This window comes from Choloepus didactylus, chromosome 16 (assembly GCF_015220235.1).
Source record: "Choloepus didactylus isolate mChoDid1 chromosome 16, mChoDid1.pri, whole genome shotgun sequence".
In the NCBI taxonomy this organism is placed as follows: domain Eukaryota; kingdom Metazoa; phylum Chordata; class Mammalia; order Pilosa; family Megalonychidae; genus Choloepus; species Choloepus didactylus.
In genome coordinates, this window is record NC_051322.1 from 47715628 (window position 1) to 47859806 (window position 144179).

Genomic DNA, 144179 nt, shown 5'->3' on the forward strand with positions numbered 1-144179 from the left:
AGAGACATTAAGCTATTTCTGTTGTCAAGAAATTATGAAGGTTATCCTAAAATCCATTTCTCTCTATTCCAGACCCCATATTCTTTCCTCCTATTCCCCCTGAGCATTGAATTATTAGGTGGACGGTGGACTGTAGCTACAACCATCTCTGTTATAGGAACTTCCAGCAGTCATGAGGAGCAAGCTCAGGCTAGACTGGGATACTTTTTTTATATAGCCTCCTCCTTATAGGTCTGTGCTGATGTCTCTTTCTTATTTTAGAAAAAAAAAAAGACTAAATAAAATTGGTCAATCAATGATTGCAGCAAAAAATAAGAAAATTTGGTACATACTGACAGCTACTCATGCTGAGAAATGCTAACTTTGGAGAACAGCAACAACAAATATATATATTAAAAACACCACACACATATATGTCTATGTATATATGTATATATATACATATATATATAATTTCACTTTCAAAATTAAATACTGCATAAATTACCTAAAATCATTACCCTTTATCCCCCCCTCCAAAAAAAAAATAATCTACAGCACATGTTCCATAAAAGGGCAAGTGTGCAATTACATATACGGTGTGGCTGACAAATTTTAAACTCTTCGGAGATACTATAAAATTCCACGTCAACAGTATATGTATTTCAAGATTAGAAGACAGTTATAATTGAAAGCCTTTCTTAAAGTTGAGGACTCAAAGGATCAGTGTATTACACAAGAGTATTCTTGACAATTTCTCTGGATGCATTTGCTGTCTTTTGACTGCTATTATAAAGCCAAGGAAATTAACACACATAAATTGGAACAAATGTTCTTGCAAGTGGATTTAAGTCCCCAAAGAGGGCTTAAATCAGTCCTTCTCTTGACCCATGTTTTATTCTACTGTTGACCTTAGTAAGATGAAAAAAACAAATGAAAAGTTACCAATTTAGTCTTGTGTTGTATTAGCAGTGGCTGCACATCACTATTGGATTTTGAGAAAATATAATCTTTGGTTAGTTGGTTGCCTTTTTAAAAAAATGAAATGAAATGCCTAACAGAATCCTGTAATTATTTTTACCTCAACCAATGACTCCCCAAATATATCCAAATTCAGATGATATTAATTCATAGAATTTCAACAATTTGAACAACTTTACTGAAATACTATGAAATGAGTTATTATAAAACAAACAATAAAAGTAGAAATAAAGTAGCATATACTAGGGTGGGATGGAGGAATAAAGAGGTTATGGCAAAAAGAATGATGCAGAGCAAAGGAGATATATGCCTCTGAAAATGGAATATGGAAAATTAGAAATTTGCACTAATACTAAAGAAGCTGAAAACAGTGATAAATACATACCTCAAGGTATGAACAAGTTGCCTGTGAGAGGAAATTGGAACCTCAGTCAATTTTATATATCCTTGTAATGATATATTAATATTTGGCAATTAAGCATATAGATATTTGACTAAGGAACTCAAATCATTCGTCTCCATTGCTATAAAAAATTTTCAATGTGCTAGAGAATATTCCAAAGCAGCAATATGCATTTTCATTTTTAAGAATTAGGAAGAGAAAGAAAAAATTATTGCCACAAATAAAAGAAAAATCTGAGGGTGGAGAAGGTGATTAGAGTAATTTACAAATTTGGATGATAACTCCTCATGATAAAGTTGCACTGTCTTGCTCATAGAAAAAGAGGACCTGCTTTTTTTTTAAGTGATCATTCAAGATTCGGCATTTCTACAGCAAAACAAATACTTTCCAATGAACTCCAGCTCTTCAGAAATTTTGATGTGTATGAATAATTTATTTGTGAATGTACATAATATAATTCCTGTCAAGGCCCTCAAAATACTTTCACATTTTTTATTTTTTCTTGTATCTGACTACGTCCACCAAAGCGACAGATAAATGCCTATGGTCCTAAGCTCCTGGGCAGTTTTCAGGGGTAGAAGTTTACTTTTTTTTTTTTTTTTTTTTTTAATCATCATTTTATTGAGATATATTCACATACCACGCAGTCATACAAAACAAATTGTACTTTCGATTGTTTACAGTACCAGAAGTTTACTTTTTTCTTTCCTCTACTTCGTAAAATTTAGCTTATCCACAAGTCACTGGGAAAGTTCCCAATTGTACTTTGGAGAACATTTACTCACTTCTCCTCAATACAATACAACTACCTTAATACAGTAGTTAGAGGAAGGAAATGCTACTTGTCTGCAAATATGGGAAAACTGAGACATGAAGCTGTGAAGTGATCGTCCTGGATAAACAATAATGTCAGTGACAGAAGCAGAAATACGACAAGCATCTTCTCGTCTCATTGCTGGCTGGAGGGCCTGTTGCCAAAAAGCTACATTTCAGAGTCAGGGATATAGTCTCCAACTTGTCATTCAACTACTACTTATAATAAATATCCTTAATTTAAAAAAAAAAATTTAATTACCCAAGACATATGCATAAAATGCCAAATATTCCCAAAGGTAAAATGGTGTGGTTTTTATAATTATAGGTGAACAAATGAACCATAATCAAAATACTAAAAAGCAAGGCCAAAAATAGTGGCTCTTTTGTTAAAGTTATCCATTGCCTCTTGAACAGCTTCATGAATCATTACAGTCTTTAAAAAAAAAAAAGTAGATTTCTTCATTCCTTCCTCCATTCAAATAGTTGATGAGCACTATGCATAATCAGCAGAAAAGAAAAAATACGGGGAAAAACCAAAGATGATTCTCTAGTGTCTTCGTTTCCTGGCTGCTATGACAAATACCACACCATGAGTTGGCTAAACAACAGGAATTTATTTGCTCAGGGATTCAGAGGCTACAAGGCTTGCTTTCCCCTGGGGTCAGTAGCATTCAGATGGGATTCCTTGGCTTTCCCGTCACATGACAATGTCCTCCCCTTTCTCTTCCGGGTTCCACAGGCTTCCTGCTTCCCACTCCTACCTGTGGCTTTTTTTCTATTAGAGCTCCAGTAATTCAGTTGGGCCACATCTAAACTACAAATAACATCTTCCATAGGTCCTGTTTACAACGGGGTCACACCCACAGGAATGGATTAAGATTAAGAACGTGTTTGTTTCTGCCACATCTCACTATGTTTACTTTTATTTAATAGATGTTCACATAGCACTTACTATGTGTCTGGCAACTGTTCTAAGCACTTTGTAAATATTTACTTACATTTACATATCATAAAACCCTGTGAGGTGGGTGCTGTAATTATCGCCATGTTCAAATGAGGAAACTAGGCAGAGGGAGGTTATGTGTCCAAGGCCACACAGAGGGAAGCCGGCAGAACTGAGATCCAAACCCAGGTGGTTCTGCTTCCAGAATCCGTGCTCTGAACCACGGAGGCTGTGCTACCTTCGTTTAGTAGTTTAATTAACATTTCCACAATAGTAACTACTTTCCAGTTTTTTTAGAGAGCTTGGCTGGGTGATGGTTGCCATAGCTAAAAGGGTTTGGAGGAAGCATTCATTAAGGTCCTTCTAGCTCGAATCACCTATATGCTCTGGGCAGGAAATTACGTCAATTCACAATATTATAAAGATTTTACTGATTTTTAGACAGCAGATCAGTGCAATCAGGGGATTGACTAGCACCACTTTAGTCAAATGCCTATCACAGCCTCTGATTTTGAAGTAGCCCCTGGTTCTTTCTGTTGTTTCCCTGATAAATTTAAAACTCCACCTTTAATAGTCCATCAACATCTTTGTTGAATAACTGCTATGGTCATGGTACTAAGCTGTGTACCATGGAAGATATCAGCAGGCCCAAGGCTCTTTCTCCCTTTAAAGCTTATAATCTAACTGGGGTGATAAAATATATTTCCCTATGTAATCAACTAACAATATAATGCAGTAAATTATAAATGTCAAAAAAAATATTACAGATAAAAAGTTCTACAAGGAAATTAAGGGCCCACTTCTTTTTGCTCCAATACTTCCTTATGCATACTCATTAGAGTGATTATCACACACACTGAAATTATTCACTCACTATACCTAATTTACTTTCCTGTCTCCTTCACCAAAATGTTAGCTCCTTGAGGGCAGGAATCCAGTTTTATTCATTGTCATATCCTCAATCTTCAGCACATTTTCTGGTATATAATAAATAATATACTTTGACGAAGGAATTAATGAAAGTTCATGGCAGGCAGGCCTCTCTTTCGTGGGCAGCATGGCAGAAAGGATAATCTCTGGAGTCAGTTTGTGTTGGTTTGAACCTCGGTTCTACAGTTGACTAATTCTGTGACCCTGAAAAAGTTACCTGATCTTTCTTCACTTCTTTTTTCTCATCTGCAAAATCATAAGAATAGTACCTTCCTTTATGATCTAATTTTCCTATGGAACAAATCACCCCAAAACCTAATGGCTCGAAATAGCCATTCGTTTGGCTCAAGATTCTATGGGTCAGTAATTTGGGCTATGCTAGTTCTTCTGTCTGGGCTGTGCTCACTCATGCACCTGGGTTCAGTTACCAAATCAGCTGAGGAATGGCTGACCCATGTGGTGTCTCATCCTCCACCCAGTTAGTCTGAGCTTTTTCACATGGCAGCTGGCAGGGCTCCAAGGAGAGTGGCTGCACATAAGGCCTCTTGAGGTTGAGGCTTGGAATTGGCACAAAGTCACTTCTACCCCATTTTATTGGTCAAAGCAAGGCACAAGACCAGCTCCCGTTCGATGGTGGGGAAACAGACCCCACGCTCGGTGGGAGGAGCAGCTAAGTCACATGGCAATGGGGTGTGTCTCACTGCCTAGGAGGAGGGGTGGAGCGTTCAGGCCATTTTTCCAACCCACACACTCTCTCATAGGATTATCCAGAGGTTTAAGAAAGGAATATATTTGAAGGATTTATAATAGTGCTCAACATACAAGGAATGACTCAGTGAGTCTGTGCTATTATTCTGCTTGAGGTTGCCAGAAAAGCTTCATAATGGAAGAAAATCTGAGTTTAATCTTGAGAGATAGGTGAGATTCTATGTATAGAGCATCAAGGCCTCTGATGAAGATAAAACCTTATAAAGATATTACAGTGTGAAAGTGGGATGTGCCTAGAGAACGGTTAATAGAGCAGACTGCCCAGAAGAGCTGGAGTTAGATCCTGGGGACATGGAATGCTGGCCAAGGTGGTGGGCTTGACTCTGGGGCAATAGTAGACCATTGGCTCTTTACTGAAATTTTAGCCAATAGCACCATTTCTTGACTTTTATTGTTATTTCACATGTTTTGTTCTTCAATAAGCTTCTTGATGTTGAAAACTTTCTGATATCTCTGGCCATATCTACTCAAGGTTTAAAGTTAAAACAAAAAAAAACCAACCTAAAAACCTATATGAGTTCTGTCTGGATTCTGCCACTCCCTGGCTTTGAAGGAGCTACATGATCCTTCTTCACTCAATTTTATTCCATCTGTAAAATTGAATACTCCCTCCCCCATGGCGGCAGTCTTGAAGGTCAGGTCACATAAGTGTAGTACTTACTGACCAAAAGAAACACAGAGGAGGACAACTCTGATGTTTATGCAATTTGGAGCTAACTCACTAATCTTAAGTAGAAAAGTCAAGAATGAGGAAAACAAAGTTTCAGTGTAGCTGTCCCTTCATGTTAGGCAGCAAAATACTTCTAGAACTGCTTTGAAGATCATCTTCAGCTCATCCAATCCCAAGGGGTGGTGTGGAACAGGAGCACAACCAGAGCCAAGGATATGCCTGGGTCTCTGCTACCCGGAAGGCAGACCAGACTGATCGGAACCACCATGGTGATAATTTCAGAATCATTCCACTGTACACAGTTTAAATGCAGATTCAGTGATGAATAATTTTGATAATTCTGTGGAAGTTTGAAGACAGCTTGAATTAGACAACTGCATGATTATATTTAATTTTTTTTTTAAAGACAATTCTGGCTTGTCATATGCCATGTGAAATTCATCCTGCTGAGTGCTCTTGACTAGTCACGTCTTTCCAGCCATTTTAAAAACAATAGTGGCAGAGATGCAAGCTGCTGATAGTGCTCAGCAGGACAGATCAAACACAGATGCAATTTCTGTACGTTGAACAGTGAAGTAGGATAAAATTCAAATACTTACAATCGCTTAGTAGCTGGCATCTGATTGCTGCAAATTAAATCTTTCATAACAGAATTTATTGTAAATAGCGTTTTATCATTTTTAAGTTTTGTAATCATTTCAGTCGAAGCAGTACAAGATATTGGAGGTGTGAGATTTATGTGATATATATGCTCCCTTGCACACAGATTATCAGGGAATTTTTATTATCAATAATCTTTTTTAAAATTTCCTTTAAAAATGGCCATAATTTTTCCCTGATTTTGAAATATTATCATATAGTGTAACTTTCAAACCCAGAAGGAAACAGCCTTATCTGCTTCATTTCAGCAGCAGTTGTAGAATTGCAAACTACCCCCCACCCCCACCCCAAATCTCTCTGTTCCCCTTCCACTCTAGTAGTTAAATAAGCATTAAAATGATAGGTAGTTTTTAAAAAAATTGAAACATGGCTTTTGTATTGTTTGAAAGCAGTAAAGAGCCTTGTAATTATAATTAGTGACCAACATATCCCATCAGTGAAGAAATAGAAATTTGAATGATATTTTGAGGCCTACAGAACATACTTTAACTCATTTGTGACAAAATTGGAAGATGGCAATAATTTTAAGTGATCAATACTATTATTCATCTTTGGGCTTAGCTCCAAATACTTCAGAGGAGGCTGATAAAAGATCAACATCAAAAGCATAATACAAAAATTATACTTTGCAGGTATAAGACTTTAGTGATGATCCACATACTTGATAGCTTTAATTGCTAATGAAACAGAACAACAACAAAAAAGGGACTATCTTAAAATCACACCATCTTCCTGTTCTGACCCAAACAAGAGAAATTCAAAAAAGACCAAAAAATAAAAATAAAATAAAATGGTAGGGGAAGGTTTGGATAATCTGTTCTCCTTCTCTCCCCTACCCTATACAAAAATACTTTTCTATTATTTCACCATGTATCTGGGATTTTCTATTATAAATAAATATGAAAATGAGAATGCAGCATCTCAACAAGACGTGAATAAAAAGATCTAACTCTCAGATAATCTAGGACCTTGATACAGAAGGATAAAGACTACAGTTCAATCCTTCTTCATCTATTTGAGTCCATAGATAGATACTTGAGTCCATTAGATAATATATATGTTACTATTTATCATTCTAAATGGGGAATTCCCTATTTCTGAAACTCAGAGTTTTCAGTTTTCCCCCCTCCCTTAAGCAGGTGTCTTTCCATCTCTCACAAATCAAAGAGGAAGGTAAAAGAACATACTTTCAATGAGGTCCTGTTGTGTATTTTAATGTCTACTAATCAGAGCACAGATAAATTAGAATTAATCATATTCATATACTTACTAGCAAACAAAATTCCATTTAACTTATGTCCAGCTTTCTGTCATGTTCATTTTTATTCAAGGGCATACCTTCCTTTTTCTGCTTCTTTTTTCCTTTCTTTCTTGGATACCTCCAACCCCCAATGACAACCGAAATGCAGGGCTATAAATGTAAGGGCACACTACATCACGAGAAAAGTCTGGAGAACTTGTCCTCTACTAAAATGCACATGAATCTCTGGAACAGCTAAAAATCCAAAAACATACTGATGTCCCTTTTGCATGCTAAGCAGGGGTCAAAAATATGAGCTCCAGGTGGCTGCCCTTTTATGTCTCATGAGCTCCAAAGCTGAAAGGTTACATTTGCTCAACTGCAGCTGGGTTTCCTAGTACTTGCATCTAACTCTTAATTGAATGACAAATCTGACAATATACTAATCTTCCAGGAAAAAAAGAAAAGTGACTTCTGAACCCTTATCTGTTGAAAATCTGACAGAGAAGTTCAGAGACAGTTGTTTAACCAAACAAAATGTTAGAGAAAATATATTGTCAAGATCATAAAGCTTGAATAGTGCAGGGCAGGGCAGGGAAATAAATGTAAAGCAAAGGGCTGCCCTCTAATTCCGTCTTCCAGCTCTTCTTCCCCACCCCCTGTTTTTACACTCAGCCATTCACCTCTTAAGCAAGGGCTAGTGTCCTCCAAGTCAGACCCAAAGCCCAAATACCAAGACTTGAAAAAGTGGCATCTTGACATACTTTCAGATCAGACGGCTTTTGCATTTCATAGAGTGGAGGGGAGGGGGGTGAAGGGAAAGCAGCATACAAATGTGGTGAAATCTGGAAACAACAGCACATATACAGACACACAAAAAAAGTTTGCATATTGCACAGAGCGCTCGAAGATCATAAATCTATGCATGAGAAAGATGTAGTGGAAATTTTGGGGGGGATTAGAGTTTATTTTTGTCATCTCTGTGAGACAGCTACTCATTCATCCAGATCACAGCTAAGAAAAAAGCTGGTCACAGAAATTAGCAGTTTCAGCTCAGCAGCGAAGTCGCCAGCCTGTGAAGGCAGAGAGAAATTGACTAATTAGCAATGCGCACTAAAACTTGACGGTTCTTTATAGAGAGAGAGAAGAGAGAGGGAGAGAGAGGGAGAGGGAGGGAGGGGGGTTCGCTTTTTCCCCTTCTTTCTTCCAAAGATGTTTGAAATCGCAGTCATTTACGCTCGACAATTTTTACAATAGCCTTGAGCCATAATTTTGCGAGTCTCTCCAGCATCCATCCCCCTGTATGGTCTCTCTCTACTGGCCAAGCACGACCGTTTCTCTCCCCAACCGTGGATTTCCTATTACTCTCGTTACGACTCACTGAGCCCCAGGCCCAAGGATAATGATGTGTTGTTTCTTGGTAGCATAATTTGTCACACGTACATTTTTTCTTCTTCTTCTCTTGCAGAAAGCTCTGCTCCTCTCTCTCTCTCTCCCTCTCTCCCTCTCTCTCTCCCTCTCTCTTTCTCTCTTTTCTCCCTCTCCTATATTTTCTTGCTGTTGCTAATTCATGGTGATCAAATGATGTACGACAAAATAAATTGTAAAGAGTGACTGCCTGGAGTTGGGAACCAGAAGGTATTTCCCCCATCTCCCAAGGAGAGAGCAAACCTTTAAAAAGGAAGGACAATTGATTTTTTGGGGGGAGCTTAAGTGAGCCTTGACTTTGCAGCTGGTTGAGAGCAGGTAAGTTTCTGGCCTTGTGTCCGCCTTGTGTGTATTTTGTGCTGTGTTTGGGGTTGCTGGCGGGGGAAGGGAACGCGAGGGAGTCTTGGGGTGGGGGGGGCGGGTAGTTGTGTGGCCAACGCTTCTAAAGAATAAAACTCTTATTGCAAGAAATAAGCAGATGAGAGGAAAAGGCAGGAGAACAAGAAGGAGGGAGAACAGGAAAAGATGGGGGGGGAGACAACCAAGCGGGGAGAGCAAGGGAGAGGCATGACCGAGCCCACTTAAAGGGAGAGACTCAGATGTTTCAAGAAAGCCAGAAATTTGGGGGCATGGTGGGGGGGGTGCTGGCGGAGGGAGCTCGAAGGAGGCTAGGGTCCACCTGGAACGGGACGGTAAAGTGAGTCGAGTGGAGCCGGGTCCGGTATAACTAGGAAGCCGGCGATCCGCGACTGGCGCCAGGCAGGGCAGAGCCGCAGTGTTAGGGGCAGGTCCGGCGGGATCCCTCGGAGCCGGGCGGCGGCGGCGGCTCTCCCCGGCCGGCGCGCGGGCGGGAGGCATGTGGGCAGAGGGTCCCTTTCTGCTCAGCCCTAGAAGGTGCAATTACAGGTTAAGGACCGGGCATATCGATCTCACCTCGCCTCCCCCATCCTGCCCTTCTCCGCCTAGCTGCCGGAGGCTCAGACTTTTTACAGAAGTAGTTCCAGGGCTGGGGGTGTAGGGGTGCCCGAGTGGGGGGCCGCTGGGGGATCGACGGGGGGGCTGGGAAGGAAGCTGCGGCTGCCTGCGAGGATGCTGGGTGGGACGCAAAGGCCCCTCACTCAACTGCCCCCCCCATTGGACAGACCCCCCCCCCATCCCTCCCCCAACACCTGCCTTCTAACTTGAACTTCTCATAGTTACTGGAGTCAAAGCGGCTGCGCCTGGTGCTGGGAGGAAGTACCGTCCACGCGAATCCCTCCTGGCCTCCGGGCTCTTGCTCTAAAATCCACCCCGGTAGCCCCACTAGCTCCCTCCTCATCTCTCGGTGCCGCCCCGCGATGAAAGGGGGACAGAGAAGTCTGAACTTCCGTGCTTAGAAATGCAGGGGGAGGGGGATGGTTAGAAGGCAGGAAGAGGGGGACTGGAGGGATTCTCCTGCCAGGTTTAAGGGCGTCTCTGGAAAATTAGCAAAACTGAGCGGTGACGGGGAAGCCAACAGTTTGCGAAGCGGGGAAGCGGGCAGGGCCAGAGTGAGGGAAATGAGCTAGAATTGATAAGGACAGCTCCCGCCTCTGCCGAGTCCACTGAGCTGGTCCTCACCGCGCTCCGCTGCACTTTCCCGGGAGAAGAAAGGGCTTTATCTCCTCCCTCAGACTATTAGCCTAGGAGTTTATCGGGACAGCACGGATAATCGAAGGGTTTCCCAGTTTTTGGAGGGCTAAGAACGGCCCACCCGCACGCTGGTCGGGCCCCCTCTCCTACCCCCCAAAACTGGGCCAACTGAGAAAAACAAAGCCTCGGGCACAAGTTGACCTGGAACCTCCGCCGTCGGTCGCCTCGGCGCTCTCGGGGCGCCCCGGCTCTCCATTCCCGCCTTTCCCTTCACCCAGCCCGGCATGGACACAAGCCCACGAGGAGTCTCGGCCTCAGCCGCCACTTTGCCGTCGCTGCTGCCACCGCTGTCGCTGCCAACAGCCGGGCTCGGGCGGTTTTAGGAAAGTGAGGGACGAAGTGTGAGGGGTGGCGAGGGGTAGCAGGGCCCTTCTGGCGGCGCTCACGGATCTGACACCCTTAGACCTTCCTCCTAGGGTCGGGGTCCGGAGGCGGGCCGGGGGGAGCCAGGCTGAGCACTGATTGTTGTTCTTCGCCCTCCCCTCCGCTCCCCACCCTTCCCCACCCCGACCACACCCCACCCCCTCCACCACCCTTCTCCCCTCCCTCCCATCCCCCACCCGTCTGCCAGGTTGGAGGAGGGTTTAAAGCCAGGTGCGCCGAGTCAGCTCGCCATGTCCAGATCCGGGGACAGGACATCCACCTTCGACCCCAGCCATAGCGACAACCTGCTGCACGGCCTCAACCTGCTGTGGAGGAAGCAGCTGTTTTGCGACGTGACCCTGACGGCCCAGGGCCAGCAGTTCCACTGCCACAAGGCCGTGCTGGCCTCCTGCTCGCAGTACTTCCGATCGCTCTTCTCCAGCCACCCCCCTCTCGGGGGAGGGGTTGGTGGCCAGGACGGCCTGGGAGCCCCCAAGGACCAGCAGCAGCAGCAGCAGCCGCAGCAGCCGCCGCCACAGCAGCAGCAGCAGCCGCCGCAGGAGGAGCCCGGGACTCCTTCCTCCTCCCCCGACGACAAGCTGCTGACCAGCCCCCGGGCCATCAACAATCTGGTGCTGCAGGGCTGCTCGTCCATCGGGCTGCGCCTGGTGCTCGAGTACCTCTACACAGCCAACGTGACCCTCTCCCTGGACACAGTGGAGGAGGTGCTGTCGGTCAGCAAGATCCTGCACATCCCCCAGGTCACCAAGCTCTGTGTGCAGTTCCTCAACGACCAGATCTCGGTGCAGAACTACAAGCAGGTGTGCAAGATCGCCGCGCTGCACGGCCTGGAGGAGACCAAGAAGCTGGCCAACAAGTACCTGGTGGAGGATGTGCTGCTGCTCAACTTCGAGGAGATGCGCGCCCTGCTGGACTCGCTGCCGCCCCCGGTGGAGTCCGAGCTGGCGCTCTTCCAGATGTCGGTGCTCTGGCTGGAGCACGACCGCGAGACCCGCATGCAGTACGCGCCAGACCTTATGAAGCGCCTCCGCTTCGCGCTCATCCCGGCCCCGGAGCTGGTGGAGCGGGTCCAGTCCGTGGATTTCATGCGCACCGACCCGGTCTGCCAGAAGCTGCTGCTGGACGCCATGAACTACCACCTGATGCCCTTCAGGCAGCACTGCAGGCAAAGCCTGGCCAGCAGGTAGGAGACAACAAAGAGGAGGGCGGGAGTGGGGGAGCTCGAGAGGCCGGAGGGAGGGGAGGGGGCACGGAGGAGGGGAAGAGAGGTGGGCTGGGCGGGAAGCATCCGCAGGCTGGAAACGCAAATAAACAATTCAGACTGTGCGGGGAAAGTTGATTTCAGGGTCTCTGAAAGGTCAACGGGGAACTGGCCTAACAGCCTCCCTTAGTGCACGAAATCCCAGGTTCTCAATACCCCTGAGCAGGAAACGATGGAATAGCGGACTCATAGTCTCACATTGACAGTTGCAAGTGATGCCATCCTACAGCTTTTGGAAGCCTCTCTAAACCAGCCCTCTCTCGAAATCTCCAAATAAGCTTGCCTTAGGCAATGGATTCTGTGATGAGAAGTCCCCACCCCATCCCTAGTCTTACCTGCCCTGGGTGAGCAGAAGTGCCAAGGCTCAGAGAGGAGAGCTTTCTATCAGACACTCAAGTGGCTTTGGGATGTTTTTGGTTTTTGTTTTGCTTTTTTTTTTTTTTTTTTCTTTAGTGACGGGGGTCTGCTCCCTTCAGAGATTAGAGCTCCAGAATTGCTTTGTCTGTTAAGGCTACTCGGAAAAGCTGGCATCACATGCCCAAACTTTTTCTACCTTGTGGAAAGCCTTGCCTTCTCACTTTTAAAAGGGAGGCTTAGCAAGAGGTTTCAGAGTGGTTGGGTGACTCTTGCCTAAAGACTCCCCTCTCAGAGGGGAGCAGAGTTGAAAATTAGGGGGAGGGGAAGCATCATCCAGCTCCCTTTAGGTCTGTGTATCTATCTGCTCTATAGTCACAAAGAAGTTCAGGAGTTTTTGTTATTTAGAATGTGTCTCTGAGTGTGTTGCAAGTAGGATTTCATGTCAAAGGGGAGAGAGAAATGATGCCTTTTTAAAATGCTGCCGAGATAAAAAGGCTGTAGGAATGGACAATCGTGTTTTATTGGCTTTAGTTTTAAAACCCTTTTTAATGAGCCCTAACGAGGGTTTCTCTTTTTTGAAAAGAGAAGCTGTACTCTCTCAGTTTCTCATGATGAAACATGATGATTCTGGGTGCCTGGCTCCTTCCAGCCTAATCCACCAAAGTGTTCATTAGACAAAAGGGCACAGTTTAAAAATCTGTCCTGGCATCTTTCCATCCAGAATGATTGTTAAGAGTATGGGATCCACTTTGTGCAGCCCTATGGAATCAAGTGTTTATTTTTTGCCATGTTTCTACCAGACCTAGGTAACTAAAGTTCTGAGATATGGAAGGTATTCTCTACAGTTGTTTGGGCAGCACTGGTATTAAGGTGAGGCCCATAGCAGGCATGAGGAATCTTGAACTTGGGGATCTTGTAAGTTGATTTTTCTGACATCTGTGAGAGATGAGTTAATGAATTATGGTGTCAAGAGGTGACAGTAAGACAATAGCATAAGGAAGAATTCAAACCCCCAAATGCTTGAAGAGTGAGCACTTGAATCCAAATGAGAAGAAGAAAATAGAATGTATTTTTATTTTGTAAGAGTCTTTCACTTCTCTAAAGATCAAACTGGTAAGCTCAATATGATGGCCAAGCATTCCCACATCCATGGGCATTGGTAATTAATATTCTGGTATTTTAACTTTTATCATTAGTAAGTGACTTGTAGGTTGTTCTTAATTTAGCATATATCATACATATTCAAGAATTCAGACAATACAGTTATAGTCCTGAATATACATTTATTCATATTTCTTAAAGTATGTATAATCAAGTATAAATTCAGAAACCCAGAGAGATAATAAGAGTAAGATTTAACTTATTCTAAGAGTAATTTTGAATAAGGAGCATTATAAATTTGATCCAATAAACAAGTTCTGAAGCCCTCAAAGCACTTGTGTCTAATAAATGCCCTTGGATTCAATATTAGAAGAGTTGACTTCCAAAATGCAAAATCCATTTCCCACCTTAGTCTGGATTCAGCACACCAGCTGGGGCCTGCTGGCTCTGTCCTGGTGGATGGCTGAGATACCAGGCGGCCTGCTCTGTGATGACACCTTCCAGCTTCACTGGACCATATCATTTGAAGGATATGTAGTGATGTCTGACCACTGAGTGCTTACAAGTGTCATGGATGCTACAAGAATCTGATACTTTTGCGGTAGGAAGAAAATTGTATTTTTCTTTAAAAGAGGAAGGTACAGAAAAAAAAGATAGTTCATGTGAACCTATTATTGATCTCAAAGTTATATAATGTAGATCTTGTTCAATTATTAGAAACTGCAGCATTTTAAATTTTAGTGACTAATTACATTGTTCTAATTTTAATTCACAGAAAGGATGAAAGAATAACCTTCAAGAACTTAACTTGAAGTGTACACAAACATGCTGTAAATTGTAATCAACAGTATTGTATCAGTCCATTTATAATGGCATCAGCATAATATAAAAATGTTCTCTCGGTCTTATATGTCCTTTAACAGGAGGAAAACTGTTAACCAATTGTTTGTGATTACATCACTTTTATTGAATACCATTGAATGGAAATACATTATATTTACTATTTTTTATGAGGCTGTAGTTTTATAGTCTAAATATGAGAGAGCTCGTCAAATGAGAAAGTGAAATGGAAAATTAAAATTGATCCATCTGTTGGAGTAAGCACAAAACACAAGCAAATGGAAGAACTTTAAAAGAGAATTTACTTGTTTAAGAATTCCTAGTATCTGTAAAAAGTAGGGATATTAATATGGTAACAATATTTTAAATGTGTTTGTAAAGGTTATTAAATAGTTTTAAATTTTTATTAAGTCTAGAAAATAAAGCAACCCAAGTACAAAGATTTTATAAAGAAAGACCCAAATTAATTTTAGTTTTTGCTCTAAATGCTTAATTTTTCTGAATATGCCATTTGTATTCAGATTCACATTCTACTTTAATAAACTAAGCATTAAGGATAATAAAATGAAATAAGATTTGTTACCTTATTTTTTTAAATATATAGGTAAGCAATTTAAGATTACAGGACTTGAGTAGACAGAAATTTGAAATTTTTGAAGGTTTATTTCTTGGTTATTTTCTTTTTGTTTTATTGCAAGATATAGGAAATTTAAGAACTAAATTCTTGAAAAAGTTTCTGGAAAGGTCAGTATTAAAGTCTTCTAAAGCATGAAAATTTAATTGCATAAAGTGACATGACATGCAGAGTTTAGTACATTAAAAAGTACATATCATAAGACTTACAGTCTAAGTTTAGCTTAAGTAATCCGAAAAATGTCTTTTTATACGTATTTTTAAATTTTTAATGCACAATTTAGTATTTGTCTCCAAATGTCTCCCAATGGACCAGATTAATTAGGTTCTTTTTTTTTTTTTTTACATTTTCATTGCACCTCACGCAATGTCACAGTTAAATAAATGCCTGTTGAAAGTGAATGAATTAAGCTTATAAAGTAAGACAGCCTCGGTGTTGCACTTGTCTCTTATGTTCCTCAATCTATGTTACTATTTCATGTAACAAAAGACTATTGAACCTTCTCCAGGAAAACACATGTAATAGAAAAGCATTCATTGAAAGAATTATTATTTTTTAAAAAATGTAACTACCAGTTATTACTGTTTGAAGTGTAGTTTTCAAAAAACTATATTTTATAAAAGTCAGGAGGTTACCTTGCAGAAATTTCACTTTCTACAAAATGCAGTCTATTTCACATAAATTAATGTAAAAAAAAACAAAAAAACAATGGAAACATCAGGAGTACTAATTATCTGTTTGCTAGAAAAAAAAAACTTGGCAATGATTGCAAATGATTAGATTTTCTAATATCGCTATACAACACAGTTTTGATCTCTGGCTTTGGTGCTTAGAAAGTTTTTGTTTAAATGTAAGACAATATTTTCTACTGGTTCTCTTCCAAAGAACTCAATAACAGCCTTAAAAAAGCAAACTAACCTTGTATCCATGCATTCTCTAAATTGCTACTTCCCTTTATATCAATTTCATACCCTCAGATTCAAAGTTGTTAGTAGTAAGATTTTGTATCAGAACTTACTCAACCATTCAGAATACAATTTGTTTATTATCTGAAACAGGACCATTGATTACAAAATTATATCACAGGTATGGGAGCCAAATTGTGATATCCTACAATCAAAGAGCAATTAGAGTAGACATTAATGTCTTGGCTGGCATAGAGGATTTACTGACAAGTAGTAATTTTCCAATTTTAATTCATTTGTACTTTTTCCTATTTTTATGAACATGCTACAGTTCACTCATTACTTTCACTAATTTCTAAGTATCTCAATTTTATTAAATTAAAAATACAGTCAAAATATGTTACCTTACTTACAACACCTAGTGCATTCCAGATGATATTCTAAGCACTTTAAAAATGTTAACTTATTTAATCCTCCTAACAGGGCTAGGAGGTGGGTGCCATCGTTAGCCTCATTTATAGATGGAAAAACTGATGAACAGAGAAGTTAAGCAGTTTGCCCAAGATTGCACAGACAGTAAGTGGTAGGGACAAATCTAAGACCAGGCAGTGTGGCTCTTGAGTCTGTGTTCTTATCCACTGCAGTGTGCTGCTTCTTCTTGTGTGGCACTGTCTGTGCTAGGCCATAAATTGGTGAATGACCAAAGTTATACATCTCTTGGATGACCAAGAGTTATATGTTGGACTAAGATTTTCACTTTTTTGAAAGAACCTGGTGACAGTGAAGTATTAATGTATCTGAGCTTCAAAGAAGATAGAGATATTGTTCTAGGCATTAGCTTTTTTTTTCTGTAAAAGGCTAGATATAAATATTTTTGACTTTGGGAATACACAGTCTCTGTTATAACTACTCAAACTCTGCCCTTGTAGTACAAAAATTGTTATGGACAGGACATAAATAAGTGGGCAAGGCTGGGTTCCAATGAAATTTCTTTTATGGACACAAATCTCATATGATTTTCTTATGTCATGAAATATTATTCTTATTTTGATTTTTTCCAACCATTTAAAAATGTGAAAACCATTCCAAGTTTTCAAGCTCTACAAAAACAGGCAGTAAGTTGCATTTGTTCTGCAAGCCATAGTTTCCAACACGTGTTCTAGGCACTTGGGATGTGTCAGTGAACAAACAGAAAAAAAAAAAAATTGCCCCCATTCTAGTGGCAGGAATCCTCATTTGTTTCCTTCCTTCCGTTTGGAAAGAATTCAAGTCTAAATAATTCTACCATGCTGTTAGGATGTCAACTTTCTAGAATAAGACATAAGAATTTAAATAGTTATCCCAGAAGCTAAAAGTTGATTAATTAAAACAATGAATTAGTTGTTCATTTTTCCAAGCAAACTAGATATGGAACCTCCTTAAATTGGTTGGTCATTATTAAGAAGAGGCATAACTATCATTTATGTGGTATTTTAGTGTTTTCCAGTAGGAAATCAAAGTAGGCAGTGGCATTGAACATGCTGCTTTCTGAGATTGACGTGCACATATCCTCAAACTAATCTAGGTGTGTAAAGGAAAGTTACTTTATTTTTCCAAGTGCCATCCTGTATCTCCAGCTTCTTTGATCAAAGGGCATGAGTTATTAGGACTCCTGACTCCAGAATAAATCCACTGGATTGAGTATGACTAGGGAACTTCTTGCCTCTTCCAGAGGAGGAGCCCTCAACCCACTTAGCTTTGACTTATGTGTCTATCTCACCTCACCAGACAGGGACTTTGAATATTTGTAACCAAAACTGTTAGCTTAAAATGAATTGGTAATTGATCTTAAATATGATTGAAATGGACACAATATATGGCTCAGTTTAGTGTGGACAAAGCCAAGCTGAAATGAAAATTGAGGTAATTTTAAATATGATCTCTCTTACACACACAAGTACTCATTTCTAGTAATATTAGTAGTTATTATTAATTGAGCACCTACCATGAGCTAGACATATTACTTACATTGCTTCTAATCCTTACAACACCCTTTCAGCCTGTGTAGAGATTAGGAAACGAAGTTTAGGGAAGATAAGTAATATGTTCAATTATCCAGATGGTATTGAGTTGGGCATGCTCAAATCATCTGCAGAAAAAACTGTCATTATAGGTACATATTGTAGACATGAATTCTGCAAAAGACAGACTCGAATCTGTGTCTCCCATATCTTTGGTTTACCATATCATGGATGTGAGAAAAGTTCCTACTTTCTATCTTTCCTTCAAGCCACCCTGTCAATGAAGATTGGGGAGAAGAGAGTAGAAAGCAAAAATTCTTGCCTACTTGTCTACTGTACTTAATTATTAGTTCTGAGATTAAGAAGCTAAATGATGAGGTGGCTAAGATTTGTCATTTTGATATTGACTTACTAAAATTAGAATGAGCCAATGTATTTTAATAAATCAATAAAAATAAGTACTTCAGTTTAACTAACAGAAGTAATTATAAAAATAAAACAAGCATAGTAAAACCTTGAATTTGAACCCCCAAATTGCTTTCCCTGGATTTATACATGATAGGACACTCGAGAGGTATCAGCTTGGTTTGGGGAAGACAATAGAAAGCTATTAATGTTTGTGATAATTTCAGATGATAAATATATTAGATAGAAGCCAGAATTATAAAAATGCTTGTGTATTTTAATAGCATAAAATAAGATTACTCTAATTGGAAATTTTTTCTATTCATATTTTGTTCAAGGAAATCATTTTAACAATTGTTATGCCATCAGTGCTTATGTCTTCTGTCATTCATTTAGAATTTCACAAAATATATTCATTTTCTATGTCCTATCCATTAACTTCCAAGATAATTCATGATGCATGATGTACTAATGATATATTTTTTAAAAAAAGCATTCCATTGATATGGACAGGACGATGAGTTTACTAGGGGAAGAACTATCAGTTCTAGCATAGATGATTCAATGAATATGTCTATTTTACTTTAAATATCAAAGGACCTTGTCTAATCACAAATAGTGTTAACAAAAATTAGGTTAGGGCTATTTCCAGCATTAGTAGTAAAGCAAAAAGGTAGTAGGGAAAGGAAAACCTGCAGTAGCGGGGAATTGAAAAGAGTAAATATCTATCACTTGAGGGAAAGATAAAATAAATCATAGGAAAGTGAAAAAGAAGAAAAATAAGCAATAAAGAAAATGCAAGGAGATGTGCAGAATCAACACAACTATAAAGAGGAAAAGTATGAGATCTGAAAATGAACAGAGGAACTAGCAAGAGAAGAAATTAGGCAGGGACATTCTAGGGCTTGAAGAGGAGATGTTCAATATTTGTTGGACAAGTAAGTACAAATCACTACATACCCAAACATACATAATTTGCAGTTATGTATGTTCCTTTATAAAGAAAAACAAGTCCCCAAAAAGAAAAAAAAAAGTGTTTTCACAAGAAGAAAAGGTCAATAATTCAATAATGGCCAACTCATCCCCTATAATTTAATTGACCTCAGTCATTACATATTTGCAATCTGAGTTAATCAAGATATTTTATTATTTTTAAAACCCCTCTGTTCTTGCGCTAAGTAAATGGAATTGTTTCATAAATGTCAGAGTTCAAAAGGGACAGCCTGTTATTCCAACAGGAGAATATGAAAATATAACTGTGCTATTTGCAAAACTGTCTTCACTACCAGTGTAATTTGAACTGGCAGCAGACCTAAAAAGCAAGGTGACATTCACAACTTTGGGCAGCTTTTCTTTAAATATCATGACAGTGTTATACTCACTGTTGGAACTTGTAGTGCTGCACTGCAAGTCACCAATAACAATAAATTCTGCTATGGAATATCCCCCAAATTTGTATTGAACTTATATAACATACCCTGCACCGTGTTAGGTTCAGAGAGCTAGAGTTGAAAAGACATACATGTTCCTGACTTCATGTAGCTTATGGTATAATGAGAAAGAGTAAATAATTACACAAATTAGTTACACTGGTAATACATGCTATAGATTAGAGAAGTAGCAGGAGCTGGAAGACCATAATACAGCTGGGAGCCATATAATCTTGTCTGAGTGGTCAAAGAAGGCTTTCCTTATAGGAGAGGCTTAAGATGAGCCTGGAAAGATGACTTGTCCAGGGTGACAGTTTCTGGGAAGCAAGGTAGGCAATTGCAGGAGGTACAGGCTAAGAGAAGAGTGCTTGCAAAAACCCTGAGGCAGAAAATAGCTTGGCACCTTCCAGGAACTACAAACTGATGTTTGTGGCTAGAGATGCAGCAGGAGGGGTGATCCAAATCATCAAATCATAGGGGAAGTTACAGATACTCCTAAGGATTAGCTACCACATGGATGAATTCAGTATGGAAAAATCAGCACATTTTTTAATTGAACTGAGAGAAGATAGCAACACTATGGTGGAGAAAAAAATGCTGCCTTTGAAATCATAGACCTACTTATATGTCCTAGCCCCACTTTAGCTACGTTCTGCATCAGTAAAATGGGTTAATAATTACAATTTTATTTTCCAGGGTTTTTGTAAGGATTAGCTGACAGCTGCTTAAGCAAAATTTTATCTGAATTCATTTTAGCCTATTGAGAAATCTTGAACATTGTTGTGATTTCACTGAAAGCACAGAAAAAGCCAGAAACTTTTAAAAGACCCAAACGAGTGAAGTTGAAGGTTCCCCAAGGTGAAGCCAAGGGCATCAGAAGAAAGTGAGAAATGGGATTTCTGATTGATCTCAGTAATTTATATTTAATTCTTTAAAGGGCAAATGATGGCCTTTTTAGATTTAAAAAAAAAAAGTCTTTCATATCTTACTTTCATAGAAGAGAGCCCCTCTTCTTTTTAATCTCGTAAAACTCAAGCTCAGAGGCTTCGTTTGTGGCTGCTCCCAAGCCTCTCTCACCTAGGTCTGGTTTTGCAGCTCCCAGTGCGCCTGTGAGAGGGTTGGTAAAATGCACCTGCGCAGGGACACTGCACTTCCTCCGAGCTCCGCTGGGCCACCGTATGGAGACTGGCTCACTGGAGGCTGCAGAGAAGTGATCTGAACAATTACAGTCGGTTTCACTTCCCTGCCTTACGTGCCTTCAGGTGCCTCTGAAGACAGGCGAGCCCAGTGAAATGGAGAAGAAGAGGAAGAAAAGAAAGCATAAATATCAGAGAAGAAAGAGCCCTTGAAAATGTAGAAGCATTGTTGAAAAATGTGGATAGATGGATGTGTGTGTGTGTATATGTACACACAAAGCACATACTGTTGAGTGCCAGCCTTATGTTTTCTGTACAGGGACTTCTTAAGTATTAGTTTATCAGATAAAGTTCTATTTTGTATAGTGGGGGCAGTGGAGGTGGAAGTGGAATGGTTATTGATCCACATTCTGGCACTGAATGAGGAATATTGGGTTGGGAGGGACAATTTCTCACCAAAAAAGAAAATAGTCGTATTTGTAAATCCTGTTTGGAACAATGCAGCAGACCACTGTGTAAGCCTGATTTTTAGCATCCCTTGAAACCAACCACGCCAGAGCATCCCGTGCGAAAGGAAAAGATTAGAAGAGGGAATGTAAAATTTTGAGTCAGAGAGGGGAACTTTAAAGGAAAAACTTGAGTGACTTAAAATGTACAGTAGAATCTCAGCACTTCCTGTTTCATTTGCATTCACAGGAGTTCATTGATACTGTGAGAATCCCAGTCATTGTTGATGTATTATAATGACACAAGTGGGTGCCTAGTAGCACAGACCAATTTGGTGAATTGGTTACTATGGCAACTGTACCACTACCACTGTCAGTGGTAAATCCTGCAATCACCCTCTTTCACATGCACTCACTCCAAAATGACATTTGTAGGTGGAGAGTACAAAGTAAAATTAGGTATTAAACAAGTAGGAGACATCTATCTCTCTATCTAAATATCTCTATCTATCTATCTGTATCTATCTATCTGTCTGTCTATAGTGTTTATGTAATAGGGGATAATAAATTAAAATGTTAAGATTATGTTGCAAATATCATAAACATCTCTATTGCGTAGTAGCTAAGACCTAAAAGTCAGACAGATGTGTGCTCAAATTTTACCTCTCCCATTCACAAGCTGCCTATCCTTGGGTAATATACTTAACCTATTTTCATATTTCTTATCTGTAGAATGTACATAACAATACCTACTTCATTAGAACGATCCTTAATGTTGAAATAATGTATGAACAACACAGTATTGTGCCTGGCTGTGAATACTTAATAATCAATAGCTTTTATTTTTGTATGAATCATTCTTTTTATTTCCAATTTACTTTCTGTTTACTTGTAGGCCTCCTGATTCTATACAATATGTCCATTCTAGAGTTGGATTCCCACAGCCTGAGTCCTTATATTTATAAGTGTCCGATTTATCCGCCTCTGAGTGAACTACACCTCTGAGTGAACTACAAAGCCTGGGCCAGTCCCAGATCTAGTCCATCCTCTTGATCTAATCCATATCAGGGATCAGAAAAGTCGGAAGAAGCATGACCAATTCATATTTAACAGCTTTCTTTAGATGTAATTCACATACCATACATTTAAATCATACAATTCAATGGTTTTTAGTATGTTCACATAGTTATGCATTATCACAATTAATTTTAGAGTACTTTCTTCACTCCCCCAATAAAAAAAAACGTATGTATTAGCAGTCACCCTCATTCTTCCTATTCCCCGCTGATCTAGGCAAGCTTACTACTTTCTGTCTGCATAGATTTGCCTTTCTGGCCATTTCCTCATAAATGGAAACATACAATATTTGGTCTTTTGTAACTGGCTTCTTTCACTTAGCATAATGATTTCATGGTTAATCTAATATTGTAGCATGTATCAGTACTTCATTACTTTTTATGATGGAATAATAATCCATTTGATGGGTATTCTACATTTTGTTTATCCGTTCATTAATTGATGGACATTGGGTTGTTTGTACTTTTTGCTATTATGAGTAATATTGCTATGAACATTCATTTACAAGTTTTCTGTGGGCATGTTTTCATTTCTCGTGGGTATATATACTTAGGAGTAGAATTGTTCGGCCGTATAGTAAGTCTGTGTTTAACATTTTGAGGATCTGCCAAACATGCTTTCCACAGCAGTTGCACCATTTTACATTCCCACCAGCAGTGTATGAAGGTTGCAATTTAACCACATCCTTGTCAACACTTAGCATTAAATGCCTTTTTGATTATAGCCATCCTGGTGGGTGTTAAGTGCTATCTCGTTGTGATTTGCTTTTCCCTAATGGCTAATGATGTTGAACATCTTTTCTTGTGATTACTGACCATTTGTATATTTTCTTGGGAGAAATGTCTATTCTAGTCCTTTGCCCACTTTTTAGTTGGGTTGTCTTTTTATTATTGAATTGTAAGAGTCCTTTAAGCATTTTTAATAGGACTTCTAATGGTTCCTAGATCACAGCTGGGGCCACCGTTTGCAGGAATCAGGAATTTGATAATTTTATAGAATTCTGACTACACTACCAACTGATCCCAAGAAAGCAGAAAACCTCTCCAAATCAGTTGTCTTTTGTGTGTATATGTCCTTTGAATGCATCTTCTTCCCTTAGCAGATGTCTTAGTCACCTAGAGAAGTGGTCTATCTTCCATCAGCCTACCCAAACGGAGAGCCCAAGTTCCAGAAAACAGTAGTCATTTTGACCCAGAAAGAATAATCTTACCTCAAAAGAGTTTTCTGGAGAATGCCTCACATATTTTTTATGGCAAGGAAACTTTAAAGTGTCAGAGCATGAGAAAACATTTAAAATTTCCAAAAGCACAAAGAAATTCGCATCTGTAACTTTATAGGTGCTAATTAGAATCTGTCACAAAGGCTTACATGAATCACTTCTTTACATATCTGTCGTTCTCCCTCTTGCTCACCCCTTCCTCCATGCCAACGTTGTTATCCATTAACATTTACAGAATATGTACAGTCCACTGACCACCAAACAGAGGAGTAGATCAGGAGCCTGCCTCCCCATTTTCCAAATTCACTGTACCAAGTGTAGTTGGTAGGTTGCTATGAAGTGTACCCGCTGTGTGGTAAAATTAGGAAGATCTTTTTTCAAGGCAGTTGTGCAAGTTTGACCATAGAGAGCTCCTTCTCAAGTGTCAATTCCCAAAACTGAGAGTGTGAGACTGATGGTGTTTTTCAGCTCCAAGTGTCTATTGGTTGAAGAGTTGTGTTAAGGAGGCCAAGAATAGGATGTAAGGAATGAAAAAATAGATTAGGGAAACTAACTGAAATATTCCTTTTCAACTAGGTCTATACAGGCAAAGTTATCTAGGTAGTTGTGTAATTATCCAAGCCAGTAATGTGTTAACAGCTCTTCCAGAATGCAGAATTCGAAAAAACACTGAAGATCTTCTTTCCTTGGGTCCAGAAAATCTTACCTAAAAAATCAACCATACAGCTTTTTCTTCAAAAAAATACTTCTTTTCAGCCCTACCCCAGAGTTCTGAATTAAGTTGATCTGGAACATGAACACAGGAATGTACATATTTAGCAAGCATCTGCTGGTGGTTTTTTGGATCACATTTTGAAAATCTCTGGACTAAACAAATGATTGTGTCTCTTTTCCAATTCGCTACATAACTGTAGAAGATGGGGGAGGGGATACTGACAATAATTTACTGAAAGATAAGAAGCATGGGGAAAAATTATTGAGAAATTAAAAGAAATCTGATTAGTTTGGCATAAAAAGAGGGAAAGTTATCCGAATTACTAGACTCTAGGGGATTTCTTTCAATGAAAGAAATTCCCTACTGCATTAGAGAATGCAGACTAATTCAAGTCACGCAGTTATAAAGTCCACAATTCAGCTTCAGAGAATATGAAAAACTTCTGATTGGGTGGACCTCAGAGGCTCTGGGAGTGCTCTTTCCAAAGGGGAAACTTGGAGGGCCCTTGGGATAGGGCTCCCTTTAGCACCATCGCCCCTCCAGGGTTGGCACAGCAGCAAAGAACTGAAAGAACTGGCTCCCTACTGGGATGGAGACGGAAAGAGGAGGAGGAGAAGAGATTCCTATTTCACCCTCAGCAGCGGGGTGTCCCTAAGCTGGATCCCAGAAGCCACACCTCATTGTCTCCATAGCATGCTCACCCCGGTGCCTGCCTCAGCTACTGAAAAATAAGGATAACTTCATTTATCTTCATCCCAAGATGATATAGAATTATTCTTCCCTTAAACTTTTAAATCCCAGCTGTTTTAGAAAGTATCCATGGAAACTCATTTTTTCTGAAGATAGACACCTATTTGTTGCCATGAATATTCCAGGGGAAGCAGGTTGTAATATGTTCAGTTACTAACTAACTTTTCTCCCTGTCTCCCTGCCTGGCCATTCCCGCAGTGACTCACCAACTGGAAAGAGCCTGCTTGGCAGGAGGCTGGTTCCTTTTCTTCCAAACGAGCTTCATAGTTTCCCCACGAAAAATGTCTCCCTGGAGTTAGAGTAATGGATGAATCGGCTCTAGATCATGAGGTGGGATCTGGCCATTGTCCCTCTAAGCATCATCTTCAATGGCTGAACTCCTTTCTTTGGAATGTCATTTTGCTAAAATATTCATTTTTTTGCTGTTGTGTCTTTACTCTCAGAGACAAATCACTGTAGTGGGGTAAGTTACATTCTTCTGAATTTGAATGCTCAACCTTACTCTGTGATCTTGCATTTTTCTGCACTTTTTCTTATGTAGCAAGTATCAGAGTTTCTCCATGCCAGGAAGTCACTCTGGTCTCTTCAAAAAGCCAGACAGATGGAGGGAAGGAGGCAGGGAGTGGGAGAGAGAGCGAGGAGGCAGCATAATCTAATAATTGGGCTTTATTGGGAGTTCCAATGCAGGCATTACTTGTGAGTCCATCACTAGCATGAGAGTGATGCTTTATCTCTTTTTATTGCCAGGCTATGCAGAGTTTGAATCAGGTCTTTTGTGACAGGTAGCATAGGACCAGTTCTCTCTTAAATAAGGAGAAGTACTTTCTCCTACTACATGAATACTGATTTCACCCATCAACCTCTTTGGTAGCAAGCATCTGTGCTAATGAGCAGCGAGACCCTGTGCCCACTTGCAGGCAGACTAAAAGGTAATTCTTGCCATGCAACATCCTCACAGGGATATGGGGAGAATTGATGAGATGCTGTTTCCATTGCAATTTATGTACTTCAGAAGAAAGGCACTAAGTACTAGGTATTAGAATTAGGGATTATATAGGTAATCAAGCAAAACAAGAAATTCAACTGTGTCTAGTTACTAAAGGAAGCTTTAATCCGGCAGTGGGGAAGGAGGAGGGCAAGGCAGTGAGTATAAAGTGGGCTGGAAGCCATTGTCCCTCATGGAGCAAAGGACCAAGAATGGAGTGGAGTCTGAAGTGCCATGTACGAATACAAAGATAGACTCATCCCAGCCTTTAAGGCTTATAATCTAAGCCTTGGTGGGGCCTCCATTTCATGGATTCAGATGAAGACATGTTTTTCCATGTCTGTCTCTGTCATCGTTGGCTGGTCTACAGGTGTGGTTACTAGGAGGATGTAGCAAACGACCCCTTCCACACGCTGGAGAGCATGGTACCGTTCTGGAGTTAGTATGTATCAGGGAAGAATCATGGAGGACTCCTGGGAGCGCCAGGGGCTGGCGTGTGGCGTAAAGGGGTGGGAAGATGATTAGTTACAGTTAAAATTTGTAAAACTACGGCCAATAAAGATGTTGATCTTCTCATGGTCACACATACAGCAAGTGGCAGAGATGGAATGTAATTCAGGTTTCCAGATCATCAAATTTTAAAGTCCTGGCTTCTTCCTTTATTCTACTATGCCCCAAAATATGGTTTACATATCACTCGTGGGCTGTGAGACAATTTCAGATGGTACACAAGAAACTGCGGTCGGGGTTACTGCTTCTAGGGGGAGTGGCGGCCGGTAGCCGAGCCCTCAGCTCTCGGGGCTGCTTAAAGGTTACCGGCGGCGGGGGCTCTTTCCCGGAGGCGAGGGCGAGGCGGAGGACGTTGGCCAGAGTCCTCGGCGAGAGGCGTGCAAGGAGGGCGGCGATAAGGACAAAAACACTCTTCATCCAGTAGGGGTATGCGCCAAAGAGATTTATTCAGGGGTGATTACAGGTTATATAGGCTGGTAAGAGGGGCAGGGCTGGAAAGGAGGTGAAGTAGCCTAAAATGGCAATATTGAAGGGAGAGGGGCTAGGATTGGTTCTGAGAGGATTCAGGAGCCGTTGCAGCGGGCGGGGGTTGTTCTGGCCACGGTGCATGCGCACTGGCGGTGGCAGGAGTGGCCTTGGCACCAGGGAGCGAGTGGGTAAGATAAGGAAGTGGGGAAAGGGCAGTTGGGAGAAAGGCGGTTTCCTCCGGCAAGCCTCCCCTGCCAGTGGCATTTTGGGTGAGGAAAAGGGAGCTGCCTTGACCTCGCTCCTCAGGCTCGGGGGGGCTGCAGAGGGCACTCACGCCCGTACCTACTACCCTCCCCAGGGGGTGATATCAAGTCCCCTGGCCCAGGCCTGGTAAGTCGAGGCACAAGCTCAGACACCCGCAATTCCCCTTTCTTTTCTAATTAGAGGAAGAGGCTTTACCGGAGAGGCCCGCTAAGGGTGAGGGAAGGGGGAGGTCAGGGAAGGGAAAAAGGGGTTGACGGTGGCTCAGCGAGGCTGGAGCTCAGTGTTGGTGTGGTGCCTGGGCGCTCGACAAGGGCTTCGCTGCAGCGGGCTGGGCGAAGGTGAGGGGTTTAAAGTTCAGGGGTTTAAAGTTCAGGGGTTTAAAGTTCAGGGGTTTAAAGTTCAGGGGTTCAGAGAAGCTGGAACTCGAGGTGAGAGCGATGTTCAGGTGATTGAGAAGGGCCTCGCGGTCGGCGGGTTGACCGGTGGCGTTGAGGTCGCGGAGGGTTGGCTGTCATCTTGGAGTGGGGGGGCGTCAGAGGTGGCGAGTCGCTGATACTGGATTTGCACGAACGAGGAAAAAAGGGCATCTGTTTGTTTTCTTACAAGCTGGACAATTTTGCGGATGATGCAGGGTCCTAAGATGAGAGCTAGAATAATTATTAATAGGGGGCCAAGAAAAGGAAGGATGTATGGGAGGATGGGAGTGAAAAAACTGGACCAATAACTGGTGGCTTCACGATCTCTTTTACGCTTTTCCAGTCCTTCTCGGACCCTTTTCAGGCTGTCCTCGACGAGACCTGTGGAATTGGCATAAACACAGCACTCTTCTCCTAGGGCGGCGCAGAGGCCTCCTTCTTTGAGGAGGAGAAGGTCAAGACCTCGGCGGTTTTGGAGCACGACTTCAGAGAGGGAATTGACAGAATTTTTTAGATGGTAAATAGCGTTTTGTAGGTGACGAATGTCCTCGTCAACAGCCGCCCTGAGGTGAGTTAGGGCGGAGCCTTGACTGGCTAACGCAGCGATTCCGGTGCCAGCGCCAGCAAGACCTAGGAGGGAGGCAATTGTAAGGACGGTGATGGGCTCTCGCTTTTGCAGTGGGGTAGGAGCTGCAGTTCTTTCCAGACGGAGGAAGAAATCTTCTTCGCTGTGGTATAAGACCCTAGGGATAAGGACAATTAGGAGGCAAGTTTCTTTATATTCGCTGATGATATTTGTGCTGAGACAGGGGGTAAGTCCTGTAGAGGAGCAGAGCCATTGGGAGGAGTTATGAGGAATGAGAAATTTTGCCGAGCTACTGGGAGATGAGTAGCTGGCACAGGCAGTGAGGTCGGGAGAGTTACTGGAGCGAGGACGGACGCACTTTCCCGTATAGGAGACTGAATGAAAGGTTAGGGGGACGGCAGAGGTATTCCAACTGCATTCCGAGGGGCTGTCTTCTGTGCTTTCTGAAAAGGAGAGGTTGGAGGCAACGGGCTCGTACAGTGAGGAAGAGGTGGAGAGGCAGAGCCAGCAGGAGGAGGTAAAATTGGGGTTGGAGGAGTTCACTGAGGCAAAGGCGGCTTGGATGAGGCTGAGGAGGGGAGAGGAATAACGAGAAGGGGGCAGAGGAAGCTGGGGTGGTGGGGTTTGAGATGTAGTTGAAGTGCGTTTAGTTGAAACTAAGGTGCGGCTGGAGAGCTGTGGAAAAAGGGGGTTAATGACTTTATTGGGACCAATGTTAAAGGGCTTTTTTATAACAGTATCTTTTTTTGGTTGGTTTAAAGCCTCCTTTCTTATGATTATAAGGGTTCCCCGATCGAACCCCGATAGCCAAATTCGGAAGCCCCAAGTTTTACCTAGGAGCCAAGACGTATCGGCAGGGTTTTGTATGGTGAGCATTAATCTTTTAGGGCAAAGGTACCTGTTGAGATAGTGATAGCCTGAATTTTGGCAAGTATACGGGATTACTGCGAGGTTTAGAAATTTGTCAGGGACAGAAGGTTTCCAGCCAGTGGCTAAAGTTTCACACCCCCAGTACGCACAGTAGTACTCGTTGGGGGAATTGCAGTACGATTTTCCAGGATTTGAGGATGGGCACATGTAATATTGGGCCTGGGGATCACTTACTTTTTGAGCGCAGGTTTCTTCGACTCTGGAGACAAAGGTGGCGAAAGGCTTACTCGGCTCCTGGAAGAGCTTGGTAAATTTGTTAGGCCGACAGGCAGAGCAGCCGGCAAACGCGCGCAAGGCGATGCCTCTGAGGACAGTCCAGAAGGCAGCAGGGGCATTAATATAAGCAGACGCATTTAGAAACGCTCCAGTGCCCAAATAGGCTTCGGGGGGATGATAGACTCCAATGGCTGCATCTTGCTCACCTTGCTTAGCTGCTTCTGCCTGGAAGTGAGCACGCCAGTCAACAAACTGACCGGGGTTAAAAATTGAACGGGCAAGCGAGGCCCAGTCTTGGGGGAGGCAATAGTTCATGGCGAGATCCTGCAGTATTTGGGAAGCATATGGGCTACCTAACCCGTCCTCCTTGACGGCCTTGCGAAGCTGCTTGATAGTATCTAAGTCAATGGGATACCAGTCATGCGGCCTCTGTGGGGTGGGGGCAAGGTTAAGAGGAAAGCAGCGAAAAGCACGAGAGAAAGGAGGACACGCTTGCAGAGGACTTGGCGCGGGAGTGGGGGTAGGGGGAGCGTTGCCCCAAGGGTTGCCTTGAGGTGCAGAAGGCAGCCAGGGGTTGTTAGTCGGCAGGGTGGAAGGAGCGGCGGCAGCTGCCGGTAGCGGCTCCGAGGGGGAGCTCGCCGGAGGGAGAGGCGGGAGTGGGAGGCCCCAAGCGTCGCAAGATGGCGGCGCGGTAGGCGTGGCTAAGACACAAGATGGTGGATCAGCTCCGCCCTGTGAAAGGGTGGGGTTCAAGGCATAAGATGGTGGACTAGCTCCGCCCTGTGGAAGGGCGGGGTAAAGCGTACGCGGTTTCCGGCCCAGCTTAGGGCTGATGTCATCGCCGGAGCATTTACTCCCCTCGATGGAAAAAGGAGTCACCTCGAGCGCGTTGTTAATCTGCTCGACTAAGGACTCCGTGTCCGAGTCATGATTTGAATTAGTATCGCTATCTGAGTCTGTTGGCTGGGTTGATAGGGCCTCTTTGGATTTAACGGGGCCTCTATCAGGGGGGAGGGAGCCTTGAAGGCAGGAGCGGATGGTTATCAAGGTGGGGAGCAAGCCGGGAGGGAAGCGCTTGCTCTCATGTTCCATGGCATTAGTGACTCGATCAATAAGGCGATCATAAGTAACAGGGTCCCAAAGATGGCAAGTGGTGAGCCATGGGTTAAAGGGCAGCAGGAGATCCCAGTATATCTGCAGCTGCCGGACAGACACTTTACAGCGATGCGTGTCTAGGAGACCAGCCAGAGCACGAACTTGAGGTGCCTGACATGTAGATATACGATTACCCATAGCTGAGGGGAGAGGAGGGGGAGTTGTTCCCGAGCCGGGCCGGCCGGCTGGCAGGGAGGAGAAGGAGGAGTTGTTTATCGAGCAGAGAGAATGAGATAAACTGTGGCTGCAAGGCCGAAGGAGACGGCGAGAGCAGAAAGCAGTGCCCTTTGGCAACGAGAGCAGTCAGGGGGGGCAGTTGCAAAGAGGCACACGGCACCAAATGAGGAAATAAAGATACAAAGAACTACAGCAAAGTAATGGAGGGGAAGAGGGAGAGTGTTAGGAGGGACGGGGGTCATAGAAGTGCGCATACAAGAGGACGAAGAGAGCGTGGGGGAAGGGAGGAGTTCCTACTGGATGAAGAGAGCGTGGGGGAAGGGAGGAGCGGCTTCGGAGCAAGGAACCTCCCACGGCTCCGGAAGCGGCGAAGGAGAGGCGGCCCCTACCTTGCAGGCGAGGAAATGGGAAGCTGGAGAGGCGTCCGGGCGAGCGAGTGACCTGCCAAACTGTCGTGTGGAGACGCTCCTCACACGGGGCACCAGTTGCGGTCGGGGTTACTGCTTCTAGGGGGAGTGGCGGCCGGTAGCCGAGCCCTCAGCTCTCGGGGCTGCTTAAAGGTTACCGGCGGCGGGGGCTCTTTCCCGGAGGCGAGGGCGAGGCGGAGGACGTTGGCCAGAGTCCTCGGCGAGAGGCGTGCAAGGAGGGCGGCGATAAGGACAAAAACACTCTTCATCCAGTAGGGGTATGCGCCAAAGAGATTTATTCAGGGGTGATTACAGGTTATATAGGCTGGTAAGAGGGGCAGGGCTGGAAAGGAGGTGAAGTAGCCTAAAATGGCAATATTGAAGGGAGAGGGGCTAGGATTGGTTCTGAGAGGATTCAGGAGCCGTTGCAGCGGGCGGGGGTTGTTCTGGCCACGGTGCATGCGCACTGGCGGTGGCAGGAGTGGCCTTGGCACCAGGGAGCGAGTGGGTAAGATAGGGAAGTGGGGAAAGGGAAGTTGGGAGAAAGGCGGTTTCCTCCGGCAAGCCTCCCCTGCCAGTGGCATTTTGGGTGAGGAAAAGGGAGCTGCCTTGACCTCGCTCCTCAGGCTCGGGGGGGCTGCAGAGGGCACTCACGCCCGTACCTACTACCCTCCCCAGGGGGTGATATCAAGTCCCCTGGCCCAGGCCTGGTAAGTCGAGGCACAAGCTCAGACACCCGCAAGAAACCATTTTTAAATATATTTTAATTAGGTTAGGCATTACTACCTTTTAATGTGTATTAGAAATAAAACACAATTAACACATAAAGCTCATGATTTCATAAATATGATTGCTTAGAACAATGATTCTTCATACTAGTTTCTGTGTTGGAATCACTCAGAAAGGTTTTAAAAAACAACACTGATGCTGGGTTCCACCCTATAGATCAAGTAAATCAGAATCTCCAGGAGATGCCCCCGCACTAGATATTTTATAAAAGTTCCTCTAGATGACTTTAAAGTGCAGCCAGTACTGAGATCCACTAGCATAGTCTGGAATTAAGTATTTTTTTAACTGAGTAGTTTTGAAAAAAATATCAACTAAATAATATTATAGGTAGTAGGTGGATATGGCAAAAATCATGGTCTTATGTTGTGTTAATAACTAAAGTTTTGCAAATATTGCACTTTATGATGGGCTTCTATTCTCTGAGACAACATTGATTCCAAAGAACAAAAAGAAAAACAGATATCCAATAAAACCAAGGAGTGTGGTGGTGTGACTCTTAAATGCAAGACTAATTATTTAGGTTAGATTTGGGGGCTACTCAATAAGACTCTCCTTTCCCCAAGATATCACCCTCTGACTCTTCCAAATATTGATTTAGAAATGTGTCCTCTTTCCCTTCTGCCTTTTGACACCCCTCTCTTCCCACGTAACTGGATCTTAAAACCAATCTACTGACTAGACTTTAAAACAGGTGAGTATTAAAAAAAAAAAAATGATTAAAAAATCTATAATGACATGTTCCTGGATGATGGGCTTAAAAAGTAACTTTTATTTTTTCAATGATTTGTTCTTTAATTCACCATTTCTTCATATATGCAAGCATTTATTTAGCAGCTACTATATACTAAGCCCTTTTTGCTTCTAAGTACAGTCAGAATTGTTCTCAGTGAGCATGTACTATCTTTATAATGTGATAAAACAAATCATAAAGTTATTTCCATTTTAGGAAAACTAAATAATTTGTATTACCAGCCATTCTGTAGTCACTACCCAGCCAGAAACATAGTGGAAAGAAGAGAAGTGGCTCCGATGTCAGAAGATGGGAAGCTTTTTCAGCCACACACAGAAGAGTTGTGTAAGAAAGCCCTGGAGTGGTTTCCTCTGTGAAAAGGAGGAAATAAAACCCATCCTGAGGCACTAGAAAAGACGCCCAAACCCCTTTTCCTCTATTCTTTCATCTGTTAGATGGGGATAATGATACTTTGTGTTTGCCTACCTCAGAGAGGCATTATCAGGTCTATTTAAAGGCTCTTTCAATGAAAGCTGCTGTGTAATTACCAAGAACAGCTATGATAAAGAAACCTAAATACAATAGCAAATCAGCTGGAACAAATTCTCAAGGGAGTTTACTTCTCTGGAAAATTTTAAGAAGAGGGTAGCAGCTCTCCTTTGGGGATCTTTGGGTACCATTCTGGCTGAAGTTTAAGGAAGGCTAGCTGGCTTTCAGAACCTCCTCCTGGCCAACAACTCAGGATCTCCCCTCTTGCTTTTTCCTCGCAGTCTAAGCAGTTTCTATCTGAAATTCCTCTTTCAAGTTTATTCAGATCTTAACTCACAAACTCGTTTATCCTTGAAATGAATTTCAAGCAAGGCGTTTAACCACAAGAGAGACAGAGAGAGAAAGGGGAGGTTATAATGCAGCGCGATGTGCACTTTATAGGCTGTGGGTAGCGGGAGGGGTGGTTCTGTTTTCCAGAAGAGGATAGAGATAACTGATCATCAGTGCCAGACTTTGGGAAAATTCATCTGACAAAGTATGTAGTGTAGATTAGATGGGGGCAAGGGCACAGAAAGCAGGAACATCACAGCAGCTTAAAAGAGAGCTGGTCCCTGAATCAGGCAGCTGGCAGTTTGGCTGGGGTGAAGAGACAGATTTGAGAAACATTATAGCTACAGAATCTATGAGACTTGATAAACATTGAATTTAGCAAGAAAATGGGAAGAGTCAAGGATTATCATAAAATTTGGTGAGTTGGGTAAGGCTTGGTGACTTCCTTAACAGAGAGAGGTAGTAGCCAAGGGATTGAGTAGGTTGAATTTATAAGTGAGATCTGGATCAAAACCAGTGATTTTATATTTTTGTTAAACTTGTTGATGCAGTAAATATTCTGGCTATTTATAAACAATACAACCTATGACGTCTGAGAGGCTTCTAAGCAATAAAAGAAAACATCAAAATTCCAAAGATTGATTTTTCAAATGAGAGCTTTGTAAGGTTAATGATTATGCAAAATAATTATGCCCCTGTTTATCGATTGATTACCATGGAAGCTACATAAATATTTTCCACATGTACCCTAGATGTCAGCTAAGGGCTTCCCCAGATCTAGCAAAGATCTGGTAAAATTGCTAAAAACCCTTCCAATTCCATGGCCTAGAGAAATCCAAAGCCTGTCCTCATTTCTGTGAATCCTTGGGGTCTTTGGTCCTCCTATTTTTTTTTTTCCTGCCTCTCAGAATACCTTCATACATGGCTGCTGTACCACCAGAAGTGAAACTGTCCATCTACTGCCTTTATAAAATACTGACCCATCACGGGTCTAGTAAAGTCCGCTGAAATTGGATGGTCATGGGGAAGAGTCATGGCTTCTTCCTGTCTTGCCCAGCCTCTCCCTACTGGACTTCGCTGAGGGCATCAATTTTTTCTCTTTTCACCATGCAGAGACATTCATCTTTCAAGGTGTCAGCAGCACAAAGGGCCTTTGATTCGCACGATGGTCTTCCTCTAGAAGGTATTTTTGGTTATAAGGACCAACCATTTATTTTCCCATCACACCTAGATGCCTTCAGTTAACCCTCACAGTATCCTTGTAAGAAGATACTAACACTCCCACTTTAACGAGGAAGAAACTGCAGCATGGAGAGGTCCAATATCAACCCAAGGCTATAACGGTATTTGGAGTGGTAGAAAGAGGACTTAAATCCTGGTCTGGCTGACTGTTAACTTGAAATTACCCTGGCCTTTGAGGGATGGGGTGGTGATTTTCTACCCCGGTTTACTTTGCCACCTCAAAGCCACTTAGTTTTTCCATCAAAAAGAAAAAGTAAAAATACTGTACACTCCAAAAGACCAAATGTGGGGAGTTGCAGAAGAAAAATCCTAGTGATCTAGTATCATTTCAGAGAGAACTAGTTAAATTAATTAAACTATTGAAACAATAGAAATACAAGTCCACTATTTTTAAGTAATAAAACTTAGATGGGAACTTATTTAAACAAAAGAGATGCAATGCTGTTATTTTTTAAGTAATGAAACTTGGATAGGGACATAGACCACTTGCTTGACAAACCTGCAGATTACACAAAGGAATAGTTAATAGTAATAATGATGATGAAGAAGATGATGATAGTATTTATTTAGCACTGTTTTAAATGCTTGCATATATTGTTTATTTTAATCTAAAAAAGAAACAAAAACTATGCCATTGGTCTACTGTTATCTGAACTTTACGAATAAGGTTATAGAGGGTGAAGAGGCCAGCCCAAGTTCACTCACCTGGGAAGAGCTAAAGCCAGGGGACTTTCCCTAGCTGTCTGTGAGGTCTTAGCCCTTAACAACCAGCCTAAAGAATCGTAATGGTCGCAAGAGAAGCCCCCTTTAGGATGGAAGCAAGTATCAGATAAACAGGGATTTCCACCCCTTGCTCCCACCAATATCTCCAGTGCTTCAAGAACACAGCCTGACTGGCACATAGTAGGAGTTCAACTAATAATTGCTAAATAATAAATTAATTGATACAAGGTGTCTAAATCACTAGCAGAAATAAAAACATAAAGAATAGTCATGCACTGATGTTTAAAATATTCCATTAGAAGAAACAGAATAGGACCAGAAAATGCTTGTTTAAAACAAAACACAATGATGGTTGTAGTCAACCAGAAGTTGAATAGGAACCCAACACTGCGCAGTGATTCTAAAAGACTCTTGTAATTTTAGAAGGCCTTAAAAGAAAAATAGTATATGTCATATCACATTTGCTAGAGTGTGTACAATTCTGACCTTCACATTTTAAAAGGGACAGTGACAGTCTAGAGTATACTCAAAGGATGGGACCAGGATGGTGGGGAACATGGAAACCTTTTCAGGAAGAAATGGGGATTTTCAACATAGAGATGTATGACAACTATCTTCCTGTATTTAAAGTGTGGTTATGCCACAGATGGTGGGTCTTTCTCTTGTTTTCTAGAAAGGGTTAAAGTTTTCAGTTCAGCATAAGGAAAAAATGTCTATTACTTAGAACTGTCCAATGACTTTGAATAATACAGTGGGTTTGAAAAAATAAGATTGATTTCATTATAAATCCCCAACAAAATAAAAATAATTATTTATGAAAAAAACTATAAAAAAGAATTTCTATATTATATAAAAAAACAGTAGCCCCAAGTCTGGCTGTTATGTTAGAATCAACTAGGAAACTGTAAAACATTGATTTTTAAGGCTCCATCCCATTGAATCAAAGTCTCTAGGGAGTTAGGACTCGAGAATCTATATCAAGAATCTAAATTTTTTAATCCCTCCAAGTGATCCTGGTAACTTGTCAGGTTTGGGAATCATTGAACTAGATTTGCTCAAAGTTCTCTTCTAACTGTATGATTTAATGATTCTTAGAGCTTTATAGAATTCCTTCTTTAATAAATAAATGAAAATTACTTGCAATTTGTAAAGTGAATTTTGCAATTTGTGAAGTGAATTTTGTCTAAATGTATATAGGTAGCTCTAAAGTGCCGGCAAACCAGCTGATTTCTTAAATAAGTTAAAACTCTTCTTGCAAACTAGCTAATGAAAACTTTGTTCATGTATCTTGAAAAGGAAAACTTTATCTGGCCTGTTTCCCAATTATTAAAGTTCCAAATCACTGAAATATAAATAAATGAGACTTTGCCATACTTAGAACACCGGTATGATGAAAAATCTGTTTACACCAGGAGGTTTTAGGTCATCCTTCAATCATTCATCCCTAGAACCGAAGTAGGTATGCACACAAGCAGGCACACACGCACCCGCACACACACGCACGCACGCAAATGTGACACATGGCAAATGTCGGGTAATTACTGAGATGGAACGAAGGAGAACTTCAAATTCCATTGCCTTTTTAAGCTCATATTTTTCTATGTAAGAATCTAGGAACTCAAACACAGGCATCCAAATAATATTATTAATCATGACATACTCAGCTCTTTGTTGAAATATATCTAATTGCTTATCTTTTAAATACATTACTTTGGTCTAGGTGGGATAACATGAGGAGCGAGAAGGAATATTTTAAAAGTAATAATAAATATGTAGAGAACATATTAATTTTGGCTAAATTGAGTCCCTATGTGAAGACCTTCTAAAAAGTATACCATATATTGCCATATGAAGCAGCTCTAATTATTGCAATAGGGCTACATTTGTAGATTTTTGCTTATCCTGAAATTAAACCGGTGAAGCTCTGTTGCGATTATTTGGAAAAGAATAATTACACATCAGCCCTGTTAGTTCGGATTCTCCTAATTTTACTTTTTTTAGTTCACAAGGTATTTTTTTCACGGTGTTTTCAAATTGAAGTTTGTCCACATCAAATAAATAGCATAATAATCAGGGGTTCGATACCCAATACGTATTCATTATTATTTGTCATTATTGCCATTGCTACTATCATATTCGCACAGTGTAAAAAGAATGGAAACTTTTCCACAGGAATTATTCATATGTTTTATTTTCTAGGAGTAATTGAATAGTTGACATGGCATTTATATCAGAATAAAATATGTGGTGGTTTTTCACATTTGCGTTATTCTTAAGAAATAAGAAATGTAGAGTAATCTCTATTAGGCCCTTTTAGTTGGGTCCAGAAAAGTTCATGGTTTTATGTAATGTCCAAATGTCTGTTTTCTTCTAATGAGGCTCAAAAGAGAGCCAGTATAATTAAAGTGATAATTTTCTGAGACAAAAATAGTTATAAGATAGCAATTGGGTAGTGAAGTCCTCTTAATTAGCTTGTATTTATATACATGAGCTCAACAAATCTCCATGAAATATATCGCTTTTCTTTTTTAACCATTTAACCAAGTGTGATGTGTTGAAATAAAGCCCACATTATATTGTCAATATCTGAAGACTGATTGTTAATAATTTACTTTTGAGTTTACAGAGAATTTTCACTTTACTGTTTTATATGATCTTCATGACAATCCTTTGAAGAGGCAGGTCAGATATTATCAGCCTATTTAAAGATGAGAAAACAAAGGCTCCAAGAGGCCAAGTAACTTATAGAAAGTTACTCAGCTTAATAGCAAAGTCAGCACCAGAACCTGGGTCAACAGGATCTTAATCAGAGTTGTGACAGAGAAAATAAATGTTTTTTAAAGTTTTGATTTAAAAAAGAACATGGGCTGTGGTAGAGTTTAAATTTCTAGGCCTGAACACTGTTTCTGCCATTTTGAGTGACTATGGGAACTTTCTCAATATTCTGTGAAATGGGGTTACATCTGCCTCCCAGGGCTGTTTTGAGTCCATGGAGACAACAATGAGCAAACCACCAGAATGTGTTTTAATATTTAATGTGTTCTTTCTTCTTTACTATGCCACTTGTCACATACTTTATCCTGTTCTTTGTTTCTATGTGATTCACCTTCACAAGGTAACATTTTAAATTTTATTTGGAATTAAATGACATCCATGTTAGGTTGGAAAAATAACACAAGCTTTAGAGACAAAATGCTCCAATTAAAATGCCATAATAAACTGACCTGAATGATGATGCACATATACAGTGCAAAAGATTTGGGAAGTGGCTTCACTTATGAAGACAGTCATACCTAACGAAACTTAACCAAAGCACACAGCCCACATGTGCATGGGATTTCCTTTATTTCCAGGTTGTATGTAATTCTATAGTCCTTGCTCACTTCATCAGGTTCCCTGAGGAGGTCTGAATGGGTCAGGGACTCGTGCGAGTTACATGGGGTCTTCCACTGCTGCTGTACTATCCCTTTGAATCATGTCATTGTTGGCAGAGCCTGGAAGCTGTTATTGTTTGCCAGCTGTTCAATGGCTTATGTGTTGGTGGGCTCAGTCCAGTTCTTAGAGGACAGATGGCTATGACTGACTCTTTGGGCAGAGAAGACAAAGTCTATACATCCTCTGCTCACCCACATAGATGGTCCATCCAGCTCAGCATTGAAAATCACCAGTGGGGTTGGTCAAGGGAAACTGGCCTTGCCAATTAATGCAACAACTTTACGAACATATCTGAGCCCTTTGCCATTCATCCAATACATCTAAAAGCAGGATATTATTTATGCATTAAAACAGGGAGTTAATTGTATTGTGTTTGTCATGATCACCCCTCTGGTGAGTCCTTCCCCCTATGTCTAACCAGTTGATCAGCTCCATCTGCCCCCACCTGCAGTCTGCTAGGATAGACACAGGTGATGTCAGGACATGTACAGCATCACGACTCCCACTTGAACAGGTCTATCTCCATGTGGAATCTTATGGCAACCTCAAAATATTATTTGCTCTTATCTTAACCTCTTTTACACACACAGAGTGGTTGATTATGCATTTAGGAGATTATATGACATATGAATTATGGATGCATTATTTCCAAATAAAATATGGCATATGAATTATGGATGCATTATTTCCAAATTTAAGAGCGGTTCTTATCACACAGATGTTCCTTACCTCCTCATCCAGACCACTGCAGACCACTGCAACCCTCAATGCTGGTAGAGAGCTCTTTGCTATTGTATTCTAGTTTTGTTTGCTATTTATTAGTCTGTAAGGCATATGGACTCAGTTCCAAAAGTCCTTCACACTCTAAGTTGGAATTTTGGGGCTTGCTTTTCTTTTCACTCAACTATATCCAAAGGGTGTCAAAATGAATATTGCAAGCTGATATTACAATTGTCATTCTACTAAAATTACAGCCCCCTCTACTGATGTGTCTTGAGCATAGGAGTTTCCCCAGAAGGTATTTTTCCTACTGAGGCCTATGCAATGCATTCAATGCACTCGAGTTTCATTAAAGGAATTCTCTCATTCCCTTCCTTCACATGGAAATGTCATTAACTCTATTAAGTTAACTCTCCGAATGTCAGGTTCTTAACCAACAAAACAGTGCTTCTCCACAAGCGCTTATAGCGCCAAGCGTCCTTGAATCAGAACAGGCTGAATATATAATAATAGATTCAGAACCACACCACGGGTTATGTTCATAGTTAAGAGTAACCCTTTTTTTATTTATCAACTTTTACCTTCAATCTTGGTTGTTGCGTTTCTACCGACACCTTCAGCCTTTCAGGTAAATGAAAAGTTCAATTATATGTAAAGCGACTGTTAAATCAGCAGGCTCCTTGTGGGGATCTGTGCCTCCCCTCCTTGCTTCAGTCGCAAGTGTGCTCAATCCATTACTGTTCCCGAGGATTGTACATCCATCAGGTCGAGTGTGCCGGCCAGGGTGCATCTTATAGCTTTTACTGCATATGAGACATTGCAGGCCTGTTCTCAGGAACTGCCAGGCAGACTGGGAATCACAGTCACGGTTAATAGCAGCGAATTGCCAGCTCTTGATGGGTGGGTAGTCACTCCTTTCAGTGGTTGCCCCCTGGGGGAGAAGGTAGAAAAACAGAGGGAGGGAATTAGAGTGACTTTGCACAGTTGAGCAGGTTCATGCCGCCGGATCAGTGGCAAGGATTGGCAGGGCTCCACTCTGGGGAGGCTCACGACAACAGCACAGTCTCATTTTTACCAATTGGTGCTGCTGTATCACCAGTGGTGCACAGGGGGAGAGCGGGAGGGAGTGCGAGCTGGGAGTGGGGAGAGGGGGATTAAGGCAGAAGGCTAAGCTAAATTAAAACAAACAAAAAGTCACATTCAAACTGGTTAACCCACCCCAGTTAGCCCTGTGCTACTAATTGCACCAAACTGGTTTTGGAAGTTCCCTGGGTGATTAAAGAGTTGGCTCACAAACTCTCTGCATAACCTTAATTTTTTCAAGGTTCTTTGAGTGGAGAATGGCTTATAATAATGATTTTGACTAATACGATTTTTGACATGCAACTTTAATACTTAACCTTAGTACAACTCCAGAGCATTTCATGTGTACTCAGCTGTAAAGAGTGATGATTTAAAGGGATAATATAAGAAAAAGGTCGTTCTAGAATGAACCTCTAACAAATTGCATAAAGAGAGCTTATTATTCCATGAGTATGGGGATATGCAGCTCTTCTGATCATTTTTCTGCTTGGTTCAAAAAATTGTTGAGACATGAATGAGAGAAGAAACAGGAAAAATTGAAATAGAAATCTGCCAGCAAGGAACATTCTTTTGATGGTTATGATTTTGTTGCCACTAAAAAGATTCTCCAATAATGTGGTTATTCATCTCCTCTTTTGTTTTGGGTGAAGAATTCGCTCTAACAAGAAAATGCTGTTGTTGGTTGGAGGCTTGCCTCCCGGACCGGACCGGCTCCCCAGCAATTTGGTTCAGTATTACGACGATGAAAAGAAGACATGGAAAATACTCACGAGTGAGTGGCTTTATTTATTTATCTATCCACTATTTATTTCAGGTTAGAGCTGTCCTGATGAATCCAAAAACATGGTTAATCAAATTAGACATTTTATTGATTTCTTGCCCTTTGGAGGTTTGTTTATGTATCATTGGGGATTTAGAGCAAAAGAGTAAATTAACATTGGCAGAGGTGGCCAATTTGGTAGTTGAATAGGCCTAAATTAAAACTGGCCTAAAATCACTGTACTGGTTTATGTTTCTGTGTGTGCTGGGGCACAGGGGCAAAGATCTTCCAAAAGAAATTCTTCAGTTATATATTTTTTTTTTTTTTTTTTAATCATCATTTTATTGAGATATATTCACATACCACGCAGTCATACAAAACAAATTGTACTTTCGATTGTTTACAGTACCATTACATAGTTGTACATTCATCACCTAAATCAATCCCTGACACCTTCATTAGCACACACACAAAAATAACAAGAATAATAATTAGAGTGAAAAAGAGCAATTGAAGTAAAAAAGAACACTAGGTACCTTTGTCTGTTTGTTTGCTTCCCCTACTTTTCTACACATCGATCCATAAACTAGACAAAGTGGAGTTTGGTCCTTATGGCATTCCCAATCCCACTGTCACCCCTCATAAGCTACATTTTTATACAACTGTCTTCGAGATTCATGGGTTCTGGGTTGTAGTTTAATAGTTTCAGGTATCCACCACCAGCTAACCCAATTCTTTAGAACCTAAAAAAGGTTGTCTAAAGTGTGCGTAAGAGTGCCCACCAGAGTGATCTCTCGGCTCGTTTTGGAATCTCTCTGCCACTGAAGCTTATTTCATTTCCTTTCACATCCCCCTTTTGGTCAAGAAGATGTTCTCCATCCCACAATGCCGGGTCTACATTCCTCCCCGGGAGTCATATTCCACGTTGCCAGGGAGATTCACTTCCCTGGGTGTCTGATCCCACGTAGGGGGGAGGGCAGTGATTTCACCTTTCAAGTTGGCTTAGCCAGAGAGAGAGGGCCACATCTGAGCAACAAAAAGGCATTCAGGAGGAGACTCTTAGGCACAAATACAGGGAGGCCTAGCCTCTCCTTTGCAGCAACCGTCTTCCCAAGGGTAAAACCTATGGTAGAGGGCTCAACCCATCAAACCACCAGTCCCCTATGTCCGTGGTCATGTCAGCAACCATGGAGGTGGGGTAGGCGAATACCCCTGCATTCTCCACAGGCTCCTCAAGGGGGCACTACATCGTTTTTTTTTTTGTTTTTTTTTTTTTTCCTTGTTTGTCTTTTTTCTTTTTTTTTTTTTTTTTTAACTTTCCCTTCTTTTTTCAAATCAACTGTATGAAAAAAAAAGTTAAAAAGAAAACAAACATACAATAAAAGAACATTTCAAAGAGACCATAGCAAGGGAGTAAGAAAAAGACAACTAACCTAAGATAACTGCTTAACTTCCAACATGTTCCTACTTTACCCCAAGAAAGTTACATACTATAGCAACATTTCAGTGAACTTGTTCCTACTACATCCATCAGAAATTAACAGACCATAGTCATTTCTGGGCATCCCCAGAACATTAAATAGCTTATCTGTTCTTCTTGGATTATTGTTCCCCCTTCCTTAATTGCTCTCTACTGCTAGTTCCCCTACATTCTACATTATAAACCATTTGTTTTACATTTTTCAAAGTTCACATTAGTGGTAGCATATAATATTTCTCTTTTTGTGCCTGGCTTATTTCGCTCAGCATTATGTCTTCAAGGTTCATCCATGTTGTCATATGTTTCACCAGATCATTCCTTCTTACTGCCGCGTAGTATTCCATCGTGTGTCTATACCACATTTTATTTATCCACTCATCTGTTGATGGACATTTGGGTTGTTTCCATCTCTTGGCAATTGTGAATAATGCTGCTATGAACATTGGCGTGCAGATATCTGTTCGTGTCACTGCTTTCCGATCTTCCGGGTATATCCCGAGAAGTGCAATCGCTGGATCGAATGGTAGCTCTATCTCTAGTTTTCTAAGGAACTGCCAGACTGACTTCCAGAGTGGCTGAACCATTATACAGTCCCACCAACAATGAATAAGAGTTCCAATTTCTCCACATCCCCTCCAGCATTTGTAGTTTCCTGTTTGTTTAATGGCAGCCATTCTAACCGGTGTTAGATGGTATCTCATTGTGGTCTTAATTTGCATCTCTCTAATAGCTAGTGAAGCTGAACATTTTTTCATGTGTTTCTTGGCCATTTGTATTTCCTCTTCAGAGAACTGTCTTTTCATATCTTTTGCCCATTTTATAATTGGGCTGTCTGTACTATTGTCATTGAGTTGTAGGATTTCTTTGTATATGCAAGATATCAGTCTTTTGTCAGATACATGGTTTCCAAAAATTTTTTCCCATTGAGTTGGCTGCCTCTTTACCTTTTTGAGAAATTCCTTTGAGGTGCAGAAACTTCTAAGCTTGAGGAGTTCCCATTTATCTATTTTCTCTTTTGTTGCTTGTGCTTTGGGTGTAAAGTCTAGGAAGTGGCCTCCTAATACAAGGTCTTGAAGATGTTTTCCTACATTATCTTCTAGGAGTTTTATGGTACTTTCTTTTATATTGAGATCTTTGGTCCATTTTGAGTTAATTTTTGTGTAGGGGGTGAGGTAGGGGTCCTCTTTCATTCTTTTGGATATGGATATCCAACTCTCCCAGCCCCATTTGTTGAAAAGACCATTATGGCTCAGTTCGGTGACTTTGGGGGCCTTATCAAAGATCAGTCGGCCATAGATCTGAGGGTCTATCTCTGAATTCTCAATTCGATTCCATTGATCTATATGTCTATCTTTGTGCCAGTACCATGCTGTTTTGGCAACTGTGGCTTTATAATAAGCTTCAAAGTCAGGGAGTGTAAGTCCTCCCACTTCGTTTTTCTTTTTTAAAGTGTCTTTAGCAATTCGAGGCATCTTCCCTTTCCAAATAAATTTGATAACTAGCTTTTCCAAGTCTGCAAAGTAGGTTGTTGGAATTTTGATTGGGATTGCATTGAATCTGTAGATGAGTTTGGGTAGAATTCACATCTTAATGACATTTAGCCTTCCTATCCATGAACATGGAATATTTTTCCATCTTTTAAGGTCCCCTTCTATTTCTTTTAGTAGAGTTATGTAGTTTTCTTTGTATAGGTCTTTTACATCTTTGGTTAAGTTTATTCCTAGGTACTTGATTTTTTTAGTTGCTATTGAAAATGGTATCTTTTTCTTGAGTGTCTCTTCAGTTTGTTCATTTCTAGCATATAGAAACATTACTGACTTATGTGCATTAATCTTGTATCCCGCTACTTTGCTAAATTTGTTTATTAGCTCTAGTAGGTGTATCGTTGATTTCTCAGGGTTTTCTAGATATAAGATCATATCATCTGCAAACAATGACAGTTTTACTTCTTCTTTTCCAATTTGGATGCCTTTTATTTCTTTGTCTTGCCGGATTGCCCTGGCTAGCACTTCCAGCACAATGTTGAATAACAGTGGTGACAGCGGGCATCCTTGTCTTGTTCCTGATCTTAGAGGGAAGGCTTTCAGTCTCTCACCATTGAGTACTATGCTGGCTGTGGGTTTTTCATATATGCTCTTTATCATGTTGAGGAAGTTTCCTTCAATTCCTACCTTTTGAAGTGTTTTTATCAAAAAGGGATGTTGGATTTTGTCAAATGCTTTTTCAGCATCTATTGAGATGATCAATTGATTTTTCCCTTTCGAGTTTTTAATGTGTTGTACTACATTGATTGTTTTTCTTATGTTGAACCATCCTTGCATGCCTGGAATGAACCCCACTTGGTCATGGTGTATGATTTTTTTAATGTGTCTTTGGATTCGATTTGCAAGTATTTTGTTGAGGATTTTGCATCTATATTCATTAGGGAGATTGGCCGGTAGTTTTCCTTTTTTGTAGCATCTTTGCCTGGTTTTGGTATTAGATTGATGTTAGCTTCATAAAATGAGTTAGGTAGTGTTCCATTTTTTTCAATGTTTTGAAAGAGTTTGAGTAAGATTGGTGTCAGTTCTTTCTGGAAAGTTTGGTAGAATTCCCCTGTGAAGCCATCTGGCCCTGGGCATTTATTTGTGGGAAGATTTTTGATGACTGATTGGATCTCTTTGCTTGTGATGGGTTGGTTGAGGTCTTCTATTTCTTCTCTGGTCAGTCTAGGTTGTTCATATGTTTCCAGGAAATTGTCCATTTCTTCTACATTATCCAGTTTGTTGCCATACAGTTGTTCATAATATCCTCTTATAATTTTTTTAATTTCTTCAGGATCTGCAGTTATGTCACCTTTTTCATTCATTATTTTGTTTATATGGGTCTTCTCTCTTTTTGATTTTGTCAGTCTAGCTAGGGGCTTGTCAATCTTGTTGATCTTCTCAAAGAACCAACTTTTGGTGATATTTATCCTTTCTATTGTTTTTTTGTTCTCTATGTCATTTATTTCTGCTTTAATCCTTGTTATTTCTTTTCTTGTACTTGGTTTAGGATTGGTTTGCTGTTCATTTTCTAGCTTCTTCAGTTGATCCATTAGTTCTTTGATTTTGGCTCTTTCTTCCTTTTTAATATATGCGTTTAGTGCTATAAATTTCCCCCTTAGCACTGCTTTTGCTGCATCCCATAGGTTTTGGTATGTTGTGTTCTCATTTTCATTCGTCTCTATATATTTAGCAATTTCTCTTGCTATTTCTTCTTTAACCCACTGATTGTTTAGGAGTGTGTTGTTTAACCTCCAGGTATTTGTGAATTTTCTAAGTCTCTGATGGTTATTGACTTCTAATTGTATTCCATTGTGGTCAGAGAATGTGCTTTGAATAATTTCAATCTTTTTAAATTTATTGAGGCTTGTTTTATGTCCCAGCATATGATCTATTCTGGAGAAAGTTCCGTGAGCACTAGAAAAGTATGTGTATCCTGTTGATTTGGGATGTAATGTCCTGTAGATGTCTGTTAAATCTAATTCATTTATCAGATTGTTTAGGTTTTCAATTTCCTTATTGGTCTTCTGTCTGGTTGATCTATCTATAGGAGAGAGTGATGTGTTGAAGTCTCCCACAATTATTGTGGAAACATCAATTGCTTCCTTTAGTTTTGCCAATGTTTCTCTCATGTATTTTGTGGCACCTTGATTGGGTGCATAGACATTTACGATTGTTATTTCTTCTTGCTGAATTGCCCCTTTTATTAGTATGTAGTGGCCTTCTTTGTCTCTCAAAACATCCCTGCATTTGAAGTCTATTTTATCTGAGATTAATATTGCTACACCTGCTTTCTTTTGGCTGTAGCTTGCATGAAATATTTTTTTCCATCCTTTCACTTTCAGTTTCTTTGTGTCCCTGTGTCTAAGATGAGTCTCTTGTATGCAACATATTGATGGTTCATTTTTTTTGATCCATTCTGCGAATCTATATCTTTTAATTGGGGAGTTTAATCCATTTACATTCAACGTTAAAACCGTGAAGGCATTTCTTGAATCGGCCATCTTATCCTTTGGATTATGTTTGCCATATTTTTCCCTCTCTCTATTAATATCCTTTATTGTACCCATACCGAATCTCTTTAGTACTGAACCTTTCTCCAAGTCTCTCTGTCCTGTCTTTGTTTCTCTGTCTGTAGGGCTCCCTTTAGTATCTCCAGTAGGGCAGGTCTCTTGTTAGCAAATTCTCTCAGCATTTCTTTGTCTGTGAAAAATTTAAGCTCTCCCTCAAATTTGAAGGAGAGCTTTGCTGGATAAAGTATTCTTGGCTGGAAATTCCTCTCACTCAGAATTTTAAATATATCGTGCCACTGCCTTCTCGCCTCCATGGTGGCTGCTGAGTAGTCACTACTTAGTCTTATGCTGTTTCCTTTGTATGTGGTGAATTGCTTTTCTCTTGCTGCTTTCAGAACTTGCTCCTTCTCTTCTATGTTTGACAGTGTGATCAGTATATGTCTCGGAGTGGGTTTTTTTGGATTTATTCTATTTGGAGTTCGCTGAGCATTTACGATTTGTGTGTTTATGTTGTTTAGAAGATTTGGGAAGTTTTCCCCAACAATTTCTTTGAATACTCTTCCTAGACCTTTACCCTTTTCTTCCCCTTCTGGGACACCAATGAGTCTTATATTCGGACGTTTCATATTATCTATCATATCCCTGAGGTCCATTTCGAGTTTTTCAATTTTTTTCCCCATTCTTTCTTTTATGCTTTCATTTTCCATTCTGTCATCTTCCAGGTCACTGATTCGTTGTTCAACTTCCTCTAGTCTTGTACTATGAGTGTCCAGAATCTTTTTAATTTGGTCAACAGTTTCTTTAATTTCCATAAGATCATCCATTTTTTTATTTAGTCTTGCAATGTCTTCTTTATGCTCTTCTAGGGTCTTCTTGATTTCCTTCATATCCCGTACTAGGGTCTCATTGTTCATCTTTAGTTCTTTGAGTAGCTGCTCTAGGTGTGTCTCTTCTGGTCTTTTGATTTGGGTGCTTGGGCTTGGGTTATCCATATCGTCTGGTTTTTTCATATGCTTTATAATTTTCTGTTGTTTTTGGCCTCGTGGCATTTGCTGACCTTGATAGGGTTCTTTTAGGGTTTGTAGACCAGTTGAAGTCCTTATCTCTAATTTATCAGATCTACAGCTTCGTGGAGTACACTTTCTCTAACTAACCAGCAGGTGGCGTCCACGAGCCACCTTTTCTCCACAAGCCAGATCTCCCCTGCTTAGCCTTTTTGGTGAGTGGGGGAGTGAGTCTTGTGGGGCCCAATTGGTGTCCCAAGCTTGCGTGTGTAGTTGGTGTTGCCTGCCCTGTATGTGGGGCGTGTTTCTGGGCAGTCGGGGAGGGGGGGTGGCCCTAACAATCAAATCTCCCTGATGATCCTAGAGTTTTAAAGCTACTGCAATAGTCTAATCCTTCAGTTCAGTCCTGCCACAGTTTGTCTCTGCCACTGACCCACAAGTCTTTGGTATTGGCGTATGGCTCCTGAGACTTGCAAGTGGGCCCCTCTTCCAGGCTGTGCACCCCGGGTCCTCTGTTGAGGGATGACTGTGCTATGTCGCAGGTGAGTGCCGTCCCCCCAGGGCAGTTCTGGGCTGCTGGGCTGTGTTGGGAGGCTCCCAGTCTGCTCAAATGATGGCTGAATGGGGCTCTGTTAATTCACACTGCTCCCTCTTCCCAGCTCTGGGACATTCAGCTGAGGTTGCAGGGAAGGCTAATGTCCACGCCCAGTTTTGTGGTGTGTGCCTGTTATTTGAAGCACTTCCGTCACACTGGGTTGTCTGGGGCAGCTCTGGGCTATGGGGCTGGCGATGGGCAGGAGTGTTTCCTGTCCACCAGGATGGTGGCTGTGAGCGGACACCCCCCTTTTCTTGGGAAGTTGTGTTGTTTAGTGAATTTTCTCAGCCACTGGATTATTGCCTTTTGTCTCAGAGCTCTCTTAGTTCTGCTCTTGACTTGACGTGCCCAAATTTCAATTCTTTGAAGCTTTCTGTATTGAGCTTCTTAGAGTAATTGTTTTAGAAAAAGCAAAAAGGATTTAAAAAAAAAAAAAAAAAAAAGGGCCCTCCTCAGAGATCTAATGGGTTATTGAAATGCTAATAGACAAAGCAACCAGGGCCATTAAGGAAAGGTGCCCAGGGGAGAGAGATCAGCCTTGCTTCGGGATTTGCATATGCGCCTCAAGGCCTGATCTCCGCCCTTCCCCTTTCTGTGTTCACCAGAACTCCAAAAATCCTCTGCTTTTATTTTGGAGTTTTTCGTGTTGTTTTTTTTCTATGCCTGTCTCCTCTCTGCTGGGCTGGCTGCTCTCAGAGTCTCTGGTGTCTGGCCTCAGTCTATAGATTTCGCTGATCTCAGCAGTTCCACGTTTTCATGAGTGTTGTATGAAGTATGCCCAAAGACAGATTGCTCTGTGGTGTCCAGTCCACGCAGTTCCTGGCTTTTTACCTACTTTCCTGGAGGAGTAACTAAAACATACAGCTCACCAGTCTGCCATCTTGCCGTGCTTGACTCTTCACTGGAAGATGGCCAATGGCATCTGGAAAACCTCTGTTAGCTGGGAAGTCACGTGGCAGGTATCTGTTCCAAGTCCTGGTTTCCAAATGGCTTTCTCCCAAGATGTTCCTCTCAAGGCTTTAGCTCCTCAAAAATGTCACTCTTAGTTGCCCTTGGGGCATTTGTCCTCTCAGTTTCTCTGGAGCACAAGTCAGCTTCCAAAGGCTGTCTCCAAAATGTCTCTGTAAGCTGAAGCTCCTCTCTCAGTTCCAGTGCATTCTTCAAAGTGTCCCTCTTGGCTGTAGCTCCTCTTCAAAATGTCACTCTCAGCTGCACTCCAGTTATATTTTTTGTTGATTGGAAGTGAAAGATTGTTTAATAGCACTAGTAAATTTTCTCAGTTTAAATTTTCTTACATTTGAAATTGATGGTTTACATCACTGTATCTGTAACTAACATTCATTTTGCTTTTTAGGCATTTTTGCTCATTAATCTTTAGTCTATGGAAACTGGTCTTTAGAGAAACACCCCCTAGCACTTCTCCACAGCTTTGCTAGATGGACAGATATATTCATGACCTATCCCAGCTGTATTAAATTGTGCTTGCAAACTTCCACCCAAGATTCTCCTCCTCCCCTTCTTAAAGGGTGATTGTGTTTTACAGCAAACCTCTTGCCTTGGGCACTGAGATTTGGAACTTATTGTTATATTGGTTCTGATTCCCAATCTGACTCCGTCATGGAATCAAAAATCATTGCATCTTGAGTGCAGTACGCTGTGTGCACCAGGCCCCTCGTGGGCACACTGGCTGCACTGGTCAATAAAACTAAATTTTAACTGTCAAAATTGCCCAGAGCTGTATAGATAAAATAATAAATGAGCAATTTTGATCCATAAATCAAAGCCATACATTTAAAACTGACAAAAGTGAAAGTTAGATTTTCTTTTTGCCTCTGTCTTTTAAGCAGTTATATATTTTATCTGATTTTAAAATAAAATCTTTTCCTTCCCTGTTCCTGAAAGCCCTTTAATATCATAGAAACAGGACAACAGTTTGCCCATAGGAGTAGAAGAGGCGCAAAGACGTGAGGTGGTGATTGAATTAAAACATTTCGGAACGGGCTTACCCCAGCGAAACCTGCAGGAGCATTGTCCAACAACTGCAGCAAGAAAGCTCCCCAGACACCTGCACACTAGAGTTGTGGTAAAGAAGTTGTTTCATAGTAGCACTGAGTTAAGGAGAAGGTTGGACAATTAAATTAGAGAAGTCTTAAAATTAATTTTTATTATCTTTTATGACAAAAATATCATCAGTAGTGGTATATCCAAATGGGTAAATAAGCTATATTTTATAGGTGCATCAGAAACCAAAGCTAAAAAAAAACATGAAAAACACAAAGAATCAATTTTCTGACATCTGATCAATAGAGAGAGCCTAAACAGAAGGAGCCAGGTAGAGGACGAGAGAGGAAGAGGAAAGATGAAAGATTTTGGAAGGAAGAAGACAGAGAAACAGAGGGATATGTTAGAGCCCACCAGTAAATCCATCTGCTTTCCCAAATACACTGAACCAGGTCCAGTTTGCTACTTGTTTGAAGCCCTTTGTTAAAGGCAAAATGATTAATTAAAGCAGTGGGAACAATATCTAAGAAAAGTCTTGCTCAGAAATCCAACTTGCCATCCAAACTAGAGCATTTTTGAGCTTGATAGGAGGAGGTGATAATTATGCTAAGACAACAGGTATAGACTGGAACCTACGGTCACCCTATTCAAATCTTTTATATTGCCTGATATAACTCTCTACTTGGAGGGAGGTAGTAAGTAGGAAAGTATCAACTTCGAATCAGACTGACCTGAGTTCAAATCCATGACCTTGAGAAGTCATGTAAATGTCTTGAATTGTGGTTTCTTCATTTTGTCAGGGTCTTTTGAGTATTTTTAAAATAAAACTGAATTTATAAACCATCTAACACATGGCAAGCACTCAACAAATTGCTATGACTATTGTAATACTGTAGTACCACTACCAATATTAGAACAAAGACTGTTCATTTATACCTTAGAGGCATGGTGAATGCAAGCTTTCTATTCAGAGAGACAGTTAACCACACATAGACTCGCTATCCTGGAGTAGGGAGCCTATTTTCCATATTGAATGTCATCACCTATGGACTAAGACTTAAAGATAAGTGGATATCTATTTACTCAATTCACCAGATTTGAAATTCAAGGAAATAAAACATTAATGAATAAAAATAGAAATGTTCTTATAATGGGAACATATCCAAAGAATTTTGAACCCTTTTTCTATAGTCAGGCATAGCTATAGCTTTGAAAGAAATATCTCCTCTACTTAACATTCTTCATTTCACTGGGAGCTTCTACTTAAATGGATTTTATTATCTGCTGATTTATACTACATGACCCCAAATGAAGGCATATTTTTCAGATTCCTTCAAGAAATGTATACAGCTAATTGGGATGAATTCTGCTGTTGATTTTTATTTTTTGATTATGGCACATTATTTGGCTAAGTTGAATAAATAAGTCAGATAACTGACAGATTTCAACATTATTTGAGCTATGTAATAATAAATGAAGACTTTTTTCTCATGGGGCCAAATTCCTCCAAAACCCAATGAAACACTGGGGATTGCAGAGATTGCCACTGCCATTCTTTTGACACAGAAAAGGTGCTAAACTAATAAGAAGGAGGTGGAGCTCACAGTTAATACTAGGGGACAGTTTCCTGATTTGAGGCCTGCCTATTTATTGGATGTCTTTCTGCAAAAAAAACTACAAATAAACTAACAAATACCTGAATCCTGAGATTAGCCAAAACCTCTGAATCTTAGAATATTTTGCCCACTTGCCTGAAGAAAACATTTCTCAGCATATTTCACAGACATTCTCCCTTTTAGAAGACATTCCACAGACAGGAACACAGATAACCACTTGTGGGAGCTACGGTAACTGACATAAATGATGGAACAAAGAATTAAAAGGAAGATCAGTAATAAGTTTCTTATAGTCTTATCCTTCTGTTTTATTTACGTTCTAGAAACACTGTCTAAGGGCTGCACTTAACTAATAATAAATTGAATGGCGTGGAGATGAGCAGGAAAAAAGAAAACAAAATTCAAGCAGCCACACAGTGGTTTGGTCTACCCCAAAAGCAAATGGAACAATTATGGAAAATTCACCGAGATGTCTGTTTTGCTAACATGCTGTTACAACCTGCATTTTTATCCTCACCTTTGGAAAAATTATTTAATATAACATCATAAAATTGATGTTAAGAATAGTAGCAGAGCTCCCAAGCCCCTATCAAAAAAGTATAGCAAAGTCTCTTTGTAAATATGAAGTGTTAAGTAATAGCAATAAAATTGGCATTGTTGTTCTCTTGGCCGGTAATAATAAAAGGGAGGTTGAAATGCACTTTCATTCATTTTTATTTTACAGTACTGCTTTTCTTGCATTTTTCACTCTTGCACGCAGTCTCCCGTTTCATTCTTAACTTATTAGAAAGCAGTACAGGATACATGAATACTAAAACAGCCAATGCAAAAACACATGCCTCCTGCATTTTGCAGGCCCTAAATCCTTGGTGCAAATATTGAACAAAACAATTTCCATGGTCACTGTGTACTTTTTGTAATAAATTTCTTACATACCAAAGTTTGTATGAAGTCTGCATGTGGAAGCCACATTTACCTTACTCTCCATGAGACAGCACTGGAACAACTGTCTATTCATTTGTGCTCCCCATTGACCAATTTCTTTACTGGTGGGTAAAGGTGTTTCCAGGAACTGACTTCCTTGTTTCAGCAAAGAACTCCTCTTTATTAGATGTTTTACATCTTCTGTGAGCAATGGAAGGGAAAAAGGACTTCAAAATATAGACTTATCGTGCCAGTGATGACCTTCCTTTTTACAATGTTAGAATGAAAATTAGAAAACCTAAGTTAAAAAAGCTTGTTCCTTCTTTGACCACTCTAAGTTCCCTTTGTTAGAGGAAGGGGAAAGCCATTTCTTTTCTCTTCCTTTCAGTGGATTGGAAGCTCTCTTCTCTACTTTGCAGTCCTAGGATTTGGGGACCTCCTCTTTTCTGTCACATAAATAAAGGAGACCCCTTACGCAGAGGTTTCTTAGGCTGACTCCTCTGTTTCATGGAGGACACTTCACTTGGCTCCATCCATGAAGGAATCGTTTCTGTGGCTGATTGTCATGGATTTCTTTTAGGAGAGTCACAGTGATCAGAAAGCTTGACAATTCTTCACACATTTCAGAAATTATACTTTCCGTAAATGAACAGTACTGAGAAATATTATAGAAGACATTGGTCTTTAGTACTAAAGGATAAATATAGGGCTGATCATATCCAATAACCAGGCAATGGAGAAAGATATCTTTGCTGATTGTTCAGGGAATAATAAGCCTTCATGTGGGTATGTTTGATTGGACTTCTCTCCTCAGTCCTTCTGCTTCTGGTATTTGGTACATGCCTTTTCTTTGAGGATATATTGGGGGGAAAGTCAATTTAGTCAAAAACTATTCCTTGTTTCTTATAATTATTTGTTTTGAAGGAAACAAAAAGTAAGGCTCAGTTGAGGGTTTGTATCTATGGATTTCCCTTCATATTCTCTTCATTACCAAAAAACAAAACCCACAAATTATTGAATATGATTTCTACAGAGATAGGGTAGAATCTATAGACAGTGTATTTCTCATTACCTGAGAACTTCAGAGAACTATTACACACCACCAGAAAGACTCTGAAAATGTCTGGGAAGGATTTAGACTCATTTATAGACCAGCCCCCATTCCTTCATTTCGTAAGCAATTCTTGAATACTGGCTCTGTGCCGGATGGTAGAGTATTCAAGAATATTTATGAATAGGATAATCTCTCCTCTCAAATACCTAAAGAGACAGTGACAATACAGTGTGCTAAGGGATAGATAGGGAAAGTGCATGTATTATGGAAACACAAAAAGGAGAGGCTTTCCTAGATGTGACCTTCTTTAAATCTGAAAAATGAGTAGCAATTATCTAGACAAAGGTGTGTATGAAAAAGTATCTCAGTAAAAGGACCCGGTATTGGGAATGCTTAAAGGTAAGAGAGAGTATGGTGTCTTCTAGGAATTGAAATAAATTTGTGTATCTATAGGACAGACAGTCTGAGGTTGGGGTCCTATGTAATGGAGTGGTAGGTATGTAACTGGAGATTAACCAAGAACAATATCATATAGGACCATTTCAAGGAAAGTTAAGATACGTTCAAGAATTAGGGCTTGAGAGTAGAGATACGCCTCTAATTTCTGTTTTCAGTATTAGTGAAGATATAATGACCTAAAGATTTTATTCAATTGTATGGTATTTGGTCTCTCTTAGCTTGTAACTTTTTGTTTCAGTTCATGGAGTAATTGTTTCCATGAATTTGGACAAAGAAGGAGAAAAAATTGTGTCTATTTTTAAATATGCTAGCATCTAATTTTACCTTCAATGAGCTCAATTCTAATTTGAGATACATGGCTGCACATTGCTATATATCTTGAATTATTTGCTATTGTGTATTCACGCACCAGTGCATTAGTGGATTTTTCATAGATTTTTTAAAAATATGTGTGGTGATCACTCCAAGTACTGTATTTCAAGTAAGTTGGGTACCTAGAGAAGCCATCTGCCTTAATTTGACCATCTCTCATTTATTGCTGGTTTATAAATCCCTTGAAGATAGCAATTGCTTTTTCTCTAGAGAACAGTATACGTACAAATAATTCCAATGCCTACTTTATACACAAGCTGTGTTATTTGCTACTGAGTCTGGCCTGAAGAGGTCTGAGTAATGTGGGCTGCTTAAATTTGCTCTGTCTCATTACTAGGCAAATTGCAGACTAAGTCTGGCAAACCACTGAATATAAATGCAGAAAGATTAGGTAATCTCCTGCCCAACCTTCTCATTTTACACATTCATATCATTCATTCAAAAAATATAATTGACGTCTTTTATGGAGCAGTCGTTGTGTTAATCACAGAGAATGCAATGCTGAGTCAAAACAAATATCATCATGCCCTCACTGAGCTTAGAGTTTAGTGGTGAAACCAGCATTAATAAATTATTCCAGATAGCAATAGATAATAATAAACTATAAAAGTGCTCTGAGGAAAAGGTATAAAATAAATAAAATCTTGTAATGGAGAAACCTGATCTAGTTGAAGACTCAAGGAGAATATCACCAAAGAAGTGGCATTTGAACTGAGAACGGAAAGCTGAGAAAGTTAGCCAGGTAACCAGGTGAAGTGGTGAAGTGTTCCAGGTTAAGGTAAATGCAAAGACCCTGCAGAGAGAAGACCCTGTATGGCTGAACTGAAAGAGTGGGAGAGAGCTATGGGATGTGACCAAAGATGTAAGCAGAAACCAGGCCGTGCATGAATTTCTATGGCAGGATAACACTTCAGTTTTTATTTTAAGTGACATAAAGATAAGAGGTGTCTTACCCAGAGTCACATGTTGATTTAGTAGCAGGATGAGGACTAGAAAATTGGTCCCTGCTATTTCCATCAAAGAGGGCTGCTTCACATACCGCACTGAGCTGTCTCACCAACAAGTGCCATTAGTCAAAAGAGCCCAAGCAGATGAGTGGGATTTAACCTGTGTTAACCTATTTTGCCCATGAAAATCTTAATGTACTCAACGTACTTCGCATAGTATCACGTTCATAAGAATAGAACTAGTATAGGTTAATTGAATGAATATCCTACTCCTGGAGGTCAAGAATATAATCTCAGTTTATGGACTAAACTGCAAATTAGGATGTGAAAGTCACCAAATTTGCATTCAAAATTACTGACAAGCCATAACTTATTTGATATTCAACTCCGTCTGGGAAGCAGCATAGTGTCAGAAATGAAATTTTAAAAGCCACACAAAATGCATATATAGATAGATAGATAAACATATATGTGTGTATATAGACAGACACATATACATGAATGCAGTAACATCTTTAGGGACACATAGATCTAAATTGAAATACGCCTCAGATATTTGTTAACTGTGATTTAGAGTAAACGTGCTTACTCTCTGATCCTAAGTTTTCTTGTCTCCTAATTGAGAATAATTATACTCACCTCATAGGGTTATTGTAAGAATTAAATAAGTTAATACAAATTAAGACCCAGGCTTGGTATCTGGAATATGATTAATTGGTCCTCAATAAATTTCTATTCTCTCTTGGTCTACTATACTTTGCATTCTTTTATAATCAAACAGAGAAAAACGAAGAGATAGCATCTTATCTTCTGCTCACCTAAGGTTTGAGAAAGAGGACACACAGGTTACATGCCCCCCCCCCAGGTTGGCAGAGGGCATCTGCTATTCAGAGCCATTCAGAGATCCAGGCATATGGAGGCTCCACTTTAACATGTGGGGAGTGGGGGATGTGCAGTATCTTGCACTGACAATTAAAAGTCACATTTGTCATTTCTACTCAGTCACAGGTCCATACCCTTTTTCAAGGAAGAAGTGAAATACAATCCTCCAAGAGGAGGAAAACCAGAATATTAGGTGAACAGCAGCATATTCTGCCCTATTTGACATTAAATATTCAGTGTGCTGCCTTGCCACACTTACAGCACATTCACCCTTACCCTCACGGGGAGCTCACCTACTCAGGGCACTGAGCTCAGTAATGAGGATCTCTGGGTGGTGGACAGTTGTCTCAACATCAGGCTTGTTTATAACTCCTCTTGATCTGGAAACAAATAAACTAAAAAGACAAGTGATCTGGCCCCTTCACACATAATGCACAGTGATAGAACAGGGACAGGGTCACCACAGTCAGTGCTCCCACCTGGAAAGAACATAGCAATTTAGCACTCCCATTGAAGACCGCCTATCCAAGGGGAGGGGTGGGTTGTGTTCTACTCGTGGTCTGCTGTTCTCCATGACCCCTGGCACCACCCTATGGGAGAGTCTTCCCTCCCTGGTATCCTCCTTGGCCAAATCTGAGATGAGCCTGCAGATACTTCCTGGGATCGGAAGAGTTTTCTAAGTACATTTCCTGTCTGTAGACATTTAGAGGACAATGGTCACCTGAAGTCTTTAATTGGAACGACCTCTTTTGGCCAGGCTGGTGGTGCTTTTAGCAATAAACTCTATAGAAAACTTAGTTGTTGCCTTATGTTTTATCTCCATGGGCCAATGACCATGCCACATCTCTTTCTGACACACTTCTTAGATTGCTTTTTCCTTTCTCTTGCCCTCATTTCTTTGTCTTTTACACACACACACACACACACACAAACACCCTCACTTTAACATTCTCTATATGTGTTCATTTACCCATCAGGCTTCAATGGAAAAGCCACTTTTGACTCCTTTCGCTCAGTTAGAAACATTTACTGGGTGCCTCACCCATAATTGAAGTCTTCTAAGACAGCCTATCTCTGTGAATTTACTAAGAAAGCTATACTCTTAATTTTATCTTTGTCACTAAGCTGAGTTTAAGTTACTATTTTTGCTCATAATTCTTCTCCATTTTATCTAGATTTCTAAAGCCTATTTTATTTCAATCCTGCTTATAAGTAGGCCAATTCTTTTCTGAGATCATCTCTTTGTGTAGATGTCACCAAGCGCAGCAAACAGCAACCAATACATACTATAAATATTTTGTTTTCTAATGTCTTCCCTTAGAAGTGGAAGTTCACCATATAACTGGTGAGCCCTCCAAGTAATAGCAGGCGACAGCCTAGCTATGTAATTTTCTACTCCATAATATAGATTTCCATCTTTCCACCCTCCAATATCAGTTATCTTGTCATCAGCCACTGGACCTTTTTGGTACTGATGCCTGTATCAGTCGCCAAGTTATGGTGTCATAACAAGAATCACAAAATCTCAGCGGCTTCAGTGTGATTGTGAAGACCTTGTGGATCACACCCCCTTTATCTAGTGTATGGATGAGTGGAGGAATGGGGATAAAAACTAAAGGACAAATGGGGTGGGATGGGGGAATGATTTGGGTGTTCTTTTTTCACTTTTATTTTTTATTCTTGTTCTGGTTCTTTCTGATGTAAGGAAAATGTTCAGAGATAGATTGTGGTGATGAACACGTAACTATGTTATCATACTGTGGACAGTGGATTGTATATCATGGATGATTGTATGGTGTGTGAATGTATTTCAATAAAACTGAATTTAATAAAAAAAAATCTTAAAAAAAAAAAATCTCAGCGGCTTGTATAAGTAAAGATGTATTTCTTTTCATGTCACGTGTCTATGACAGTTTAGCTGGGTATTGTGTCCCACATCTTCTCATTCCAGAGCTCAGGGTGATGGAAACAGAACTTATTTGGCATGTCCTCATTACCACGACAGGCAGAAGAAGCTTTTACGCAGGTCTTTAAGTTTCTTCCCAGAATTAGTGTATTTCATAGACATAAACAATTCACTTGGCCACACCTAACTTCCAAACGGGTGGAGAAGTACAGTCCTCCCCAGGTTTCAGAGGAGGATGATCAAAATGCTTGTTTAATAGCTTAAAAGTGCACCCTCTGTTCAGCAAATATATTTAGTTCACTCTTCTTATCACATGTAAAATATTCTCACTTGTCTTAGGAGAATTTATTAGCCAGAATAGAGAATATATGCATCTTTCTATCACTTCCTACATCAATGTGACTTTATTATCAGGACTGTTATCTGTTCCTGGAAGATTAGATGCCTCTATATCAAAAGGAAAGCTTAAAAAATGCATTCCAAATATTGTTATAATGCATTTAGGATGAAATTTTTCAAATTTTGACCCCCCTCAAATAGTTTAAATGTATATAAGTTTACATTGTTTTCATTGCTTCCACTATTACATGTAAATTATTATACATCTCTAATATAGTTATGTAAATACGTAGAGATATAGACATACAGATACACATAATCCTCATAGAACAGAATGTTTAATTTTTCATTTAGAGGCCTCATTTTTAAAAATAGAATTGAAATGACTGGGGTGAGTGTTTATTATATGCAACTGTCTCCATCAAAATACAGGATTAGTTAAGGCACAGTGCAAATAAACTTTCTTTTCAAATATGTGCGATGCCTCTATGGTAGGATCACTTTATATGTATTATATTCCATATAATATATAGAAATAGAAAGAGAGCATAATATATAGAAATAGATATTCTATTTATCATGAATATCCAGGCGGTTAGGATTTTTAGTTTTGTGTATCATATGCCAAATTACTCCATTATAGGGAAATGATCACTCTACAACCACACCTTTATTTTCACTAGTGCTTCTTATGGAGCAAACAGCTGTGCTTCTTAGAAGCTACCTTAAGAACCTGGCCATAATCAGCTGGCATTAAGATGGTTTTATGAAAGGGGAGTGCTGAGCAGACACTTTCTTAACCTCTGTCTAGGATGCCAAGGCATGCTGCTACTCCTTACAGTATGTTCAATTACTAATCCTACGGATGTGCCTTGTTTGGTCATTAAGTCTTAATTTCCTTTGAAAAGCATTTAAGATTGCATTCCAGTTATTTAGCTAGAACAATAATCATTGTGAGTTTCAAAGACCAAAATCTTCCCACATTTTTATGTTGAGAACCACAAAGCACTTTCAGAAAACCCTACTGCTAAGGCAATGATGTATCACTTTCACTTTCATTATATGTTTTTAATCAGAGCGTGACTTCACACTAGACAAAGCGATGCTTTATGCATGGTCTCACTTGTTTTTGCTAAAATCTTTTGACATGATTAATTTTACTTTAATGCTTTTGTCTTGTTGTAATGGTAAAGATGATGGGTATAAACCAGGCAAAAATACATGCTTTTCTATTATAATGCCTCTGAGTATTAAAAAATATCCTGGATGAAAGGAAAAAAAATCACAGGAGACTGGTCCGACCAGAATTAAATTTCTTGCTACCTGAACACAGAGTACATGAAATTTAAAAAAATGACTCAATCGTGTTTTTAGTTTTATTTTTGGTATTTTTATTGCAATTTATTTATCTGTATGATTAGATCTGAAGAGGAGGAGGGAGGTCGTAGCTCACAAATTTCTCAAGCTCATCCATTGCTTTGCAGCGTTTACCTCCTACAGAGCTTTAAGGGGCCAAAATATTAACCAATTATATTCAAGGCACATCTTGACCAGATCAAGGTAAAGCAGGCTATACTTTTCCGTGGTGACGGCTGGAGTGGATATTGGCTAGTTTTTGCCTATACTAATTTTCAGCCTAAAAGAATTGTATACAACAGCCCTTGGAAATAACAGGAAAGCAGTGATATTGATGACTTAAGCAGCAGGACAGTAGACCATTCAACAAGTGAGAGCTGTCTTGTTAGCAGCTGTAGAGACATCATTTCTTCCATACTCACTTTTTATTTTCTCCTTAATAAATTACAGAATTGCTTATCCATATTACAGGAGTATGTTACCTTCCTTTTTTCCGCACAACCTGCCTGCTTGCTTTATTTGCTGTCTAAATACATCCTCTTACAATACAAGTATCTTCTAGACCAGTGCTGCCCAGAGGAACTTTCTGCAACGGTGCAAATGTTCTCTGGCTGCTCTGTCCAATATGGTAGCCACTCACCACATGTGACTAGTGAGCACTTGAAATGTCACTAGTACAACTGAGAAATGGCATTTCTAACTTTATTTCATTTTAATTAATTTAAATTTAAATAACCACATGTAGCAAGTGGCTTCTGTATTGGACAGCTCAGTTCTCAACTGCAGGAAGCTCTGCAATGTGTATGTGGTCAAAGAGAGTCGTACACGGGCACTGTCAGCCAGCCCTACCCTGCTAGAACAAACCTATTCCCCTACAGGCAAGGACAAAAAAGATGTGCTCTCCATTGAAATAATTCGAAGAACACTGATGAGCCACCAACAAGCCATGTTCTAAGTACTGGGATTTCACCTTTTGGCTTCTCATTTTCTCCCCCCACAGTCACTCACCCTTTCATCTAGGTTACCTTGTGTATTGGTTTCCTAGAGCTTCCATAGCAAAGTACTACAAACTGGGTGGCTTAAAACAATGGAAATTCACTCTGCCACAGTTCTCGAGGCTAGAAGTCCAAAATCAAGGTGTCCTCAAGGCCCATGCCCCTCCCAAGGCTCGAGAGAAGAAGGCTTCCTTTACTCTTCCTGGCTTCTGTGGCTCCCAGCAATCCTTGACGTTCCTTAGCTTGTTCCTGCACCACCCCAGGCTCCACCTCCATCTTCACGTGACCTTCTCCCCTGGGTCTCTACTCTGTGTCTCCATGTGTTGATCTCCTCTCCTTTCTCTTACAAAGGCACCAGTCATTGGATTCAGGGCTCACCCTAAACAGTAGGACATAATCTTAATGTGATCACATATGCAAAGATCCTATTTCCAAGTAAGGTCACATTCACAGGTAGCAGGGCTTAGGACTTGAACATATCTTTTGAGGGTCCCCAATTCAACCCCAAATGACATGTGTAAGGAAAAAATATGGCAATGTGAGCACAGTTATTAGACACTGGGTGCTAGGCGCCCACTCCAGGCACTTCACTTACATTTATTCATTTAATTCTCCCAACAATCCTCTACAGTAATCGGAGTTACTATTATTTCTATTTCTTATGAGGAAAGGGAGGCACAATGACATTAAGTAATTTGCTCAAAGTTATACAGATGGTAAATGGAAGAGCCAAAATTTATACCCAAATGTGGCTTCAGAGCCTTCGCTCTTTTTTGTTTCTCATCACTGTAGTAACAATGTGCTGTACCAAGTCCAGGGTAAAGCAAGACTAGAAAGCCTCCTTCAGCATTTTATGCAGAATAAAACCATTCTCTGCACAAATAGAATATATTAGTAGCCTAAATATGCAGTCTCATTTGTTGAGCCTTTGTTAATTGAAGATTGAAGAAAGAATATGGCATTGGGTAATTTCTAGATGTAATTTATATTTGAGTGAGATGATCCTTTCTTCCAGTGGGTATGTAACGCCTGCCACTGCTTTCTGTGTGTACCTCCTCACTCAAAAATCATAACTGATGGTCTGTGTACCAAGAAATAATTTTTCTGGAGGGAAAAGTTTTGCATTTCTACTCCCACAGCTTGTCTGTTTCGTTTTGTCTGTGTCATTTGGCTAATGATACAGAGGTTCTCCTCAGTTGTTTGTTGAAATACCTCAGATCCTCATTTCCTGTTCATTCATAAATTTGTTTGGAGTTCTTCAATACTGTAATCATTAACTTTACCAAATATCAGTAGCAGCCCTGTGTGTGTGCATAGACATTTCCTGGGGTTAAATTAGTTCTTTCACTTTAGTTCTTTCATTTAAAAAAAAAAAAAATGGTCCTCATTCTTGTCAAAAACCTGAGTCATTTTTCCCACCTGAGTGATAATCAAAAACATGCATATGTTGATGAATTAAGGGGAAATGCAATGGTTATTTTTTTTTCACTTGTGTCACTAAACTGACAGAGGTTTGATATTGTATATTGTATTTGTCACAAATGCATATAAATATATTTCTAGATCTGATTCAGAAAACAGTCCATGGGGGTTCTCATAATTTATATGTATCTCTAATATTCAATTCATTTTCTAATTTTAGCATCAGGATTTGTCTCTCATGCTTTTCTCTAGGTGGTTTCAATCCTGAACTAAAAAGCTTGAGTAGACATGGGTACAATATTAAACCAGGCACTACCAACCACCTCTGATGAACTGAATAACCTTTCTTGACCTTTGGAAAAATTTTAACTTTCCCATACTGTTTTAAAAACAGGAAAATAAAATATCTTTTTAAGTAGCAGCTTTTGTTCATTTTACCAAATGAAGTTCAGTCATTTATGAATAGGATTCCATCATGATCTGAGTAAAGCCAAGGATGAGAATTCAATTTCCTTTACAGCTCAGCTGGCTTCATATAGAAGGAAATTCTTTTTCCAAGCCACAGGCTGCACCCCAACCAGTTCCTTGTAAGCATATGCGACTGTTGATAACAGAGGTCCATTGAAAGAGAAGATGAAACAGTGCAAATCCATTAACATTACCAGAAAATAATGGGACCTTCATCCTACTGGAAGTGTTAGCAGCATCATACTCATGCATGCTTCTCTCTAAAGCAGAAGGGCACATGGTAGTGCTACACCAGGTCTTCATGCTTTCACTTGTTTGTAGTGTACAATGTATCACTCAACAGAATGCAGATGCATGAATATAAACATATTTCCCAGAATAAATAATTTCTCTGCCAACTATTTCCTTTGAGAAAAATACATTAGTAGTAGTTATCTAATCTAGGAGTCAGCACACTTTTTCTGTAAAGGCCAGAGAGTAAAGATTTTGGACTTCATGGGCCTTAGGGTTTCTGTTGCAACTACTCAACTCTGCCATTGTAGAGCAAAAGTGGTAACAGACAATACCTAAATAAATAAGAATGGCTGTATTCCAATAAAACTTTATTTATAAAATAGAGAGTGAGATTTGAGCTGTAGGCCCTAGTTTGCCAATCTTTGGATTCTGATTTAAGGACATACCTATTTAACTCCAAATCACACCACTTGGTGGTGAAGCAATGTTTAAAGGTGATAAACACTTATCATGGTAATAATAACTAACATTTATTTATTTACATGTATTAATTCATTTAATCCTCACAACAACCCTATGATGGAGGCTCTGTTATTATTCCCATTTTATAGAGGAGGAACCAAGGCACAAAGAGGTTAAATAACTTTTCCAATGCCACAAGCAAGAAGCAAAGTCAAGATGCCAACTCAGGCAGTCTTGCTCCAGAGATCACTCCCTTAAGCCACAAGCCATACAGACTCTTGGGGAATATTTTGTGACTTCAATTTTAACTTCAGAGGCAGACTTGATTCTGAATGGAAACAAAAGCTTTTCTCTGTCAGTACCATGAGAGCAGATGCTATGTTGACCTCGTTGGCTAACTCAACCCTCCCGCCTCGCTCTCAGGACACACCCCACAGACACTGGGCAATTACTGAATAATGGTGTTGACTCTCACACTGTGCCAGGGCCATGGGCAAGTACCAAAAGCAGGCAAACATCAACTCATTAGCCATGGGGTGCTGCAGGGGGCATATACTGGTTGTGCCAAGGCAATACTAGCCTTTCAAAGACATGTCCAGCTCTTAAATATGTGCTGTTAGATTCTTCTGCTTATCTTGGTTCTATCTTGGAACCTAGAGATATTTCTTTTGTAAACTGAGCCTCTTGGAGCACTGTACATGCAAAAGAAATAAAGAATGAAAAGGAAAAGAAGGGGAGCTTTGATGTTAGCAACACCAAAATGATAATGAACATTTTAATGGAGCACATATTATGTGCCTAGCGTTGTGTTAAACACCTTACAAACCTATTTAGTGCTCACAACTTTCCATTTCAAGGCACATGTAACTATCGTGATGAGGATGAAAAAAGTAAGGCTTAGAAAAACTAAATAATCTATTAAAATTTACCGGTTTGTAAATACATGGGTTAATATTCCAAGGCATGCATTTCTGACACCAAAGATGGGACGCTTAACCGCTTTATGACTCTGTCTCCACTGAGGAGCTCTCTCTCCACCTCCAATGGCTTAAGGCTAACATAGGTCAAGAACTTCTAGGTGCAAGACGTTGTGCTCCAAGCCTGTCATGGATTAGCTCATTAAATACTCAGAGTAACAATGTGAAGCCAATACTATTATTATCCCTGTCTTACGATGAGGACACAAAGAAAGGTCCAGGAATGTGTCCAAGCTACATTGTAGAGGATCCAAATTGTGATCCCAGACAGCTGACTTCAGAGCCTGCCTCTTAAACACGACACTACACTGCTTTTACCTTGACACTATGATTTTAAGAATAAGGGGACATGTATTGAGGGCTCTTAAGGATGTTGGCACTTTACATGTTTATTTACAGATGTTATGCTCATAATCATACTGGGCAGGTGTTATGTTATCCCCGTTCTATGATGATACATTTCTGTATTCATGCAGTCCTCACACTTGTAAAGCACGTTGAAATCTATCATCCACTGGAACCCTCCTCATAACCCTGTGAGACAAACGGGTCAGGCATTATCACCATTTGACATATGAGGAAACTGAAGTTCAGAGCGGTTAAGTGACTTGTCAAGGTCACACAATAATTGATGAATTTGTGACTCGAACCCTTGGTTTCTGACCTAATTTAGTTCAATGTTCTTTCTATTAAACCATGCTCTGTGAAACCTTATTAGGAGCTCTTTGACCTGTAACGACATTATTTGATCTCTTTCTAACATATTTTTTCCCAACTGGAGTATTTAGAAAAGTGTTTATATATCAGAAGCTTTTGATTCACTCTGGCCATTTTGAATAGAAAATAATTCCTTATTTGCAAGTAATGCAAAGATGAGAACTTATGTAATGCCCTAGTAAAGTTGAGAACAGAGCAAGATCAACTCGGGTTAGAGAGTGGAACTAGAGGGGCCACTGGAAGATGCCCAGCACATTCAGAATCACTATCCTTGAATGTTCCTTTTTATTAGAGACCAAAATCAACAAATGAAAAGGATAGATTTTCAGTTCTTTAGGATTAATAGTAGCTACTTTGGCTTACTCAAGCCCCTTAAAACCTTAGCTGTTTACATATCCTATTGGGTCTAGCTTGGCCCAATACCAAGGAAACAAATGGGGGTGGAGACAGGTAGCAAGGGGAGACAGACATCCTATCACTGCATAAGCTGCCTACAAGTGAGGGTAACAGTCTTACCCTAGGTCCATCCTACACAGTAAGGATGGCCAGAAGTGTCTGACTTTTAAACGATGAATTATTTTTCTTCTTCCCCATGATTTTTTCCATGGTATAGCATTGGGCTTTGCACACATTAATGGTTATGAAATGAAGAGCAGTGGTTTGGCTCAGCTTTACTGGAAAGCTCAAGTAGTGTTGGCGATGAGAACGGAGACCACTGTGTCTCCACCTTAGATCCCTATTGGGTTCTGGGAGTTCTTTATTAGCAGAGCAGAACTCTGTTCATTGTGTTATTCCTTTCCATTTTCCCAGGTGGCTTTTGGTTTTGTTTCTCCTCGTTTTATGTTGTTTATATCAAATTGGACTTGAGATTGTGTTTCTGATAAAGAAAAGGCACTGAGTGTCTGAGGGATGGCACAGGTTTGAGCTGGGACCTCCTGATTGTCACTAAATGCTGCAGGAATAACCGTTGCCTGGAGATTCTATAGGAGAGTCACATTGCCCATATTTAAGGCAATTTTTAAGGTCAGAGGGGTATTTGTGATTTAATGGGTAAGTCAGGCAAGTGGGTTCATTTGTGATTGTGATCTGAACACAGAGAGAGACTATTGATGAAGGCTGCCCCAAACATGTTTGCACTGGAAAGTTAAACGTTCTGACATTGTTCACCATAACACGATCTTCAGTTTGGTAACTGAGGAAGGCTAATCATGTGAGAAAGAAGAATTTGATTAATTAGCCATTTAAAAAGAATGCGTCAAGGTTGGGGAGAGGAACCCTTCCCTTGAGTGAACAGAAAACAAGTATAAATGTAAATTTCATGTGAATCAAACCTGAACAAACGCTCAGTGAGTATAGATGTCAATGATGAATCATTTTTAATGAGTATTATTAACTTTAATAAAAAACCTAGTTTGAAAGGCATTCTTTTCCTTTCTTTTATCACTGATATAGATGATTTGCACTAGGAGAAGGCTTACCACTCACCTCTACACATTCTTGTGAAGCAAGAAATTAGGGCATCAGGGAGGACAGACAACTGCTGCACTCTCTCCCCACCACACCCCACCCCAAGTCTGTATAAAACTGCATAAATTGATGGGTTACTCTGAAGTCTACTAACAAATGCCCAAGTTTCCTCTTGACAGAAATTCAGATGTGGGTTTTTTCATTTTTCTGTCCCCTGACTGCCAAGTATACAAAGGCATTGAAGGGAGAGTATAGCTGTGATACTGGCTTAAAAGTTGCCAGCCTCATGGAGTAATGAGCCCCCTCTTTAGAGAGCACACTTTGTTCTACAGCTGCACTTTTCTTCTTGACACGTTACCATCTCACCATTCTCCCATGTTTCCATTTGCTGAAACTAGTATGAATAGGATGACCTTAAAATATATGCCCTTCCAGGGGAGGCAAAGAGGAAGAAATTGAGCAAGAGGAGAGTAATGGAAGCATGGGGCAGCAGTCGGGTGGGGTGGGGCCTGGTATGGAAATCAGGAAGGATGCAGAGTATTTTATTTAGCAGTGACTTCTGGTCCAGAGAGAATCCATCTTGTGCTTCTAGTACTTCTAGTATATCCCTCATCACTGTGAAGGTCATATCTATCTGGCCAAATCACCTTCTCAAAAAATGCAGCTCTACAAAAAAATGTGCCTTTGCAGGCACCTTCCAGTATGACTCATTTTCTAGTTCTCCCAAAGTACTAGTGTTGGGCAGATGTCATCTCGAGGCCTCATCTGGACACTCCCCCTGGGCCATGGCATCTATAGCAGTTGATGACCAACAGCTAATCTGTGCTGCCTTCCCATACCTCTCTCTTAAGACAGACTACTGTGCTTCTGATCACCTTTGAACGTCTTCATGGCCTTAAAATCATTCTTTTGCCCTCAGACACTTCTGTCTTTGTTTTTGTTTTTGTTCTCTCTGTTTCAGTAAAAGGTATCTTCATCTCCCCAGATGCTCAACTGGAAAACCCTAGGTGTCATCTTTGACTCCTACCTCCCCTCCAGCCTCTTCTGGTCCTGTCATCAAGTACTGTCACCATCATCTCCTGGATCCATTCTAATCCATTTCCTGGTCTCCATTCACATTGTTGATCCCTAGCATAAAATCTTACAATGAATCTCCAGAACCCACAAGATGAAATCCAACTCCTTAGCATGGCTTCTACATCTCATCTCTCCAGATTCCCTTTATGCTGTTTCCCCTATCCCACACCTTTTCCAAGCTACATTCAGATCCCTGACATGTGGTTGTTCTGACCCTAAGCCATTGCTCATGCCCTTTCTTCTGCATGGAACACTCTTCAGCTCTGTTTAATTCCACACACAATCATGCAACACTGGCTTGTCTCAGCCTTTGTGCTAGGGATTCGGTATACAAATCAGACATCGTCCATATTATTAAGGTTTCCATGATTTTCACAGGAAACATAAATGAATCAGTTCTATAGAATTCAACAGGCCAAGATAAAAGCAGGCCCCTGGGTGCACATAGCATTACACCCAGCTGGCCAGCCCGTCCTTCTGATCAGACAGAAGGGCAGCTCCTGACTCACCTCTAACAAATCCTTGCTGCCTCCTCAGTGTTGTCATGGTAACCTGCCTACACCTACCTCAGAAAGTTTGCTGTTTTCTGCTATAGTTGTTTAAATGTCTGCCTTCCTAGCCTGAAGGCATGGATGCTGTGCCTTATTTATCTTTATCGCTACCGTATCAAGAACATGTAATAATTACTGAAGAAATGAATGAGTGGTGCCTAAACAACAATGGCAGCCTACGCAACCCTGGCAGTCAATAAACTGCTGGCATCAAAGTGGGTTTACTGTCACATCTTATTTATACAGGGGTCAGTAGGGATGAGTGTTGCCTCAAATTGGCTGATAAATATGCATATGTATATATATTAAGTGATTTCATGTAACATTCATACACACACATCATGCATATGTGTAATGTTATATACAGTACTATATATTTTCATGAGGATCCAAAGAACTTATAGTTGTTAGTAACGAGAAGGATATCCATTCACAAATTCATCCTGACCTTTGACTAGTGGATTTATGAGGTAGCGACATACTTTATCTATTGTTCATGTTCAAAATTGTAGGCAAGCTTTTAAAATGTATTCTTTAGATCTAACTAAGTATCTGTTGAAGTAGTGTGCTTCTGTCAAATTATAGCACACTATGTTATAAATATTGATGAAACTAGCAGGTGAAATTTTTACAAAATGTTTATGAAAGCTAGGCTATGAAAATAATGTAAGTACATCACTGTAGAGATACACAAAGGTTAAAAAGAGGGTGGAGCTTATCAGTTGCTATAAAATATTGACATTATTTTTTAAACTGAGATTGTTATAAATCCAAAGATAAATGGAATTTAAAAATTGACTTTCTGTGTAAGCAAGGCCCTTAGGTAAAAATATATGGCCCTGAATATTGATGGAAACCTGTATTTTGAATTTGTTTTACTCAGTAAAATGCAAACCTCACTTTAAGCTGATTTGTGGTGCTAGCATCCACTGATCTGGATGCTCTTGCTGATTGTTCTCTGAGCTTTAAATTAGGGAAAATAATCCCTGCCTACCTTATAGAAAGTGCATGGGAAAGTCCCTTGTAAACTGGAAAGGGACGTGCAAATATCATGAGTTGTTATTCCAGGCAGAGAGAGAACAGTGTGAACAAAGGTAAAGTGTGAGGATGCTCTTTGAATTTAGGGAATTCTGAAAAGTTGGGAACTGCAAAAAGGTGGGTCTAAGTATGAAGGGTCGTGTGAAAAATATTTGAATTTATTCTATAGGCAGTGGGGAGTCAACAAAAACTTTTTGAGCAGAGAAATATCATGATTAAGCCTATTTTAAAAGCTAATTTAGGGTGAATTGGAAAAGGAGAGATTGGAGGCAGGGTAACCATTCATTGTATAACCCAGGCAGGAGATAATGAGGGCTTGATTTACAGCACTGGCTATGAGAATGATGAAGAAGGGTAAATTTAAAACTCATTTCATAAATAGGGTTAAGCATCACTTGGTAAATGCTGGCCAGTAGAAGATAAAAGAGACTCTGGCTTAGTTGGCCAAATTGAACTGACGCCTTTAATTGAAATAGGAAACTGCAAATTTAGTGGAGGGTGGAATTAGTTTAGTTTGAACATGTTGAGCTGAGGTGTTTATATCCATCGTACTCAACCTTGTGCATGGCACATAGTAGGTGTTTAATAAATATTTAATTGGTGAATGTATCAGTGAAGGAAGGAAGAATTAAAGACTCAGAGATATATAAGGGAAGTTACCCAGACAGGAGTGGAAAATACCAGTCTATATAACAGAGGAGAAGACGTTAAAATACAGATTTGGGAGTCAATATACAAGCAAATAGCATCACTGAGATCTCTAAGGGAGAAGAGATGGACAGAAAAGAGAACAAACGACTCAACACCAGGAAAATAGGATTATGAATGCATGATGCGTGGCATAGAGTAGGGTTCAATAAACATTTCTTGGGTAAATGAATGAATGGAATGAATGAATATCAACTTTTCTGGGGTAAAGAAAAAGCAGTTGGGAGTCTTATGATAGTCCTTTGTTTTATCTGAAGTGCTTTATCTGAATTGTAGACTGAATCGTAGACTAATTCTACAATTCAACATATGGCTGCCATAAGGTAATGTGAATGATGCAGGCTAAATTTCAGGCAACCCATGAAGAATTTCTTTCCTTTACCCTCCCACATGCTTTTTTTAATTTATTTCCTTAAATCTACCATCCAACTGCAGTTGTAATGAATTATTTTTTCCTTAAGACTGTCCATACTACAAACTTGACAGGAATTTTAACACATTTTCGTGTACTAAAAGTGGGCCAGATAGAATCGAAATAGTTCGTCATTTCATTTACGTGGCCCACATACACAAACAACCATGTTGCATGAGAAGTTTTGGCTGTTGGTCCCACACCTGCCCCGTTATCAGGAATGCCCTGCAATTTGGAGAGAGAGGACTTTCAATCCCAGTTTGAGTTGATCTTATTGCTATAGGCCCAGCGCAGACTGCAGATGACAACCACAGGACAAATAAGAATACATAAATACTGAGAAATTAGGCCTAAAGCTCTAGGAGCCTTAAAGTAAAAGGCTTACAGCTGCAAAAGTAATATTTGAAAAAACATAAATATATAAACTAGATATAAAAACTAATGTGAAAAAAAATCCAATTTCTAAATATCAGTTATATCAAGTGAAGGGGTAAAATTGATTGTTAACATTCAAGTAGTCTAAAAACCTACAATTTATAATATTTTAGCCCTATCACCTTATCACCCCATTCCCTTACCACACACACAAACACACAAAATCAAAGTTTTTTCAGATCTGGTATGTGATTACTTTACTTAAACTTTACCACTGCCCTTTCGTTTTGCTCACTCTCTGAAGATTTAAATAACCAACGGGCAGACTGATAGGGGGTAACAAAAGAAATAACCAAACAGGTCATTAAATAATCATGACGTGACTATACTTAAAAAACCAGCATCATTTATCATTAGAGTCCAAGGAATCTTTTTTCTCAGTTAATAAAAACTGTTCAGTTAAAATTACTTCTAAATGTCAGATGAATGTAATTCAAAGAATGAGGACATAAAATTAGTGTCTGTTTTTCAGAAACATCATTATTGCCTTTTTAGTAAATTCACTGACTTTTTAGATTTTCCAATTGAAGATCCACCTATAAACATTTTTTTGTCTCATTATTGTATAATGGAAATTGACTTCGAACAGCACATAGCTCAAAGGCCCTGATTGTTTTTAATACTATCTTCCCCACAAAAGATGATCATACTGATTTTCTATAGTCATCTTTGACTATTAAGAATGCAGAAAGCTAACTGCTACTGAGATGAGGAGCTATAATTCATAAAGCATGTAGGTGAAGATGACAAGAAAGAGTAGAATATATGTTGAAATTACTGAATATAAAAAGGTCATTAATAGTTAAATGCCTGTGTGTTTGTAAAAATCTGAGAGCACACTTTAAAGTAAGGAAGAGGATTTTTTAATTCTTTCTTCCTCTTCCCTAAAATAATTACTTCTTAACTTAAAGCAATTTACCATTATAAAAAGTGAATTTAATGCTGGTAGACTCTTGTGTGGAATGATTCCCTAAAAGCAAAGAAAACCATATTATTTTCCCAACTGTGCATGTACCATATTTAGAAATGCAAGTTTATATTGATGCATGGATCAAAGTTGCTTTTGACTAAAAGGCAACAGTAAATTCTATTCCTTGCATCTCTACCACATAAACACCACAGGACTTATCTGCAAGTCCTTCAAGACACTGGAAAATCTGTCCTATTAAAAAAATCTGTCTTTAGCAATCTTAACATAGGATATCCCTGCCAAGTATCTACCCATATGAGCTTCTAAAAGAAAAAACAAACTATCTTATATTTTCCTCTAGAATTAAAAGTATTAAAGTTCAAAAGTAGGTTGCTATAAAGAGCTAAAGAATCAGAGATAGATTTTGGTCTGGCTCAAATATTTAGAATTACTTAGGAAGAGCAGGATAAAGAAAATAATAGTGATGTTATTCTTCAAATCAGCATAATATACATCAAAAGAAAAAAGAAAGAGAGCCAAGATTTTAAAGAGATCTTCTTAATTTTTGTATTAGTATTATAGTTTTCCTCTTTGTTTTTGTTGGCCTTGGAGCCCCATATCTGAGCATAGTTCTTGATTTTTCAGGGAGGCAAGGAAAGAACAGTGTACACCATCTAGTGGCTCAGTTCAAAATTGCAGCAGTTGAAGAAAGGCAAGTTTGACCAGGATGCAGCAGCAATGGATGTCTGCAGCCATGCCTGGTGTACGCTGAAGTGGTTGCCATGAATTCCAGGGAGAGCCCTCAGAGCACACAAAAAGTGTCAGTCTAGGAAGTTTATTTAAACAGCCCACAGTTAAAATCTTACTTTATTCCAACTATGTTTCTGTAATTATTCTGCTTTAATGAGAAGCTTTTACTTGCCTGCTTAGTACCAGAATTAATATTACTACTACAGCACTTTGCTGTATCATAACATGAGCAACTTGGATGAAAGAGAAAATAGGTTCCACTTGTGATCATACGCTAAGTGAATTGCTTCTCTAAATCATCATCCACCAAAGCTGTGGTTGCCAGTCTCTAAATTCCTGAGGAGCCATGGAGCTAACACAAGGGGTCCTTGAATCCACAGTCACCAGGCATGTTCTCTCTAAATCAAATATGTAACATATTCTATATACATTGGATTCACTACTGAATCCAGTGATGGAACCATTGTAATGGTGGATTCCAATATTATTTGTAAAATATCATTAATAAATTACTAGTTTCTTCATTATGTATTTTCTTCAATAAATATTAGTACATCACTGTCATCCAAGAATCTACAAAATATATTTATTTATATGTTTAAATGTATGGGCAAATTGATTAAAAGTAGAAATTTAAAATATCAAATTGTCCTGATTTTAGCAGTCCCACTTTTAGGAATTTGTTCAAAGGACATCATTCGCATGTTCAAAAAGATATTCATTTCAGTGTTCTTTATAATAGCAATAAATTGGAACCAAAGATTAAAGTTTAACAATTAGAGATTATTGAATAAGTTTTAGTTCATCTATACCAAAAATATAGCATACTACTATTAAAAAATATTAATGAAAATTGTTTACCATAGATTCTTGGGTGAAAAGAAAAGATTACAAAGGAGTATATATCATAATCCATTTTTATGCACTTGTGAGTATCTTAGTTTCCTAGGGCTGCCTGTACAAAGTACCACAGATTGGAAGCTTAAAACGAGAAATTTATTGTCTCTCAGTTCTGGAGGCTAGAAGTCTGGAATCAAGGTATTGACAAGGACATGTTTCTTTGAAGCCCACAGGGAAGAATCTGTTCCATGCCCCTTCTAGCTTCCAGCAGTGGCTTGCAGACAATCCATGGCATGCTGCCCTCTGTCTCTCTCTGTCCAAATTTCCTCTTCTTATAAGGACACCAGTCAAATTGGATTAAGGGCCCACCCTATTCCAGTGTGACCTCGTAACTTGCCTACTTGCATCTGTAATGACACTGTTTCCAAATAAGGTCACATTCTGGGGTACTGGGGATTAGGACTTCAACATATCTTTTGTGGGAACACAATTCAACCCATAACAGTAAATATTCAAAGAAAAATGTCTAATAGGATATATTATATCCCAAGAGGAATAAATAATACATTCATTCAAGCAGAATATAAGAGAGGCATGAAGGATGACCACAAGGTTTTGTACTGAGCAAACTGGAAGGATAGAGCTGACACTGACGTGGGTGGAAAGGAGAGTTTTGGAGGGGAAAGCCAGGGTTTGTTAAGTTGGAGAGCCCTATTTGATACCCAAGTGGAGTTGTGTTGATGCATTTAAAGTCATGTGACTGGAGAAGATCACCAAAATGTGTGCATGGACATGAGGAAAGATTTTAAGAGGCCAGACCTTGGGGCATGCCAAAGTTTACAGGTTGAGGAGATGAGGAGCAAAGGAGTGTAAACAGGGAGAGCCAGTGCAGTAGAAGGAGAATCAGAGACAATGCTCTCCAGGAAGAGCAAAGAACGTCGTATTTGAAGGAGAGGATGATCTGCTATGTCACATGCTGCAGATAGATAGATCATGTAAGATGAGCACTGAGAATTAACTTCGGATTTAGCCACGGTGAAGTTAATTTAACAAGAGCTATTTCTGTGAAATGATGATGATAAAAGACTAGATCAAAAGGGTTTCAGTGAAAATGGGGGGAGAAAGTTGAAAAATTTGAGTGAAGACAACTCTTTTCAGTAAAGACAAATCTTTTGAGGATTATATATGCAAAGGGAAATAGGAATAAGATAAGTAGGGGTAGGACGATATTGTTTCAAAAAAGGTCTTTTTTTAAAAAGTGGGCAATATAACAGCATGTTTCTCTGCTGACAGGAAAGATCAGATAAAGAGGGGAAAATTAATGATGCAAGACATGATAAAATTTCTGGGGAAAAAATATCCTGGAGTAGTTGAGAGGGAATGGGACTAGTACACAATGGAGAGTCTGACTTTAGAAATAAGCATGAGCAGTCCATCCACAATAACAAAAGGAAAGGCAGATTTATGTATATTGATGCAGGTAGTTGGTAGGTGCAAAGCTGAGTGCCAGTGGGAGTTCTTTGCTAAATATCTATTTTCTTAGTGAAATAGAAAACAAGGTTATCAGCTAAAAGTAAATCAAGGAACAATTGCTAGAGATATGAGTAGAAAAAACAAGGTGTGAAATGGTTATTTAGGACTGGGGTCAGCAAACGTTTCTCTGTAATGGGCAAAATAGTAAATATTAGGCTTTGCAGGCCATTAGACTTCTGTTGCACTTCTCAACTCTGCCTCTGGAGTGCAGAAGCAGCCATAGGCCACACACAAATGGATGGGCATGACGGTGTCCCAATAAAACTTTATTTTCAATACAAGGCAGTGGGCCAGATTTGGCCCATGAACTGTGGTTTGTTAACCTTTGATCTAGAAGAATGAGGTAGAGAATGGTCTAGGAAAGCAGAATAAGAATTTCAGAATTTAAAATGAGGCCTAATCACATAATGGTATAAATTTCTCCAGTCACATTCAGCCGTGTGGCTGTTGGCATGGAGAAGGCAGGGAGCTAGATATGACCTAGATTTGATTTTGGGAGGCAAGTATAAAGATCAGAGAAAGGGTCAAGGGAGTTGACCATGTGTGCCAGGAAACGATCACAAAGCTGAGGCCTCTAAGCCAAGTCGGGAGGAAAGTGAGGGCAGGAGGTTGAGGGACAGTGAAAAGGAGGCAGCTTGGAGGCCTTGCTGTTGCATTTGATGCTCAAATACTTTTCCTGAGGAAAGAGGACAGTTTGTTAGGTATTTTATTGAAGAGAAAGAGCTAAATAGTGATTCAAGGTTTGTTAGGTTACAAAAAAAATGTACAGAGGGTCCTTCATTCTGCAGGACGGCTGTTAACGTTTCTCCCCATTTCATCAAAGTGAAGGAAGGAGAGTCCATGTGGAATGGAAGTGGAATTTGAATGAAAGCCTTGGTTACAATAATATCTAGTTGCCTGTTTATTAGGACTGCTCCCTTTCGTCTTCCCCTTTGATATGTAAAATTTTCTTTCCTACTCCCCCTCCCCAAATAATACATATACTCATTGTTATGTTTTAGTTCATGGTCTTTTTTTTTTCTTTTGGGGTCCCAATCTCTTATTTTCTTTGTCTTTCTGTGTAACTATGTTTTCATTTTTCTGGGTCTACACTTGCACATTTTTATAGATCTTTCTATCTTTCATTGAGTTTCTTCATTTTAAGATTGTGGCTTTTATTTTAGCAGCAGCATACCCAGGTGATGAGAGAATGTTAGCAAGCTCTAAGGACTCGATCTGTTTACCTGTTCATGCCTTATGCCCCTCCTTAAACACTTCCAGGTTTCTCAACTGAGAGCAATAGACTCTTGTATTCAGAGACCTCTGCCATCTTATCTCTCCTGACTTGTCCAACTTTATATCCCATTGCTCCTCAAAATTCCCTTTACACTCCAGCTCCACCAAGCTGCCCAACAACTCCCCAGCCACCGAGCCTCTATGCATGCACATGGCATTGACTGAAATTCCTAAAGCCCCTCCCCATCCATCTGTTTCCCACCCTTCCTTCCAGGGCCCAACACAAATCCGCTTTTAGCCATCATTTTCCAACACAAACTGAAAAACAACTGCTCTTCTCTTGCCTCATCTTTCTCTGTACTTTGGCCCTCTAGCACAGCACTCACTACAGTCTGCTTTGTATTACATTTACATGTGCATGTAAATTTTTCCTCGACTGGATGTGAACTCCTGAGAGTCAGAGACTATACTTGTAGTCCTTTTTGTTTCAAACACAACACATAGTCGGTGTTGATATATGCCTGTTAAAATTAAATGAAGTCTCTTATCCTTGTCATGAAATGTGTGTGTTAGGAAGTGAGTTTAAGCCACTTTAAGCATTATCATATAACTTGAAAATTTGAGGGGCTTGTGTCACTTCATCCTATCGACATGTTCAGATGAGATCATCTTCTGGGAACTATACATTCCTGCCTAAGTCAAACTGCATTTTGATTTAGTTCTATATCAAATTCATGCTTTAACAATTTCATCCTTTTATATATTGATAAGTTAATATAGCAAGTGAAGGAACTTTGGAGATGTTTTGTGCTTTGTAAAATTAAGCGATGTAAGAATATTTGGTGTAGGAACTGGGAAAAGGAGACAATAAAGGGACTAACTTTTATAATATGTCTGTAATGAATTTGGTGCTTTACATAAGTTATCCAATTTAATTAAATTCTCACAATAGCCCTGTGAGGTAGATATTATAATCCACATCTTACTGATGGAGAAAATCAAGACTCCTAAACTCACATAGTTAAGTGATATCACACCTAAGTCTGTATGATGCTATACTGTCTTCTATTATAAAAGGCAAATTATACAAATTATACATAAATCTCCAACATTGAACCGAGTAGCTAAAGCTACACACTTATTGAATTATCATTTCACCTTAACCAAACTGCTTTGAAATTTAAAAGTATAGGATATTTTAGTTTCAAGCAACAGAAATCCACGTCAGTAAAACAGACTAGGTTTCATTCATTTGACAAATATTTATTGGGCAGCTGCTATGTGCAAGACATTTTTCTAGGCACTAGGGATTCAGTGGTCAACAAGATGTTCCTTTCCTGCCCTATGCAGACCTGCTTCTCCGTGTGGGGAGGACATATCCTCTATGATTCATGATCAGAAAAGAAAGGGTTCTTCTTATCAGCTCCAGCATGAACATCATGTGTAAAGGGCCTGGCTGGGTTCATGTGGTCATCCTGTGCTCAGTCACTCAATCACTCACTGCATCCAGGGCTCTGATCATGGACCCAGCTTCATGGCCCACGTAATGGGGTGCCCCAGTGGTAGTTAGAAGGGGCAGGATCAAAGAAGTTTGTATTTTCTTTTGTTTCCTTAAAGATGAGGCAAAACACCCCATAAAGAGAGCAGAAGGATATAAAGGCAAGGGAGAAATTGAAGATGGCACGTGGGTACTTGATTAAGCCAAGACCCAGTGCCTTTTCCCTTCTTTAGATTTCTTTGACACAAAGCTCCTACACCATCGTATATTCCTTCCAAATGGTCACAGATATATTTGCATGAGTGTCTCAACTAGATTGCAAATTACTCAAGAAAATAAAAGGGGCTGTAGCATCAAGGTCTCTGGAAAAATCCTCTCACACTTCTGTCGGGATGGGCTGGACACTAGTGGATTCTCAGGAAAGATTTGCACATTGATTCCAACAAGAGGACTTCTGGAGCCTATGGTCCCCTAGCTAAAAGTCTTTCTCAAGAGTCTAAGCAACACTTGCAGAGCAAGAATAATTCCTCTTGTCATGAATACATACATCCAGAATCAGCTTATTGGACACATTTCACATATAGGGCCAACTGAAAACAACTTTTTTCCAAACACTGGTTGTTTTTTTTAAACCCACTCTGTTGGATGTCTCTTCTGTCTCCAGATATTTTGGGCATTAAATGAAAACCTTATTTTCTAGACACATTTGAATTTTCTCTATCCTCCTTTAAATCAGGTGTCCCCAAGATCACCCTCGGGTCTGATGATTCTTTAGGAAGGCTCACAAGACTCAGCATTCAGCAAACATTCATACTCACAGCTATGATTTATTACAGAAAAAGGATACGAAGCAAAATAAGCAAAGGGAAAGGGCACATTGAGTAGAGATGGGGAAACCAGGCAACCTCCAACGGTCCTCTCCCAGTTGAGTCCCATCGGATTTCCTCCAGCAATGAGTTGTGACAACACATATGAAGTGTTGTCCTCCAGGGAAGTTCATTAGAAATTCAGTGCCCAGGATTGTCACTGGCGGTTGGTCACATAGGTCCTCCCTGTCCAAATTCCAGCATATACCCAAATTCCAGACTCCCAGAAGGAAAACAGGAGTTCACTGTAAATGATACTTGTGTAAAAACATTTTGGTACAGTGAAGCCCTCTATCTCTTTTGGGAATGGTAGGAACTCCCCTGAAATCCAGGTTCCCAGATGCTATCCAGTGGCTAACCCAGCAAGCAGGCCTTTCTAAGCATAGCATTCTCAGATCTGATATTTTAACTCTTTTCTGCACATCTGTGTTGACATGAGAATGCATAAGGCTGACCTGCCCTGGAGGAAATTGGTCATACTGATCAGATGTGGTTCCAACAGGGATAGGACTAGAGGAAAGGGAGGCAAAGGAAGAAAAGCTCTTTTTAGTACCTGGCTTTCATGTTCTTCAGGAGGCAAATGCTCTAAAGCTGACTGTTTTCTAATGAGCTTCCTTTATGGACTCTAGTGTGAGCCCCTCCCCAAAGACTTCCCGCTGAACCATTTCATTGCACCACGGGCTCTCCACCACACAGCTTCTATTAGGGTCTCCTTGACCTAGCAATTCATCCTCTTGGGTGGGTGAGCCTTTCAAGACAGTGCTAGCCAAGCCAACTCCCACAGGACCAGCCTACAGGCAGGGGCTGGACACGTCTGCTCCACCATACCCAGAAGCGAGGGCTGCTTTCACCCCACGCGCTCCCTTCACACCTCACTTCACAGACAGCTCCCCTTCAGACTCCTTCCGCTACCTGCCAAGCTCCAGGAGGTGCAGAAACACATGAACCAAGAATTCTCCACCCCTCTCTTTTGGTCCCTGAGGCTGCTGTCATTTGCCTTTTGGGCGGGGCAGTGAAGGAAGAAGTATTCTCTTCTCCTATGGGTAGAAAGCTCACAGTACTCCCACAATCTCCCACAAACATTCTCTTTAAAAAACAAAAAAATCTCTACCCAGTGATTTTCTCATCACTGTATAAAAAGACCAAACACACAGAGTCACGCACGTGCGCACACACATACACACACATACACACACACAGCCCCTTAGAACCAGTTTGGGGGCTACATTTTAGCAAGTCCTGCATAGACATCCTGGCATGTATCTTCAGATTAGCTTCAGTATCAGAGACTCGGCCTAAACTCCAAGGCAGGAAAAGGGCCAAATATCCACACACATTCACAAGTATATTCATAAATAAATAACTTAACATTCAGTAAATGTCTAGTGCTGCCAGTAAAATACATTGCCAGAAAAGAATAAAAGGGATTTTCCATATTCATCAGCTGGCCTTACCTGTTTCTCTCTTCTGGCCTAAACAACCCAGTTCTCTCCTTTCTCCCAGCAATACCTTCTCGAAAGCTGGCTGCAGGTGCCTCACCATGGCCCTGACCACTCACCATGGACTCATCTCCTAATGTCATGGACCGCACTTTAATTCATTTGTCATGAGCTGTTGACTCAGTATAACCGTGATGGCCCAGCCCAATTGCCCAGTGTCCTACTAGATATAACCCTTGCATGTGGATTTGTGTAGATTTCTTCTGAATCCTTCCAGTGAAATATTCTTTGAGATCAAGTAAGTGCAATAGAACCACTAACAGAACTGAAGCAGCAAGAGCAGACATGGTGAGCAATAAAAGGAACAAAAGTATCACTCACAGTTCCAATAATGCTACCAACTGCTTCCAGAACTATCCATGGCTCCAAATGCTGGGAGAGATTTAATTAGAGCAGTGGCCATTACGGTCGGCTCGTCCAAGGAGAGAGTGCTCCAGAGGGGGATTTGAGCAAGGGATTAGGATGGCTGCCTAAAAGTACAGTGTAGACAATACTCTATTCCTTTTATTTGCTCCCGCATTCCCCAAACACATTTTTCCTAGCCTCCATGCCCCACTAAAATAGTTGATATTGTTATAAAACGATCATAACATAAGAACATTTTATGAATTAATTGTATTTCAATAAGCTATTTTTAGAAAATGTAATAAAAATGAAAGCAATATCGCTAGGACTTAGCCCAAGGCTGGCAGGCACATAGTTGGAGCTCAATAAATATTTGCTGAATGAATGTTCCTTTTACTGATAATGACTTTTGCAGCTGTGACAGGCTGGAAAATCCCTTTTCATCCTTAGATTTAACTTAAGCCTCACTTTCTCCCTGAAGTTTTAGTCATTTCCTCCCTGGTGCTTTTCTCTTAGAGCTCTCTGTATTCTATTTATCAGTTTACATGTTCTCTCTGTCTCCACTGTGAGCCCTCCATTCTTTCAAAGTCTCCAAAACCTGAGGCATATACAGATTTTTTTTTTCCAGAATGTATCCATCTTGAACTCAATTAAATAACTTTGTCTCCAGTGGGACTATGGGAATCTGGTTGAGTGTGTGCAGAACAAGTTGAGGGTAGGAGAGAAAGCATTGGCAACCTTTTGGGTTAATTCAGGACCCTGGCCAATTCCTTGCTAGATTCAGACAATACAAATCTCTTAGGGGGCTTAATTTTCTAGACTAACTGTCCACAGTGATCAAATTTTTCCCAAATCTGCAAAAAATTTCCATTTATTTGTAGTTTTCAGGGATAGTAGTCCAAATATAACAGAAAATAAAATATAAAAGAATAATCAATTTATTAATTCAATAAATACTTACCAAGCACCTGTTAAGTGTAAGGCCTTTCACCATGTATCTTCTTTCATCCACAGGGGTGTTTTGGACAAGTTACTAGATACTTGCAGAAAGACTGAATGATAAGATTAAGCTAACTAGTAAATGTTTAAACATTTATGTGTCTCAACTGCACTTTTAATAAAGTTGAAGATATTGTAAAATCCCTCCACGAGCTCATACAGGAAATACTTATTCAATATTCTTGGTGTAAAGCATTTTTCCAGGTTATATTTGTTTTCACCAGCATGTAATTGCTATTTGAATTTGCTTCAATGAGTAAATATTTCACAAATATATATTCTAGCAATATCACTAGATGATAGCTTCCAAAATATCATCATTTACTTAACCAGTTTAGACAAACCATAGAAAAGAATACTTTAAAAACAGAAAACACATGATTACAAATTATGAGATCAAGAAATCAAAACCCTTCAGGAAAATGTGGAAAACACACATGGATTTTAAATATATGAAAAGATGTTCCACCTCGATCATAATTACAGATTTAAATTGTCACCTAGCCAGTTGTATTGGCAAAGATACAAATGTAAAAAGGGTTACGATTTGGCAATTATCAGTCAAAATGTAATATGCACCTATGCTTTGGCCCAGAAATTTCTCTTGGAGGAATTAATCCTACAGATAAACTCCCACATATGTGTTGTGTGCCTACAAGAGCCTTCAATACAGCGTCGTTTGTATTGGGAACAGCCCTCAACACGTGTCTGAATCCCTTCTCCTTCCCTGCCTCCTGAGGGCACCTCCTCATCAAGCCTCCACCATCCCTCATCCAGACCCCAGAAAGAGCCTGCCCCCTGATCTCCCAGGTTTCCCTCTTGTACTCTTTCAGCCTCAAGTGTGGTCAGAGTAGGTTTTCCAAAACACAAATCGGACCATGTCATTCTGCTCCTTAAAACCCCACCAATGAACCTTGTGGATCGCACTCCCTTTATCCAGTGTATGGATGGATGAGTGGGAAAATGGGGACAAAACTAAATGAAATATAAGGTGGGATGGGTGGGGGTGTGATTTGGGTGTTCTTTTTTATTTTTATTTTTTATTTTTCTTATTCTGTTTCTTTCTGGTGTAAGGAAAATGTTCGAAAACAGATTGGGGTGACGAATGCACAACCATATTTTGGTACTGTGAACAGTTGATTGTATACCATGGATGACTGTATGGTATGTGAATATATCTCAATAAAACTGAATTTAAAAAAACTAACAAACAAACCCAATCAATGCCTTTCCATCACACTTGGAATAAGACCCACACCCACGAGACCCCGTGCCTGCCAGCCTCCTCACCTCGGATCCTGCTGCTGGGCCCCTTATCCCTGATGCTCCAGACACAGCGCCCTTCTCTCTGCTTCTCAGGCTCAGTTCATGTCCAACTCAGGGGCCTCTTCAAAGACACCACCACCCCCTTGTTTTCTAACCTGTGGCTCCTTCTCGTCCTCCATATCCTAGCTTAAATGTCACTCCTCAGCAACAACTACTACAACTGCCCCAGCTAGAGTAATAACAGGCACTCATTCTCTAGCACATCGTGCTTTTTATTTCTCTTTATGTCCTCTGTTGTTGTCATCCATTTGTTTATGCTCATCTTTCCCCCTAATAATGTGTGCTCTTTGCGAACAAGGATCTTGCCTGCCTCAGTCACTGCTATATTATCAGCCCCCAGTGCAATGTCTGGTACATAATGAGTATTCAGTAAATGTTTGTTGATTGAACAAATGGCCATAAGAAGGGATTGGACTAATTATAGGACATCCATCAAATGGAACACTGCCCACCTGTTAAAAAAACGTGGTGGAAAACACTCCAAGTTTTATCTTTTGACCGTGCCTGTGACGTCATTGCATCTGCCCTCGATCTCCCTGCCAGGCGTCATCGCAGATCACTCAGCCCCTGGTCTTCTTACTGCTCTTAATAGTTCTGCGCTTGTGTCTCCAGGCGTTGGTGCTTGCTATTCCCTGCACCTACACCCTGCATGTATCCCTCTCCCACTTTGGTCAATCCTCTGCTCGGAAGACGTTTACTCAGAAATGCCTTCCCTGACCACTAACCAAATTCCCCACCTGTCACTCTCTCTCCCATGGCCCTGCTTTACTTTTTCTCATTGCACTTGTCATTTGAAACAAAAGTGCATATTCATTTGATTGTGAGTTTATTTTGTGCTTCCCTTGACTAGAACATTCCTTGAGGCTGCTCATCATGACCTCCCCAGAAGGTAGAAAAATTGTCTGGCATAGCGCAGCAGCTCAAAAAATAATTGATTAATGGGGAATGAATGAATGAATGAATGATTTTTAAGTAGAAAAAAGCATGATACTGTTCCATGTGTCTATACTCTGCTGCTGCCATTTGTGTTAAAGAAAGGACTGATATACGTACAAAATCTTTCTGGAAGGAAAACCCAACACTATAGTAACAGGGGTAGTCTCTGTGGTGGAGAACTGGGGGAAAGGGATGGGAGGGAAACATATTGGTCCTGTAATCCTTTTTGATGCTTTGTTTTACTTTTACCCATGGGTATTAATTACTTTTTAAAAAATAAGAAATATGTTATTTTTGACAGTTTTCAAATTTATGCATTTGTGGCCAAAAGCAAATCTTATATCTAAATGATGAATATTCAATAGCCAGTTATTTGGCAATCCTGTATTCTTGGCACAGCACTATGTGATTTCTTGTTTGGAAGTTCAGGACAATTTGTGGGTTTCTGCATTTTTTAGGTTTAAAATACCTTCTTTAGATATAAAATATGGGAAGAATAGAATAGTGTGGATCTCTAGCAGAATACAACCTTCATCAATACAAACAAGCCCACTAGAAATTTTACATGCCAAGAAAAGGGCCTTTGTATCCAAGACATTTCAAATCTGTTTGTAAAATTGAAATACGCCCTAATTGTTTTAAAGAAAAAAAAAATCTCTGCTAATAGACTCTGCCCATCCTTAATGGTTAATTTGCTCACTGTTTTCTGGCTCCATCAAACAAATGTACCCTACCTATAGAAAACCAACTATCTGAATATCCAGAATTATTAAAAAAAAAAATTAAGAAGTGTCTACTTGTTTTATTTAAGGATTCCTTTAAATATCAAGCTGATAAACACATTTAAAATATGATTCCATATAAAAATTATACACAATTTTCAGGAAACTATCATTGAACACACAGGTACTCAGTAATTACTTGCTGGTTGGATGAACATACCTATTGAAAATCAGTAGAGTGAAATGGATAACAGTGTGGTTTGGGATCCAGATAGCTCCATGTTTGGCTTCTATCACTGCGTTTCACTAGCTGAACATGACCTTCACAGAGTTACTTAACCTTTCAAGGCCTCAGTATTTCCTATAGAAATAAAACGGATGAATCAAGTCTCACTTGTAGTTACCTGTGAGTATTAAATGAAATAATATGGGTAAAGCCACCCACAGAGTACCTGAGAGATAGGTAATGTTTGGCCAATAGTGGTTATTATTGTGAAAAGTAGCACAAAATACTCTGAGGGTTTGACTCTCAGTTTTTCACATCCTCAAAGACCAATTTTGTGCATAATATTACAGGACATGTTATTGCACCAGTACAAGGAAGAATAAAAGACTTTGTTTAACTGAGATTTTTATGGCCTTAAAATTACAGGAAAACAATTAACAGGTATAGAAGTTAATTGTGGCAGAAATTCAGCTTGTAACAGTCACTAACATCTATTTAGTGTGTGATGAATAATGTCATTCTGCAGAGTAAATACTGTGACTTAATATTTCTCTGGGTTTATTTTATAGTGTTACTTGCTGCCTACTTCTTAATTAAAAATATTAAAGGTAAATGTTTTATTTAATTTCCCAGTTGAGAACAGAAGTTTGAGTGAAAAAGGCAAAAATGGTACAACTCTTCAAATTTAGAGACATTAAATGGATGTGTTCCCTCCGATGATCAAGGGTTTCATCTTTTTCAGTTTTCTGGATTTTTCCCCCGTTTCCTTCTAGCACTCCTAGTTTCTTAAATAAAGTTGAGAATTCTTACAAAGGGCCTTATAAACACGTGTTATTAGATTTTAAATCTGATTTGAAAGTGCCTCTCTCCTACTCCCTGTGAGTAAAGTGACCTTTTTAAATGGAGGGAAGTGGGTTTAGATGACAGTCATGATAAATGCGGTCATGTTCACTCAATAAAATAAGGCCCAGTGCATTTGAGGATAAATCAGTGAAATGTACAGCCCCACCTGTCTGTCTCCATCATTCATTTCCACTGTCATTTTCACAGTGGCTGATGGATCACAGTTGCTGTAAAATTAGACAGCCTTTAATCTCATTTCATCCTGATTAGCTTCTCTTTACCCTTTCCCTCTAACTCACTGACTGACACGCTAAAAACTCACACTGGGCTGTATATGAACACGGAGTACAAACTTCTCCTCAGATACCTTCTTGTGAGGGCAAGATGGTTTTTCACCTCCAGAGAAATCTGGAAAGAACCAAGCATGTGTTCATTGTTATTTAAAAGATAATCAATAAGAGCAGTCCTCAGTGCCATTTTAAACAGGTTGTTTGCTCTTGCTCACTGCCCTATTTATTTTGCTCTCCATCAGGTTTAATCAGAAGTCAAAGAAATCAGTTCTTTTGCAAACCTCAAACATTGATAGTATAGATTTTCTTCTAATAAATTTAGGAGCATTTTACATTCAGAATAATTTCAAAGAGTTATTTTTATGTATTTATAGTCTCTCAATCCCCAGAAACAATTCAGAAAAGGCAATAATTAGAAATGAGGATACTGAAATACTCAACCAGGAAATATAGCATGCAAGGTTTTAAAACAAGAGTGAATGTGTACATAAATGAAGATGTCTTCAAGTAGTCTTTATAGTAGGACTTCAGACACCTCCTTTTCTCTTATTTTAAAGGGTTCAATAGTAAGCTTGTGTGCCATAGTTGTATTTGTTTGCAGAAACCATAACAATGGGGGTAATCAAATGAGAAAGAGGCTTAAAAAGAAATCATGTATTATTTCCTTCACTTAATTTCTGCTTGCCTGAATGGAGGCAAATGAATGGCAAGAATGAAACACAAGCATTATTCTATTTTTAGAAGATTGTGCTTTGTTATAAAGTTATACTTCTGTTTAAAAGAAAAATAATATAATCTTTCATTATTTATAAGATTTGGGCATTTAACTGATCCAAAGTTTAAAATAAACATTCAAAGAGTGGTGGTCATACAGTCGGTTGATTATCATCAACGATCTCTATCCCAGCACTTATATATCTCATGGTGAATTCATGCATATGGGGTGACAGCTAATACTGTAGAAGCTTACACTGACCATATTATGTTACAATAAACTAGAGCAGCAGCAGGCTGTTCACAACATAATTTGGGACTGCCTTATTTTGTTTTAGGTATTTTAGAATGAACACCATAATCCAAACAATGATGAGTTAATTTAAAAAAAAAAATTCTTCAAATGTGTTCAACCTTCTTGCTCATTGAACCCAATATGTGCTCTGCCCCAAAGGATTCAAGCCTTCAGGACCTATAGAGTTAAAAGCATTTTTCCAAACAGATAAATCAAGGATTGAAGAGTCTAAAGGACATTCCCAAGATGACTCTCTAAGTCAGCTGACCCATTAATGGACTGCACAAATCCACTGCCTACCCAATTTCTACATGATCCCAAAAATCAGGGGTTTGTGTACCCATGCCCTCTCCCTTGTAGATGAAAGTTCAAGAACAATGAACATTCACAGTGAAAATGAGTAAATAACTAAAATAACCAAACTCATAAAATCGTTTAGTCAGAAGCTTAAATGATCTGATTTGCTCTTTCAGAAGCTGTGTTGTAGGTTTCAAAGCTATGCAAGTTTCTTATTACTTTTATTTGCATATCTTAACCTGCGTAAGTGCATCCTGAGAAAAAGAAAAGATAATAAAAACAAAATGAAAGGAAATATATGTATATCACCCAAAATAAGTCAGGTGCAAGACTGGCCTTCTCCCTACCCTCCTCTCTCTCTTCCTCTCTGTCTTTCACTCTCTCTCCCAGCACTGGCAAAAGAGCACAAAGTAAGAGCTGGCCCTGACTCATATTGATTTCCCACTGCATTGGTTTCTTAAGTGCTCTGTTGATCCGTGTCAAGCAATAAGTTCCCTGCCTGAACATGCACATCACCTCCCCATTTGTCCTCACCTAGATTTAAGGTGCCCATATGATGAGCTGAACAAGGACATCATTTTTCCTACTGATGTCACTGGGCCCAACCACTGCATGGGAGATGATAACTAATGCCATGTAAGTTTACATTTACCATATGAAATTATAATAGCAGAGACACACAGGGTGACAGGGACAGCCTGTTCTGGCACTGTGTGTCTCCCAAAAGGAAATGTAAATGAGAACAAATGCAAAGAAATCTAGCTTCACTGGGTTTTCTGAATAACACCCCCTCCTCACAGCCACCACATTTGGACAGAAAGAGGGAAGAGATGAGGAGAATGGATATTTGTGATGTTCTTGACAATTTTTATGTTTGTTACAGAAGAGCTCCTAAGCAGATAGATAGAAAATGTGTGATTGTGCAGCTAATGGCATTGTACAGGAAATTAAGCGTATACATTTGGAGGAGGCATTAAATCAGCAGGACCTTAATTTAAAAACCTAAAACTGTATGGAAATTCAGCTTGCTCATTGCTGTGGAATAGACAGCTACCAAGCTCCCTGAGTCTGTTTATGGAAAGACTGCCAGCAAACCAAGTGTGGGCAGAGCATCTGAATGGCTCAAAGTGTCGGGATTACTTCTGGGAAGTGGCCCCCAGCCCTGACCATTTGGGAGGGTCTGTCATGGTTTTGGTATGCCATCCCTATCATCAGGCAGGTGGGAAAACTTCGAGAATCAAAGGCATGCATAACAGGTTGTTCTTAACTAATTCCTGGAATAACATTACATAAAATTAATCCAAAGGGGCTGGGTTTGAAACTGCTGTGAACACACCACTGAGCCATGGCATTCAGCTCTCTGGACTCGGTGGGTACCTGGCTCTGCTCTCTGCTCCCCTCTGCCTTCTAACTTAGTCTCACATTTTATACACTTTGGTGGAAGCGAATGAGTAGTGAGTCAAGAAATCAGGTCCTAAGATGGAAAATTTCATACGCCTTTTTTGTCTTCTTCTTAACTCCAGTTATGCCATACAACAGTGCCCACCACTGTGTCGTGGAGGTGGAAAACTTCTTGTTTGTCCTGGGTGGAGAAGACCAGTGGAACCCTAATGGTAAGTATTGAACAATGTAATAGTCCATGTGCTGAGTCAAAGTCACTAGGAGCATTCCATTTTTTAATTGCTCTGGAAAATAGATTTCTGAGCAGCAGGGACAGATGAAGTAGTCAGTGAATTGGGCTGACAGTTGGAGGGAGGTTCAATCATTGAGCTAGGAGAGGACATATGCAGCCGACCATTATTAGCTCATTGACTGTCTGGGGAGTTGGCTTCGCAGTGACGCCCGGCCCCTCTCCTTCTCTGTCCCCTGAGGAATGCCACAAGGATAAGCTCCGACTCCCTAGAGAAAGGTATCAAGCTGCTGCTAAGACTTCAGCCACCGTCTCCACCACTCGTCTCCCATTTTATCAACATAATAATGTGGTTGCAATAAATGAGCATTGTCTCAGTCATGCTATTCACAGTTTTAGCTGAAGTTATTTTGCAGCATTTATTCCTTGAAACCCATTCTCGTTGCTGTACCTTTGGCAAGTTGTTTCTTCCACAGATTATCTACCATATCCCTATTGGTGTGATTACTTCATAAACTTATCACAAAGATAAATTAAACATTTTAACGTGCTTCCTAAGCTAAACACAAGGAGAACACTGCGCCGTGCAAAATACACAGAATTATCGAGATATTTTTGGAGAGCTCGCACATGAAGGAGGAGTTGCAGTTGTAGCCTTCTGTGTAACAGCGATAATTATGACTGAGACACCATAAAACAGCTTGCAGGTACACATTTTTACTTTAAAACCCCAGAACATCCAACTGAAATTACATATACTGCATATATTTTATTGTGAATGCTCTCTTTCAGCATCTGCACCAAGGCAAATTATAGAAAATTGTTACATCTGTTCACTCTAGAAAATCTTAAAGGAAAACGATTCAGGCCACCCTCTAAGAGCATTTCTTTTAAAAGAGGGGGCCGTTTTTCCTCGAGACCTGCAGCTTTGTTATGTCATCCCTCTCTCTCTGCATAGGAAAGGAGACAGCTCTTGTGCTTTGTGAGGAACAGATTTGACACGGGAGCAAGAATAATATTTAATATCTCTCCTCTAACTTTTTTTTGTAATGGCAGATTTGATATGTTATCAGAAAGCTCTGATGTACATACAACCTTTTATTGTAAACTCTCCTTTTACTGTGAAACTTATCCTTCCTTGGAAGTGATTTGAACTGAATGAAATGTTTGTAAGTAAACACACAATGCACGGCGATTGTGATTATCTCAGGAAAGAATCTCCAGAACGTTCTTGTTGAAGGCCAGATTGAAAAATAAAGCATGGCAAGAAAAAGGCAGGCAAGTCCCAGTTCTGATTATAGTACTCTCTCAACCCACCTCTCTTCCAAGATGAAAGAGGCCTCAACAACTGAGTTTTCACAAAAAAATAGGAATGTCTTTATTCCTTTGTTTAATCAGCAGCACAGAAAATCTAACCCCTAGGCTTATACTAAAGAATATAAACTGTAACTACGTGCTGTTCACCTTCTATCAAAAACGCAGCAGAGAGAATTTGGGGGGGTGGGAGGGGAGAGTTTAAAGGACATAGCCTTTCCTTTTGTCCAGAGAATCAAGATTTTATCTTTGGATGGACTCAGACCTTCATAAAGCTATGCCCTTGGACCTCACTGATTTGCCTCCCCCAGCCCCTGGGGGGAGCAGCAATTTGTTATGAAGCCCCCAACGAATAAGCTTTTAGAGAAGACTATACAAAATCCAGCATGGCCTTCACCGTAGGAATGTTACAAAGAACACCTTTTGTTCTTACCGCTCGGTGTGCTCCATATGAAAACCCACATATGGTCTTGTCAGCTTGGCAGACCAAAGCACTGAGGCACTGGGTGCTTTTGAAAGTTATTTCTAATACCAAGCAAGTGATGTATTGAGTCTCTTCTCTTTGCTTTAGCCACTGGGAAACTTGGAATTAAATTTTAGCACAACTTTAACTACTGTATCCTAACTTTCCTCTTAGTTTTGATATGCATGTGACCTTTATTTTCTTTCAATGTGTCTAGAGTCTATTATCTACTTATATTTCTATTATATTACATTTGTTGAATTAAATTGACTTGTTTCTTCTGTGGAATGGGGTAGAATGTAAATGAACAGCCAAAGAAAACTAAAGGAGCCCATATACGAAGTAATATTAAGTAGGAAGCTAATCATAATAAAAAGTCAAAATCTACATTTTTCCATTTTGGCCAAGGACCTGTTTTCTAGACTATGGTTTACAGAGAAGGACATAGAGTGACAAGGAGGAGGAGGAGGGGGAGTGGGGGGAGGAGGGGGGAGGCAGAATGGAGGGGGAGGAGGGGAGGTGGCGGAGGAGGGGGGGAAGAAAGGGATGGGGAAAGGAGAGAAGGACTACCCCCAGTAGGTCCTCCTTAATGAAAGAAAACATCTGAAATGAAAAATGAGGTACTGAGTCTGAGGAAAGCGCCTCAGAGCACTACCCGGTATATTTTTATGACTCTGTGGAGAAGGTGTTACTCTCTGAATTTTACTGTGAGGGAACTGCAACGGCACAGAGTCTGGCACATCGTAAAGGCTAAGTCATTAGGAAGACCTATATTTACCACATATGGAAATAAACCATAATATAAATTTTATGTTAAAGTACCATTAACTCCTCAGAACACCTCTATGAAGTGTTACCTAAATTTTGCAAATGAAGAAACTTGCAGCTAGAGAAATTAGGTAAATTGCCCAAGGTCATTCAGAGAGTGTCAAAGAAGAGAATTCAAACCTAAGTCCTTTGACTTCCAAGCCTATGCTTTTAACCATTTTACTATCCTGCTGTCAAATTTTTATTGGAAGAGAGGAAAGTTGAGAGAAAGTTCAGTTGCAGATGTTCCTCAAGCTTGCCTGTCCTTTCTCCATACCGTGTAAAATTTAATGGGTGTCTTTTTACTTATAGAGATCTTAACTATACTCTCTCCCCTTCCCTCTCACCCTGCATGCCCCCCCCCACCAGCCCCCACATATGCAACTGGGCTTAGAGCTTAGCAAAACCTGACTGCTCAGGGTGTCCCTAGAAGGACTAGATAACCAAGTCCTCTGTGGCTCTTATTCCAGAATAGCCAATCTAAGCCAAAGCTATTTCTAAAAGAAAACCTTACCTTAAGTATTAAATTTATAGATACAAAGTTAAAGATCAAAATCAAAAATTGATCTTTCTTCCCTAACTCTAATGGTAAGTTCTACAGGCTTGCATTTGCCATATTCCACCCAAGTCCCCATACCTCCACCCCAGCCCCACCACCACCACAGCCACCAAAAAACTGCCAACCTTTGTGAGTAAAAAACAAAAACTGCCTTGTTTTCCATGGAGGTAATATAAAAACATGAACAAAATCAATTCTCCCAAGGCCATACTCTTAATCACTTTATTACGCTGCTTTAATGAGTAATGGTGCCCAATATTGACCAAAAGGATCTCTACGGGTTCCAAATTTAACTTTTAACTCTCATCCATCACTTGATTGAATTTTCTTGTACTTTTATACTTCAACTTTGTTCATCCTTTCTGTTATCATTTTTTGTTACTTAATGTTTGTTATTCTATTTATTATTTAAAAATCCTTACAAGCATCTTAAAGGAAATTTTTAACTTAATGCACAATATCTTCCCCACACAAAATTGTTTTTGATTTCTCGTTCAGTCTTTATCCATGTGAAATACATATCTATTCAGCTTTAATCAGAGCACATATGCAATTTTATTTTTGTCCTTTTTTCCCACTTAGATGATCTCTGTCTTTGGTCAGGGTGTAGAAGCAGAGCCTGAGGCAGGTATTCTCGTGCACATGATTTATTGAGGTTGGACTTTCCAGCAATAAGCATGAAGGAAGCAGAACAGGGCAAGGAAAGAAGCTAAGCAAGGATGTGGTCTCATCTAGAGTCTAGCTTCAGCCTGATCCCATGGGGTGGCTCTGGAGCTTGTGCACCAAGAATTGATTCCACCTTGAAGCACGCAGGCCAGCCTCTTGAATCCCCAAGTTAATCAGTCATGGCTGAGGCCTTCTCCCAGGTGAGGAGTGGGGGTGGGCAATGAGGCAGCCTTGTCTGTTGAGGACATTTCTTCAAAGAGGGAGCAGCGACCACGAGCTGTCAACACTCACACCACCTGGGGAGTAAGTGCACCAGTCTGGTAAATGGAAAATCTGGGCTATTTAACAAGAACATCCACCACATCCCTTACACATTTTTCATGTAGCTTCCTATCCCATCCATCTGGTCAATCATAATTGATTTTTATTTTTAGTACTAATATTAGTATTTATTTTGTGATCCTTTTTTGCCAGGAACTTTGCTAAGCACTGACCTTCATCATTCCATTTAATCCTTACAACCATCTTGTGAGTCTTATTTTACTAGGAGTCTAGTTTTACCACGAGAAGACTAAGGCTACAGAGGTTAAATGACTTGCCAGGACACACAACTTACAAGAAGCTGAGCTGAGTCTAAGCCAGGTCTCTCTGACTCTAGAACCTTGGTCTTTAACCACTGTACTACACTGCCATTTACTCAAACATATGTATTTGTGTATATATTTTGAAACAATCATGCTTTTTCCATTGATCTTTGGAAATTAAATCAGTATTGCATCACAATGGAAAGTAGCTTCCACTCACAAAGAAAACTTCATCATTGCTCATTGAGAAAACTGTGAAGGACTCAATCATCTCAAAAATATGGGATTATCATATCATGTTATAACACCTCATGCAATTAAAATTAATGCAAAAACTTATACAGAATAACAATCCTATGATAATACATAACATGTTTTCATTTTGCTGGCAGGGAGAAAAATTAGAAATCCATAAGTGCAATTATTATGTATGTATCAGTTCCAAAAGATGAAATCTTAAGTTAACATTAGTTCTTATAGAAAACAGTACCTGAAATGCACTTCCTTGAATGACATACAAAATTGTAAATTTCAATACGTACCCATAAAACACAAATATAATTTTATTTATTGACGGTCTTGCTTACAAGACCGAAGTCTGAAATCAGAAAACCTATTAGTTACTGGAAATACAAGCAGAATACATATATACATTTATCTTCTCAGTTGTAGATATGAAATCCTATTAACTCCTTTCATGTCATTAGTGCTAGGAATGCATTATAATATTCTAATAGAAATGCATGTATTCTATCAGTGCCCCAACTTAGAGAGACCTAATTTACAGTTGTCACTTACTGATGAATGACCCCAAAACAGCCCACAAGCCACTTCCTCTCCTTACCACTTCCTTCCCCTCTTCCACTAGCCACCCCTTACTCTGTTTTTCACATCACCCAAATGCTAGTCAACAGTAGTGCCTGGTGATAGGGCATGAGAAGAAATGGGGAAAGAGTCCGAAAGAAAATGGAAAGGATGAGAAGAAACTGAAGGAGTGACCCATAATCTTAAACTCTATTGCATGTGGCCCCATTCTCAAGCTCCACAATAGAGCCCACAAGGAAGGAAAGAATAACTTCTTTTTTATTGCACCTCCCTCAATGCACCAAAGTCATTTCTTCTGAGGATCATTATCCCCTCTGTATCTTCTTTGCCTCCTCCAGAAGCTCCTTCCTTCTTTCTGTCTCTCCAGGTCTCCATCCCTCCCCCTCCTTCACACCACTGACCCTGCCTCTGGAAACCCTTTCCTCCTTAGCCTTTTCTCTGAGCCAAGGCCACGACCATTGAGACCAGAAGATGCTGGATCTATCACCACTGCTCAGCATGTGAAGGCACTCTCTGCCCCATTGCTGGGAGGAGGCAGGTGTCTTCTTCCAAATGAAAATTCTAAATTAAATTTCATAGAAAAACATTCATGTGCATGGCGGGCAACTTCTACATTCCCATTAGCAGCATCAACCTTCAGAGGCATTTGGGAATTAACCTTGGAATTTGTCAAGGATGATATTGTTTCTGTGGGAAAATACTTGCAAATTCCACAAAAATTCACTTATAAACCAACTCTAGACATAATCCTTCCTTTAGTTGGAGTCTGCCTGTGTGAAATCCAAGCCTCCTGAGTCATCTTCACCACTGGCATGCTGATTTCTTTCTGTATACTCCAAATAAGGCTCAATTTACCACCACACCCTGACCATTCAAACCATCCCATATGATCCCTAGAACTCATGATCTCACATCAACAAAATGCTTATAACTGTTAAACTCTCCTTGGAATAGTCCCTTCAACTTCTTTCTTAATCAAAACCTGCTATCCTCTAAGAGTACTGCTTTTCCAGCCACCCTCAGCGGGGGGTTGGGGGGGCTGGTTTTATTCCCCTCATTTACTTCACATACCACAATTTTGCCTCTTCATTGCCACTTGCAGACCTTAAAACCCCAGCCACTTTAAAAGATGTCTTCTGATTATACCACCTACCACCCCTTTACGTCTACTATCGGATAACTGGTAATGGCACCTCCTGTCATTTCGCCAGTGACAAAAGCCGTCCAACCACTAGACTTTTAGTTCCTTCACACCACCTTCCACCCCCCTCCTCAGCCACCCATTCCTACAGTCATTCCCAATTGTTGCTCCAATTGCCAAATATCAATTTCAATGATTTGTCTTGAGCAAAGAATTTGTCTTGAGCAAAGAATAATTTGTCTTCCTCTAGTCCTTTCTACTCCAACAACTTTCTTTCTACTCCAACAACTTTTCCACCTTGCCTGAATCCTCAGTTCATTGACTCGACTACTTTTCCACTGTCCTTCAGCCCCTCGTGTCCTTACTTCCCTCCTTACGAGCTTAGAGTCTGTGGCCCATCCTGTAATCCCTCTAGTGCACACACCGGCTCCCTCCTGCCCACCCCTCCATTTGCCCTTGCTGCCACAGCCCTGGTCCTGGGCTTTTCAACTCTCCTGCCCCTGAGCAATGAAACATGGATATAGAAAACCACACAGACACTCTGGCTATTTGTCAACCAAGCTGGCTACTAGTTAACTAACTCCACTAAACTTCCCGGTCAATGTACTCTCCCATCCTCTGAGATAATTATTTCACTTCTCTCTCCTCAAATCCCTCCTTCTCCAAATCTCCCATGCTCACTCTCAGCTAATGTCCTTGCTTCATTAGTTCAATGAAAAAATAAAACCATCTTGCTACTACCAAATCTATTCACTTATCTTCACCACTACTCATATATTCTATTTTCCATCCTATTGTTGTTTCTGCTCCAATCTAACGTCTATTTCTAATTCCCTTCTTGCCTGCTCAAGGACTGTGCTGCATTTCTCAGCTTAAAAAACAAACAAGCAAACAAAAACATCTTCCCTTGATACTATATCCTCCAGCCGTAATTTGCTTCTGTTCATAGCAAAATTCCTAACATTGCTATCCTGTGGCTTCCACTTTCTTACATCGTATTGTCTCCACCCAGGCTTTCATCCCCACCAGTCCACTGAAGCAACATTTGTGAGGGCCACTAACAACCTCGGTGTTGTCAAACCTTATGGTCAATTCTAGGTTGCTCACTCCCTTCTTTTTGAAACATCTTTTTTATTTGGCTCCCAGAACATACAGTCTTCTCATTTTCCTCCTATCTGTGACTGTTTCTTTTCTTTATTGGTGCTCCCTCTTCTTCCCTAGGACTCATTCCCAGGACTCATTATCTTCCATCTCCATACCCTGTCCCGAGAGAGATTCATCCCATCACGTGGTTTTAAATCATATCTCTGGGCTGTTTACTCCCAAATTTCCAGCTCCAGCCTCATTTAGCCAGCGGCCTACTGGACACTTCTACTTTGAGATCCGGTAGGCCCCTTAAGATCAAGTTCAAAATTAAAAGAGCTTATGACCTCTCCCCAGCCTTCAACCTACTCCTCCCTGCTCTTCCCCTCCTTAGCAAATTGTATGAACTTCCCTCCAGTTACTCAAACTAAAAATCTAACAACTGGAGGCGGGGCAAGATGGCAGACTGGTGAGCTGTATGTTTTAGTTACTCCTCCAGGAAAGTAGGTAAAAAGCCAGGAACTGCGTGGACTGGACACCACAGAGCAATCTGTCTTTGGGCATACTTCATACAACACTCACGAAAATGTCGAACTGCTGAGATCAACGAAATCTGTAAGTTTTTGCGGCCAGGGGACCCGCGCCCCTCCCGGCCAGGCTCAGTCCCATGGGAGGAGGGGCTGCCAGCTCCGGAAAGGAGAAGGGAGAACTGCAGTGGTAGCCCTTCTCGGAAACTCATTCTACTGATTCAAACTCCAACCATAGATAGACTGAGACCAGACACCAGAGAATCTGAGAGCTGCCAGCCCAGCAGAGAGGAGACAGGCATAGAAAAAAAAAAAAATAACACGAAAAACTCCAAAATAAAAGCAGAGGATTTTTGGAGTTCTGGTGAACACAGAAAGGGGAAGGGCAGAGCTCAGGCCTTGAGGCGCATATGCAAATCCCGAAGAAAAGCTGATCTCTCTGCCCTGTGGACCTTTCCTTAATGGCCCTGGTTGCTTTGTCTATTAGCATTTCAATAACCCATTAGATCTCTGAGGAGGGCCCTTTTTTTTTTTTTTTTTTTTTTTTTTTAATCCTTTTTTCTTTTTCTAAAACAATTACTCTAAGAAGCCCAATACAGAAAGCTTCAAAGAATTGCAATTTGGGCACGTCAAGTCAAGAGCAGAACTAAGAGAGCTCTGAGACAAAAGGCAATAATCCAGTGGCTGAGAAAATTCACTAAACACCACAACTTCCCAAGAAAAGGGGGGTGTCCGCTCACAGCCACCATCCTGGTGGACAGGAAACACTCCTGCCCATCGCCAGCCCCATAGCCCAGAGCTGCCCCAGACAACCCAGTGTGACGGAAGTGCTTCAAATAACAGGCACACACCACAAAACTGGGCGTGGACATTAGCCTTCCCTGCAACCTCAGCTGATTGTCCCAGAGTTGGGAAGGTGGAGCAGTGTGAATTAACAAAGCCCCATTCAGCCATCATTTGAGCAGACTGGGAGCCTCCCTACACAGCCCAGCAGCCCAGAACTGCCCTGGGGGGACGGCACTCACCTGTGACATAGCACAGTCATCCCTCAACAGAGGACCCGGGGTGCACTGCCTGGAAGAGGGGCCCACTTGCAAGTCTCAGGAGCCATACGCCAATACCAAAGACTTGTGGGTCAGTGGCAGAGACAAACTGTGGCAGGACTGAACTGAAGGATTAGACTATTGCAGCAGCTTTAAAACTCTAGGATCATCAGGGAGATTTGATTGTTAGGGCCACCCCCCCTCCCAGACTGCCCAGAAACACGCCCCACATACAGGGCAGGCAACACCAACTACACACGCAAGCTTGGTACACCAATTGGGCCCCACAAGACTCACTCCCCCACTCACCAAAAAAAAAGGCTAAGCAGGGGAGAACTGGCTTGTGGAGAACAGGTGGCTCGTGGATGCCACCTGCTGGTTAGTTAGAGAAAGTGTACTCCACGAAGCTGTAGATCTGATAAATTAGAGATAAAGACTTCAATAGGTCTACAAACCCTAAAAGAACCCTATCAAGTTCAGCAAATGCCACGAGGCCAAAAACAACAGAAAATTATAAAGCATATGAAAAAACCAGACGATATGGATAACCCAAGCCCAAGCACCCAAATCAAAAGACCAGAAGAGACACAGCACCTAGAGCAGCTACTCAAAGAACTAAAGATGAACAATGAGACCATAGTACGGGATATGAAGGAAATCAAGAAGACTCTAGAAGAGCATAAAGAAGACATTGCAAGACTAAATAAAAAAATGGATGATCTTATGGAAATTAAAGAAACTGTTGACCAAATTAAAAAGATTCTGGACACTCATAGTACAAGACTAGAGGAAGTTGAACAACGAATCAGTGACCTGGAAGATGACAGAATGGAAAATGAAAGCATAAAAGAAAGAATGGGGAAAAAAATTGAAAAAATCGAAATGGACCTCAGGGATATGATAGATAATATGAAACGTCCAAATATAAGACTCATTGGTGTCCCAGAAGGGGAAGAAAAGGGTAAAGGTCTAGGAAGAGTATTCAAAGAAATTGTTGGGGAAAACTTCCCAATCTTCTAAACAACATAAATACACAAATCATAAATGCTCAGCGAACTCCAAATAGAATAAATCCAAATAAACCCACTCCGAGACATATACTGATCACACTGTCAAACACAGAAGAGAAGAAGCAAGTTCTGAAAGCAGCAAGAGAAAAGCAATTCACCACATACAAAGGAAACAGCATAAGACTAAGTAGTGACTACTCAGCAGCCACCATGGAGGCGAGAAGGCAGTGGCACGATATATTTAAAATTCTGAGTGAGAAAAATTTCCAGCCAAGAATACTTTATCCAGCAAAGCTCTCCTTCAAATTTGAGGGAGAGCTTAAATTTTTCACAGACAAACAAATGCTGAGAGAATTTGCTAACAAGAGACCTGCCCTACTGGAGATACTAAAGGGAGCCCTAAAGACAGAGAAACAAAGACAGGACAGAGAGACTTGGAGAAAGGTTCAGTACTAAAGAGATTCGGTATGGGTACAATAAAGGACATTAATAGAGAGAGGGAAAAATATGGCAAACATAAACCAAAGGATAAGATGGCCGATTCAAGAAATGCCTTCACGGTTTTAACGTTGAATGTAAATGGATTAAACTCCCCAATTAAAAGATATAGATTCGCAGAATGGATCAAAAAAAATGAACCATCAATATGTTGCATACAAGAGACTCATCTTAGACACAGGGACACAAAGAAACTGAAAATGAAAGGATGGAAAAAAATATTTCATGCAAGCCACAGCCAAAAGAAAGCAGGTATAGCAATATTAATCTCAGATAAAATAGACTTCAAATGCAGGGATGTTTTGAGAGACAAAGAAGGCCACTACATACTAATAAAAGGGGCAATTCAGCAAGAAGAAATAACAATCGTAAATGTCTATGCACCCAATCAAGGTGCCACAAAATACATGAGAGAAACACTGGCAAAACTAAAGGAAGCAATTGATGTTTCCACAATAATTGTGGGAGACTTCAACACATCACTCTCTCCTATAGATAGATCAACCAGACAGAAGACCAATAAGGAAATTGAAAACCTAAACAATCTGATAAATGAATTAGATTTAACAGACATATACAGGACATTACATCCCAAATCACCAGGATACACATACTTTTCTAGTGCTCATGGAACTTTCTCCAGAATAGATCATATGCTGGGACATAAAACAAGCCTCAATAAATTTAAAAAGATTGAAATTATTCAAAGCACATTCTCTGACCACAATGGGATACAATTAGAAGTCAATAACCATCAGAGACTTAGAAAATTCACAAATACCTGGAGGTTAAACAACACACTCCTAAACAATCAGTGGGTTAAAGAAGAAATAGCAAGAGAAATTGCTAAATATATAGAGACGAATGAAAATGAGAACACAACATACCAAAACCTATGGGATACAGCAAAAGCAGTGCTAAGGGGGAAATTTATAGCACTAAACGCATATATTAAAAAGGAAGAAAGAGCCAAAATCAAAGAACTAATGGATCAACTGAAGAAGCTAGAAAATGAACAGCAAACCAATCCTAAACCAAGTACAAGAAAAGAAATAACAAGGATTAAAGCAGAAATAAATGACATAGAGAACAAAAAAACAATAGAGAGGATAAATATCACCAAAAGTTGGTTCTTTGAGAAGATCAACAAGATTGACAAGCCCCTAGCTAGACTGACAAAGTCAAAAAGAGAGAAGACCCATATAAACAAAATAATGAATGAAAAAGGTGACATAACTGCAGATCCTGAAGAAATTAAAAAAATTATAAGAGGATATTATGAACAACTGTATGGCAACAAACTGGATAATGTAGAAGAAATGGACAATTTCCTGGAAACATATGAACAACCTAGACTGACCAGAGAAGAAATAGAAGACCTTAACCAACCCATCACAAGCAAAGACATCCAATCAGTCATCAAAAATCTTCCCACAAATAAATGCCCAGGGCCAGATGGCTTCACAGGGGAATTCTACCAAACTTTCCAGAAAGAACTGACACCAATCTTACTCAAACTCTTTCAAAACATTGAAAAAAATGGAACACTACCTAACTCATTTTATGAAGCTAACATCAATCTAATACCAAAACCAGGCAAAGATGCTACAAAAAAGGAAAACTACCGGCCAATCTCCCTAATGAATATAGATGCAAAAATCCTCAACAAAATACTTGCAAATCGAATCCAAAGACACATTAAAAAAATCATACACCATGAACAAGTGGGGTTTATTCCAGGCATGCAAGGATGGTTCAACATAAGAAAAACAATCAATGTATTACAACACATTAACAAGTCAAAAGGGAAAAATCAATTGATCATCTCAATAGATGCTGAAAAAGCATTTGACAAAATCCAACATCCCTTTTTGATAAAAACACTTCAAAAGGTAGGAATTGAAGGACACTTCCTCAACATGATAAAGAGCATATATGAAAAACCCACAGCCAGCATAGTACTCAATGGTGAGAGACTGAAAGCCTTCCCTCTAAGATCAGGAACAAGACAAGGATGCCCGCTGTCACCACTGTTATTCAACATTGTGCTGGAAGTGCTAGCCAGGGCAATCCGGCAAGACAAAGAAATAAAAGGCATCCAAATTGGAAAAGAAGAAGTAAAACTGTCATTGTTTGCAGATGATATGATCTTATATCTAGAAAACCCTGAGAAATCAACGATACACCTACTAGAGCTAATAAACAAATTTAGCAAAGTAGCGGGATACAAGATTAATGCACATAAGTTAGTAATGTTTCTATATGATAGAAATGAACAAACTGAAGAGACACTCAAGAAAAAGATACCATTTTCAATAGCAACTAAAAAAATCAAGTACCTAGGAATCAACTTAACCAAAGATGTAAAAGACCTATACAAAGAAAACTACATAACTCTACTAAAGAAATAGAAGGGGACCTTAAAAGATGGAAAAATATTCCATGTTCATGGATAGGAAGGCTAAATGTCATTAAGATGTCAATTCTACCCAAACTCATCTACAGATTCAATGCAATCCCAATCAAAATTCCAACAACCTACTTTGCAGACTTGGAAAAGCTAGTTATCAAATTTATTTGGAAAGGGAAGATGCCTCGAATTGCTAAAGACACTCTAAAAAAGAAAAACAAAGTGGGAGGACTTACACTCCCTGACTTTGAAGCTTATTATAAAGCCACAGTTGCCAAAACAGCATGGTACTGGCACAAAGATAGACATATAGATCAATGGAATCGAATTGAGAATTCGGAGATAGACCCTCAGATCTATGGCCGACTGATCTTTGATAAGGCCCCCAAAGTCACTGAACTGAGTCATAATGGTCTTTTCAACAAATGGGGCTGGGAGAGTTGGATATCCATATCCAAAAGAATGAAAGAGGACCCCTACCTCACCCCCTACACAAAAATTAACTCAAAATGGACCAAAGATCTCAATATAAAAGAAAGTACCATAAAACTCCTAGAAGATAATGTAGGAAAACATCTTCAAGACCTTTTATTAGGCGGCCACTTCCTAGACTTTACACCCAAAGCACAAGCAACAAAAGAGAAAATAGATAAATGGGAACTCCTCAAGCTTAGAAGTTTCTGCACCTCAAAGGAATTTCTCAGAAAGGTAAAGAGGCAGCCAACTCAATGGGAAAAAATGTTTGGAAACCATGTATCTGACAAAAGACTGATATCTTGCATATATAAAGAAATCCTACAACTCAATGACAATAGTACAGACAGCCCAATTATAAAATGGGCAAAAGATATGAAAAGACAGTTCTCTGAAGAGGAAATACAAATGGCCAAGAAACACATGAAAAAATATTCAGCTTCACTAGCTATTAGAGAGATGCAAATTAAGACCACAATGAGATACCATCTAACACCGGTTAGAATGGCTGCCATTAAACAAACAGGAAACTACAAATGCTGGAGGGGATGTGGAGAAATTGGAACTCTTATTCTTTGTTGGTGGGACTGTATAATGGTTCAGCCACTCTGGAAGTCAGTCTGGCAGTTCCTTAGAAAACTAGATATAGAGCTACCATTCGATCCAGCGATTGCACTTCTCGGTATATACCCGGAAGATCGGAAAGCAGTGACACGAACAGATATCTGCACACCAATGTTCATAGCAGCATTATTCACAATTGCCAAGAGATGGAAACAACCCAAATGTCCTTCAACAGATGAGTGGATAAATAAAATGTGGTATATACACACGATGGAATACTACGCGGCAGTAAGAAGGAACGATCTGGTGAAACATATGACAACATGGATGAACCTTGAAGACATAATGCTGAGCGAAATAAGCCAGGCACAAAAAGAGAAATATTATATGCTACCACTAATGTGAACTTTGAAAAATGTAAAACAAATGGTTTATAATGTAGAATGTAGGGGAACTAGCAGTAGAGAGCAATTAAGGAAGGAGGAACAATAATCCAAGAAGAACAGATAAGCTAACGTTCTGGGGATGCCCAGAAATGACTATGGTCTGTTAATTTCTGATGGATATAGTAGGAACAAGTTCACAGAAATGTTGCTATATTATGTAACTTTCTTGGGGTAAAGTAGGAACATGTTGGAAGTTAAGCAGTTATCTTAGGTTAGTTGTCTTTTTCTTACCCCCTTGTTATGGTCTCTTTGAAATGTTCTTTTATTGTATGTTTGTTTTCTTTTTAACTTTTTTTTTTCATACAGTTGATTTAAAAAAGAAGGGAAAGTTAAAAAAAAAAAAAAAGAAAGAAAAGAAAAACAAGGAAAAAAAAAAAAAGATGTAGTGCCCCCTTGAGGAGCCTGTGGAGAATGCAGGGGTATTGGCCTACCCCACCTCCATGGTTGCTAACATGACCACAGACATAGGGGACTGGTGATTTGATGGGTTGAGCCCTCTACCATAAGTTTTACCCTTGGGAAGATGGTTGCTGCAAAGGAGAGGCTAGGCCTCCCTATATTTGTGCCTAAGAGTCTCCTCCTGAATGCCTCTTTGTTGCTCAGATGTGGCCCTCTCTCTCTGGCTAAGCCAACTTGAAAGGTGAAATCACTGCCCTCCCCCCTACGTGGGATCAGACACCCAGGGGAGTGAATCTCCCTGGCAACGTGGAATATGACTCCCGGGGAGGAATGTAGACCCAGCATCGTGGGACGGAGAACATCTTCTTGACCAAAAGGGGGATGTGAAAGGAAATGAAATAAGCTTCAGTGGCAGAGAGATTCCTAAACGAGCCGAGAGATCACTCTGGTGGGCACTCTTACGCACACTTTAGACAACCCTTTTTAGGTTCTAAAGAATTGGGGTAGCTGGTGGTGGATACCTGAAACTATCAAACTACAACCCAGAACCCATGAATCTCGAAGACAGTTGTATAAAAATGTAGCTTATGAGGGGTGACAATGGGATTGGGAAAGCCATAAGGACCAAACTCCTTTGTCTAGTTTATGGATGGATGTGTAGAAAAGTAGGGGAAGGAAACAAACAGACAAAGGTACCCAGTGTTCTTTTTTACTTCAATTGCTCTTTTTCACTCTAATTATTATTCTTGTTATTTTTGTGTGTGTGCTAATGAAGGTGTCAGGGATTGATTTAGGTGATGAATGTACAACTATGTAATGGTACTGTAAACAATCAAAAGTACAATTTGTTTTGTATGACTGCGTGGTATGTGAATATATCTCAATAAAATGATGATTAAAAAAAAAAAGAATTCCACTTTTTAAAAAAAAAAAAAAAAATCTAACAACTATTCTTAATGACTCACTTTTTCTCACAACAATGTTCAGTCCATCAGGAAATTCTATTGGCTATGCCTGTAGCAAATCTGATCATATCTCACCTCCTGTGCATTCGTTCAAGCCGGCATCGTCTCTTGCCTTGACTATTACAAGAGCCTCCAGACAGAACCTCTGCCTCCTTAGTGGCCCCTCTACAGTCTATTTGTCACATAGCAGCCAGAGTGATCATTTTAAGAAGTAAATTAGACCATGTCCCTCATGTGCTCAGAACCTTCCAATGGCTCTCTGTTGCTCATAACAAAATGCAACACCCAACATCGGTTCACAAGGCACATTGTGTTCTGGACCTTGGCCCTGCTCTGAATGTGTCTGAATGTTCTTGCCTGTGCCCAGGTACTTCACACCTCCTGCCTAAGGCAGTGTGAAGAGGCTCATTCTCCAGATATTTGCACAGTTTGCAGAGGACATCCTATTTAAGCTGGCCTCCCCTCTATGAATTCCTGCTTTATTTTTCTTTATAGCATTTTTCTCTACTTGGTAATATATTTTATGTTTGCTTATGTATATATAAGGATAGGGACTTTGTGTTGTTTACCAATATACTCCGAGAGTGTAGAACATGTAAAACGCATAGTAGGTGTTCAATATTTATTTATACAATTAATCATTGTGATGTGTATATATGCCTGTGTGAGCATAATGGGACACAACGCCATCTGTTTACCCCATGGTTAAAGTGTGGTGCCTGTATTTCAATGTTTAGTTACACATATATGAACAAAGGCAGACTTGGAGAGTTGAGGCCTCAGGTGCTTTAGCTGATTGTCATCTCAAGGGCTACATGGAAGATGTAATACACTCTTTTGCTTCCATTTCTTGCTTTGCTGTCAATCTGTATGCAAAATAAGATTTATTTTAATGCCTTGGAGGCATTACTGTGCTTCTTAGGCTCCACAGAGGGATAAACTGATGAACCAGGTCTCAGGACTCATGTTTCCTATTTCAGTAAAGGCGCTTGTGGTACATCACAGCAACTGGGCTTCCCCCAAGTACAGACACCACACTTACGTGACATACCTAGAATAAAACTGATTTCCTAGCTCAGACTTTTCTTACATTGATTGCTACTATTTCCATGGGAAAGGAGCAGACTATACCACAGCTAAATTCTTAGATCATTAATAAAAGGCTCTAACCATAAAAATAACAAGGTAATCTCAGGAACTGATCATTTATAGACAACAACTTCATGTTTTTAAGACATAGAACACCAACATACAGAAGTTTTTACCCTTCTACTGTGATAAAAATTGATTTGGCAGGTATACTTGCTTTTATCATTATGACTGATTTATTTTTGTGTCAACTCATTCCAAAAATAGCAAAAAAGGAAAAGGGGAAAATATTTGGGTGGCACATTGATTTTTCTCCTGACTTAAAGAGGTTTTCCCTGTCTAATTCATCTCTGTTAAATCCAAGAACAGAGATCTCTTATAAAATATTATTAAATGTGCAAAGCAACAAAGGAATCTAAGTTTTAAGTGTCTCAAATATATTTTCACAGGAAAACACAGTACAAACTTTGTCAGTCGATATGATCCCCGATTTAATAGCTGGATTCAACTTCCACCCATGCAAGAAAGGTAAGCATTTATCTCTTGTGCCCGAAACATTTGTGGCTCTTTACAGGAGGCTTGGGTTCTGAACAGTTTTCAAAAAACAGGGAAATGAAAGACATATGAGGCAAAATACGTAGCTTGGCCAATTTAGGTTAGCTGCCTTGTTAACTCAATGAAGAAAACTAGTCAAATAAGTTCATTATTTTTTCCTCACATCAGAAGAAAACAAAAAGTTGTATGACTTGTTTTCCTGTACTACATTGCATTGATATCTTGTAAACAGAACTAAAATCTCACTGGCTATCCCATGAGTCTCCCTGATAATATATTTAAATCCTAAAGTTGAAACATGAAACACCATTTTCACAATGATGTGCATTCAAATACAGAAATTTCAATATCAAAGATTTCAAGTCTCACTGACTGAAATCATTTACATTTGCCTCCCCAAGCATCTTCTTATCAGGCATTCAAGAATGTTATTTGCTTTTAGTTGTTTTTCTTTAATTGTTTTGCAAAGTGTCATCTCATTTATATATGCAGTGTTTATCTCAGCTAACCGAGCTCCAAAAGGACAAGATGGCTGCACTATTTATATATATTTTGCCTCTCCTGACTATTACCTAGGCATGAGGCCATGTGCACATCACATGCTAAAATGTGAACATTTGATTCTTTTCAAATATCTGGATAACCTCTTGAACAAATTCTCCAATATAATAGTTAAGTTGCAAACTACTTTCGGTTCTCAGTTGAGTTATTTAAGGAATCTGCAGCATTTTTTCCCTTTCCTAATTCCCTCATAACCCCTCACCTTAACATCTCCATTTTTTTAAACATCCAAATAGATTACACTGAGATCAAATTAGATTTAATCCTAAATTCCAATGTAAAAGGACATTTTCAGACAATACCTTTCATTCAAAAATGTACACATTATGCACTGCAGCAGGACACTGTGAATTTATGCTACAAAGAAACTCAGCAATTAACTTTCTGTTCATATAAGCATACTAAAATTCTCTTTCAGGAGACTAAAAGCTATGCACCAAAAATTATGAGGTTTAAGAAGGTCTAGTTCAAAGATACCTCAAAAAAATACTCTAAATCAATTAATGGCCTTATGAACTTCTCAATGAATCAAAAGTCTATGATGTCTTTCTCCAGTGGACCCTGTTTCTCTCTTTTGGGGGTGATTTCCTGGTTGCTGTTACTCGTAGCTGAATCACTTTGCCCTTTAATCAGGACAATTCAAAAAAGTTTTTAAAAATTATTTAAAAAGTAAACATCAATAATATATGTGAAATGTCAGCATCTCATCACCATGGTCCCCTTTGCTGGGGGCTGTACACCATGATAATTAACCTTCACGCCTTCAGCTTGGGAGGCATAACTCACGTCGCGGTCAATTATCTCACTGTAGAGCCCCTAAGGAGGGGAAGTATTGCTGCAAAACCTAATTAGCAATTTTTTTAAAAATGTGTATTGTTTACTTGATAGTCTATAATGACTTCCTCTGAGGCAGTATGGCCTATCATGGCAGGGTCCTACTTAGACAATTTTTAGCAGTTCATTGACCTGATAAAAAGATCTGCTATGGTCTGTCGGCACCCGGCAGCCACCATTGACAGGATGGACTGTTTAACGTTTCTTTCTAAGTCATTATGGTATATCATGTCGGGTCCCTAGTAAAAGAAGTCATGTGTTTTGTGTTTTTTTTTCAGATTTAGAACAATCAACTCAATAGACCAAATAAAGAGCTCCTTACAGAGCTGAGTGGGAAAAGGCAGATCTCACAAATGCCCAATCTTCTAGCTTTGTATCTCCTATGGGTTTGTTGACCCAGGCAGCAATCCATAACTTGAAGTGAAATTTTGCTGTCATTGCAATGCTTCCATTCAAAACAGCAAGTAAAATCAGTGTTCAATGTGGATTAATTGGCAGTACAAGAAAGGAAAAAGAAGAAACTAAAGTATATGAGACATTTCAGATCAAGAAAAGTTTCTTGAAACATTCAACTGTGTTAGTCTCACATTTTGTAGCTCATGAATCAAATTCACCAGAAGTTTCCCAACTGTTACCAAACTGCTGAGAAGTTAAATCTGTGCTGAAAAGTTACCAACTAGTTGCAAATAATAGAATCTGGTTGCAAACCACCTCTGGGATAACCCACTCTTAAGAGAGCTGTGTGGACAGATTCCAGGGTTGTGTTACCTAGACAGAGCTTCCAAAGAGCTATCCTGATAGTGCAGAATAGCCTTCTGGTTTAGCAAGAAAATGGTACATGGCCTCTAAGATTACCCAGTCATGTGGTCAACTCATGAATTGCATGAGTTGCAATGAATTTTACTGACTGCTGGCTATTAATTTTACTAAGTGAAATGATTAGACAAAAACAAATTTCAGTGTAATGCTGATGAATTGTTTTGGTGCCAGATTTAGGATTTGATTCTTTGGTAAGAGGGGGAGGACAAAATGAAAACTTGGTTCAGTAGAAATGTTTTGGTGACTTTAAAATGGTTGCTCAGTGAAAGCAGGTATTTTAGGCTTTATTCCTATGGAGATCTTGGTCTTGAAAACTAGTCTAGGAAACAAAAGAAAAAGCATTTTAGACAGCAATAACAACAAAGCATTGTTTCTCCTCACAGATTAAGTGAAAGACTAGAAGCAAATATATCAAAATCTGTTTCCAAATTTAAATATTTTGTCACTAACAGTCTTGCAAGAAACAAGGCAAGACAATATTCTGTTTGAAAATCTGTTGTTTTTGCCATCATTTTAACCTGATGATAAAAGTTAAAAACGCAAGCTGAGATAAGGTTCTGACCATCCAGAAAGGAGCCAGAAAGAACTCACAAAGACTTGTACGATAAGCAGGGTTCAAAATACTTCTGTAGAAGTTATTGTTCATGTTTTTAATTTATCTCAGCAATACTGAGGATTGTCTCTGGTGGGAGGCAGAGGAGATGAACAATTTTAAATACAAATAGTGCAATACCATTAAGGAATCTTCAGTAATCTTGAGTTTACTTAATTTTTCAAAAAAAAAAAAACATAAAATAGCCTAAATTAGGTGAGCTCTTCAAGAGAGGAAAAGCAGGGAGCTTGCCAAGAGATAACAGGTTTGGTGAAATTTTTGCCTAGAGCAAATGTTCCCAGTTGCTGACAGACCATTAACTATCAGGTGTTTCTATAATGCATTTCATGAATTCTCACTTTGGTCATGCAAGGCAGTAAGTCAGAGACTTGAAATCTTCGCTGTTGAAAATTCTACATGAAAATGCACTTTCATTTAGGAAGTGAAACCTACTGATTTTTTCCCATTTAGATCCTAACAGTGACACTGTGTGGATAAAGCTAGGAGTACACATGGAGCATCAAATTACGAATGCCTTGGCTAAAAGACAGCAGGTTTGGACAGGCTGACTCCACGTTACAGTGGGGAAAGAGCCAAATGAAAAAAGTGATAAAATTGAAATTCAGATTAGACAAAAGGAGTTCACACTTACAAAGAGAGGTCTTTCTCTTATTCTTCACAATCTGAACTTCATTAAACAGAGGGATTTCATGCTGCTAATGACTAATGGGAATTTTCTCTTCTAAACTAGTTCTGTAGAGAACTCTCCATTACCAACTTACCACCCACATTGTCCAAATTATTTAAAGATGGCTCGTTGATGAAATAAGTAAATGCCTTATTTCAGAGGCTCCAAGACCTGCCATAGAATAATATGGAAGAGAGGTACATACCTATTCTTGTGTCAGTGGTGCAAATACATATCTGTGTTACCTTTGGAGGACAGATTTTTATAAACGTGTGTCAGTCTTTTCAATCAAACTTTAACTTGAGAAGGTAAAAATACTGATAAAATAACTTTGACCTACTGTATTCAATGAGACAGCAATTGAAATCTGGTTAAAGAAATGGAAAGAACCAGTGATCCAACTGTATTCACTTAATTTTGCAACTTTTTAAAAAACTTGATATTGTATTTGGGTAAGGTTTTAATCCTCCATACCAGGAATCCACATATGCATAAACATATAAACATATACAACATTTGTTACAATTTCAGAGCTTTGTCCTGAGATGCCATTGACCTAGGTTAACAATCTCTACTTTATGAAATCTGGCTCATCTGCTCTTTATTTTCCTTCCTGCTTTCTCCCTCCCCTTTTTCTGTTATCATTATTGTCCTTCTTGTTTTTAGAATTTTCACAGTATGTATTTCTTTCAAAAGCATCAAGAAATGTAGAAGTAAACATAGTTAAAACATTATTCTAAAAATATCAATAATGGCTGACAATTCTAGAATACTTTAAAATAAAACAAAAACCTGACTACATCACCATCTATAACAAACACCAAACCTATGTGAGAACAAATCATCTAACATAAAGAATTTAGTCATCCCTTAAATATTACTAGTAAAAGCTTATATGGAAACATCTCAATGGCTGATTTTTTAAAACTTTTCATCTAGATAATAATAAGTGACCTTTCCTGAGCATTAACAAAATGCTGAATGCTATGCCAAGCACTTTGTATATGTTTTCACAAATGACTTTGTGAAGACAGTGCCATTAATATCCCCATGTTTCAGAAGAACCTGAGGCTGAGGAGGGTTCGGTCACCTGTCAAAGACCATGCGCCTCGTAAGTAGCATGGTCAAGCACTCTGACTTCAGAGACTAAACTGTTCATCACAGGGTGTTAGCACTTTCTAAACACAACCTGGAAAATCTCCAGACCATATAGGTTTACTTGATTAAAAACTTCCAGTACTCCCCTTCTGGCTATTGACATTGCACAGGAGTCTTGTCATCAGTTTTTATTTTGACCATTAATTGAGCAAACATGAATTATGTTCTCTGAGGGGCTTGGCACTTAACTATACTTAATTGGTATCAGACCACATATTATCAGCGTAAAGTATATTATTCCAGTACCATCGATGAGGAAAAAAGCAAAGGGTCAAGGACTTGCTTAAGGTTATAACTGGTTGCTCTAACTCCAAATTATTGAGGCCTCTTTGAACCTTTATTCTCCCTCCAGACCCATATATTATTAGTTAACAAGTCTTACATCTTCTTCTATTAAAATATCTTTTGCATCACTTAAAATAACTTTTGCATCACTCTTTTCCATTTCTTCTACTAGCACCCTAACTCAAGTCCTCAGTATCTCATGCCTAGATTTTGATCAGTCTTAGAATTTGTTTCCCTGTCTTCAATCCTTTCAGCACAGTTTGTGTCTTTTGTCTTTGATGGCATAGCCAGCTAATTTCGTCAATGCGCTATCTTGAAAGGGACCCAAAAGGTATCCTACAGCCTCATAAGAATCAGCACCAAAAGGCTACTTAGGTTATATTTCTGTAACTGGTTATAAAAGAGCAAATTTTGATCATTATATGCAATTCACAGAAGTTGCTCTATTGGCAGTAGTATTGGGGGAGGAAAGAAAAAAATGATAATTGAAGAAAATTTTGATGATGTGGTTTCTTATAAATTGGAAACAATGACCCTTGAAGGACCATAAAGAAACTGAATGTCAAGATAATTTATTATTGTTACATTATCTACCTCATTTTTCACTTTGTCGTACTGAGCTATGATACCCTTACAAGGTACCAAATATGCCAAACATTAATGAACACTTTAATGGTGTATAAAAAGCAAGGTAAAAAAAGAGCTGGCAAATCTCTCCTTTACTATACTTTAATATAAAAAATATTAACCATAGTTGGTAACACATATGATTACTGTACAGGGCCTCAGATTTAGAAGGTAGCTGTGCGAGTAGGTTCTTAAAGTTTGCAACTCTTTCTGAAGCAGGAAGGACCTCCTTTCCTTCCTGGGTGGTCCTTATCCTGTTTCAAAAGGTAACATCTCACAGTTTCCTTTGTGATTTACTGTGGATTGTTGTTTTTCATTGTAGAAGAGCCAGTTTCTATGCATGTCGGTTGGACAAACATTTGTATGTTATTGGTGGAAGGAATGAAAGTGGCTACTTGTCCAGTGTGGAGTGCTACAACCTAGAAACGAACGAATGGCGTTATGTGTCCTCTTTGCCACAGCCTCTAGCAGCTCACGCGGGAGCAGTGCACAATGGGAAGATATACATTTCAGGCAAGTCATCCCTCCACTTTCTGTTACAAAGTTCAGTTCCAAGGCACTTTCTCGACTTGTCTGTATGCGTTTAATTTACAGGGGGTGTTCACAATGGAGAATATGTCCCGTGGCTATACTGCTATGACCCGGTAATGGATGTCTGGGCTCGAAAACAAGATATGAACACAAAACGCGCAATCCACACTTTGGCTGTAATGAATGATCGCTTGTATGCAATTGGAGGAAATCATCTGAAAGGTCTTTTTTTTTTTTTTTTAATCACAATAACATTTGCATCTTGTGTATCTTGCTAAGGGGGTTTCTTGTTAGATAATCATAGTTAACCAAGTAAAAAACATGTTGACCAAATAAAATCTACTCTGTGTAAATTAGCAGTACCCTTGAGCAAGCATTTATTTTTGGCTTTTCTGCAGATAGGATTATTTTTATGTTACCATACACATTAAAGAAATGAATAATGAAGTCTACAGAAAATAAAAAAACAGGAGCATTAATAACTGGAAAGCACAAACAATTTGTCGTAACAATGAATTCAGTAAAATAAATTAGCCCTTATCACCAAAGTTGTGGTAATGGATTTTTTCTCCAGAAAATTGTTTTTTAGCAGTAATCATAAAGAACTTTAAGATATAGCTGTGCAAAGAAGCTAATATGTGATTTTTCTTAAAGAAAACATTTAGTAGTATTTGCATCCAGATTTAGAATTATTTCTCTTAAGAATTGAATATCAAACCATCTATGATTCTCAAATTCCTTCTATTTGCTTCTTTTTTTATTAAAAACTTATTTAGAGCATACTATCTTTAGCGCCATGTTTTGGCTCCTTTCTTCTGCATATATGCAACTTTTTGTACTTACGAAATGCATGTCGATAACACTGAATTTGACAGGAAAGGGGAAAGATCTGTGACATTGAAAATGTTATTGAACTGCTTTGGCCTCAGTTTCCTCATCTGGAAATGAGTAAACTGGTCTAGTCGTTCTCTAAAATCTCCTCCAGCTCTGACATTCCTTGATCCTTGAAATTGAACTAGATGGGAAACAGACCATTGAGTTATGGTAGCGTAGCCCCATCCATGAATTTATTTACAATAATATATCCATTTTTTAAAAATGGGTTAGAGATAGAAAATTTTTAAAAATGTTTCCAAATACATATTTACCCCTAAACTTAATTAAGACTGTGCAGGTATAATTTTTATGCACATATTTCCAAGTTTGCGTTTCCTGACTATTCAGCCAGAAATACCAATACCCTAGTCTGTCTGTTGCTCATCTTAGTTCTCTCCCTAGTGGGAGAGGATTTTCTTTACTGTGGCAATCTTCCCTTTTTTTAAAATATCTTTTTCCCTTTCACTGGTGGTTTAGTCTTTAAGATTGTGAGCTCTGCAGACTATCCGCCAGGGTTCAAATCTCAGCCTAGCTCCTTACTGGCTGTGTGACTTACACAAGTCTTTAATTTTCTCTGTCTCTCAGTTTCCTAGTCTATAAAATGAATATAGATTCATTACCTATGAGTAACTATCTCACAGGCTCATTAAGGGGATTAAATGAATCCCTTTATATAAAGCACTTGGAAAGTAATTAGTGTGTTGTAAGCACTCTCTAAAATGCTTGCTTTAACCATTATTATTATAAACCTTGACATTTTAAATAAGATCTACCCCATAGACGCAACCTTTACTAGTGGCATTTGGTCAGGAATACTTGCTACAAATTAACCCAAAACACCTTTACAGTGTTGGTTGGTTGGTTGGTTTTTTAGGTTTTTCTGACATGTCCAATTTTACTAGTGGATTTATACATTTGTGAGCCTTCAGATACACAATTACCCACCTGTTTGCTCTAGACTTTTTTTTTTCTTTTTATAAGAAGCCCTGGCCTTGAATTGGGACCCTGAGAGTTTATCCTTTTGTGGTTTCCTTTTTTCTTGTGTCATCAGGTTTCTCCCACCTTGATGTCATGCTTGTGGAATGCTACGACCCCAAAGGTGACCAGTGGAACATTCTCCAGACCCCCATTTTGGAGGGTCGAAGTGGTCCTGGCTGTGCAGTGCTTGATGACAGCATTTACCTCGTGGGAGGCTACAGCTGGAGCATGGTGCGTACCCACATGTGCCTACCCCTCCTGCTTTGTGTCTGTGCTTGCCTTTCCTGTTTGTTTCCCTCCAAATGTGTAATCACCCACACTTTCACCTTTTAAGAGCATCATGCTTACATGCAGACAGTAAGTTACATTACGTAGTAAAATAGAATCAGTGTGGTTGCCGTGGAGCTGATGTGCGGTCCTATCAACTCTTATCAAAACAGGGCAGGTAGGTCTCTTGTTCTCTCCTATCTCCGTGCTTATTTATTTCTGGTTTTCCAACTAAGTCAAACTGAAGTGATTTTGTAACTGTCCTGTTGAAATTGTTTGAGTAGAAGAATCCAAAAAATTTCTGACCAATAAGGGATGATAAATGGAATAAATTCTCAGTAACCACAAATTTTATTTAGGATATGTAATGTGCCTTTGCTTTTCACTTTTCTTCCCCTTTTTATCTTGAAAATTTCCAAACATACCCAAAAATTGACAGTACAATGAGCCCTCATTAACCCATTATCATTCAGCTCAACACACATCAACAGTTTGCCATACTTACTTCACCTATCCCCCTTTTGTGAACATTTTGGCTGAAGCAATTTGATGCAAATCCAAGATATAATGTTATTGCAGACTAAAGACTTTAGTATTTATTTCAAAAAAAAAAAAAATCATTCTCTTACATAAGCACACTGTCATTATCACATTGAACAGAATTAACAATAATTCCTTTATATCCAGTACATATTCAAATGTCCCCTATTGACTTGAAGAAAATGTATTTTTCAAATTGGTATGTTCAAGTAAGGATCCCACAGGTTCTACCCAGAGTTGGTTATTATGTCTCATAAGTCTCTTAAATTCTGAAATATTACCCCTGCCCCACTTTTTTCCCATGCCATTGACTTGTTGAAAAAACAGCGTCTGTTATTATATAGAATATTCTACATTCTAAAATTGACTAATGTCTCTATATTTCCCATAGACTGGAAGTTAGACCTAAGGGCTTAAGTTCAGCTTTTTTCTTTTCTTACATTTTTTTTTTCTTTTTTTTTTTGACAAGAGCACCTGAGGAGGTGGCCATGTAGTTCAAATTATATCACACTAGGAGACACATCAAGTCTAGTTGTCTAGGTATTAGCATTTATAATGATGGCTAGTTTTATATTTTTGTATTTATACATGGTGGCTTATAAGGTTAATTTTGGGTTTTAATAATATTAGTTATTTTTATTTCTTTTGCATCAAACAAGGTTGCAGTATAAAGTTTAGGGGGAACTTTGAAAGTTTTTAATCATATGGAGGCAAATATGGATAAAATAGATATCCATATGTCTGTCTGTTTGCTGGTGCAAATTGCTAACTGAAAAAGAGTATATGTCTATTTGGGAACCAGACACCAAGTGTATTCTTTCATAAATGAATTATTCAATTGGTTGGTTTTTTGTTTGTTTTTACCTATGATAAAAAAACAAAGCAGTTTTGATTTGGGGGGGAAATGTTATATAAGTACTAGCCCCTGAGGTTGACATAACAAACAAGATTAAATACATTTTTTATTTATTGTGTGGCCTCTTTAAAACAAGTGAATCAATGTGTAGGCAAGCCATTTCCTATTTACTTAAAGCTGAATTTGAATCTCCACTCTGATTCTCTACAGTGGCAAAAGTGAACTGGAGAAATAGAACCATCTAAATCCCAATTGACTTTAATTATTTGAATATTTAAGGTAAATTTGTCTTATTTTTTTTTCTTTTTACTTAAACCAGCTGGAGAATTTCAATTTTTGATCGATTTTTTAAAGGATTTGTTGATCATCTAGAATGTTCCAGGCGCTTGACTTTTGTTACTAGTTGCAAAATAACAAGATCTGAAATCTTATGAGTCTCAGTTTTTCCCTTGGAATAAAACAGTTTTAAAATCCACTGCTTTCATTTAGAATTTTTTAACAGGAACAGAGAAAAGATATTTTCTTTCTACCGTAAGTGTGTTAAATAACACTGCTCCTGTGCTTCTCTGAACTTCCTCTGATTGCTCCCTGTTCTGCCATTACAGGGGGCCTACAAGTCATCTACAATATGCTACTGTCCAGAAAAAGGAACATGGACAGAACTTGAGGGAGATGTAGCAGAACCACTCGCAGGCCCTGCCTGTGCAACCGTTATCCTGCCTGCCTGCGTACCATACAATAAATAACGCCAGGAAACCCCCGAAGGAACAGTATCACATCCTGGGAAGCAATGACAGGTGACGTCACGTTATAATAGGAACAATGCATCCTAGGACCCAACTGTCAAAACCCACCCTTGGTTTCTAATGAATGATTTCTCAGTAACTACAAAAAAAAGTGACCTGTTCTTGAGCAGACATTGTGTCTGTAACTCAGATCACACCAAACTTCCTGTGGTGACAGACTTCCAATTCAGCCTGGTTTTAACTTGTCCCAGTTTTACAAAAACTCCTCATGTGGATTTTAACTTCTGAAAGGAGAAAGATAAAATACAGAAGACTGCCTCCAGAGAGACCTAAGATCAGTATTGTGCATTGTAGTCTACCTGCATGTGATCTATTTGTTGAAGTTTTGGGGATATTGTGTTCATAAATGATTCAAAATTTGACCCACTGAAATATTTCCACAGCATTACAGAAACTGCCACTTGATTCTGTAATCCTAACCTTTGGCTACTTCACAGACTCCATAAGCAACACAGTTCTAGAAAATCATAGACGATAAAAGAGGGGCATTTTCATTTCTGTACAACTTCATTACCTACACCTTCTGCCCTTACAGCACCTCATGGAATCAGCAAAGAAAAAGGTATTGGCTCTCGCAATTGCTTCCTGCTTCATGGGTTCTAGGCTAGCCAGAGTCATAATTTCTGTGTCCTCAATTTTATCTGAAAGATTAAAACAAAATACACTATAACACTATCCAGTTCACAGAGACTGGTGCATTCTCATTTTTTGTAGTATACAAATAGTGAACACATCTCTTATTTGCTTCAAAAGATAGGACTGACAAATTCAGTCCTCTAATATGGAAGAGATTCTGTTGGATAATACATCTGACCCCAAACTTAACCTATTGTAAAAACAGGGAAATTGCTTTCAGGAATTCAGGGATGAAAAGAAAGGATAATTTAAGTACAATCCCAGTTGTCTCTCTGTCACTACATAACAAATCTTAAAAGAGCTGCGGGAACCGACCACAGCGCCTGACAGAATCCTACTCCCTCTTGCTTGCCTTTGGCTGGCTCTTGAAAAGCACACGACTTACTGTCATTACTCTCCCACTCCTCATCTTTCATTTGCTATCATCAGAGATGCTTGAACTCAGTTAAGTGAGCAACTGCTACGCTGTCTATAGGGGCCAGAGGAACTTAGGATCTGGACAGCAGAGCGTGAGACTGTTGCAGTTTGCAAAGCAAAAGGACAAACCTGGCAGAAACAGCAATTTGGTTTTCGAGCTCTTAAAAGCTTGAACAACGACAGTTAGCAGAAAATAAAAGTATAAAATATTTTTTTAATCACTCAGAGATGTTGTTAAATCCCTCAACACATGTCATTCAGAACAACAGTATGGGGAAGCCACAGATTAAAATGCTTTGGTGATTAGCTTTCATTGCAGAGCATGTCAAGATAGAGTGGGTATACTGAAATCCAGCGCCGTTTCTACAGTAAAGTGCAATCTTCATTGTTTTTGTATTTATTTGTATGTTCAGATCCAAAGGATCCGTTGTAAAAATATATATAAGGATATATATCCAGTGCAATCAACGTTCATTACTTTTTCCTTGAAAGCATATGAATATATAGAAAGAAAGAAAAGTTCCCAGTACTTTGCAGGAAAATCCCAGCTGATATCATGAAGAGAACAGAACCTTTATTGTCAACTGTCACCATTTCTTCCAAAAGTCACAGTTTATACAAGATATTTACTTTCCTTAGACTGGTTCTTCATTTTATTTTTTAATTTTAGCCACAATAAATAAAAGCATTTATGAGAACTGTAAGTAAAGCTTTCTGTGTTTCAGAAAGATGCAACCTATTAGAAAGTGAAAAGTGAATAAATAAGTCACAGAGAATGTAAATTTTGTACAGTATTAGAATGTGTAAATGAAGCTTGCTTGAAAGGAGAAAACTTTAAATAAAAACTTTATGTACTAATTCAACTGTCTCTCTTATTTCTACTTATAAAACACATGTATAAATCTCTACATTAAATTTTTTGAAGGTTTGTAATATATAAATCCCTAAGTATTTTTATGCTGAAGATATGCTTTACAAGTTTATTTTGCTTCCCAGCAATATATAAATGTATAGAATAGGAAAAATGCTAAAATTTAAGGGATACTTCTGGGGAAGTGTTATAAGTTAAAAATTACAAGTTGATCTGATTTTTTCACCAAGAGTGTTACAATAAGGAGTAATATCTAGGATCTAGTAACAAAATTTTTATAGAAATTGCTATGTATTAAACAAAACCTGTTTAATTAATTAATCAATTATCTAAATGCATAGTATTTTCTTTCATTCTCTTCAAAAATATATCTGACAAAATCATTGTGCAAACAAGGAGAGGGGCTGTGGAAGGAACCATCCAAGGACAGAGGTGTGCAGCTGAGGTAGGTAGCCTTCTAGGCAAAGAACTATGCAGGAGAGAGAGCTAGTTCCTGCAGACTACAAGTTAGGAAGAATTTTCTTTATTGATCCCAGCCAAATCTATCGTTATTGGTGGTTATAGTCACAATTAAAGGATAATTTTGATCCTACCTAGTTTTCCATGAATGCAAGAGTAATGAGGTTGCTTTCTTATCCCACTGGCTCTTCACCACTCCATGCCAGGGTAGCCCACGGGTCAAGGCCCGTCTCTAAGGTAGCCTCCATGACCATCTTCTCCTGAACCAACTAGTTGCCATGGGGCATCTTCCAAATATCCTGAATTCCCCAAAAGTTTTAGTGCAGTTAAGGAAATAAACTCTTTTTTTCTCCTAATCCTAAGGAACCACCTACTTTCAGTCCATAACTAGACTGTATATTCCATATCTTATATTTAGTTGTTTAACACGTGAAGGAATTTAGGGTAGAAAGTAGATCAATATTGAGGTGGCCATAAAAGATTTTCTTTATAAGAATATGTCCTAATACTGGCTAATACCTGAGAGAGTAAACATAGGGTCCAGATTATTGAGTTAATTAAGCTGCATCTGTGGATTTAAAACTACTACCTGTAACTTGTTCTCCCCTACTAGGACCAAATTGTTATTTCCCAGCTGTTTGACTCTTACATCATTTAACAAATTGTCATGATTATCAACATTGTAAGTATTGAGTATTTATCAAACATACGCCAAAAGGCATCACTGTAAATGCCAGTTTTGTCATTAAACAAAATATTAAAAAAAAAAAAAAAAGAAATTAAGCTATCTTATACCTTAAGGTATCCTGTATTTGTTGTCTTTATAGATTTGGTGCAATAACAAGAGGTTCAATTCTAGAGTTGCATACTAAAAATGTGCTTCAAGTAATGTCATGTAATGGCATAAAATGAGAAAAAAAATCTTACAGAAATTGGTTTGAGTGACTTATTCCTTCTAACCTCTCCTTGTTTATTTTTGTTGTATTTTTAATTTTTATTTAGTTTCTTTATAGTTTACTTTTAAAGAAAATTTATAATGGTAGAATAGTTAATCTAGAATTGATATTTTAATAAAAAGAGTACAGGTTTAACACTTAGAATATTGCCTAGCTTATATTAAGGGCTCAATAAATGTTAACTCACAAGATTAGCTGGAGTAGTACTGCCTCAGTAATTTTTAGTTCACCAATGATGCTAAAAACAAGATGCTTGAAGAGAGCTGAAGTGCAGGACAGTTTACTTCTCAGGCTCAGAAGAGTTATATCGTGGGTAAAGTGATCCTTGACTGTAACCTCCCCTTCCTTTTTTTTTATACTTTATTTATCAAAAAATTTAAAAAAAAACCATTTCAAACAAAACAAAACAAAGGAACAAGAAAAACAAATAACCTAAAATAATTACATTGCTTCCAACTGTTCCTACCATACCCCAAGAAAATTAATAAACCATAGTCATTCCTGAGCATTTCCATATCATTAAGATTACTCTATATCTTATCTGTTCTTATTAGATTATCATTCCCCCTTCACTAGTTGCTGTTGATCTCTAGGTCTCCTACATTCTACAATATAAAACATTTATTTTACATTTTTCACAGAGTTCTCATAGTAGTAACATATAATATCTCTCTTTTTGTGCCTGGCTTATTTCACTCAGCATTATGTCTTCAAGGTTCATCCATGTCATATGTTTCATGACATCATTCTTTCTTACTGCCATGTAGTATTCCACCATGTGTATGTACCATATTTTATTTGTCCACTCATCTGCTGAAGGACATTTGGATTGTTTCCATCTCTTGGCAATTGTGAATAATGCCACTATGAACATTGGTGTGCAAATATCTGTTCATGTCACTGCCTTCAGATCTTCTGGGTATAAACCGAGAAGTGAAATTGCTGGATTGTATCCCCTTCCATTTTTTACTTACTAAATTGACTCTTCCACTGTGACCTTCCAAACTCCCTGTGTACAATAAAATGACTTGTGAGGGTAGGCAGGGGGGAAGATGAATCTCCTACAGGCTTCAGGACTGGGGAGACAAAGACCAGTCTTTCAGCTAAAAGCTGGGAGGGCCTCGCCTAGGAACAAACCAAAGATAGACTGAGTCTTATTGAAATGAGCCCCAACCAAGCTCAAACCCTGACTGAACTGAAGAGTTCACCTTCTCACTCTATCTGCATAAAAGAGGAAAGGGAAAACTTTCTCTGATGGAGGATAAAATCATATGGAGCCACTAATTATTTTTTACAAATAAAGCATTGCATTCAACCAAAAATTTCTAGACATGAGAAAAATACAAGACCACATGATCCCTACTAAGCAGATCTTATTAAAAACTGGACCCCACCACTGATCCAGTTTTAGAGTTAGCAAACAAAAAACTATGATCAATATATTGAATAAAATATATTAAAAGTGGACAGAATAAATGAAAAGATGGAGAATTTCACCAGAGAATTAGAATCTATTTTTTAAAAGAACAAAAGGGCCATTCTAGAACTAAAAAACGTATCTTAAATCAAGAACTCAGTGAATGAACTTAATAGCAGATTGGCCACAGCAGAACACAGGACTGGTAAACTGAAAGAGAGATTAATAGAAAATACCCAAATTGAAGCATAGGAAGATTAAAAAAAATAGATTAAAGAAAAGGAGACTTCTGGGACATGCTTAAAATGTCTAACATATGTATCATTAGAGAGTTCCAGAAGGAAAGGAGAGAGATGATAGGGAAGAAACAGTATTCTGAAAGATAATGAAAATGAACAAAAGACAATCTTAGGCAAACAAAAAACTGAAGGATTTCATTAACAGTAGGTCCATATTGAAAGAAGTACCAAAGAGATATTTAGGCAAAAGGAAAATAATCACAGAAAGAAACATGGAAAAACAAGAGGAAATGAAGAACACGGGAAAAGGTAAATATTTGGGTAACTCTAAATGCCTATTGACTATACAAAAACTAATTATTAATTCTTATGGAATGTACAATATATAAGAACTAAAATTAACAAGAATAATTCAAAAGGCAGCAGGTGTGTAAAGGGGGTTCAAAGGTCCTAAGTATTAGAGAAGGGTCAAAAGTAGTAATTTGTAATAAGTAAAGGATGCATTTGTGATCTCTAGGTTAACCACTAAAAGAATAATTTTAAAAATGTAGAAGTAATAAGTGAACAAAGAGGAAAATATTTTTTTTAAATGTAAAAGTAATAAGTGAATAGGAATAATAATGAAAATACTTAATCCAAGAAAAACAAAAAAGGAAATAATTTAAAATAAGTGAAATAGAAAGCAAATAGTAAGATGGCAGATGTAATACGAAATACATCAGTAATTTCATTAAAGATAAATGGACTAAAAACTCCAAATAAAAGAATGAGGTTGTCAGACCAGTGTTTAAAACACTTATATTATGCTTACGGAAGACATAACTTAAATACAAGAATGCACCACAAAAAGCTGATATAGTTATAATATCATCAACACAATATGAAGGTAGAATAAGCAAAGTCCATCAAAGTCGGTATGACTTCTTCCTACACTGAGATTCTTGCATCTCTGGGTTGATTTTTTAGCTACCTTATGACGTTGAATAGATGGGGACATAATAGGAATGTGCAAATAGAGTGGAACATAATAGAAACGTGCTATCACTCTTCAGAAATGTAATATTTGGGCATATTAGATGCTGTTTTACATATTATAAATATGTTGTAGCTAATCAATGTTTTAAGCAATGTATTGGTACAAAAAATTATTTGACACAGAAAGGCAGATATTTGATAGATGATATAGATAGATGAGAGAGAGAGAATCTTCAATATTTAAAACTCTCCCAGGATGTAATTCTGTGGCTTAAAATTTCTAACATGATTTTAGATCTTTAGACCATCCCCTAAAATACTGCTTCTTTAAAGAGGGTTCATGGTCTCCAAGAGATCTGCACTGCATGTACCCCAATATCTCCCCTGCACAAATGTACAACCCTCTCCACAATCTTTAGGGGAAAAGAGACACCGTAGCCTAAAGAGCCCTAAAATGGGGTGGGGATTTGGGAGGAAGGGATAAAGTTAAATCGGAGGCAGGATGAAATATTCTGACAATCAAAGGATAGGAGTTTGTTCTGTAGGAAGGAAATATATAAAAGAAATATTTATTCATCCCAAAATGGAAAAAAAGATGCCCTCATTTGGTAGTCAAAAGTGCAGGAATATGATATATATTACCTCAGATATCAATTAGACTCTCAGATTCAAGTTCGACTTTTAAAATGCTGCAAAGACAGACCAAATGGATTGTGTGAGAAGTGAGTAGTTAATGGGAGAGGCAGATAGTGTTAATAAATTCCAAAGGGCTTGTTCCATCAAGAAAGATTCCACTAATCTGCAGAAGCCTAACTCACAGGACCTCATAAGACACATTATGTTAGTGCCAGTGTTCCACACCAATTACAGATTTCTGAAGGGCCATCCGAGCAAAGCTATGCCCTTAATATGTAAGCCAACACTGCTTAACTAAGATTGCAATTGGACTGGGACAAATCTCTGTGATCTTGATATATGAAAATCCAAATAGATGGTTTCCATAGAAATGAACAAAAACATTTCCAAATTACTTATTCAGGATTAATCCACTGCAGCTTTGCAAAGCAAATACATTTGATGAGGCTCAGTAAAGCAGCCAATGAAAAATAAACTGAAATTGTCCAATAAGATGGTTCCCTTCACTAAAAGCAAATCCATGCACAGCTAAAATCTGGATTTAGACACAGTGTTATTTTAATTCCAAGTGTATAAATCTGTAAAATTAAGAACTGGAAACACCTTAAAGATAACTGGAGGAATTTTTTAAATAGAGGAAAAGAGCAAAGACTGTAGCCATTAACACTTCTATTCAAATCTTGGTTCTGTGGCCTCTTACCTGGGTCAATTTGGGCAAGTTAAATGTTTCTAACTCAGACTTAGTTTCATCATCTGAAAAATGGGAGTCATAATACTTTTCCTGTGGGAATAATGAAAGGATTCTACATTTTTCAGATGAAGAAAGCAAAATACAGAAAGATGAAGGGATATAGTGAAGAACATCATTAGTATGGAGAAGAGATGAATTCCACTCAGTCATATAGCTGGCCTCCCATCCCAAAACAGTTACTCTGTTTTATTTAGTTAGTTATTTTTCAATTTTAGACTTCTGGGACTAAATAAAATAATCTAGAGTTTAAACCCAAGGTATATGTAGCAGGATATTAAATGGGATTTTTCTTAGTGTCTCAAATTAGAATGTTGGCTAATTCCCCCAAACTGAAGACAATGAGTATTAAGTACCAATATGTGTTAGTTTAGGCCCCCTGAGAAGCAAACATCAAGGTGGATGTAGACATACAAGAGACATATTGGGGCAAACGACTCTTAAGGAAAAGGGGAGAGCACTAGAGGGGTTGGGAAGAACTTTATGAAGGAGAAAGGAAAGAAAGGAGAGTTGAATGGAAAGATTCTTGGTCTACAACAAAGCTGTAAGGTTGGGACAGGCCAATGGGAAGTTCTTGAGCCAAAATGCCCTTCAGAAAAGTTCCCCATCTTGTAGGAACACTCTGCTCATAGTATCCCTGCCACACTCAGTCATCGGTGGGAAGCAGCACATAGGAAGAAGCATCGCTTTGGTACAAACTCAGTAGTTGATTCAGAGCCTAGCAGCTGAGGCCATTAGTCAGTTTGTTACCTGCTGCAGAAGCTATGAGTGGTGCATTTTCATAGGTGCCACGCCACAATTTCTATATTGAGAACCATATCTCCAGAGGACTTGAGAAGAAGTAGGCAAACAGATCCATTGACTCAAATCTTCAGGAGCTTCTGAAAGCAAAGACTATAAATTAATTAGAGTAAGATCATTGAGGGAATTTGTAAAAATAGAGAGGGCTGGGACATTTCACCTCCCCTCAAACACTCACGGAAATAAGAGCCCTTTGCTGAAGTGGGAGCTACATGCCTGCCAAGTCCTGTTTCAAGAGCAGAAAGGAAAAGCATCCTTGGGAGAATGTGATACATGTCCCCATTGAGTTAGGCACAGCAGAGAGCCTTTTCTTACTCCGGAGAAGCCTGAAGGGGGGATTCTGTTTGGAGAACCATTGGCATGTAAATATTAGACACATCCTCTTTACATTTGTCTCATCAGATTTCTCTATTATTTGGATGACAGCTTTGTATGGCCCCAGAAGGGGCAATGGTGGTGCAATTGAACCATCCATTGCCCTGTCACTTACCTGTGATTTGAACTAGATTATTTTACTTATCTGAGCCTCAATTTCCTCATCTGTAAATAAGAACAGTTCAGATTAAGTGAGATAATGTGCATAAAAGCCTGAGAATGCTGAACAAATAGTTAACTATATTCCCAAGTAAATAAGTAAATTTAATGTTCTATACATCTTGAGGAAAAACAAATTTTCTAAGGTAAAAATTACTTTTAAAGAACTTTCTTATAAGAGCATTCTTACATGAACTGGAACAAAAGTACATCATAATTACAAGGTGTTAATAATAGGGTACTATATGGAAAAATACAATTAATGCAAACTAAGAACTATAGTTAACAGTAACATTGTAATATTCTTCCATGAATTGTAACAAAGATACTACACCAAAGCTAAGCATCAATAATCAGGGGTGTAAGGGATATGGACATTTTTTTTCCTTTTTCAGAGCAATGAAAATGTTCTCAAGGATTGTGGTAGTGAAAGCATAACTCTGTGATTATACTGACAACTACTGATGGTACACTTTGGATGGATAGCATGGTGTGTGAAAAAACTGTTAACAAAAGAAGAACTTACTGCCTGTAAGGAATTTATGAAGAGCTGGGGATTCAGTGATACTGACAATGGTTAATGAATGTTTTCTATACTCTTATTAATTGTAGGACAATATTTTAATAAGTCCCAATGTTTGATTCTTTAATGGCTGTAAATTACTGTACAAATTGTTTGGAGTTAATACATGCGTTAAGGTGACCAACTATTAGATTTGCCTGGGACCCATCCAGTTTTACATTGAAAGTCCTGCACCACAGGAAACACTTAAGTCTCAGGCAAACCAAGATATTGGGTCACCCTAGATGTGAGGATCCTAGAACATTGACGAGAGTGCTTTAGACATTCAATATACATAGTTGTTATTATTATTGTCATTAATCAAAAATTGAACCCCTCCTCTATCAGCAAAATTGTGTTGGGCTTTGGAGTATAAAAACAAATAAGCCTCAGTGTCTGCCCACATGGAATTTGGAGATTAGCAGAGGAAATAGAAAAATAAGACTAGTGGAATTTGCTCCCAACGCTTTTTGTTAATGCAATGCACCCCTTTAATCTCCACAGAACCCTTACAGAGTAAATGTATGTACTTTCTGAGAAATACAAAGGATGGGATGAAAGACAGTAAAAACAAAGACAAAACTATTGTCAGAAATTGTTAAGCAATTCCTTCACCGAGAAATTGTCTTGAAATGGCTCTTGAGAAATTTTACAGAATTTCTTTAGGTTCCTACACACCGGGTTCATGTCTAATTGTCCTATCACACAGGTTCTCCTCAGTGCATTTTCACTGAACTTTACAAGTTGAATGAATTTGCTGAATTCAATATGGCAAATTTTCTGCATATTTTTAAGAAAATCTCCACCAAGATCTGTATTTTATTTGAGCAGTTTAGATAACAGCTAAGAAGAAGGAACATTGACCCCCAGTTCTACCTTCCCCATCAGTGTAAAAACCAGCTTGCACGGCATGCCTAGCACATGGAAGAGTCTGTAGCAGGCAATAAGAAAGTACATCTTGCAAATTTCATTAGACTTAGAAATTAGACTTTGGTCCATTTGATCATATCAAAGTCAGAAAACTTAGGGCAGCAAAGAAACCAAACACTTAACAAGGAAAATCACCTTTAGAGGGGAAAAACATTAAAATATTATAAGTGAAAAAGTTGCATACCATGTCTTAGTGACTAAATCAGACTAAGACCCATGAATAGACTTCAGAAATAATAGGAGCTGAAGGAAAACGTCTACTTGGTTTTACAGAATGTATTATTTCTGAATGCAAGGAAATGGTACTCTGGTGTCCTTAGAGAATTTGCTTGTGTTGTTGGCCATTAATAAACCATATAAAATACCTCTTTTGTGTGTTGGATACTGCAGCAAGGGGCAAAGGATTCCCGCATGCATTGCCCAAGTGCATGGGACCTGGCTTAATTTCCTAACATTCAGGAAGAAAAGGGAACTATTATTACAAAAAATAAAGCCCAGGGGTTGGATGTTATATATATATTATCATATTCAATTCTCCACAACAACTCTAAGAGGTGACTATTAATAGCTACATTATACAGATGAAGAAATTGAGTTTCAGAGAAATCAAATTGTCCAAGATATGCTAGAAAGTGGCAGAACCCATATTCAGAATGAAGTCTTTTGGACTCCATAGTTTATATTTTTCCAGAATACAGTGTTTTTCCACTATGTAGAAAAAAAAATAAAACTATAGTGTAACCTATCTTCATAACTTATTTGTGATTTTGGCATGCTAAATCCATCTAAAATCCAGAATTGTAAAATCTTTTAACTATCAAGGACATCTGATCCACCAAAATTAAATTAAGTACTACATATAAATAAGAAACAACTTCTTACAGTTTTTATGATTGTTGTGTCCATTGCTGTCTTTGATAAACATAAAATCTTCAATTTATCTGCATGCTAAATGAAGTCAGGGGAAAGAAACCTATTGAATAAATGAAAACAGTGCTGATTCTAAAACAAAAACAAACAAAAGGCTAGCTTTGAATCTTCTCAGTGTTAGGAGGCTTTGAGCAGGGAAGCACTTAGAAAAAAAGACAAATTAATCACCTTATCAAACCCTTCCTCGCCTATGGCAATAGATTTTTCCAGGACAAAGTAATCTCTCCTGCCTTTGCAAAATGTCCGTTTTCTCCCTTCTCTTCATATTTCAATTCATGGTATTTCCAGTGGGAGAGGAAAGTTTGCAATATTCAACAATTTGTATTATTTCTAAAAACATAAATGTAGAACTAGCTCAGTGGGTCTCAATCAGAAGTGATCTTGCCCCTCAAAAGACATTTGGCAATGTCTGAAGACATTTTTGGTTGTCACAACCGGGGATGTTGTTACTGGCATCTAATGCCAGAGACACTGCTAAACACCCTAGAAAGGACAGGATAGCCCTTCCCCACAACAAAGAGTTTTCCAGCCCAAATGTCAATAGTGCCAGGGTTGAGGAACCCTAGTCTAGCTCCAGTCAATGTGTGTGAATTATGATTCCAATTCTTTACCCTAATGTATGGCATGAGCCATTGCTTTGAGAGACAATAACAATCACGGTATGTGATAGTGCTGTATATAATTAAAATAAAACAGTTTTAATATTTACTGCACATGAGGGTCAGTTTTATGGGTCAGCTTGGCCAGACTACAAACCTCAGTTCCTCAATAAAACGCTAATTCAGGTTTTGCTCTGGAGGTATTTTGTACATATGATTAAAGTCTTTATCAACTTACTTTAAGTAAGGAAGATTATCTAGGTAATCAGGGTGGTGTTAGGCAAATCACAGACACCTGCTAAGCAGCCACCCTCACCTACCCCCGCCTCCTTCTACAGGGAAGTCACGCCGAGGCGCCATCTTCCAGCCTTCCGCTGCGCTCGCCTCCTTTTCTATCGTGCGCCATTCCACAACCTGGGGGAGATAAGCCTAATGAAAAGACCTGGCCAGACCTTAAACCTCAAACGGAGCAAGCATCTGATAAGATGCTTATCAGAACAGGAATGCTCAGTGGCAGAGGTGGATAAAAAACACACTCGAACAGTATAGATTGGTCTCTCTTCTCCAACACGAAGTGGGGCTGCAGAGCTGCCATCCGGCAACCCTAACCTTAGCAGTTTCAGCCACCCCAACTGTGAAGGGACTTCTGCTCTTTTGGAATCATTGTGCTGAGTGAGTAACAAAGAGGTTATTCGCCTTTTCTTACTATTTATACTGTGCAAATAATAAAGAGATCATTTTCTGAAAGTTTCTGTAATGCCCTGAACCTGTGTTGCCACAATGCACCATGGGAGCAGCTTGCTCCACAGGTGAGACTGGTTCAGTCAGGTGACAGGCTTTAAGGGCAGAACTGAGGTTTTCCTAAAAAAGAAAAAATTCCACCTGTGTACTTCCTCTTTGGTCCATACTGTGAAGTTCTGTCTTGCCCTTCTTGACAGCCTGCCCTGTGGATTTTCGATTTGCAGAGCCAGGCTTTACAATCCCCTACAATAAATCTCTTTTTATATATCCTATGGATGGAACCCTTACTAACACAGTGCATAATAATTTATCATATGTGACACCATTGCAATGTTTAAAGGTGACATTTAAAATTCATGTTTATTTCCTAATATAAGTATTGCTTTTAAGTTTTTATTGATAGATCCAGTTGCTAATTGTCTCAGCAGAGGGAAGTTTCTCCAAATTGAAATTAATTAAAAAAAAAAAAAGTCTTAGGAATGGAATTAAAAAAAAAACATTAGGTACCAATAGTGAAATAACAGCAATATTAGAATTATCTGAAAAATGTTTAAAGCAGCTATAATAAAAATGACTTAATAAGCATTTATTATGAACACACTTAAAAAATAGGGAAAAAAATAGTCTTAAAAGACAAACTCGTAATAAAGGTATAGAAGATTTAAAGAGATTAAAATGGAAATTTTGTTAAATAGTACACATAGGCCCAAGGTGGAGTCACCATGCTAAACCTCATGCTAGCAAACCAAAACCTATTTCAGTTACTGTTTCTCCTGAGTATTCAACTCTTCCAGAACTAGAAACCTAAGGCCAACCAATCATAGTGCAGCAGCTCCAATGTAGCTTCTGTATCCCACCCACCCCACCCCCCAAACTTGGGAGTTAGCCAAATAAGGATAATATCTTGATACAACCAATGGAATCATTTGTATTGCTAGCTTCCTTGTTGGTTGTATATGCCTGTCTATGTAAACCCTGTCCTCTCTACCACTCTCAGGAGCTCCACTCTACTTTCTGGGTTAGATGCTGCCTGATGCATGAATTGCTCAATAAGGTATGTAGCTTTCATGTTATTAAAAAGTTTTTCTTTTATCAGAAATGATCAGAGTACTCCAACTTCTAGATTTTCACAGATTTTTGTTTTTTCTTGGTTTTCAAGTATTTTGCATGTATCTTTCATGCAGATCTAATTCAACAGCATTTTTTAAAGAAACTCCACAATTCTTTCCAAAGGAACCATAAAAATGAAATTACTGGTAATCTCTCCCCCAGGAATAGCTATTCTTAATGTTTGGTGTAGATTCTTTAGTGCAGATGTAATCCCAATGCATTTTTAAACTGGTGTGAATTTTTGGATTTGCATATTTACATCTTTTCCCTTAAAGTCTGTATTGCTTCTTTCATAAAAATTAAGTTATTAAAAAGAGTTAATTTTCCTATAACAAAAATCCGCTAAACATGTTAATATTTTTGTAATAAAATACAAGTTATCAATGTTCCCACAGTCTTCCTTGGTGCCCTGCACACCACAACAGAAAAAGGAAAAATTTTTGTCCAAAGCAAACCACGTCATTTTCCTGTGGCAACCAATACAACCCTGGAACAATTTCCTCCAACTAGTGTTTGTACACAGGAAATATAAGTTCATTTTCACCACCAGCTAAATTAAAGTAGAACTAGAAGGAGAAACATTCCAAACCCAAATATCAATTGGAGAGAATTCTTGTCTCTGTTTTCCCAGTGCATATTAAGCTGATGGAGAGAGTCCATTAATGAAACAATTAATCTGCTAAGATGAGAATAAAATGAGACCATATACAGTATTTGTGTTTGGGGAGTTAACCCAATAATATGTAACTGCTGTTAGCCCATGTTCAATGGTAAGTGGGTCGTCTATGTTTTGAATGTAATATTCATGATCACGTGGGAACTTCCATACTGCTGTGCCTAAGTCAGTTGTGATCCAGTACAGATAGGTTTGGTAATAGAAAATATGTGTTTATGTGTGCGTATAAAGTATAAATATAAATAAATATATATTTAGGAAAGAATCAGAAAGGTAAGCATATGTATATCCCTGAAGTAATGGGATATGTGCATTTATATATAAAATATATATATCCATGTGTGCTTGCATGTGCTTGAGCCAGTAGAGAAACCTAAGGCTTTTGATTATATTCCAAAGCCAAGTAGATATTGCAGGCCATATGATGTACTGGAGAGAACACTGGACAAGAATTTGGGAGACCACCTACCAGCTCCATCCTTGACAATCCAATTTCTTCGCTTGATTTTGTCTTCCTGCTTACAGCAGCAATGCCTCTGCTAGCAAACTACCTGAAGACATTGACTTCTCAGAGGACACTGAACAGGAAAGAGAAACTGACTGCAAGAAAAACAAGTGCACTCACGATGAACCCCACGAGGGAAACCTGAATCTCAAGGTTTAGAATTCAATTTTTCAGGTAATGGCATAATTCTGCTCTCAAATGAATCATGCTTTGCTCCACTTTATTTTGTATGTATTATCTCTAAGGCACAATTTTTAATCTATAATTATCTTGCCAGGTAATTTAGACCTTTGTGGATAGCAGTGAGATACGCATTACATAAATTAGTCTGGTGCTAAGTTGTTTGGCCAGGGTATGTCTTATCATTCCAATTTCTTTACACCTCTTTGTTCAAGTCCTACATGGTGAAGCAGCAGAATGATGTAACCTGTGTAATAACAGTGGTGACATTATTATGACAAGCCTCCAACAAACTGCTTACTCAAAGGGTTGGAAGAATGAGGACCAAAAAGTATGCTTCTTTCTGCTAAGGGAAGTTTAAAACATCTCATCCCATTTTTCCCTAAGAACTCAAGAGGTAGAGAGAGCATGATAGTGGAAGTCAGGCAGAGCTGCATCTGGAGAGAGAGGAAAAGGGGTGGGAGAGAAACAAGTTGTACTAAGGGCAGAAAAGTGACAGAACCTAGAATAAGAAAGTGTAGACAGAATCAGAACAAAGACTATTCTTTCAGTCACCGTGACTATGAGATAAAACCAGTGTCTTTTTGTTTTTGGTAACCTCGTCATTTACTTCCACTGTTTCCTACGAAGCCTAATATAGTGTTTGATCATATGGCAGGTGTTCAAAACAAACAAACTTGATGAATGACGAATCTTTTCTGTGTTTGAGGGGAGGGGAGCTCTTCTACAGGAAGAATCTTACAACGTCCTATCTCTTTCTCTGAGTCTCCAGATAAAACAGGTCAGAAGAGACTCTGCTCCCTTTACCTTGTGTAAATTATACAATTTACAAAATTACTAATTCTCATTGGAAATTTTGTCCTTGTTTCACATCAGCCTTTCATCTTATTCATCCAACCTACTGATGATGTACTTCCACCTGAGTTTATATTAATCTATGCTTAGTTTACCTGTGAAGTACTTTTGGAAACAGAACTGACAACAGATTCTAAACAACAAGCTGGTTCCAGTTTGCAAGTCTTGGCCCAACCTTCTCACACCATCCAAAAGTGTCTGACATTGAAATTCCAGTTTCAGTGAAGTGTATTAATGCACATTTTAATTAATACAAACTGTGAGGTCTAGCAATGAAGTGGAAACAGTCCCTTTAAAAAGAAAAAATAATTCTAGAAGAATATATGGGTTTAACCCACACTTATAAATTTTAAAGAGTTTATTCCTAATGAATATGGGAATGTCATGTTACCTGAAATCAAGGTCACTTCAATTAGTGACAATAGGAAAATTACAGAGTGTATTATGCCGTTAGAAAGAAATGAATTAAATATCACATCACTGAAGAAAGTATAATATTAAGCATGTCTTGCGGAATATTATCCATATAGAATTTAATAGAACAATTTCTTATCTTTTCAACCCAAATGCTAATCTGCAATTCACCACAAGATTTGTAAATAATAGTAAGTTATTTCCAAGTCATTTCATTCCAGCATGTATTTAGATGTCATTAAGAATCCATACATTATGGTAAATGTGAGTCAAAGGATACAAAAACAAGGTGGAAATCTAAAAATGATAATATTTTCAATCAAAATAAAGGCAAGAAAATAATGTTGATTCATGATAAAATTACATATCTTGAGAATGAAGAATGGCCTTATGAGCTCAACCAGGCCAGGAAGAGTAGAGTGTTCCTAAGTCAATGAAGACATTAGTTTACCTTTTCATATACTTCTCAGGAATGGTGATTTCCAATTTCCATTCTCTGAGTGTCTATTGAAAACTACTATATGCTTGCTTCCGGGCTGTGAATTTTGGGTGATTCTAAATAATACCTGCACTGAGACTGCACTCAAGTAGTTGTCAATAATCTTTTAGGAAAATAAGGCTAAATTATATTAAACAATTAGAGAATATAACAAAGATAATACATGTAATAAAGTATCAGATACTATAATTGAGCACTGAAACATGGTATAAAGAATAAGTATTGTGTGGTATTGTGTCAGTTTTAAAGAGATAACACAATGTGTGTCTCTGTGAATCTATGATAAACAGTGTATAGGGCAGAATAAGCAACGTTATTTTGCAGTTATAAACACACTCCCTACCACCAAATTTTAATGACTTAACAGAGATTTAATTCTCAAATTTCACTGTAGATTAGCTTGACCCTCCAGAGCCACTGTCCTCAGTGAAACAGTTCACTGACCCAGGCTGACACAGGCTCCATCCCCCTACAGCTCTGTCATTGGGAACACCTGATCTCCTGGTTCAATAGAAGAAACAGAGTATGGAGAATAGCACACCAATATGTAGGTGTTTTCCACTCAGTTCACTTCTGCTTATATATCACTGGCCAAAGCAAATCCTGTGGCTGGCTCTGGGGATCAGGAAAGTCTCTTCTATGTACCTGGAAGGGGACCGGACGTGTTGATGAACATGTGTGTGCACCATCCACCACAAATAGTAAAAGCAGGTTGTGATGGAGTGCTCTCAATTTTTATAATTGTAAATGGAATGACTCTCTTGCCAGGGATTGCTTCATTCATACATGACTCTAATGAATAGGACTAAAGTCTGGAGGAGAGGAAATCAGCTGCATCTGTGTGTCACCCTGGGGTGCCCCTTGGAATGTTCTCCTCTCCCCACCCTACTTCCCTCCCACACCTCCACCTCCTCTCCATGTTCATTTAACAGACTCACTATCTCCTGGAAATCTAAAATAATCCTCCTAGACTGGGTTAGATGCCCCTTTTATGTGATTTCATGGCATCCTGTAGTTACTCTTATTTATCAGTGTGTTCATAGGAAGAAAAAATGTGTTAATACATGACACCTAGTGTGTGCTCAAAAATCTCATCATCATCTTCATTATATGATTGAAGCACTTAACACTCTGCGTCTAATAATTTAATAGCCTTTCTCCCAAAACCGTGAGTTCCTTGATCTCAGGGATTGTGACTGATTTACCATTATATATCCAACGTCTAGCATAAAGGCTGCCACATATTAGGTATTCAACTGGTATTTGAATTGAATGATGAAAGAATGAATCATAGTATCTTTCCATTTTACTGGTCTTTTAAAAGAATTAATAGTTTCCTGCTGACTGTCTTGGAGCCAAAATTCCACGCACAAACCATCTTAGATAAACCACCTCCCCCCCCTCCCTGCATCTCATCCTGGCTTGAGGACGTGCCCTGCTCTAGCTCATTTGCTCCCGCATGCCTCACACCAGCCTTGACCTTTGACCTGAACTTGAGCCCCTCACAGCCTCTGCTTCTCCATACTTCCATGTACTCACTCCCCCCACCCCCACCACCGGCCTCAAAATTTCTTTTTATTGACCTTCTCCTGTAGTTGTGCTTGGACTGTTACAATCTACATGAGTACTAAGTTTTTCTGTAACACGTACACACATTAATAAACGGTTGTATTGGCAGTGAAAATTGCTATGAGAACATTGCAACAGATAAGTTAAGGAAGCAGTGTTCAGAAATGGTTGCTGTCAACTTCACTGCACATTACTAAAGTACTTTCTCCTCCCTCTTATTACAAATAATCTTTTCTTCTACCTCTCCTACCTGTTGCTCCGGGTAGTCTTTTCTTTGACACCTTCAGGTAGCTTTCTTATGATGACAGTGTGCATGGTTCAATTCCAGATTGTGTTCATCCAAAATCTTTGCACCTTTTTTCCCAATAATTCCACAAAGCCCAATCACTTGTTCATATATTTGACATAACTCCATCATGAAGAACAATAATGTGCATGTATAATATTTAATATAAATATGCTCTCCTATACATTTATTTCTTCAATCAGCAATATGCCATTTTAAAGGTCCTCTTTTAAAATCCATATTACAGTTAGTGTATCATATGATAAATAATTAATCCCAGCTATCATAAAGTGGCATAAATTAGCACCTTGTTATTATGTACATTTGCAAATGCTTTATTAACATTCATTCTGGAAATAGGCTTTATTGAAATACTCATGCATCTTCTTTTCCCAAGAAATAACTTCTCTGGGTATCACAATATCTTCTCCCTGGGGGTAAAAACTGTGATCCTTTCATCGGTGTCAGCCATGAATAACTTTTTAACCTTCCCAGTAGGTTATGAGCTTTGGGGTTTTTCATTGGCCTGTGAATCATTTATTTTATTCTGAGAATTTATTAAGCATGGTAGAAAACATGGAAAAGATATAGTCCCTAGCCAGAGACCTCTTCATCTAAATAGCACAAGCAACCAGTGTGTTGCAAAGATTGGTTTTCAATTTCTTTCATTTCTTTGTAAGATTATGATGTCATTTTTCGAAGACCATGTCTGGGAGCTCCAGTCTAAGGAGAGCCTGTGGTCATATGAGATTAGAGGATGGTTCACCAAAGAAATGAATTTTGAGCAAGATCCACTGAAGCAGAATTTGGGCCATACATCAGAAGAAATGCTGAAATAGAGCTGGGCATAAAAAAACAGAAACACCAGCTTTGGGGGCAGAAGTATCTCCTGATAAAACTGTGAACTTGGAGTAATGAAATGTCTTAGTTCCTGGTCCTCACTCTTAACAGCTGGTGTTAAGTCAGTGATCTTAGGCAAATGATTTCACCTCTTTCTATATCTGTTTTCCCCCATGTGAAAAGGGGATGAATTTTCTGCTCTGTTCTGCTCCCTGCAGCTTTGTCACACAGCACTTCCACAGGAGAGGTTGAGATCAGCAGAGATTAGCAAACATGGTGTAGCCAGCTGAGCCATGCCCTGTCTGGGTCCCTGTGTACAAGACGGTCATGTGCAGAGAGGACTGGACATTTGTTTCTGCTCCAGTTTACATTAACTAGCAATTACATAGGGCTTAACCATTTGTCAACACTGTATTATTTCATGGAGTTGTCACAAGAACCCCAAGTGCTATCATCCAGGATCAGAGCTGCACAACACTAGGGCATTAAAGACTGGAGACTGGCAGGACCAGGTTGGAATTCCATCCTAGCCATTAACCATCTGTGACCTTGTGCAAAGCACTCTATTTCTCTAACCTCCAAATCTTCGTCTATGATACAAGGATCATGAAAAGGAGTCTCGCAGGCTGTTAGGGGTATTAAGTATGAATTCAAATAAAGGCGCTTAGTGCAGTCACTGGCTCATTGTAAACACTCTGTAAATGCTGACTATTTTTTTTTTAATTTACGTGTTAAACAGACTCATAGAGATTATGTAATATGCCCAATCTCATATGGGCAGTAAGCAACAAGCCAGATTCAACATATAACTCCCTCTTCCATACACCATTGCTGTCCAGCCCCAGATAAGCCCACGTAGCTGGCAAACCCACTAAGATGTTAAAAACATAAGCCTCCACTTGCAGAGAATGGTCAGTAGACTGAACATTTCTGTTGGTGGAGAGAAAGTCTTATTGCCCTTAAATAGTCAGAGAACTATGAGTGAGGCTGCAGACAGATGGAGTCTGGGACCTGTAGTAGTACATGGAGGGATGTCACAGGAAGGTGCCTGCGGTCTGTCTTTGAGTCCTTCTGCTAGAGCAGTGCCACTTCAAGTCATACCTTGATGCAGTGGACCTGGGGTGGAACCTGAGATTCTGCATTTCTAATAAAATCCCAAGCTGTGCCATGCTGCTGTTCCATGGACCAGACTTTGAGCTAGCCTATCATGCTCTCGGTCCAGCAAGAGAGAGGAGGATAAAGGCAAGAACAAGAAGATGGCTACAAAAATTCCTTTACTGAACAAAAATGACTCCTATATCAAGGGTGGAAAATTTGAGGAGTTTTCCATGGCATCAATGCCAGAAGCCCAGAAGGGCTGCCTACTACAGCAAAAGCCAGTTAAAGACCATGGATTCAAAGCTCAACTGTGGCTTTCTCTGTGGTAACAAAAGCTGCAAAAGAAACACACAAGAGAAGCCACATCTGCTGAGAGAACTCTCTTGGGAGGAAACTAGCTGGAAAGGGAAGCATAATCAAAAATTTCTTGGAAAAGGGAGATAAAAGAAGGGATTTGTAAGCGTAGAGCCCCTGCCAACTGCACAGTCCAGGACAATAAGAAGGAAGTTGTGGTGGATAGAATTGTGAACCCCAGTTTGGACATGTTATTGGTCTTGGACCACATTCTGATGGGTGTGGAGCCTTTGTAAATAAGATCTCTTCAAGATGTTATTTCAGTTAAGGAGTGGCTCAACTGAATCAGGTTGGGCTTTAATCTGGATTACTGGAGCCCTTCATAAGCAGAGTGAAAGTCAGAGAGAAGCCATGAGATCAGCCAGAAAGTGGAATTCAAAGGAACCCAGAGAAGGGTGAAGACATTTACCATGTGACAGAAAAGCCAAGAAACCTCAAAGATTGCCAGCCAACCAGAAGATGCCAACCTCAGGAGGAAGCAAGCCTTTTAGCCTCAGAAACCATGAGCCAATATAATCCTGTTGTTAGACCAACCCATTGTATGGTATTTGTTTTAGCATCTGGGAAATTAAAGGGGACTGTGTTAACTCCATAGAGGGACCCAGCTGGGAGTGGTTTACTCTGCTTCTCAGGCTGAGCAATCAAAACTTCTCAGATCAGTTTCAGCCACTTGGGGAAAAAAATGGAAATGATTCTTTCGTTCATTCAGCAATTCTTTATCGAGCCTCTAATACATGTCAAGCACTGTACTAAATACTAGAGATCCAATGAGGAGGTAGCAAAAACTCTGATGGCCCCTCTTTTCATGGAATGTACATTCTGTAGCAGAAGACAATAAACAAAATAATTTCAAGTTGCAAAAAAAAAATGCTACAAAGAGAAAAAAACAAGATCTGAGATGGACAGGGAAATAAAAACATTCTTTAGACAGTGTTCAGAGGAGGCCTCTGAGAAGGTGCCATGTAAGCTGAGATTTGAAGGACAAGAAGTTAGCTACACAAAAAGACAAGAGGAACATTCTAGGCTAAAGCATATATAATATCCCTGATATGGCAAAGGAGAAGAGAAAGTGTGGATTTCATTTTAATATGTTCACTCTGTCTGCCATATGGAGAGTGGACTATAGCAGTGCAAAAGTGGCAACACAGAAACTAGTGGGAAGGCCATTGCAGGGGTTCAGGGAAGAGATGGTAGAGCCCCGGGAATTTGGTGGAATAAAATCAAGAATGAAAGATGGCCTAACAGAAGAAGAGGGTCAGATAAGGGCAAATGGCCCAGAATTTTCAATCTTTGTACCTAGCATCAAGTTGTTGTAGGTTTCTAGAGAAAACAACAAAAGCATCAAAGAGAGAAAATATCCACCGTAAAGAAGGGCTGCCCTGATGGTAAGAAGGAAACACTGCCTTGGCAGGAAGGGTTTCCATGTAGCAGCAGTGATGCAGACACTGGGACAATGTCATAAAATTCTAGAGCTGCATGGTCCATCAGGGTAGCCACAAGCCACATGTGGCTATTTAAATTTAAATCAATTAAAATTCAGTGGAGAGGCGGGGTAAGATGGCAGACTGGTGAGCTGTAAGTTTTAGTTACTCCTCCAGGAAAGTAGGTAAAAAGCCAGGAACTGCGTGGACTGGACACCACAGAGCAATCTGACTTTGGGCATACTTCATACAACACTCATGAAAATGTCGAACTGCTGAGATCAGCGAAATCTGTAAGTTTTTGCGGCCAGGGGACCCGCACCCCTCCCTGCCAGGCTCAGTCCCGTGGGAGGAGGGGCTGCCAGCTCCGGGAAGGAGAAGGGAGAACTGCAGTGGCAGCCCTTATCAGAAACTCATTCTACTGATCCAGACTCCAACCATAGATAGACTGAGACCAGACACCAGAGAATCTGAGAGCTGCCAGCCCAGCAGAGAGGAGACAGGCATAGAAAAAAAAAAATAACACGAAAAACTCCAAAATAAAAGCAGAGGATTTTTGGAGTTCTGGTGAACACAGAAAGGGGAAGGGCGGAGCTCAGGCCTTGAGGCGCATATGCAAATCCCGAAGAAAAGCTGATCTCTCTGCCCTGTGGACCTTTCCTTAATGGCCCTGGTTGCTTTGTCTATTAGCATTTCAATAACCCATTAGATCTCTGAGGAGGGCCCTTTTTTTTTTTTTTTAATCCTTTTTTCTTTTTCTAAAACAATTACTCTAAGAAGCCCAATATAGAAAGCTTCAAAGAATTGCAATTTGGGCACGTCAAGTCAAGAGCAGAACTAAGAGAGCTCTGAGACAAAAGGCAATAATCCAGTGGCTGAGAAAATTCACTAAACACCACAACTTCCCAAGAAAAGGGGGGTGTCCGCTCACAGCCACCATCCTGGTGGACAGGAAACACTCCTGCCCATCGCCAGCCCCATAGCCCAGAGCTGCCGCAGACATCTCAGTGTGACGCAAGTGCTTCAAATAACAGGCACACACCACAAAACTGGGTGTGGACATCAGCCTTCCCAGCAACCTCAGCTGATTGTCCCAGAGTTGGGAAGGTGGAGCAGTGTGAATTAACAAAGCCCCATTCAGCCATCATTTGAGCAGACTGCGAGCCTCCCTACACAGCCCAGCAGCCCAGAACTGCCCTGGGGGGACGGCACTCACCTGTGACATAGCACAGTCATCCCTCAACAGAGGACCCGGGGTGCACAGCCTGGAAGAGGGGCCCACTTGCAAGTCTCAGGAGCCATACGCCAATACCAAAGACTTGTGGGTCAGTGGCAGAGACAAACTGTGGCAGGACTGAACTGAAGGATTAGACTATTGCAGCAGCTTTAAAACTCTAGGATCATCAGGGAGATTTGATTGTTAGGGCCACCCCCCCTCCCCGACTGCCCAGAAACACACCCCCCATACAGGGCAAGCAACACCAACTACACACGCAAGCTTGGTACACCAATTGGGCCCCACAAGACTCACTACTCCACTCACCAAAAAGGCTAAGCAGGGGAGAACTGGCTTGTGGAGAATAGGTGGCTCGTGGACGCCACCTGCTGGTTAGTTAGAGAAAGTGTACTCCACGAAGCTGTAGATCTGATAAATTAGAGATAAGGACTTCAATAGGTCTACAAACCCTAAAAGAACCCTATCAAGTTCAGCAAATGCCACGAGGCCAAAAACAACAGAAAATTATAAAGCATATGAAAAAACCAGACGATATGGATAACCCAAGCCCAAGCACCCAAATCAAAAGACCAGAAGAGACACAGCACCTAGAGCAGCTACTCAAAGAACTAAAGATGAACAATGAGACCATAGTACGGGATATGAAGGAAATCAAGAAGACTCTAGAAGAGCATAAAGAAGACATTGCAAGACTAAATAAAAAAATGGATGATCTTATGGAAATTAAAGAAACTGTTGACCAAATTAAAAAGATTCTGGACACTCATAGTACAAGACTAGAGGAAGTTGAACAACGAATCAGTGACCTGGAAGATGACAGAATGGAAAATGAAAGCATAAAAGAAAGAATGGGGAAAAAAATTGAAAACATCGAAATGGACCTCAGGGATATGATAGATAATATGAAACGTCCAAATATAAGACTCATTGGTGTCCCAGAAGGGGAAGAAAAGGGTAAAGGTCTAGGAAGAGTATTCAAAGAAATTGTTGGGGAAAACTTCCCAAATCTTCAAAACAACATAAATACACAAATCATAAATGCTCAGCGAACTCCAAATAGAATAAATCCAAATAAACCCACTCCGAGACATATACTGATCACACTGTCAAACACAGAAGAGAAGGAGCAAGTTCTGAAAGCAGCAAGAGAAAAGCAATTCACCACATACAAAGGAAACAGCATAAGACTAAGTAATGACTACTCAGCAGCCACCATGGAGGCAAGAAGGCAGTGGCACGATATATTTAAAATTCTGAGTGAGAAGAATTTCCAGCCAAGAATACTTTATCCAGCAAAGCTCTCCTTCAAATTTGAGGGAGAGCTTAAATTTTTCACAAACAAACAAATGCTGAGAGAATTTGCTAACAAGAGACCTGCCCTACTGGAGATACTAAACGGAGCCCTACAGACAGAGAAACAAAGACAGGACAGAGAGACTTGGAGAAAGGTTCAGTACTAAAGAGATTCTGTATGGGTACAATAAAGGATATTAATAGAGAGAGGGAAAAATATGGCAAACATAAACCAAAGGATAAGATGGCCGATTCAAGAAATGCCTTCACGGTTTTAACGTTGAATGTAAATGGATTAAACTCCCCAATTAAAAGATATAGATTCGCAGAATGGATCAAAAAAAATGAACCATCAATATGTTGCATACAAGAGACTCATCTTAGACACAGGGACACAAAGAAACTGAAAGTGAAAGGATGGAAAAAAATATTTCATGCAAGCTACAGCCAAAAGAAAGCAGGTGTAGCAATATTAATCTCAGATAAAACAGACTTCAAATGCAGGGATGTTTTGAGAGACAAAGAAGGCCACTACATACTAATAAAAGGGGTAATTCAGCAAGAAGAAATAACAATCGTAAATGTCTATGCTCCCAATCAAGGTGCCACAAAATACATGAGAGAAACACTGGCAAAACTAAAGGAAGCAATTGATGTTTCCACAATAATTGTGGGAGACTTCAACACATCACTCTCTCCTATAGATAGATCAACCAGACAGAAGACCAATAAGGAAATTGAAAACCTAAACAATCTGATAAATGAATTAGATTTAACAGACATATACAGGACATTACATCCCAAATCACCAGGATACACATACTTTTCTAGTGCTCATGGAACTTTCTCCAGAATAGATCATATGCTGGGACATAAAACAAGCCTCAATAAATTTAAAAAGATTGAAATTATTCAAAGCACATTCTCTGACCACAATGGAATACAATTAGAAGTCAATAACCATCAGAGACTTAGAAAATTCACAAATACCTGGAGGTTAAACAACACACTCCTAAACAATCAGTGGGTTAAAGAAGAAATAGCAAGAGAAATTGCTAAATATATAGAGACGAATGAAAATGAGAACACAACATACCAAAACCTATGGGATGCAGCAAAAGCAGTGCTAAGGGGGAAATTTATAGCACTAAACGCATATATTAAAAAGGAAGAAAGAGCCAAAATCAAAGAACTAATGGATCAACTGAAGAAGCTAGAAAATGAACAGCAAACCAATCCTAAACCAAGTAGAAGAAAAGAAATAACAAGGATTAAAGCAGAAATAAATGACATAGAGAACAAAAAAACAATAGAGAGGATAAATATCACCAAAAGTTGGTTCTTTGAGAAGATCAACAAGATTGACAAGCCCCTAGCTAGACTGACAAAATCAAAAAGACAGAAGACCCATATAAACAAAATAATGAATGAAAAAGGTGACATAACTGCAGATCCTGAAGAAATTAAAAAAATTATAAGAGGATATTATGAACAACTGTATGGCAACAAACTGGATAATGTAGAAGAAATGGACAATTTCCTGGAAACATATGAACAACCTAGACTGACCAGAGAAGAAATAGAAGACCTTAACCAACCCATCACAAGCAGAGAGATCCAAACAGTCATCAAAAATCTTCCCACAAATAAATGCCCAGGGCCAGATGGCTTCACAGGGGAATTCTACCAAACTTGCCAGAAAGAACTGACACCAATCTTACTCAAACTCTTTCAAAACATTGAAGAAAATGGAACACTACCTAACTCATTTTATGAAGCTAACATCAATCTAATACCAAAAACAGGCAAAGATGCTACAAAAAAGGAAAACTACTGGCCAATCTCCCTAATGAATATAGATGCAAAAATCCTCAACAAAATACTTGCAAATCGAATCCAAAGACACATTAAAAAAATCATACACCATGACCAAGTGGGGTTCATTCCAGGCATGCAAGGATGGTTCAACATAAGAAAAACAATCAATGTATTACAACACATTAAAAACTCGAAAGGGAAAAATCAATTGATCATCTCAATAGATGCTGAAAAAGCATTTGACAAAATCCAACATCCCTTTTTGATAAAAACACTTCAAAAGGTAGGAATTGAAGGAAACTTCCTCAACATGATAAAGAGCATATATGAAAAACCCACAGCCAGCATAGTACTCAATGGTGAGAGACTGAAAGCCTTCCCTCTAAGATCAGGAACAAGACAAGGATGCCCGCTGTCACCACTGTTATTCAACATAGTGCTGGAAGTGCTAGCCAGGGCAATCCGGCAAGACAAAGAAATAAAAGGCATCCAAATTGGAAA

General features: G+C 39.3%; 1 protein-coding gene across 1 annotated transcript; it reads left to right on the forward strand.

Annotated features, from left to right (window-relative positions):
• Nucleotides 1-8882: 8882 nt before the first annotated feature.
• On the forward strand, nt 8883-118947 carry KLHL14 (kelch like family member 14). Its single transcript, XM_037806198.1, has 9 exons — nt 8883-9136; nt 11061-12056; nt 41455-41576; nt 89126-89215; nt 106549-106627; nt 112541-112731; nt 112813-112971; nt 114677-114834; nt 116872-118947. Exons 2-9 carry the CDS (start codon nt 11104-11106, stop codon nt 117010-117012), a joined length of 1893 nt encoding a protein of 630 aa, XP_037662126.1. The 5' UTR covers nt 8883-9136; nt 11061-11103; the 3' UTR covers nt 117013-118947.
• The last annotated feature ends 25232 nt before the right edge of the window (nt 118948-144179 follow it).

What these genes read in the sequence shown, in the direction of transcription:
- KLHL14 (XM_037806198.1), top strand. Translation starts at nt 11,104, where the DNA reads ATGTCCAGATCCGGGGACAGGACATCCACCTTCGACCCCAGCCATAGC. An exon ending in AGGCAAAGCCTGGCCAGCAG is followed by an intron (nt 12,057 to 41,454) that starts GTAGGAGACAAC and finishes TTTTGGGTGAAG; the next exon opens with AATTCGCTCTAACAAGAAAA. An exon ending in TGGGAAGATATACATTTCAG is followed by an intron (nt 112,732 to 112,812) that starts GCAAGTCATCCC and finishes TTTAATTTACAG; the next exon opens with GGGGTGTTCACAATGGAGAA.